Raw genomic sequence first — 144,179 nt, 5'->3', positions numbered from 1 at the left:
TGCTGAAATTTTTCTCTGAGTCTGCCGGTTAAAATCCCAGATAAAGCAGAAGTGAAAACTGTCAGCTGTTTGCTCTCCCAGATTCAGGGAAGTGAAGTTATTAAGAGTTTTGAAAACATGCATGTGATTGCTGCACATCAAGACTTTCATTTGGACAAGACTTATCCCTACATGCATGAAAGTAATTTGAATTATGGGCCTTATCTGTTTCAATTTTAACATTTTAAAAAGATTTAAACGCCTTTTAAAGTGCAGCATGATATCGTTCCAACTATCCATCCCTCCTTTAATAATTTCTGCAGGGAGAAATCTGCTCCAATTACGTTATCTGTCAACAAAGTGTCCAACTTTCCTTCAGGAGAAAAAAACAAAATGCTCTGACTTCTTCTTCTCTGGTCACGCTGAGCAGAGGTGATTGAATACGCTCTGAAAAGAGGCAGACGGAGCAGCCTGCGACAGGTGAGTGAATGCTGCAGGAGAGTGAAAAGAAGTGAAAATAGTCTACTCTGAGCTGGAGTCGATCACACACTTGCACTCACACTGTGTAGTCGTCTATCTGCTCGTCTGAGTGACTGCTGTGAGTCTTTGGCACACAGACAAACACAGAACACTCCTCGGCATCCTCTACTCCCACCTCTGTCTTTTCCTCTTTCTTTTGCTCCCTCTCGCTCCCTTTGCCTCCGTACACAAACAAATCAATCTTCCCTCGACCTGCAGGAGATGAGCGTGGCCAGTGAGAGGCATGTTGAGTGTGATGAATGGATTCGGGCGGGGGGAGGGCTGTTGGAGGATACGTTGGAGGAGCGAGCTAGGCGATACGGGGGTGCTTTTTCAGCTGAGAAGGTGCTATCGAACAGCCGTGCTCATTACTAGTAGCTGAAGGGGGTGGTGGGGGGGGGTGCAAGTGAAAAACAGAGACTCCTTTTTTCGTTTTCCTCTGCAGCTCCTCAAACACGACTACACACACACACACACACAAGACATGAAAAACCAGCCTCTCCCCACGGAGAGTGAAGCCCTGCCCTCCTCTCTGCCTGCAGAGCCTGAACACTCGGACTCAAAAACCAGAGAGCTGAACACGAGGTCAATGAAGGTTTCTCAGCAAAAATGAGAACAGGGCTGACCAGGTATACAATATCAAAGTTGTAACGCAAGTTCACATCATAGCAATAAGTTTAACTTAGGAGCTGCCTCCTCTGATGCTCTCTGCACAAACTCAGAGGAGTCACTATCTGGTCCAAGCTTCCCTTCAGTGATGCTCTCTACATCAACACTCTTTGCACAGACACTCTGGAGTATTAAACAAAGCTAACAGACCTTACATGACAAACAAACTCATACAGTATATTACAGTGAAGTAAACACTAGGGCACTTCATCATATCTAATTCATTGGAAGGTCATCCAGAGGTCACTGTGTCATATTTGGTTCATGTATGGGTAATCCAGAAGACACTTTGTCATGTCTTATCCAGTGGAAAGGACATCCAGGAAGCACTTTTGTAGGATGTATTCACTCGAAGGTCATCCAGAGGGTATTTGGTCATGTTTATCCACTGGAAGGGAATCCAGAGGTCACTTTCTTTATATTTTTTCTCCTGGAAGGGCACTTAGAGGGTTCTTCTTGACTTTTTATCCCCTGGAAGACTATTCAGAGGGCATCTTGTCAAGTTGTATCCACTGGAAAGGCATCCAGAGAGCAGTTTGTCATATTTAATCTCTTGGAAGGGCATCCAGAAGGCTTCCTTTTTACATTGTATCCACTAGAGGGGCATCCAGAGGGTACTGTTTACATTTTATCCATTGGAAGGGCATCCAAATGGCACCTTCCTCAAGTTTTGTCCATTGGAATGGGATAAAGAGGACATCTTGTCAAGTTGTGTCAACTGGAAAGGCATCCAGACAACACCAACATATTTTATCTATTGGAACAGCATCCAGACGTCTGGTTATTTTTATATTCATCTACTGGAGGGACATCCAGAATCTACCACGTCAAGTTTGATCTACTGGAAGGGCATCCACACGGTACTTATTAGATTTTATCAACTGGAGGAGCATCCAGAGAGTTGTATCTACATTTTTTTCATTGGAAGGGCATCCAAATGGTACCTTGTCAAGTTTTGTCCAATGGAAGGACCTCAAGGGTGTACTTTTGACATTTTATCCACCAAGAAGGGCATCAAGAGGGCACCTTGTTAAGTTGTATCTACTGGAAGGGCATTCAGACAACACTTCAACATATTTTATCCTTTGGAAGGGCATACAGAAGCCACCTTGTCAAGTATAATCCAATGGAATGGCATCAAGAGGGCCTCTTGTCAAGTTGTATCCACTGGAAAGGCATCCAGAGAGCAGTTTGTCATATTTAATCTCTTGGAAGGGCATCCAGAAGGCTTCCTTTTTACATTTTATCCACTGGAGGGGCATCCAGAGGGTACTGTTTACATTTGATCCATTGGAAGGGCATCCAAATAGCACCTTCCTCAAGTTTTGTCCATTGGAATGGGATAAAGAGGACATCTTGTCAAGTTGTATCAACTGGAAAGGTATCCAGACGACACCAACATATTTTATCTATTGGAACAGCATCCAGACGTCTGGTTACTTTTGTATTTATCTACTGGAGGGACATCCAGAATCTACCACGTCAAGTTTGATCTACTGGAAGGGCATCCAAACGGTACTTATTAGATTTTATCAACTGGAGGGGCATCCAGAGAGTTGTATTAACATATTTTTCATTGGAAGGGCATCCAAATGGTACCATGTCAAGTTTTGTCCAATGGAAGGACCTCAAGGGGGTACTTTTGACATTTTATCCACCAAGAAGGGCATCAAGAGGGCACCTTGTTAAGTTGTATCTACTGGAAGGGCATTCAGACAACACTTCAACATATTTTATCCTTTGGAAGGGCATACAGAAGCCACCTTGTCAAGTATAATCCAATGGAATGGCATCAAGAGGGCCTCTTGTCAAGTTGTATCCACTGGAAAGGCATCCAGAGAACAGTTTGTCATATTTAATCTCTTGGAAGGGCATCCAGGAGGCTTCCTTTTCACATTTTATCCACTGGAAGGGCATCCAGACAGTACTTTGTCATATTGATCTATTGGAAGAGCATCCAGACAGCTGGTTTTTTTTTTACATTTTATCCACTGGAGGGACTTTCAGAAGCTACCATGTCAAGTTTCATCAACTGGAAGGGCATCCAAACAGCACTTTTAGGATTGTATCAACTGGAGGGACATCCAGACAGGCCGTTGTCATACTTTATCTCTTGGAAGGGCATCCAGGAGGTTGTTTTTCATACTGTTTATTCACTGGAAGGGCATCTAGAGGGTACTGTTTACATTTTATCCACTGGTAGGGTATCCAGCGGCTATTTAGTCATGGTTTATCCACTGAAAGAGCAGCTTTGAGAGCATTTTCATGTATTTTCCACTGAGAAGTCACCAGGGAGGGTATTTCACAATGTTTCATCTACTTCAGGAACATCCAAGAGGACACTTACCCCCCCATTGAGTACCAAACTGCTTTGTTGTTTGCAGAAACCAAACTCTTTCTTTTCCTCACTGTGAGGAAATCTGATGTTTCTGATGAAAAGGCAACTTTTAACCAAAACTTCCTCATGGGTCAGTGGTTCACAGGCTGTTTCTGCTGCCTGAGAGAAATAAGTCAGTGCATGTTTAAACCTAACAATCTGCATTTAAATCCAAAGTGCCAAGCTATCAACCAGAGAACATTAAAAATACTAGAGTCCAAGTATTAAAGAGTAAAATGAGCTTCCACACAGCCACTTAACTGGCTCGCTTTCAGTTCAGCCGCTCCATTGAAACATTCAAATGAGCTTTCAGGTGAGCAGCGCTGGTTGCACCTGCTACCTGATGGTGTGTTTGTACGCTCCTCTCTGATTGGCCTTCGCTTTGAATGTTTCTCCTTGATAACAACACAAATGCAAACAAAAGTCGGCCTAATGGCAGTGAAGCTATCACAAACAAAAGGCTGTTGTCGCTTGATGTGTAAACAACCCTGTCAGAAATAGCCTAAGGGGGGATTTCTGCTCATCGTACATATGCACTGCGGTGCTCCTGGTGATGGGTGGTTGCTGGGGTAACTTAGTCGAGGGCTAAAGAAGACGGTGTGTACCGCCCAAGTGGATGTGCAATAAGAGGATGAGGTAATGAGAGCAGATGGAGGGAACAGATTGAAGGCTGCAGACAGTTTTCTTTAAGGTTTCATGTTTAAATGTTCGCCCAGCAGAGAACCGTGATATGTAAAACATGGGAATCATTAATTCTGAAGGTAGAAAACTACAGACACCAAACACACAGATGAGCAGAGAGTGTTTCTTGTTGCTTTCTCTCCAACAATTTGGCTTCCCGGATTGAGTGACAACCAAATATTACTTCAGACCTGCGGGATTAGTTCTGCTAGGAGTCTTGGCTGAACAATAAAACTTCAACAATTTAGCCGGGATGGCGGTCTCCTGAGGAGCCAAACACAAGATGAAACAGAAAAGTTTTCGAGCCAAGCTTTTCTGACTCGGCTGAATGTTAAAACGAAGAAAGAATAACGAGAGAAAAGAAGGTACAATGTGTGTGTGTGTGTGTGTGGGGGGGGGGGAGGTAAATGAGGTAGCTGCTACACAAGGTTGGTGATGCCGCCCACCAAAGCCAGACTTAAAAAGTGCGATAGCTTTGAACACACACACATTCATAAATATCCATCGTGCTCGCCCATTTACAACTCTGACTCTTGGAGGGATAATTTCATTCCATCAGCTAAAACACTGCCTCCCTTATCGCCTCGCAGACAGCTCGGCTCATCTGCTCAGAGCCAAGTTTATGCATACAAATCCACTACTTAACTTGCTAATGAAAGACCCCCCCCCCATCTCCTGCCTCCGAACCTCGGCAGACGAACGCAACAATGGATCCCCAGAATGCATGCCAGAAGTATTCCCAGGTTAGAGAGCCGGGGACGGCGGGCCTCGCAGTAAACAACGAAGGTAACGCAAACCTGGCAGCTCGCCTCTCTGAGATGTAATTACACGAGCTGTGACATCTGCGCCACTGTCTTTGCAGCAATGTAATGAGACCAAGGAAAGCAACAGGGGCTTTTTTTTTTTCGTGCTTGGTGTTGAATGACACGAGGTAGAAAGCCTCCGCTCCCACGCATGTCTCCGAGGTTGGAACCAGAGCGTCAGGGTGACATGACTCAGGAAGTATTTCACTGGAAAGAAATGTTTTTTTGATTTGTTTTTATAAAAGGAGAAGCTGAGGGACCAGTCGGTGTGGAGGAAGCCGGCAGGGAGGAATACAAATGAGGGTTTTAAATTTTAGTTTGTACAATTTGAAACAGCAAATACACACTTTGGGAATAACGCTGAATATCTTTCAAAACAAAGAGGTTTTCATCGATAGAAATCAAACTTAATGGGAGCTGTGAGCTTGTTGTAGGGATAAAACATTGTATAAAATGTTATTACCTGTGTCGAGGGAGAAGAGAGATTCGAGTGGCAAAGAAACTTACATCCTCTCTGATTAAAGTCATTCATATCTCATCACTCTTGATAGATATAATATGCACAAAATACACATTATCTAAACTTAATGAAGCTCACAGAAACAAAGCTGAGGGAGCGCTTCAAATGTATACTACAGTTTGAGTTGAATAGAACAGAGAAATAAAGGAGGAAGAAATTTCAGCTGATTACAAAGTAAAGGCTGATTTATACTTCTGCGTTGAATCAACGGCGTACCCTACGCCGGGGGTCCGCGTAGCTCCCGTACCTACGCCGTGGCCTACGCACGTAGCTGACGTGCACCTCCCGTAGAGGTAACTCCCCGTAGAGCCGACGCGGACCGCAAGCTCTGTGATTGGTCCGCTCGGCGGCTTTGTCTTTCCCGCATTTACAACACTTCCGGGATCCCGGACATCGGCCGCACATCGGCCGTGTGTTTCATCTCCTCCTCTCTATTCTTCATGTAATCATGTCTGTATGATAAACAGCAACATGTATCAGCTGTAGATTAACATAACACGCTCTGAAACTCTGTGGAAAAGTAAACAGAGATCGTAGTGGGACCGGAAGCAGGCGGCCGGCTATCAGAGAGACCACACTGCCCTCAAGCGCTTTGGCGGAGAATTGCTGCGCGACACGGACACACCGACGCACAAGTATGTGGGGCTCATGTCCGCGTCAGCCCCTGCTGCGTAGGGGAGACGCAGAAGTATAAATCAGCCTTAAGTCTTCAACCAAACTTACACCAACAGCAACTGTTTAACAAAACAGGAAACTAAAGGTATCAATATCTGACAAATATATTAACTTCAGGCCAGTTTCTCCCTTTGTTTGATGGGTATAAAGAGCTATCCCCAAAACCAGTTGGGCGGGTATTACCAGAGAGATGATGGTCACTACGTTTGAGGATGTGCACATGTAGTTAACTAAACCATTAAATATCGTCATCCTCGTTAGTCAACATTAGCCAAGACTGTAGCTCCAGTTAATGTCTGTTGCCTTGATGCTCTAAAGCTCTACTACCTGGATGTAAACAAGCACAGCTGACAGATAGTGTGGCGTGGTTTGTCAGTATGTTGATCTAGTAAATGGAGATAACATTGTATGTAGGCTGTCACGGGTGTTGACGGACGAGAGAGCACGGAGCAGGACCGGTGGACAGCTGGAGTCATGTGACCGAGGTTTTCCCACGGCAATCACTGAATCAAGGATTCTTCTCCTCCTCTCCTCATCCATGTTGTCCTTCTGGTACCTCACTGACCTTCTCCAGTACTACCACCCCTTCCCCCGCCTCCGATCCTCTGACTCCAACCTCCTCACTCCCATTACTAAATCCAAGCACCGTACCTTGGGGGACCGGGCCTTTGCCATAGCCGCCCCCACCCTCTGGAACTCTCTCCCCCCACACATCCGTGCTTCTGACTCACTTCATTCATTAAGAAACAGTTAAAAACTTACCTTTTCAAACAGGCATTCCCCTCACATTCATTATTCCACCTCTTCCCTTGTCGTCTGCTTGTCTTATATGTCTTTATTGTATTTATTTATTGTCTCTCTTGTAAAGCGTCTTTGAGTTCTTGAAAAGCGCTATATAAAACTTAGGTATTATTATTATTATTATTAACTGCAATTCATTTCTTCTCTGTCATTTTTTCACTTTTGGAAGTCGTCCACCGGCCGGATGGGAACCTGTGGCGGGCCGGTTTTGGCCCGCGGGCCGCATTTTTGGCACCCCTGCATTAGGCTAAGTCCGTGCCCCGAGGTTATGTTTCCTAATAATATGTAACATTATGAAATCTTTATCACTAAACATCATTTTGTGTCTTTGTTTTCTTCTTCTATCTCTACCAAAGTAGCATCACAGCCTCAGACATGAGAGGGTTAAAAGCATTAAATCAGTGCTCTGACCACAGAGGAGCTTCTTGTGAAAGAAAGCGAACAGGTGAAGGAGTATTCAGATTTAATCGCTCATCACAGAGGTAACGCTCCCAGTGGAGGTAAGGATTCCTGATGAACCCTGATCTGATGTCTCGGCTGCGTCTCTGCTGCTCTGTGAAAGCTTCTGTTATCCTCCAGTGAGAGGATGAAGTTTTCAGGGAGCTTGTAAAGCTGCCACTCACACACCGTCTGCAGCAGCTCTGACTTTTATTCCTGGAGGAGAAGGGGGAAGATGCGTGAAGAAACAATCTTGTGCCAGCGCTGTTTTTGGTAAAAGGCCGGCGGGGAGAAAAAGTATTTTGTAATTTATTTGACGAGACAGGCGCTTTGAGGAGGTCCGGTTCACTCTTTGAGTTAATTTGATCTGTGCGCAGCTGCTGTCTGTCTGAGAGAGTCTTAGGAACGAAGACAAACAAAGAGAGAGACACGAATGCCTCAAAACACCACTGTATGTCCGTACGCCATCGCTGACTCGTGAGGCAGCCAAACCCTGCCGACTGGAAACACACATTTGTTGCCAGGCAACACCAGTGACATCAGCAACCTTCATCATCACCCTCCTCCGCCCCATGCCAGTGGCACTTGGGTCTTAAAATAGCGCAGAGATTATTATCAGGCTTCAAAATGGCAGACTTCTCTCTCATACGCAGGGCTGCCTGTGGCGTCAGGTGGTTCATCCATGAGTATTGATCTTTCTTTAATCATATGAGGAGAGAAGAAGAAGCATGTATTCAGAAACAATACATTGATGATGAAGGTAAAGGAGGAAGACGCGGAGGAGGAAATCAGGTAGACAGAGAGCTGTGTGGAGTCCTTTCAGCTTGATGAGACAGGAGGAATCAGCGAATCAGACATCAGCAGGAATCTGAAACATGATTGAACCCACAGCGCATGGGAATAACGAACACGGCGAGCACTTCCTCTCCGTATCAGGAAACTAATCCCACCTGCACCAGCCAGGCGCGACTCATCAATGAGCTGAATTGGTCAAAGTCCCACCAGAGAGCTGTTAGTGCAATTAAATCCTTCCAGGTAAAATGTGTAGATCTGGTTTTCACTGACAAACAACGTATGTTAGACAGAGACAAAGTTAACAGGTAGACTGAGAGCAGCAGACAGTAAAGATGATGAAGTGACGTCTTCTATGTTGTCTTCAAGGTCTGATTACAGAGGGCTGGTAATACAACAATATGCACTCACATACAATAACACTATTAGAAACTACAAATATGCAGCCATGCATATGTATAATATAATATAGTTGTGAATGCAGCATCAAACTGTGCTCACAGGAAATTATTTTTGGTAGTGAATTTGAGTCCATGCAGTGAGTTCCACTACAGTCATGTCTGGTTTTAATGCAGTGAGTTCCACTTCAGAGACATGTCTGGTTTTAATGCAGTGAGTTCCACTTCAGAGTCATGTCTGGTTTTAATGCAGTGAGTTCCACTTCAGAGTCATGTCTGTTTTTTATGCAGTGACTTCCACTTCAGAGTCATGTCTGGTTTTAATGCAGTGAGTTCCACTTCAGAGTCATGTCTGGTTTTAATGCAGTGAGTTCCACTACAGAGTCATGTCTGTTTTTTATGCAGTGCTGCCTGAGGACCTGAAGATCAGGTCCATCCAGTCTTGGTTTTTGATGATGATACTGTAGATGATGAAATCCACTAATTCTTTGTCATTTTACTCTGAGGAAAATTATTCTGAAACATAGACTGTATAAATAATGGACGTAGTATCCGTGATGTCACCCATCTGTTTCTGAAGCGCTGTTTTGAGGCCAATCGTCGGCGGGAGCCATATTGCTGATGCCGAGCGATTGTGAGGTAAAGAGGCGGGCTTTGAGCCTCCTCGCCAACAGCTGCAGCGTTCCCGCCTGTCAATCAAGTCAGCTGTGCCTCTCATTGGAAGACTCGTAATCTTAGAAAAAAATTCACCCCCTGTACAGTGTGTGCCGATGGAGAAATGAGCTATCCAGACTACACTTGTTTTTTGTACCAGGCTGTAAACATGTTTATTTCTGTTGTAAAGATGGTCTCTTTTGAATTGGTGTGTATGTGGTTTCCAGTACTTCTGGAGCCAGCCTCAAGCAGATCCTCGATGAACTGCAGTTTTTAACACTTCCGCATTGGACTCATATTTCTAGACCGGAGGTTGCTGCTTTTTCTGAAACTGTCCCACAGAGTGTTGACCCTCTTTCCATCTTTCCTTCTGAGACACTCAGCCTCTCTGGAGTGTCCTTTTTATACATTGCATACATGACAAGGCAAGGCAGGGAGAGCAGCAGCAAAGACTCGGCAGAGCGAGCATCAGGGAGAGTACATATGACACTGGTAAAAGGCAGTAGGCAGACTGAAGCAGTTTAAATAGAACTTACATTTTGCTATTAGCCTTTGGATTAATGTGGATATAACTTTAGGCCTTGTTTGGATGTTGCTATACTCTGGTTTAGATGTTCTTTCTGTCTGTTTTCTGCCATATTGTTCAGCAGTTTAAGCTCTCTCTCTTGTATAAAAGGAGAGAGAAGCCAATTCATATTAACAACATTATTTTAAATTCTATTTGTTCTGTTTTGACGACAACAATCAATTTGATTTTACCTCCTCTGTTAATATTAAAGCACCCTCTCTTGTTCATCATTCTGACAAGCATTCCTGACATATTGTACATCCATCACGCCGCCTCTCTCCACACCACCGTGATGAAGAAGCATCTGTTTTGTGTCAGCTGACTCTTTCATTTTTCCAAACAGGGCCTGAAGCTCCTCCGAGGAGCGCTCTGTTAGCAGTGCCGCTAGCTGTGTGCGTGATGCTGCTGTTTACCAATCGGCGGTGATACAGCTGGCTGCGAGGTGAGGAGAGGGCCTCCTGGGTGTGGATGGGAGCACAACACAAACACAACCTGAGCTGTTTTATTTTCATCTTTTGGCACAGCTGATCAAGCGCTCCCAGAGTAGGGGCGATGATATTGAAGATAATGAAATACATGATGCTTCTGTTACACACACACACACACACTGTTTGATAAATAAAGACAGTGATGATAAAGCAGCTTTACACACAGGAGCTGAGGGAAACACTTCAAGCTCTGTGCGAGACAGCCGGGTAGACGTGGAGCTTTCAGAAGTATTTTAATCACAACCAAAATCTAGAGACAAATATTTTCCTTTATTTATTATTAATTCAGCCGGGAAACCTTCCACTGAAGAGGAATTTTAAATAAACGTGATTTGGAGCTGTCAATGACGCACGCCAGCTCCCTCAATGACTCACACTCCTGATTCGCTCCATTACATCTCCAAGGACATTTCTTTACACGTTCCTTCCAACAATAAAAGCCGACAGATTTTAAAATGACCTTGTGGAAACTTGTCGGCTTATTGAAGGATTTGTAATTTTACTTGGATTTTGCGGTTTCCTCAAGGTACTTTCGGTCAAAGTCGCGGCAAGGTTTCAACAATGTCCCACTAGAATACATCTGAACGGTGAGCGGTTAATCTGTTAACCTGAGGCTCGTTGGACACCAATATCATCTGTGTTTGGTATTCCTGTGGTTGAATGTTTACAGGCAATATTCTGTTCTGGTCTCAGTAATGAGGATGGATTTGTGGTAGCTAGACTTGCAAACCAATTTGACATCTTTTACCTGCAGACTCTGAGATCCTGTGTTTAGATGTGTTAAATAAATTGTTCTCAGTCTCACTTTTGGTCTAGTCAGTTAGTCAGAAATGAAATTTTAGTTTAAATGAAAGGAAAAACAGTCGCACTTGGTCACCAGTTTTAATTATTCAAGTTAAAATAGTGTTTTATAAAAAGCTTGTAAGGCGACTTTTGCACACGTCAAACTGGAGTCTACAGTTTATTCAATACCCAGCTGTCTTACTTATTACCAGGCCTTATTATCATTCCTGATTCTGATTGGTCAGACTGATGACAAATAGTCAGTGTGATTTTTTTACAGCAGATTTTTCTTTTCTCTTGCAAACAATCACATCATAGTTCAGGCAGGATTCAAAAGACATGGAGGGCTCCTCAGGGTCTCTTTCTTTGTCTTTATGCTTTATTTTTTTGTTTTTATGCTCAGCAACTTCAGACTCTTGTTCATTTTTTTAGACTGGAGCTTTTTTTTCCCTTTTTTTTTCCTGGTTTTGGTTTTCTCCTCTGAATCCCGAACAATGATGCCTAATCCCAAGTGGCAACCTCCACTGTTTAAAAGTAAAGCCAATGCAGAAGCGCTCAAAACTGCAGTTCCTCGAGTGTCCACTTGAGTCCTGCTCCAAAAGCCCAGGAGACCTCATTAACACCCATGATGGAATGTCTAACATAAAGAAATGAACATGATAACAGTACAGGTGACTTGTCTGGCAAGAGGCTTAAGTCCTGCCTCAACTTCACCTCTTAGCCCTAGGTTAGCTAGACTGAAAGTTAGGTTGAGTCAGCATTTCCAATATGGCGGCCACCATCATTTGGCTTCAATACGCCACTTCAGTAACCAATGGGTGACATCACTGAGACTACGTCCATGTTTACTTAAGTCTATGACTAATTCTCAACAACAAAAGCCATGCTAGCTTTCACCTCTACCTGTTTACACTGTGGCAAAAAGGTTTAACATCCTAAGTTTGAAAACATGATGGAATGTCTGACAAAGAAATGAAGATGTTAACAGCACAGGTGACTAGTCTGGCAGGTGGTCACAAGAGGATCAAGTCCCGCCTCAACTTTGTCTCTTTGCTTCTGGCTAGATCGACTGAAAGTTAGGTTGAGTCAGCATTTCCAATATGGCGGCCACCATCGTTGGGCTTCAAAACTCCACTCCAGCAACCAATAGGTGACATCACTGAGACTACTGTACGTCCATGTTTAATTAAGTCTATGACTAATTCTCAACAACAAAAGCTATGCTAGCTCTCTCTCACCTCTGCCTGTTGACACTGTGGCAAAAAAGGTTTAACATCCTAAGTTTGAAAACATGATGGAATGTCTGACATAAAGAAATGAAGATGTAAACAACACAGGGGACTAGTCTGGCAAGAAGTCACAAGAGGATAAAGTCCCGCTTCAACTCTACCTCTTAGCCTTTGGTTAGCTAGACCGAAAGTTACATGGAGTCAGCATTTTCAATATGGAGGCCACCATCGTTAGGCTTCAAAACTCCACGTGGTAGGCAATGGTTGATGGCACTGAGATTACGTCCATGTTTTTTAGAGTCTATGACTAATTCTCAACAACAAAAGCTATGCTAGCTTTCACCTCTGCCTGTTGACACTGTGGCAAAAGGTATAACATCCGTAGTTTGTAAACATGATGGAATGTCAAACATAAAGAAATGAACATGTTAACAGCACAGGTGACTAGTCTGGCAGGTGGTCACAAGAGGCTAAAGTCCCGCTTCAACTCTACCTCTTAGCCCTAGGTTAGCTAGACTGAAAGTTACATTGAGTCAGCTTTTCCAATATGGCGGCCACCATCGTTGGGCTTCAAAAGTCCAATTCAGTAACCAATGGGTGACATCACTGAGACTACGTCCATGTTTAATAAAGTCTATGACTAATTCTCAACAACAAAAGCTATGCTAGCTCTCTCTCGCCTCTGCCTGTTGACACTGTGGCAAAAAAGGTTTAACATCCTAAGTTTGTAAACATGATGGAATGTCTGACATAAAGAAATGAAGATGTTAACAGCACAGGTGACTAGTCTGGCAGGAAGTCACAAGAGGCTAAAGTCCCACCTCAACTCTGCCTCTTAGCCCTAGGTTAGCTAGCCTGAAAGTTACATGGAGTCAGCATTTTCAATATGGAGGCCACCATCGTTGGGCTTCAAAACTCCACTTCAATAACCAATGGGTGACGTCACCATGTCCATGTTTCTTGAAGTCTATAATTAATTTTCAACAACAGAAGCAATGCTAGCTTTCACCTCTGCCTGTTGACACTGTGGCAAAAAGGATTAACATCCAAAGTTGGGGAACAAAATGCTACAAAAGGCTGCTTCCTGTTGAGGTCTTGCTCACCCAGTCCATATTCCAGTTTGCCACCTGTTCACTATGTGTTCTCCCTTACTTCATTAACTCAACATAATCAAAATATCTATTGGTCTAAGTTTAGATATTGAAAACTCAGAGAGTAGTTCCATGATGTTGATGCTTTTTTCTTTGTAACAAGCCTTCGGGTACTTGTCCAACCTGTGAGCCAAACCCTCGAGAAACTAATAACATTCTCATTCCAACTTTCTGTGTGCCACTTTATTTACCGCCTCTCCTCATCATTCCTCATGGTGCACCTTTTCCAACCATCGATTACAACTTTCAGCTGCTCAATATTACACTCCAGGATTACAAGCACACAGCTCAAAGGATTTACGAGAGCAGCCGCGCTGGTAATTGATCCTGCTCTATTTCTTTCCATTCTGCATGTGACTATAGAACAAGCAAAGCCGCGAACAAGTGGCAGGACAGGTATATCAATATTTATAGATGAAAACCAATTTTGTAAGAGAGGGACTAAAAGACTGTCACCAGTTGAAAAATAGGTTGATTTTCAGTTAGAGGCCAGAGGATGCAGACTAACTTCGCTTCTCAGGTGTTTGACGATAATGAGTTTCTCAAGAAGGAGTCTGCCTCTCGTTTCTGCCACGGCTAAACGAGCTTTGAATTCTAAACTGCTCGCTATTGAACGAGTTGTTTCCCTGCTGTAGCTGAAGGAGAGTTGTCAAGGGGGAGACATTGTTAAAAGTTGCTTGATGGATGCCCTGTCTCTAAAGAGACGGTCGGACAGAGCGCTGTGACGCTCCAAACAGGGTGACTCATGAACTGAGTACAGACAGAAGGTAACTGAGAACATGCTGCTCGTCATGCTTCACTGATATCAGGGGGTCAATATGAAAACACTGAGATTTCTAACTGTCCTCGAACACATCATTGTCCAACCTGTTACAACTTCTGTTTCAGCGTCCGATTGCTTTGCAGCATTTAGTAACAGCTTGCTGTAAGTACGCCAGTGCTCTTATCTGGCTGCTCTGACCCTCAGTCCTGTGCAGCAGAAAATATGTCTGCAGAAAATTCATCCACCGAGCTGAGATGAGCCTCTCTGGTGAGCTTAGCAACAGGGGTTTGGTATTTCTAAAGCAACAATTTTTTCCAGCAAAACTGAAATCCTGTGCCTTAGATTGGAAGTGTACATATGTATGAGCAAGTGTCAAAAGACTGAGGTGCAAGGACATGACAAAGTAGTCCCCAGTTCCATTTGTATGCATGCATATGCTAAGTGCATACTTTGTAAAAACATGTGTGGTACAAGAAATCATCATGCAAACCTGGAATGGAAGGCAGATTTTCTTGCTGCCAACATCTCTTCCAAAACATGAGCAAGCCTTAAATTTATAACATCGAGCTGACTGGATATTTAAAGAAAGAAAAAGGCTTCAGAAACTTGAACTTTAACACCTTGAACACCTATATTAAATACATTTAATATATGCTAAGAGAGTGCTGAGAGATCTATCTTAATGAGAACATTTCTGCAGAACACTTTAAGTGCAATTTGTTTACGTGTGTGCTCACTGCAAGCTCCTTCTGCCTGGTGTTGTCATGAGATAGTTCTGTCCCTTTGAACACCGAACCCCTGGATCAGCTCTTGCAGGGAAATATCCACAAACTGTACAAAACACACCATCAATTCTGCTGTTCTCCACCTATAAGAATTGAGTCTTCAACAAGGGTAGAAAGCATCTCTTTTTCTCCGCCTCATTTGAAGACATTTTTCAAGTTGGCAGGCAACTGCATGACTACGCTCACAACGTTTCGCCTGTCTTCTCCATGTTTATATTTACAGCACATTACAGTGCAGTTCATCAATCGCACTTCTTGACAATGCACATTTTTTTTAAATTAAAGTGCATGTCTAACACGGGACTTCCACCAGGCCCGAGTCTGGTCCATCTCCAATCCACTCCATGCTCTCTTATCCGTCAACACCCATCGGTTGCATTTTCAGAACGCAGACCAGAGTAGGACCGCCGGACAGCTGGAGTCATGTGACCGAGGTATCTGACAAATAAATATATTAACTTCAGGCCAGTTTCTCCCTTTGTTTGATGGGTATAAAGAGCTATCCCCAAAACCAGTTTGGCGGGTATTACCAGAGAGATGATGGTCACTACATTTAAGGATGTGCACATGTAGTTAACTAAACGATTAAATATCGTCATCCTCGTTAGTCAACATTAGCCAGGACTGTAGCTCCAGTTAATGTCTTTTGCCTTGATGCTCTAAAGCTCTACTACCTGGATGTAAACAAGCACAGCTGACAGATAGTGTGGCGTGGTTTGTCAGTATGTTGATCTAGTAAATGGAGATAACATTGTATGTAGGCTGTCACGGGTGTTGACGGACGAGAGAGCACGGAGCAGGACCGGTGGACAGCTGGAGTCATGTGACCGAGGTTTTCCCACGGCAATCACTGAATCAAGGATTCTCCTCCTCCTCTTCTCATCCATGTTGTCCTTCTGGTCCTCTGAAAACCTCTGACCTGTTGACTCCAGGCCTGGCTCCGCTCATCATGACAGTTTGTTGTTGTAGTTAAGTGAAATACGATCCGGTGATAACACAGAGTGTTTTATTCTGAAAATTAACTGGATGTTTTCATTTGGTTTTGGTGAAATCTGACTTCCTGTCCCGCTCCATCTGCTCTGCTGAGATTGATGCGTCGTGCTCCAGCATCCAGCAAAAATAGTAGACTCTGGCGTGCCGGATCAGGGACGCAGCCGAAGCGCAACGGAGTGGATACAGTGGAAGTTAACACATTGATTAGAATTGAAACCTATCAGATCCGGCGCCATGACAGATTGGAGATGGACTGGACACGGGTCTGGTGGAATTTGGCCGTAAGACTCTGACTGGCAGTCACTGATGAGCCACTGAACTTCTGCATAAACTTTGTACTGGTTCCCGACCATGGGAGCTGAGACGTTAAGCAACCTTCTGATTGAAGGACGACCCACTCTATCACTGAGCCACAGCTGCCCCCATCACCAGAGACACGTGGTTTAACACAGTCTGAGAGATCAGGTCACAATGCATCTTATTGGTGGCCCAATACCTTCAAAGTATAGCCATAGACGGCACACAAGCTGGGCTGTCAACCTCTGCAGACGAGATCAGCTCATTTCAAGAAACTCCAACCCAAACTCTAATGTCGGAGTGATTTTACGCTCCATTTAGAACACTTTCAGAGCTTTACTCCACCATCAGAAAGCCTGTTTGTTTTAGCACTACTCTCTGACACCACACTTACCTGTATCTGCCTGAATAGTTCCTCTCCTTTAAACAGCTTAGGATAAACTGACCTCTTTTAATTCTGTGACTCCAGACAGAAAGCACAAACTAACAATGATGTAATGAATATGTATAACACCGCAGACTCTGTCACTCCACATATTTCAGGTCAAACTGCCTCACAAAGAAAGAGAAGTGAAAGCAAGTTAGACCGGGAGTGACCCGCTGTACCGTGAAAAAGCGGAGAACACATTTGGATTGCAGCGCTGCCCGCCAGCTGCCAGTTATTGAGTTTAGCAGGGGGTGAAGAATCCAATGGGATTTACACATGGAGACAGAAATCAAGAGGACGCCAGAGGTTTTTTTTTTTTTTTCCTCCAAACTCAATAAATCACCTGGCTGGGAGAGCCACAGAGTGTGACGGGATTTTGTGTGGCTGTGAGAGGACGTGAGATTCAAACCCGACGGTGAAACAAACACCGCTGTTCAAGCCGAAGGATGGGATTCAACATCTCAGGCTGCTGGGGAGAGTTTAGCATAGTCCATTCAGGTGCTCCTTCAGTCAGACACAATCTTTACTGGAGCTACAGGTAGAGAGGATAGAAGTGTTTTTTTTAAAACAGAGTAAACAGCTAAATCACAAAGCACCTAAAGGCGTATTAATGTCATAATCCTGCGTTTGCCTGTGTGCATTGCTGCCCACATGCCTCCCTGCACTCCCCCGCTCTGCTCATCCTAAGCCTTACATAATTAAAGATCAGTATATGGATATTTAAACTGAGTATAAAAATACCACAGGGAGGGAACTCACTGCTGTTAGTGCTCTCTGCAATGTGATTGATTTGATTCTCTGTGAATGCACGTGTGTCACGATTTAGAGGCTGGATGGTCACCGCTCGTGATGCATGTCCCTCAGTACTGATCCGTGCCGTCTCTATAAGTGAGGCCGTTAAATATAAAGAAAGAGAAGCGTTGGTAAACACGTCAGCTCTGAACACTGCTGACAATGTATTAATCAAGCTCAGTGGTAGGCCTGGACGCCTCTAAATAAACCTGATTGTACCGTAGGAGCAAGAAGGAGAACACAATGTACGAGATGAATACAGTCAGTGTCTAAGCAACTAAAAAGAACAGAACAGCATAACACTGTGGTCTACACTTGGATTTTCTTACATGCTGGATGATTCTTCCTTGAGATATTTTCTTTCAAAATCAGAAATACTTTATATATCCAGGGGAGGGATGTTCTGGCATTACAGAGCTCTTATAAACAGTATGTAAGAAAATTAGATATTAAAAGAAGAAGGGATAAAATAAGATAAAATAAAATGAAATAGAATAAGAATAGAATAAAGTAAATTTAAATTAAATTAAATTAAATTAAAATTTAAAAAATGGCATAAAATAAGACAAAATAAAACAAAATGGAATAGAATGGAATAAAGCAAATTAAAATTTAATTTAATTAAATTAAAATTAAAAAATAAAATAAAATGATATAAAATAAAATAGAATAGAATAGAATAAAGTAAAATTAAATTAAATTAAATTAAATTAAATTAAATTAAAATTTAAAAAATGGAATAAAATAAGACAAAATAAAACAAAATGGAATAGAATAGAATAAAGCAAATTTAAATTTAATTAAATTAAAATAAAAAAATAGAATAAAGTAATATAAAATAAAATAAAATAGAATAGAATAGAATAAAGTAAAATTAAATTAAATTAAAATTTTAAAAATAAAATAAGATAAAATAAGATAAAATAAAATAAAATAAAGTATATACAGAAGCACATAATAGTTAGATTAGCACAGAATAGAATAGTTAGAGTAAAGTGCAGAAACGTTCGAGTGTTTATCCTGATAGTATTGATCATATCATCAATTTTCCAAGCAAGGCTAAACACAGGATCACAGAGTCTGCAGGTAAATGATGTCACATTAGTCTGCAGAGTGTGTCTACCACTAGTAGAGCTAGCACCACTAGTTTTCAGTCCTCCTTGCAGGTTAACGTCTTCATGCCTGTGCTGGTTACCTATTATTCACATATCTGTATAAGGGACGTTCTGAATCAGCTAATATCCCTGTGATTCAAAAGGAATCTTAGATTCTGACAAACAGACTGGTCTAAAGGTTTAGAGAACAATCAAAACTGACCCCAGTTAAACACAGGATCACAGAGTCTGCAGGTAAATGATGTCACATTAGCCTGCAGGGTGTGTCTACAGTTAGCAGATCTAGCACCACCAGCCTTCAGTCCTCCTTGCAGGTTAACGTCCCCATGCCTGTGCTGGTTCCTCATCGCTCTGGTGGAGTGGTTATATGTCAGTTTAACCAGACACAGCCTGCATGCAACTTTATCTCCATTTACTAGATCAACATACTGACAAACCACGCCGTGCTGCATGATGACATCTGTCACCTGTGCTTGTTTACATCCAGGTAGTAGAGCTTTAGAGCATTATGTGAGCAGACATTAACCAGAGGTACAGCTCCAAGCTGGTGGAGAGAGGCTGCACTACAGCTTAGATACAACATATGGCCGGCACAATGGAACCACTACTGAGGGTGATTAAGTGTAATGGTTTAGTCAGCTAACAAGTCCTCAGTTACCTTGCTTTGGCCTCCTTTTTTAATATCTGCTATATCCGAAGGAAATTAGCCTTGTGGTCTTAACCTTTGTGATTTTACAATTGCCTAATGATGAATGAAAATCACATTTTACCTGAGCTGCCCGTTGGTTTCTAATTCCCCATTTACATTAGTGTTGTCTTCCTCTTTTCGAACCCTAACAAACACAACAACATCTTCTCTCAGATACCAAATAACAGAACAATCTAGGCCTTATTCATACTGGCATTGCAGTCTACACAACAAATGTTGATTCATCATTAATAACAAGTGTCCTCCACAGGTGGCTCACCTGTAGTTGGAATGAAATCCTGAGTGAATCTTTTGAAAAAAGGAGTTGTGTTATTTTGGCATCTGTGTGGATGAAGAAAGTAAAAACTCCAGGCAGAGAGAGCTGGAGGAGGCGGGGTGGGACAAGCCTCTGTGTGTACTACAAGGAAAAGTGTGTTTGTGGATAAGATACCTGGAGGAGGCCAGATCAATTGACCAATCAACCAGTCTGTATTTGCACAGCGCCTTGAGATAACAAAGATTAGCTGGTGGCTGTGTTTACAGATCAAATCCTGTCATTACATGAAACACTGAAATCATGTGTGACTTCCAGAGTAAATGACAGAGTGGAAATAACATGTACGATGCATTTACAGACGAGGGATGAATGAAGCATGCTGCGTGTCAGGAGCAGCCTGGCTCAGATCCAGTGCGGACGCTGCACACACGGTTATATACGATCGTTATGAGGTATTCAGCCTTTAAATATGGACTCCATAGGATGAAGCTTTAATCCAGAATTCAATATGCATACATAAAGAGAACGCAGCAGGTCAGAGCTCATGAACTCTAGATCCTGGATCCATGGTGTGTATTTTGCGATATGTGAATATTGAGTTTCTCACACTCTCGTTGAACCAGCAGAGACCGATCAGCAGAGCGGACTAATCTGCTCTCAGATCAGAGAGTGTTGCGTGTACAAACTCAAGGTCGATGGCTCTCCAGCCGCCCGACAACAGTATTGATTCCAAATCTAACACAGAGATGTCGTCTTGTCCGGCATCGATCCGCCATTCGCTCTGGCAGGATATTACCAAACAAAGTGACACCCGATTGTTCTCTTTCGTGAGCGCTGACACATTAATCATAGTTCACTGATACTCTGAGAGCACAATAAACAGAATTAACAGGAGGGGCGGGGCTTCAGTATCATTGCACTTGTTGTAGAACAGGGTGAAGAAAGTGATCAACGTACTTTAGGAAGCTGCAAACTCGCCCTAATGTTTCTAATTTACACCAAGTCAAAGGGCCGACCCTCGAAGGCCTTTCAAATTAAGACTGAACAACCTCTGCAAGCTGCGGCACATAAATCAGAAGTGCACTGGAGCAAAATACAGACATGTTGACTGTGTTAATGGAGTTCTAAAGAGAAAAAGGGAAAAGGCAGATTAACCTTACATTACTGAAATAATGTTTAAGTGGAAACCAACAGAGTGTGAAAACCACAGGAACTTTCTGTTTTGTTTACTGTGGAGGTTAAGAGGAAGATTGGAACGACTGGTGTAACCAATATGCTGGTACGCAGAGAGAGAGGTAGTTTGTTGCATCACAGTATTTTACCCAAAAGATGATGATCGAAGACGAAAACCATGCATTAAAAAAAAAAATTACAGTGGTACACTACTGAGTAAATAAACCTGGTGTTGGTTTGATTGAAGAGACTCCTCAAATTAAGACGACAAGTGACCAGCACAAATGCATGATGCATCTGTAAGCATCAGATTCAGATCTAGAGAACTTTATTAATCCCAAAGGGCAATTTGGTTTGCATTGTACCAGCATTTCAATAAACAACACGAACACTAAGAACCAGACAAACAACACTCAACAGTCAACATGTCAGTGACAACAACAGTGCATGATGGGGCTTGTCATAAAGAGTAAAAGACTAAATCAAAATAGACTAAAAAAACTTTTTTTTTTAAAGACAGTAGTGAGGAATAAATACTAAGAACCACCTTATAAATGCACAACTTCACAACTTTGCATGGACAATCTGTTATTAACTGTTAAAAACTGCTCACAGAAGGAATAAAATACTTTTAGTATATCTGTTTTCTAGGAGGAGTGAGGTAGCGCCGCCCTGAGGGCATGAAAGAGAACTCCTTTGCTAGGATGACTCTCTCTTACTCCCCTCTATCTGTCTTTCCAGACCCAACTCAGTCGAGGCATGATGGCTGTCTAACATGAGTCTGGTCCTGCTCGAGGTTTCTGCCTGTTAAAAGGAAGTTTTTCCTCGCCATTGTAACTAGCTAAACACTGCGATGTGCAATGCTCATGGTGGATTAAGGTGGGGTCAGACTGAGTCTTACCCTGTCTTGAAGTTGGGTCTCTGTTCATAATTTGACATAGAGTGGTCTAGAACTCCTATGTTTGTAAAAGCATCCTGAGATAACGTTTGTTGTGATTTGGCGCTCTACAAATAAAGGTTGATTGATTGATTGATGTGTCCAGGTTGGCCAATTATCCCTCTGGCTTTATTGGCGACTCGGTTCCTCCAAAGTCGATTTGCGTGTTTAGTCAACTAAACGATTAGACTCTTGCAATCTTGCTAGTCAACACCAGAATCACTTGTCTCTTAATTAATAGTATTTTTATAAATGTAAACCCAAAATGTTGGCCGCAAGTTTTGCTAAGCTGTAGTGCATCCTCCCTCCACTAAGTGGGTCTGTAGCTCTGTTTAATGTCTGCTCCCATGATGCTCTAAAGCTCTACTACCTGGATGCAAACAAGCACAGGTGACAGATGTCGTCTGGTAGCACGGCGTGGTTTGTCAGTATGTTGATCTAGTAAATGGAGATAAAGTTGTATGTAGACTGTGTCTGGTTGAACTGACATATAACCACTCCACTAGAGACATGAGGAACCAGCACAGGCATGATGACGATAACCTGCAAGGAGGACTGAAGGCTGGTGGTGCTAGATCTGCCAGTGGTAGATACACTCTGCAAATCAATCCAATATAGTTTACCTGCAGACTCTGTGATCCTGTGTTTAGCTGGGGTCAGTTTTGATTGTTCTCTAAACCTTTAGACCAGTCCGTTAGTCAGAATTTAAGTTTCCTTTTAAATGACTGGGATATTAGCTGATTCAGAACATCCCTAATGTGGATATGTGAGTAATAGGGAAGCTTGATATGGTGTGTATAAACTACACATTTTGAAATACAACAAGGCAAAAAATATTGGTAATCTTGTCAGTATTGGCCCAAAATTTCTGTATTGCGCATCATACGCGACATTGTGAAAACTTGAGTTTGTGAAAGTTGGGTGGAGCTAGCTCTGTGGTAGCCACACTCTACAAAGTATTTCTTACTTTTCGACAGGTCAGTTGATAAGAATTAACATTTCTGTTGAAATTACTCAGAAATAAGTTGCATCCCTAGCTCATTCCTCACAATTGTCAAAGCTGTCAGGCTGCAAAGTTTGAGATCAGATGTCAATAGAAAGAGAACCCACACGTCATGAACTTGCTGAACGCAGAGGAAGATGTCACCCAGGAAGACAGTTTAAACCTTTTCCCTCTGAGAGACCCAAAAACAGACTCTGTCTTATATATCTGTGTGACTTCTTCACAGTGCTATAAAGGAGTATGACTCAAAGAAGGCTTCAGAGGGGGAGGCAGTTTCAATTTCACCTCCTGAAATGACGGACAAGGTGTACACAGAGGGAGCAGGAATTGTTTTTTTCCTTTATCTTGTCGTTTGGTTACTCAGCCTCCCATCTGGGTGCAAAGTCAATCAAACACTAGTGAACTTGCTGGAAGGCAGTGCCAATCAAACCTTTTGTTTAAACGCTCTCTGGGAGTTTTCTCACCTGACCATGGCTGACTTTGGAGCGAGGATGTCTGCTGTGCCTCAGTGGCATGAATTATAAATGGTTGTAGCGCTGGAAAAAAGTCTCATTATTGTCCCGGGCATTGGAGCCTTTCCATTTCTCTTAGCACCTTCACTCTCAGTCATGGTGCTCAGTTTGAGTTCCTTAAATTTGTTAGTAATCTGCACATCCCCATCTTATTAAGGTTCAAACATCTAGTGAGAATCATGGCGCTTATTCCCAGAGAAAATGAGTCAGAAATTAAAAGTGAGTGGAGGCGATTAGTCATAAAAAGAGCTTCAGAATGACGACAGGCTTTTGGGAGGAAGAGGTTTTGTAATGCTCTGCCTCTCCACAAGGTCAAGCTTTACTTAAATACACCACTTGTATAGTCTCAGTGATAAGCCGAAGGAGAGATAGAGTCTGAAGGATCAAGTTAAATTAAAACATCATATACAGCTCACACTAATAAGCACTCCGGGTCCTTGAAAAGCTTCTCCGTATCATAAGAGCTTAATCCCTGAAGTTTGAGGATAAAGTGCTTCCAGTGAAAAGGCAGCTTCTCTTACAGCGTGTTAGGGCGACACTTTAGTACAGTCATGGAAAAAACAATGACTGTAAAATGGTTTTTGGAAAAATTTGGAACAAAAAAAAATGACAAAAAAATTTTTGAAAAAAAAAATTGAAATTTATAAGCAAAAAATTTGAATATTTAAAAAAAAAAAAAAAATTTGACTAGAATTTTTTTTTTTTTAATTTAAATTTTTTTTTTTTGAAAAATAAAATTTGACGAAAAATGTTTTGAAAAATAAATTTTGAATTTTTTTTTTTTTTGAAAAAATAAAATTTGACCAAAAAAAATTTGACAAAAAAATTGACCCAGAGCCTGTCGAAAAAACAAATTTTCCTCAAATTTGAAATTGTGCTCCAAAAGCAGAAATAACTTGAAAAAAAGTGAAAATTTTGCGCCTGCGGTTAAAAACATGGAAAAAGCAATGAATGAATCAACACGTGAGAGGAGATAAGCGCGAGTAGCAAAGACGTTTCAACACGGCTTTAAAATCCTTTTGAACTCAAAAAGCCGTGGCAGAGATCAGCCGGTGTTTTGGTTTAAACAGCGACCCTGTTAACTGGAGACTCTCAGCCGGATGCATCACTCATAAACGTCTTTAGACGATCATTAAATATCTGATGAGGATATTTTGAAATCTTAATAAAAACTAAACTAGTTTGCATTCCCAGGAACTCCCTCTGTGTTTCAACAGCTGTGTAAACTCCACAAACACTGACACGTTCAGCTGAAGGTCTCCAGTTTACAGGGTCACTTTTAAAACCGGAACACCGGGAGAGACGCATTCACGGTGGGCTGAGAGAAGACTACTGTTACAAGCTGCTAAATCAAGAGAATCACAGCTTCTTCTTTTGAAAAGTACACACACATACAAAAAAGATAGAACAAATAAAAACTAATGAAAGAAAGAGAAATCAAGTGAATCACAGATGTGTGTGTTGTTATTGTGGACGGCAGGCGGAATAAAAACACTGAGGTTAATCTACCAATCAGACACGTTCAGCATTGCAGGCCCTGCCCCCCGAAAGTCCCGGGACCTTTGAGAAGTACTAGGTGGGAGATTATCTACCCCTGAACTAAATTTAGACCCTGGGTCCACTGGTCGAAATGCATGTAGTTCTGGGCTAAAGTTCCTCTGGTTGAAAAACGCCTTATGCTGGTTAAACTGTTATGTGATGCTTTAACAGAGACATAGAGAAGCAAGAGGACATCACATGTTGTTGGTGATATCTATCAGGTGCATGCAAGAGTTACATCAAAGTCCTGGGGATAAAAACAGGAAACAAAAAAGGTTTCTGATTCAGGACTCTACTTGAAGAAAAAGACACCTACCAGTTTGCCACCAGTGATCCAGGACAGGAACCCCAAAGCTCCTCTTTGCCCACTCCAGAGTCTCCACGTCGCAGCGCTCTCCTGCCAGGAACAACGACCGCAACCTGCATGGAAAAAAATAAATATAGAACATCTCAGCCGCTTTAAGAAAGCAAGACATGTCTCAGCGTGACTGACGTGTGCACCAATATCCTGAGATATGTGCATCTTTAAACTACGCCTCAGAACTTCTTTTGATACTCTTAGAAGTGACTTTGAGCTCATGCAATATTTCTAAAAGGAGAATGTTTTCGCCTTCAAGGCAGCGCGCCCTCCTCTTCATTCTCCCTGTGATCTGAGCCGTGACTGAAGCATCCTTTAAATTACCTCTGACAATGTCAAGCAGATAGTTTTTGCCACCTCTGCTGACTAAGGGATCTCTGCGTCCTGCGTGATGGTTTGCCTCCTCACAGTCAGACTCATCAGGACAGCAGACGTGAGTACGTGTTTGCTTTGAACCTCATCTCTACAGAGTCTCAAACAGCTGAGTCCTTAAACCTCTTCTTTTAAACGTGACTTTCATGACTTTCATCTCAAAGGCATCCAAAGTTGGATGTTTCTCTACCTGGAGACAGGAGAAAGCTGATTTTACTCCCCGAGACACCTCTATTCTCTAAACAACCTCTCAGCCACAGGATGACAGTGAGGCACAGAGCAGATAAGTTGTGTTTTGGGGGCTTTAGGTGAAGTCATTCAACATCTTAATGATGAAAAGGTGATTCCAGGGAACTAGACACTCCACCAAACTGCTGTCCTGTTAAAGGTCTGTTTGTGTTGCAGGAGTGTTAACCAGCAGCGGGGCGAGGTGCTGATGGAAGCGAGCACTGGCAGCCCGAGTGTTTCTGTGACGCAGCAGGGTGATTTGTCTATTTATATTTTACAGCCATGCTCAAGTCCCTTCGATGTTCTCCTTTTCTGAATCTCACAGCTCTACAGGTGTATTTCCAGCAACTATTGCTCATGTTTTCTTCTTCTTTTGCTATTTAATGCAGTTACTGAACAGCTTTAAAGGTGACATATCATGCAAAATTGACTTTTTAATGGTTTTTTACCTGAAATATGTTTCCCTGGCATGTCTACAAACCCCCTGAGAATGAAAAAAATCCATTCTGCCCCTGTTCTGATTTCTACACCTTTCTGTAAATGTGTGCTGAAACAAGCCGTTTCAGTTTTCAGTGTTTTTCATACGTCATACGCTATCCGGTCTGTAACAGGAAGTCAGAGCTCGGAGCTTGTTCAGCCCATAGACTGTATAAAATACAACTCAACCCCTCCTCTGTTTTTCATTCCCTGCACACGTGTGCTAACAAGGAGCTTAGGAGGGAGGCATGCTAGTTGTAGGCTGTCTTAATAAACACAAAGGTCGGTTTTACTCCCCACGTCTGCAGATTTGAAGATCTAGTAGATGATTTTTATTTATCATGGATAAGTGCTAGCGAGATACATACGGTGCGATATCATATGATATGATATGATATGATTACTATAAGATACAATATTTACAGTACGAAAGATACAGGATGATACGAAGCAATGAGATACGATTCAGCGCGAAACAATATGATATCGTATATTGTATACAAAATGACCATAGACTGTATAAATAATGGACGTAGTATCCGTGACGTCACCCATCTGTTTCTGAAGCGCTGTTTTGAGGCCAATCATCGGCGGGAGCCATATTGGAAATGTTGAACTCAACTTAACTGCTGTCGAGCGAGTGTGACGTAAAGAGGCGGGCTTTGAGCGTCCTCGCCAACAGCTACAGTGTTCCCGCCTGTCAATCAAGTCAGCTGGAATGGAAAGTAATGGAAAGCTCGTAATCTCAATATCTTCGAAATTGTCCCAATTACGAAAAAATTCCCCCCGGAGGTTGTGGATTGGATATGATACGATACAATCCGCTATGACAAAGTGTGATACAATGCGCCACGATACATTCCGGTGAGAATCTATACAATACAGTGCAATACGATACAATATCTTATGATATGATATGATACCGTGGGATACTATAGCATACTATAAGATACAATATATACAGTAGATACAGGGTGATACGAAACGATGCAATACGATACAATACGTTACGATACAATACGATATGACACAGTATGATGCAATACGATACAATATGATTCACAAGATACCCTATGGAATGTGAAGATAAAATGTGATGTGATTTGACTTGAATTTCACATATTTAACTGTAGAAGAGAAACAAAAAAGCAAAACAACCACAAATCACACATTTTGCACATCACCTACCCTGCACACATTCAACCTGTACCTGACGATGACATCTGATGGTTGATTTAGGTAGGCACACATGAGTTTGTTAAACTGTTGGATCCCTGAATCATGGAGGACCTGGAGTTCATAAACTCTTACCAACACATCTGGATTAGTCAAAGTCTGCCCTCCCTCTTCAGCTTCCTCCCAGTTTGGGAAACAGCATCAGCCCGGCTTCATGAAACCCTCCCTCCGTGCCCTACAAGTGACCCAAAACACTGCGGTGTCTGTCTCCAGCCTCCCTGATTTCTCCCACATCATTTTATCTCTCAAACTCCCTCTGATGGCTGCCCATGGCTGCTCATATCTGATTCACAACCCTGCAAAGGCTGTGTGAGGAGATCTGTAAGCCCCTATAAGTCCAGGCCACAGAGCTAGCCACACATGATCCTCCGTTTTTACCCCAAAAAACGAGTGCTGGCCATCACTCACCACCAGTCTGCACCTCTCACGATTGGTGAAATGACCTTCCAAGTCCAATCAAAAGTTGAAGTCACACTCGGTCTTCTGTAGCAGAGACAGTTTTTATCATGTCACTCTCTCTCCTCTGAATCGAAGCTTCTCTTCTCTTCTGTCTCTCTGGGTAATATTTCATTCTGTCCTCAAGCATGGCTCTCTGACTTGATTGTTCTTTGCTCTCTGGGATGTTATGCAGGCTGGTTTCCCTGGTTTTCACTTACACTGGGACTGCTTTACATGGGCTACACCACCATGATATATGAAGTCACCTCACTGAGTGGATAATAATGTAAATACTGTGTTATTGTTTGTCAGCACTTCGTCTGCCCCTCTGATTAAGTCCGATCCAGCTTTAACTCACCCGTCCTCCAGTCAGATCAGTCATAATGAAACTATTTCCCTTCAATGATGGTTGCATTTTTTATTCATGTATCTGGATTTCAGCCATACATCCTATCAAATATTCTCCTTTTTCTCAGTTTTACATTCATTGAGACTTCAGGACAGGAAGCCATAAGCACCACTTCCCCCACAGTGGAGCTCTAACCTTGTGTTTTGTGTGGATCAAGGTTGCTTCTCTCATTGTAAAGGCTTTAAGGATAAATGCCTTGAGTGTATGAAATTCAAAAGAAGTACATCACGCAGTATAATAAAGCTCGAGGATTAACAGCGTACATCATTCAGCTGTCAGGATGATTCGGCTCTGCAGGGATCCGGCTGAACAACATGTGGAGTAAGTGACTGATTTACTCAGCGCTCAGGCGGTGACCTTATGTTCCAGCTAAACCACATTACTCTCCCACTACTCGGCTTCTTGTTATCCAAGGACAATTCTCGCTCACTGCGGTTTGCAAGTTTTGCTTCAGAGTTCAGAACGAGTTCACGTTTTGGAGGATTCACATTAGACGCTGTGACCACAGGGGGGGGGGGGCGGTGGGAGGGCGGGTGGTTTGGCTGCAGCCCAAGCTCAAGGACCGAACTGAGTCATGAGATGGAGAGTGTAAACATCTGTGTACTGATTTCAGAAAGACGGGATCGGAAAGACGGTTTACTTTACTTTCAGGGATGGAGAAAATGCAACTTTAAAGTAGCCAGGGGTGTAGATGCCCCCAATTGAAATCTGATTGGGCACTAAAAGGACCATCCCAAAACAACGATTGGCTTCAGTTCAGTTCAGTTCAGTTCAGCCAGGCTGATCTATTATTCCTCTGGCTTTCTGGACCACATGTTTCTTCCAAAGGGAGCTCAAGTCCTTCAGCTGGACTCCAATAATCTTAAAGTAGACTTTAACTATTTTATTCAGACTGTTTATGTCCTGGGCTGCACGGTGGTGCAGTGGGTAGCGCTGGTGCCTCACAACTAGAAGGTTCCTGGTTCAAATCCCCGGCCGGGCGGGTGCCTTTCTGTGTGGAGTTTGCATGTTCTCTCCGGGTTCTCCGGCTTCCTCCCACAATCCAAAAACTTGCTCAGGTTGATTGATCACTCTTAATTGCCCGTAGGTGTGAGTGTGTGCATGAATGGTTGTCTGTCTCTTTGTGTTAGTCCTGTGATAGGTTGGCGACCTGTCCAGGGTGTACCCTGCCTTCCGCCCTAAGCCAGCTGGGATAGGCTCCAGCCCCCCGTGACCCCTAATGGGATAAGCGGTCAAGATAATGGATGGATGGATGTTTCTGTCCTTTACAGACAATCCATTAAACCAGCAAATGAAAGAAAATGTTAAAAGACTTTCAATAAAAGAATGATAAAAAACAAGATAGGATGCCCTGCGAAACACTAAAAGAGTTCAGCTTCGATAACAAGTGAATCCTTTGTTGACTACGTTTAACTATTGACTCTGTGTTCTTCACACAAACTTAAGTTCAGAGTTCAACAGGCTGCTTTAAATTTATCTCAGCATTTCAGTGAAGCACATTTTCTTTTCTTTGTACTCAATCATGACTTAAGACACACATCATTTTTTGTTTTTAGCCCCTCAAAGATTTAAGCTAAGAGGATTTGAATGACACAAATCTGTTGGGCCACTTTTCAAGCAAAAGCTAAAATTACACAGGATTAGGTTAGGGTTTAGGATTAGGGTTAGGGTTAGGGTTTAGGGTTAGGGTTAGGGGTTAGGGTTTAGGGTTAGGGTTAGGATTAGGGTTAGGGTTAGGGTTTAGGGTTAGGGTTAGGGGTTAGGGTTTAGGGTTAGGGGTTAGGGTTTAGGGTTAGGGTTAGGGTTTAGGGTTAGGGTTAGGATTAGGGTTAGGGTTAGGGTTTAGGTTTAGGGTTAGGGTTAGGATTAGGATTAGGGTTAGGGTTAGGGTTTAGGATTAGGGTTAGGGGTTAGGGTTTAGGGTTAGGGTTAGGGTTAACCCTTTGATTTCCTATCACATGGAACAAACATCATGTGGTCTCATTTGGTTCAGCTATCAGGGAGGTGTTTTAAGTTTAAAGCATGTTTGGATGTAAATCAGCTGACTGAAAATACTTGAAATTTACATTCCTAGTCTGGATAGCTCATTTCTCCATCAGCACCCACTGTACAGGGGGTGAATTTTTTCATAACATGGCAATTTTGAAGATATTAAGATTACCAGTTTCCCATTATGAGAGGCACAGCATGGTCTGGACCCGTCCGTACAAATCAAATGCCTGGTCAGTTACTGGTTTTGGAGGAAGCGAATGTGGCGCACCTATTTTTTCTGATGCACGTCTTGAGCCTTGTTTCTCGCAACACTTGAGCTCAAAGTTCATTTTTAGACTTAAATCTGTTCCAAGATAAACTCCTTCAGGTGTGTGCAGAAGGAGGACAAACAGAGTCTGGCATTTACTTCAGGTATTTGGGAACACAAGGTATGATTTCATGTGATGTTTTGGTACTCTCTGATCTTTCCAGATGCAAGACTTCAAAGGAACTAAGTCACGTTTCAAAGATCCCACCGACACGTCAGAGCCAATAACTTCCATCTACCATTCACAGAGGTAAAGATAAAGCTTATCTTTACAGTGAGACCTTGAAGCAGGAAACAGCGTGTTCTCATTAGTGAAGGTTATCCGTGTGATGACCTTTTGTCACAAGTTTGAAGTCTACAAGCTGCAAGCATGCGTAGGGTTGATTCTGGGGGGTCAGTGTTACAGAGTTTAAGTATCAATCAATCAATCAAGCTTTATTTATATAGCACCTTTCATACAAATAAAATGCAACCCAAAGTGCTTTACAGCGATTGAAAACAAGAAAGAAGCAGAAATGAGACAATGCTAAGACATTTTAGTGGAAGATAATAATAATGATAATAATAAAACTAATAAAAATACAAATTAAAAATAAGAACAACATAAAAATAAAATAAAATAGAGACCAATGCACACCAAAATAAAATATGTGTAATTAAAATAAGTTAAAGCATCAAAATTAAGAAATAAAAATAGTTAAAATAAATAGATTTAAAAGGTAAGGATAAGAGTTGAAAAATAAAACTAAGGCTGAAAAATATCAATAAAACTGAGTGGATAAATAAAATTAAATAAATGAATGAATAAATACATAAAAATAGAATAAGATAACAGTTAAAATTACTAAAATAATAAAGCAACATTTAAATCAATATTCTAATAAAAGGTAGGTAATAAAATTGTTAAACCCTACATAAAAGCCAGACTGAATAAATATGTTTTTAGTTTACGTTTAAAAGTCTCAATATCTCCATCAGCTCCTCTCAGATCCTCCGGCAGGCTGTTCCATAGTTTGGGAGCGTAGTGGCTGAAAGCAGCGTCACCAAATGTTTTAGTTCTGCTCTTAGGAGTAAGAGGCAGGTGCTCCAGAGACAGAGGCTGCAGTCCTCAGAGCATCAGTTTGAGGTTCAGTTCCCAGCTCTGACCCTTTGATTCATGTCTATCCCACTCTCCCCTGCCTTACATTGCTTCTGTCTGCAGCTGTCCTGTCAAATCAAGGCAGAAGACCCACTCCACTTTTGATCTGGACACATCTAAGTGTTTCATAGCGTTGCATCTAAAGCACCAGACAAGCCGTCTGCATACTCTGATGTTGTCTCTGAAGTTTATTTGAAGAAAGAGGTAAACAAACTTGCAAACACCAGCTTTCACTGTGCACCCGAAAGCTCCCTCGACTGGAGTCCTGCACTCTGTCACTTGTTTATATAGAGGTAGACCTCCGCGTTGAGTTAGTCCTCCCTCCTTCGAAAACACTCCTGACAGAGCGTCTGCCCTCTTTGTCATGCTACATTTATGCAGAGCGCTGCAGCTGTCACAGCCTCTGACAAGGCCCACAGCCAGACTCTCAATGTAGCAGTTTTCACATCCACACTGACAAGTCATATGGCCCCTGCACATTGATAAGAGTCCAGAGCTATTACAGCAGCAGAGTTAATGTCTCACTGTGTCAATAAACTGCAGACGGCCTCTGTAGCATGAAATGATGTGTTTGATAATCAGCACACCTTTCATTAAGACCAGCTCTGGGTTTATTGACACGTGCATCTGTGATTCAATTCAGACTATATATGGATCCAACTCTCTGCACTGTGCTTTGATGAATGCTTCACGTGCATCTACACCAAACAGCCGTGAGATAGAACACTCACCACAAACGTCTGACTTTATTACATTAGATAAGAGATTGTATTCAGTGGAAGCAACTAATTCTCCACCTGATGGAGGCCGGAGTATCATGGCCGTACTCTTACACCATGTTGATGCAACCAGATGAAGTTACCTATCAGCTACCCTCAGATTAGAGCCTGAGTCCACTAAGGCGTCCATGACTTCAATTTCAGAGTGCTTCTCTCTGCTGTCCTGCATTAACTTAGCTTCCCTCAGTGATCATTATGACTGTTTAAAATTCTCTGTATACTTTATTTTAACTACATTTTACCAAGAAGCGACAAAACTATTGATAGAAATCATGTCAGAGCATTAGCAGCAGCTCTATATGTGGAAATTGTACCTGGAAGATACAAGTGTATCTCCATATGGACCTCCGCCATTGCTGCTGACAAAGTGATACCAGAAGCCCCGCCCCTTCTTGATTCTGATTGATTGGGGATGAAGAAGTGACACTGATGAGCGCGGCTGTGTTCCAAAAGTTACTGCGACTGATGCTGAGGGCGTTCTCTTTTTTTGCACTGACAACACATTTTTCAGAATCTCAAAATTCCATTTGATTTTGATTCTTTTTTTTGTTTTAAGTTATATTTTTGGGGACTTTTTTGCCTTTATTTGATAGGACAGCTAGAATAGAATAGAATAGAATGCCTTTGTTGTCAATGCAACAAGTACAACTAAATTGAAAGGTGCAGTCCTCATTAGGTGCCATTTAAAAGAGACAAAAACAACTACAATCAAGGTATAAGCTGAAGAGAGACAGGAAATGTGGGGAGTAGAGAGAGGTGGAAGACATGCAGCAAATGGTCACCGGCTGGGAGTTGAACCTGCGACCTCTGCGACAGGGACTGCAGCCTCTGTATGTGGGGTGCTTAGACCGCTAGGCCACCAGCGCCCCTTGATTTGGATTCTTGAGGCATTTTTCTTGTTGTTATAAAAGATATAACCTCTAGATATGAGGTATAGAGACCTAGACTGTCTTTTGGACTGAGTTGTAAACATGTTTAACTCTGCTGTAAAGATGGACATGTTAACATTGGTGTTAATGGAGCTCTGTGGGCTTTTGGAGGCAGCCTCTAGTGGACATATGAGGAACTGCAGTTTGTTGCATTTTCCATTAGCTTCATTTTTCCTCTTTGGACATAAACTCTTGGAACTGTGCAAAACTTAAAGACCAGAGACAGACATAGAACCTGGTTTATAGCCAATATGCACTAAATCTGTCTGATGATCACATCTCAAAACTGCATGTGTTTCCAGTTCTGTGCAGGCGTAATTCAGAGTATATAAATCATGTTTTCCTCTATTTAAACCTGTGTTTCTGGCTGTAAATCTAAAGTAAATAAATACAAGTGAAGGCGTGACAAAGTGTTTAACCACCCCGCTCTGAAATGAATCCATGTTTCATTGCTTCCTCTGTATTTCCTCCCGTGTCACGCTGAAATGTTTTCCTCAGCGTCATAAGGAAATGCAGCAATCTTTCAGCAACCTGCCTCCTCCTCCTCCTCCTCCTCCTCCTCCTCTTCTTCTTCCTCCTCCTCTTCTTCTTCCTCCTCCTCCTCCAAGGGGAAACGACACATTAACACGAAAGCTTACAGAGAAACAGCATGTCGCCTAAATGACTGATTGTGTCCGGGTCGACACCCAAAAGGACGAATGCCGCCTAATATTGGACTCAAACATATCGCATCAAACACCATAACAGCATCTTAAAAAGCTGCTATGCATTCAGAAGCACTAACAGCCCAAGATTGGCAAATTCAGCCCACAATGCTGGAGTTACTGAATGATTCACCGAGGCCAAAGGTCATCCTCGCTCAGAATTGCTTTATGATTGTGTGCTTAGAGGCATTTTCAGACTGCAGAGCAAAATGAAGGCAGTGAATTGACACACCGACCCCTGAGGTGTGTCTGCACTGCACCAAATAATTAATAACTGTGATAATCTCAGCAGGTATTTGACTCTCGGAGCCAAAGTAATACCATGAACAATGTTTGTTTTTAACTCTGAGCTACAGACGACCTTTACCTGAGGAGCAGGACTCGTTCATGTGCTCTGATTTAATGCAAGTGGGCTACAGTGACCTGCTGTTGTTTGGTATAAATCCTGATTAACAGCCGAGCGGGTCGAGCTGAGGGTGAAGGAGGGGAGCAGAGGAGGTGATGGAGGGCTGTGCATCAACAGATGGCCGGAGACTAATGTGAGGCTGGACCGGCTGCACGGAGCACCTTCAGCCATGATGCGCTTTAACACGTCACCCCCGAGGTTTCAAAGACAGACACAGGAAAAACAGAGTCTCCTTCACTTCACTTCTGCTGGCTGCTTCCTGCAGACGCTGTAATTTGTTTGTGTTGTTCCTTTGTTAATGTATGAGACAGCAATCAAACTAACAATGCTCATGCTCTGCAGGCGATCAGACAGCGAGCTGCACCGACTGCAGCGTGATGTCTTCTGTTAAAGATGAGCTTTCTTGTGTTCAGTTTGCATCGCTGCAGCACGCCATAAAGTCAGGAGTGAAGTTGTTTGTCTACAAACAAACCTACCTGCCTTTTAACCTTTCCATGACATCATCACTGCGGTCAAAATCACTACCATGTCTTGGGGAGGGGAGCTGGTGACAGTATTGAAGTGTGTTTCCTTTATATGCAACCCATACAGTGAAAATTGAGCATGTTGTGATGCATTCAAGTACCGCAGTAAATTTGACTATCTACTGAAACAGATCTGTGGGGGGGTGTTTCTTACTGTATAATGATTTGGGTCCCCAATCCTGTAAGGTTGATGTTTGGGGCTAAGCGCTGGTAGTTGGTGATGCATGCCTCTATATATTAAGTCGTCTGTATTCAGCCATGGAGGATGTTCTGCAGGATTTATGATTTTAGTTATTCTCATTTCTTTATGTTAATAGATTTTTAGTCCACATGTTGTTGTTTTGCATGTTTTCTGTTTGCACCTGTAAATAAATCACTGAAGGGGTCTTTATTTCAGCACCTTGACTCTGCATCCTACTGAACCATGAACACTCTGGCTCAGGCCAAGTTCTGCAAGGGCGCAAAAGCATGCATTACACCCTCATTTCAAATTTCTGCACCCTCACTTGAATGGATGCATAACAATAACTTTTTTTTGCACTCATTTTTACAGCAAGTGTTTAAATGACTACAGTGAGTCAGGTTGTGTTTGATACATCCGTAGTCATGACAGATGTGTGTGGCCTGTTCTGCACGTTGTTTGCAACATCAGTGCACCGCAGGCGGAAACACAGATCTGAAAGAGGTCTGTGTTTGTCCTTTTACCGAATGTATAATGATTTGGGTTCCCATCCCTGTAAGGAAGACGGCTGAGAACAAGTGCTGGTAATTGGTGATGCATACCTCTATATACTTAGCCATGAAGTATGTTCTGAAGGATTTATGCTGCTGTGAGTTTAATAATTCTCGAATCTTTATGTTGTTGTGTTGCATGTTTTCTGGTTGCACCTGTAAATAAATCACTGATGGGGTCTTCACTTTAGCACCTTGACTCTGCATCCTACTGAACAATGAACCCTCTGGCTCAGGCCAAGTTCTGCAAGGGCGCAAAAGCATGCATTACACCCTCATTTCAAATTTCTGCACCCTCACTTGAATGGATGCATAACAATAACTTTTTTTTGCACTCATTTTTACAGCAAGTGTTTAAATGACTACAGTTAGCCTGGTTGTGTTTGATATATCCAAAGTCATGATAGGTCCTTGTGACCTGTCCTGCACGTCATTTGCAACATCAGTGCACTGCAGGCGGAAACACAGATCTTAAACAGACCTGTGTTTGTTTTTTTACCGAATGTATAATGATTTAGGTGCCCTACACTGTAAGGATGACAATTGAAGCTACATGCTGGTAATTGGTGATGCATGCCTCTATATATTCAGCCATGGAGTATGTTCTGAAGGATTTAGGCTGCTGTGAGTTTAATAATTCTCAATTCTTTATATTGTTGTGTTGCATGTTTTCTGGTTTCACCTGTAAATAAATCACTGATGGGGTCTTCACTTTAGCACCTTGACTCTGCATCCTACTGAACCATGAACCCTCTGGCTCAGGCCGAGTTCTGCAAGGGCGCAATAGCATGCATCGCACCCTCACTTCAAATTTCTGCATCCTCACTTGAATAGACGCAAAAGTTATCCTTTCTTTTTTTTTGCAATATTTTTTACAGCATGGGTTTAAATGACTACAGTGAGTCTGGTCGTGTTTGATACATCCATTGTCACAACAGGTGCTTGTGACCTGTTCTGCACGTCATTTGCAACATCAGTGCACTGCAGGTGCAACAGATCTGTGTTTGTTTTTTTACAGAATGTAGAATGATTTGGATGCCCTACACTGTAAGGATGGCAATTAAAGCTACATGCTGGTAATTGGTGATGCATGCCTCTATGCATTCAGTCAACTGTGGGAAACTGTGGGAAACCGTGGAGTATGTTCAGCAGGATTTATGCTGCAGTGAGTTTAGTTATTCTCAATTCTTTATGTTAATAGATTTTTAGGTTGCATGTTGTTCTTTTGCATGGTATCTATAAATAAATCACTGATGGGGCCTTAGTTTGAATACTGCTTTCTACTTAACCACAAACCCTCTGGCTCATGCCGAGTTCTGCAAGGGCACAAAAGGATGCATTGCACCCTCATTTCAAATTTTTACAACAAGTGTTTAAATGACTACAGTGAGTGAGGTTGTGTTTTATATACTCATGGTGATGACAGGTGCATTTGACCTGTCCTGCACTTCGTTTGCAACATCAGTGCACTGCAAGCTGAAGAGCACGTCCGTGAGTAGTGCAAAAACAAACAGGCTTTCTGATGGCAAAGTGAAGTGCTGAAAAATGCTTCAGCAGAGCGTACACCTAAACCAAGATGAGTGCTCGGGTCAGAGTCTCTCAAAACTAGCCAAATTACGAGGCTGCATCGGCTCCATCTGCAGAAAACTGCCTAGCTTGCTTCAAAAACACAGAAATATCCCTTTAAGGTTTTTAAAGTTTATCAGATCAGCTCTGTGTATTAGTCAGCTGTCAGAAAACAAACAATGATCAGTCTAACGACCTGAAGATGTAAAATTAATCTTTGTTTTACGTCTCACATGATGCCAAATATGATGCATTAAGAAGATTACTCCATCTCTCAATAAACGTTTCAATCACATTCTTCTCATCCATCTTTCTTACTGAACCGCCTGAAGGAGCTTCATTATCATTTAGGTTTTCCAAAAGCTCAAATCAATCAGTGTTTTCATGTAATTAATCATAATACTTTTATAAAATGTTGGATTGTTTACCAAGTTTTGCAGAGCGTCTGGTGAAGTCTCTGAAGTTGGATTTTGCATAATCTTGCAAATTAAAATCAGTCTGCAAACTTGAATCCCTCCAGGGTGAGACAGAGCGTCCTGCTCACCCTCTCAGGATTCTCTTTGCAGACCAGCCCGTTCACTTCACATCATCTCTTACATAAACTCTGCATACAACAGTTTTTCAGTCCTAGTTTAAGTGATTTCTCATGCATAGTGTTTGCTGTGTACCTGGTCAGTGGGTGTTTTTTCCCTGCTGCAGCATCGGGGTCCTGCTGGCGGATGGCCCGGATGGCAGTTGGTGCTGTAAACATGGACGACACTCCGTGCTCAGACATGACACGGAAGAAGGCCCCGGCGTCCGGAGTCCCAACAGGCTTCCCCTGTGAACAAAACAAGCGGATAAGCAACAGCTGCTGCGTTTCAAAAAACCCTCAACATGGAGGAAAACATAAATCATAAAGTCTAACTGATCATCTACGGAGCAAATAACATTACTGCAATATTTCTACATTGTTCCACAGTACATATTTACTGAGTATAACCATTAATATTCATGTAGCAGCTGTTAAAACACAGGCACACTGGAAGGCTGCCTTCACACAGATGGGCCAAGAAATCCTGGGATTAGTAAACACAGTTGCATTATGGGAGAAGTGTTTGTCTTGTGGAGGAGATACAGACAGAAGAGGCCTGAAGGCATCTGCCTCCAACAGTGACTCCCAAAGTGTTTGTGGGATTCAGAGAGCTCGTCTCCGCAGCACGGAGACGACTGCAGATGAATGAATCACGGTAAACATCGGCGCTGAGTTCAGGCTGTCAGTTTTGTTCTGGATAAATATTTGTGTTTGTGTATTGACCAGAGGAAACACAAAAGGTTGGCAGCAACACGCCGGAAGATAGACTGGCTCTTAGTACAAACGCCACCTGAGACAAGCAGAGTGTGAGTGTTCATGTGTGTGTGTTTGTGTGTGTTTGTGTGTGTGTGAAGCCAAACATTGATTCAAGGAAGGCAGATTAATTTATCACCCAGCTCTGCAGCTTCTAAAGAAATCAGAGTGCTGGTCTTTAATGTAGCATCAGCAAAACACACAGATCAACACAGAGACATTCATCATCACAGTGCTGGACTACATGCTAATAATGACCCTCAGTGCTGCTGTAATAATGGACACACACTGAGGGGTGAACCTGAAAGAGCAGAGCCAGATCACCTGTGATACGCAGATGAATCAAAATCAAACGGCTCCTCAAAACACAAATCTGAGATTAAATATTTGATCAAAACTTCTAAAATTGATGCATGATATCTTAAAATATTAAACCCCTCATCTGCACTTCTGAATCTGAGAGAGTATCAGCTGAAGAAGTCTGGGACTCCGTTCAGGACGAGCTGAACTGTTTAGTTTGGCTGCCATGTTTGACTCAGTCTGTTACACTTCATGGTAAATCGACAGTCTGCAGCTCTGACTATTCCTGTCTTTCACTGCTTCTCTTCTGTCTTTACCAATAACAGTCAGTGTGTCAGCTGCACACACGTTGACTTCACGCTCCTTTCTCTTTCTCTGGCCTTTAAAAGAAATGCCAGTTTGCAGAATGCATGAAGAGAAATACAGTATTTGACTGTTTAAAAAGTGGCTGTGCAGAGTTTCAGTTTTATCATAATAATATAAACAGTATGTGATTTATTCAGCTCTATACTTCCAATAGCAATTGGGAAAAATTTGCAGAAACATAACCCACTGACCTCATGAATTCACAACTATAGTGATGATAATCGTTTTTTTTTATGATTTTTAAGCAAAATCAAGTGAACACAATCTATGTTTGAGCTTTTAATTTTTACAAATTTTGGGGAACCTTTGGGGAATTTTCAGAAACATTCATCAAAAAATGTCTGGAATTTGTTGGTGACTTTCTTCCTTAACTTTTTGGGCTTTTTTGCCTTTTTGACAGGACAGCTGAAAAGAGACACGACATTTAGGGATTAAAGAGTGAAAGAAGACATGCAGCTGAGGGTTGGGACCGGGAGTTGAACCAGCGATATCTATGTAGAGGACAATGGCCTCTGTACATGGGGCGCATGCTTAAACCACCAGACAGGGCAACTGGAGCCCTGATTTTCTTCCTTAACTTTATGCAATTTTCAAAAATGTTGAAAGAAAATTTACAGAAATTACGAAAATGACTCAGTAAAACATTTTTCAAAAATCTTCCAAAATTTCCATTAAAAATTTTGGGGAAAATTCAAGAATTTTTTATCTGTAACTTACAGAAAACTTAAAAAAAAACATCCACTGTATTTTGTTTGTTTGTTTGTTTGTTTTGTTTCTATTATTATTATATATATATATATTTTTTTTCTCTTCTATATTCAATATATTTTTTTTTTACAGGGGTAGTTTATCTTAATGTAAATTGCATATTTTACATTGTTGCTGATTGATTCCAACCTCCTAAATGTCTTTTTTTGTGTATGTATTAATCTGTTTGATTTGTATCTGTCTATGAGAAAATTTGAATAAGAAAAGTTAAATTAAAAATTAAAAAAATCCACTGGAAACTTGTAGAAAATTATTTGGAATTTCGAGGAATAGGTCAAGAATTTTTGGGAATATGTTTTAGAAATTTTAAGGAAAAATATGGGAATATTTGAAACATTTTATCTAAAAAAAACCACAATTTATTTGATTTTTTTCCTAAAATGTTGCCAAAATTTGTTTTTTTCAAAAATGTCAAACTTTAGTTGAAATATTTGGAAACTTATACTGTAAATTGTCTTTGAAAACTTTGGAATTCTTTGGGAATTCGTTTTTATAAATGTGGAAAACCCTTAGGAAAGTGATAACATTTGCCACAAATATTTGGAGACTCTTCTTCAATTTTTTCTGATTTTTTTCTGATTTTTTTCTGATTTTTTTCTGATTTTTTTCTGATTTTTTTCTGATTTTTTTCTGATTTTTTTCTGAAATTTTTCCAGAAATTTTAGTTTTCTCAGAGATTTCAAACATCCATCCATCCATTTTCTTCCGCTTATCCGGGGTCGGGTCGCGGGGGTAGCAGTCCAAGCAAATTGACCCAGACATCCCTCTCCCCGGCGACACTTTCCAGCTCCTCCTGGGGAATCCCGAGGCGTTCCCAGACCAGGCGGGAGATATAATCCCTCCACCGCGTTCTGGGTCTACCCCGGGGCCTTCTCCCAGTTGGACGTGCCCGGAACACCTCTAAAGGGAGGCGTCCGGGAGGCATCCTTATCAGATGCCCGAACCACCTCAGCTGACTCCTTTCGACGCGGAGGAGCAGCGGCTCTACTCCGAGCTCCCTCCGGATGTCCGAGCTCCTGACCCTATCTCTAAGGCCGAGCCCAGACACCCTTCGCAGGGAACTCATTTCAGCCGATTTCAAACATTAGTTCAAATATTTGGAATCTCTTATTGGGAGTTTGAGAGTTTAGGGAGGGAGGTTTCATCAGGGACTCACCTCATAGAGAATGGTGCTGTTTCCATGGAGCAGAGGACCGTAGCAGATATATGAATGTCCGACCACCCACCCGAGGTCTGAAGCTGCCCACCAAACCTGACAGGTATGAAACACGTGTTTATGAAGTCATCTATAAACACAGAGTGCTGAGAGCTCATCAAACTCTAACACTGTCTTCTGTTCATCTGAAGGCACTCTGGCTGTAAATCTAAAAACCTTATGGTGTATAAAAGATGACTGGAAACAAATAAATAAATAACACACTTCTTCAAACGCTTCGACTGTTCAGTTACCATAAATATTACATGCTGCTCAAATCTTCTCCTCAAGTACAGCACAATCTGTCTCTGCCTGCTCGCCGCCTGCTCTTTGTTTTAAAGCACGGCTCTGACCGAGAAGACACCGCTTTATTGCCTTACATCTCCAGGACTGAGTCCATAAATATTTGACATGGTCCATTTCAGCATCACAGCGTAGCCCGCAGTGTCTCGCACAACACCCTGTGGGAGGAGATAAGAAAAACATCAGACAAGTGACAGGTGCTGCCAAAGAGGAAGAGGCAGGGGTTTAATATCAGTGTGAACACGGTCGCTCTGCTTTACTGGAGAGAGAGAGAGAGGTCGTTTGTTTGCAAATGATTGCTTCTCAAAAGTAGTTCTAACTTTTAATAGATAACGCTGTTGTAAAGATGTTTCTGAGGAAAACATCCTGTCCTTAACTCCTCCTGTCTGCAGCTTCAGACTTTCTCTCTTCAACTTATTGTCTCTGCGCCTCAATACCTCTAAATGACACAGAGATAAAAACTGCAATAACCGCTCTATTATGCTCAGGAGGAAGCCAGGAGGTGGATGTTACTTTATCCTTCATTGGACAAAATGCTGCTATTTGAAAGGACTCATTTTGAAGGAAACTCTTCCAGCATGAGCCCCACCTCCCGCTGGGGAAGTGCTCCGTCTCATTTATGTCACAATGATGGTGTTTAGATTCGGCCTTGGTTGTTTCTGCAGAGTCAAAGAGCAGATGAGTCACAGGAGCTCTGACTGAACATCCTATAACTCCTCTCTGTGTTTGTATGACATGTTTAAAACTATGAGTCAGGTCTTGATTAATAACGATCCTTTCTGTCGGTACCTTTGGTGTTCCTGTGGTGCCGGACGTGTAGAGGACGTAGAGAGGGTGGTTAGAGGGAACAGGGACACAGTCGTGAGGCTGAGCAGAAGCCATCTCTTCATCCCAGTCCAGACTCAGCTCTGGACTCAGGGATACTTTCTCCTGAAAGACAAAGAGAACGACGATCATATCCTCTTCTGTGATTCCTTTATGAAATTTCTTGCTTTGTTTAAATCTTTGAAATGCCAAATCTACAAAACGGTGACATCACCCTTTGGATCTGGCAACCTGAAGCACAATATCCAGAGCCTGGGTGTCATGATTAATTAGCAGCTGACCTGTGAGGTTCACATAGTCTGAGGTCCATTTGCCCAATTTCATATCAGGGAGAACAGGCCCTACATGTCAGGACATGTGACACAGCTTCTGCAAGACGCTCTTGTAATATCAGGCTCTGTCATCTGCAGCTCCCTACTGGCTGGACTCTCAAACCTCTGCAGATAACTATCAGTGTCACTCGTCTTCAATCCGCCTAAAACAGCACACTTCACTCCACCGTTCGTCTCCCTCCACTGTCTCCCATTAAAGTCAAAGCCCTGCTGTTTGAGGAGCACACTGGATGTTCTTTATTGCATGGACCAGAACATGCTTACATTTCTGTCATCCAAGCAGAAAACGCTGATGATGAAAAATGAAGTGCCAAAAACTGCAGTTCCTTGAGCGTCCACTAGAGGCTGACTCCAAAAGAAACCACATAGACATCCATTCAAAGAAGCTGATCTTTACAGCAGAAATAAACATGTTTACAGCCCGGTACAAAAAATAGTTTAGGTCAGAGTAGCTCATTTCTCTATCCCCACACACTATACGGTACAGACACTGTAAAATATTAAGGTTACAAGTTCTGCATAATTAGAGGCCCAGCTGACTTGATTGACAGGTAGGCACACTGTAGCTGTTAGCAAGGAGGCTAAAAGTCTGCATCAACTCCACCACTTTGTCTCTTGCTTGAGCAACAAAAAGTTTAGTTGGGTCAGCATTTCCAATATGGCGACCAGCATGTCATCATGAGCAGGAATCTTTCAAAATAAGCTAAATTACTTGGCAGCGCCATAGACTGTATAAATAATGGACGTAGTATCTGTGATGTCACCCATCTGTTCTGTGCGCTGTCTCTCTCTGCAGTTCTACATTACAGGGGCAGAGTTGAGCGGCCTCCGTTGTGGCTAGTACAATTATTAGTGACATAAAACTCATACAACCCCACTTCAAAAACACTGAAATATCCCTTTAAAGGTGACATATCATGCAAAATCGACTTTTTAATGGTTCTCTACCTGAAATATGTGTCCCTGGCATGTCTACAAACCCCCCGAGAATGAAAATAATCCATTCTGCCCCTGTTTTGATTTCTCCACCTTTCTGTAAATGTGTGTGAAACGAGCCGTTTCATACTTCCGTGTTTTTGTTACGTAACAACAATATCCGGTCTGTCACGGAGTCAGAGCTCGGAGCTTGTTCAGCCCATAGACTGTTTAAAATAATACTGAATCCCTCCTCCGTTTTTCATTACCTGCACAAATGTGTGCTAACAAGGAGCTTAGGAGGGAGGCATGCTAGTTGTAGGCTGTCTTAATAAACACAAAGGTCGGTTTCACTCCCCACGTCTGCAGATTTGAAGATCTAGTGGATGATTTTTATTTATCATTGATAAGTGCTAGCGCTAGTTAGCATAGCTACATAGCTACATGTCGTAGCTGTAGCTGTGTACCAAGACACACGTTGACATACTGACAAATAAAACAACAAGAAACACTAAATCTGTGACCAATCCTTCAGAAAAGGTCCCGCTGCCTCTCTGGCAAAGGTCGGTTTTACTCCCCACGTCTGCAGATTTGAAGATCTAGTGGATGATTTCTATTTGTCATGGACAAGTGCTAGCGCTAATTAGCATAGCCACATAGCTACATGTTCATAGCTGTAGCTGTAGCTGTGTACCAAGACACACGTCGACATACTGACAAATAAAACAACAAGAAACACAGAATCTGTGACCAATCCTTCAGGAAGGTCCTGCTGCCTTTCTGGCAGAGGTCGGTTTTACTCCCCACGTCTGCAGATTTGAAGATCTAGTGGATGATTTTTATTTATCATGGATAAGTGCCAGCGCTAGTTAGCATAGTCACATAGCTACATGTTCGTAGCTGTGTACCAAGACACACGTCTACATACTGATAAATAAAACAACAAGAAACACTAAATCTGTGACCAATCCTTCAGAAAGGTCCTGCTACAGGCGCCTCTCCGTCAGGATCAGATTCTGGATCAGATTCAGAGGGTTGAAGTAACGTGATCTCTGAGCAGCCGTGTATATTCAGCCAACATGTAAACATTAGATCAACGTGCTGGACAGCCGAGGCACATCCACTTCCGGAGGGGGCGTGGTCAGAGGGAAAACAGAGTGTTCTGATGAGGAATGAAGAAGAGGGTTTTTCAGGCAGACCAAAATCTAATTTCAAAGTGTTTTTTTGAGCATAAACTTTAAAGACATGTTTTAGGGACCTCTTAGACCAATATATATTGATGAAAAAAGTGTGATATGTCACCTTTAATACAGTCTATGGTGTCATCCCAGTGAGCATTCTTTATTGAAATGACTTTTCAACATTATTAAACACAAATATGTTTGACACAATGATGTCATGACTGTATTTGAGCTGGATGAAAACTGGTTGAATGTAAGTCTCAGATGTTGAGACCTGGTTTCACCCAGTTTTCATGCAAACTTTATCCCTAACAACCCGTGTCAGGCTCACTGGGATGCATTTCTGTATTCTCAAACAAGTTTGTCTTCCTGACAAATCATTCAGAGTCACGCAGACTCTCCTAAAGCCAGAAGACACACGGCCAATAAAAAGGCCCAGCCTCTCTCTTCACTCTGAGCCCAGCTGGAGAAGCTGCCGCTGATTGAACGAGCCTTTCATGTCAGCAGCCGTGCTCACAGAGCCGCGGCCTCTTGCTTACTGAGAGCAGTAATTGATTAGGCAGCAGCTACCACCTTCAAAGTGGTGCTTCACATGACTTTAAGGAGGAAGAGTTTGCAGCGAATTTACTGTGAAAACTATTTCACTGCAAACGGCCTCCTCGTGTCCGACGAGGATCCTCTGAAAAGAGCGATCTCTTAATTCAGAGCATCATTCTCTGACACGGCAGATAACACCGGAGCATCTGAACCAGATGAAACAGACCGAGTCGTGATAATTTAACAACACTTCTGAGTCAGAGAGAGGAGACACTTTTAACAGAGACATAGAGGAAACTCTAGATTCAGTCTTTCTCTTTCATGTCTTAATGTGAAAGTGAAGTCAGTGTGGACTCACTGTCACCATATTAATGCCTGTTTTTGTGCCGTATGTATCTGCAGCTTCCTCTGGATCTGAGCCAGGCTGCTTCTGACACGCGGCATGCTTCATCCCTCGTCTGTAAATACATCGTACATCACTCTGTCATTCACCCTGGAACAGACACACATCATTCCAGCTTTTAATCTCATGGAATGGCAGGATTCGCTCTGTAATAGCAGCTACCGACTAACCTTTGTGATCTCAAGGCGCCGTGCAAATAAAAACTGGTTGATTGATCGATTGATCTGGCCGTCTTCAGGTATCTTATCATCGTATCATATCACACACACCTTTCTTTGTAGTACACACAGAGGCTTGTCCCGCCCCGCCTCCTCCAAGCTCTCTCTGAGCTTTCACTGCCTTCATCAGAACTTTGTTTAACATGGAAGCAAAGTAGAGGACTGAAGGCTGGTGGTGCTGGCTCTGCTAATGGTCTTCTGTTAGCCACACTCTGGAAACCACTCTGACTTTGTTAACCTGCAGAATCAGTGATCCTGTGTTTTCTTACCTTCAGACTGGTTGCAACCATAGACTGTATAAATAATGGACGTAATATCCGTGATGTCACCTGCGCTGTTTTGAAGCCAATCATCAGCGGGAGCCATATTGGAAATGTTGAACACAACCTAACTTCTGTTGAGCGAGTGTGAGGTTAAGAAGCTGGCTTTGAGGGGCACCGTTGGCCTAGCGGTCTAAACGTGCACCCCATGTACAGAGGCGATAGCCCTTGTCGCAGAGGTCGCAGAGGTCTCAGGTTCGATTCCAGCCTCGACTATTCACTGCATGTCCTCCACTAGGGGTGCAACGGATCAAAAAACTCACGGTTCGGATCGGATCACGGTTTTGAGTCACGGATCGGATCATTTTTCGGATCAGCAAAAGAAAAAAGAAAAAAAGAAAGAAGACAAGACAAATATAACTTTGTCCTCCATTTATTTTGTAAAACCCTTGTAAACTTTTGCCCATTAAATAAAAACAACATTCAACTCAAAATGTACTGCTTGTGCAAAGCACCCTATCTGTGGGCCCAGTCCTGCCTCATTCACTGCATTTCATGGCATGGCAAGTGAAGGAGCAGAGGAACTTCAAAAGTTTCACTCCATTCTTCTTTCATTTGCTGATTTTCACCGTCCACTTTTCTTTGAGCTGCAAACTGTGAACACACCGTTTTCGTGCATTCTAGGGTCCTACAGCTGGCAAAGTGCCAATATGTGAACTGCTCCAGAAACGAAAGTGAAAGTTAAAGATTTCACTCGCAGCAGTGGACTCTAAGTGACCCAGTAACAGCCTGTCTAAGTATCTGACATGGAGACAAGTCCCAGTAAACACACGGTGACCCGACCAAAACACAGAGTGAAGGAGTAACAGTTCGGGGACCACAAATAGGCGGCCGGATGTGGTCCGCGGGCCGCGTATTGACGGCCTCTGGTCTAGTGGGTGCGCAACAGAGTTTCATAACGTGGCTCAAGCACATTCAGCCTTCACTGTATTTCACAGGGAAACCAAACTGCTCCCATACATGTGACTTAAGAGATGCAGGAGGGTTTTAAAGTCCCTCTGCTCCTTCACTTGCCATGACAACAGCTGCGCTTGACGAGTGAGAGTGGATTGAACATGCGGTCATCACGTGAACACGCGCAACTTTTTTCATCAACCGATCCGCGGACCACGTCCGTGCCGAACCGTGGAGAGGCATCCGTACGGATCACGGATCAACGATGATCCGTTTCACCACTATCCTCCACCACTCTCTAATCCCCACATTTTATGTCTCTCTTCAGCTGTCCTGTCCATTAAAGGTGAAAATGCCTAAAAATATTTAATAAATAAATAAAGGCCGGGCTTTAAACCTCCTAACCAACAGTCATGTCCTTAAATGTATGTGTGTGTATGTGGTTTCCTGTGTTTCTGCAGCCAGCCTCAAGTGGATGCTAAATGAACTGCAGTTTATAACACTTCCACATGGGCTTCATATTTTGAGACCGGAGTTTGCCGCTTGGTTGCAACTTTAATCTCAGTTTACCCATCTATGATATTCACTTCCAAACTTTCCAAACCAATCCCGAAACAATCATAAATCAACAGTGCAGATTCGAACAACATCAGCAGAAACCAGTTGCACAACAGTGACATATGGTCCATATTTAAACATGAGATGTTGCACCTCATGCGATGCATCAATGGAGATCATACCAGCCTCTCTCTCTCTCCCTCTCTCTCTGATTTCGCCTTTCAGAGCATGCACCAGACTCATGTCCCAACCTGTACTCTCTGTGTAAGAAGTGAGGGTCACCTGTTCTCTACTCTTTAGAGCGTCTCTGTGCAGAAATGTTCTGAGTGTTTGTGGCAGCTAGTCCCAGTCTATGCGTGGGGAACACTGGGCTGGCATGCTGCGGATACATTAACATACTGTCACATAAGCAGCAGGTTTACTGTTTACATTTAAATACATTTACATTAAGAAGCATTTAATCCATGCAGTATGAGACTGAGGCTTGTTGACTAGTTAAGGATCCCAATCAACCGGATAATGTCCTTCTCTCCCTGCAGGAGAAGAGAAAGGAGGAACACACACCACGCCGGAACTCGGAGGGTTTACGATCCCCTGAAATCTGTCCAACATAACAGTCTAACATTTGAAGAAAACAAGGCTTCTTGATCCTCTGTGCTCCTTACCATGTTGGGCCTGTTGTAGATGAGGACTTTGGAGGGTCTGTGAGAGCTCAGCTCCAAGGCCTTCTTCACCAGAGGGATGTACTCCACTTTCCTGCCTGGCTCGATGCCAAAAGAGGCTGTAACCATCAGTTTGGGCTGAAAAACAAAGATGGGAGTGAGAGTTTGCTTGTGTTCAAACGGGGAAAGCATCACTTTGTGTTCTTAAAGCTATAATTTCAACAGGAGCAACATCTCACCGCGCTGAGCTGGGCTTGTTTTGATGCATTGCTAACAGGGTAGCAGGATTATCAGTGTGTTGCTTTGGGCTGCACTAAGGTGTCAACATACGCCTCATTAACATGCATGTGATGATGATTTCAAGGTAAATAGATGGCCTGCAGAAAACCTGACTGCATGCCCTCACAGAAGAGATATCACGTAGCTGGAGCACATACTGTCCACATCGCATCCATCATATACACACTTCTGTTGCATCATGTGTGCAGGGCATGACTGCATTTGCACTTTATAACAGAAAGGTAGACAGCCCCTGGTGTTCACATCACTGAGACCACAGATATGGATATTATTAAAGCATCACAAAGGTAACTTTTAAAATCAGTTACATTTCCCCACTGGGGCTGCACGATAGCGCTGTTGCTTCACAGCAAGAAGGTTCCTGGTTCGAGTCCCCGGTCAGGTAGGTGGAGTTTGAATGTTCTCCTCGTGCATGCGTGGGTTCTCTCCATCCAAAATCAAGCTCTCCAGGTTACTTGGTCACTCTAAATTGCATGTAAGTGTGAGTTTGTGCGTGAATGGTTGTCTGTCTCTCCATGTTTATCCTGTGATGGGTCGGCAACCTGTCCAGGGTTTACCCTGCCTTCCACCCAGTCAACTGGGATAGGCTCCAGCCCCCGTGACCCCAAAACGGGATAGGCGGTCAAGATAATGGATGGATTTTACCACTGGAAACTTCAGCACCTTGGTGATCCTCCTTCAGTTAGCTGCAACTTCATTAAAGGTGACATATCATGCAAAATGGACTTTTTAATGGTTCTCTACCTGAAATATGTTTCCCTGGCATGTCTACAAACCCCCCGAGAATGAAGAAAATCCATTCTGCCCCTGTTCTGATTTCTCCACCTTTCTGTAAATGTGTGTGAAACGAGCCGTTTCGGTGCTTGGGTTTGGTGAGACGGGGTGAGGAGGTTGGCATTGGTGGAACGGAGGACATGGTTGAGGTCTGGTTATTTCATGAAGATCAGATGAGGACTTAACTGCATGACACCGCTTCATATCACTAATAAATCCTCACTCATAGTTGCAGAGAAACTAGTAAGTTGCAGGATGCATTCATAGAGAAAATACTCAAGAATAGAGAATAAGCTCAAAATAATTATTAACTTGCCGTATTTCACCTTGCAGCTAGATCACAAAGGAGCATCAATTTCTATGATTTCCAAGAGTTAATACAAGATCTACAATTCAAGTGGAAATAATAGGTGAAAATAAACTTTGATAGCAGGAGTTTAAAGTTCTGATTAAGCATCTGCTAGCACTAAATAAATTCAGACTTCCTTTAGATTTATTCTCCCATAAACATATTAATCAGCAGGGATCATTCCTGCAGAGATATTTCCTTTAAACCTCGGTGCAGATTGCTCTGACATCCTGTCTGAGTGTGCGGCTGCAGCAGCAAAAGGAGAGAAAAAGTGCCCTCCACTGTGAATGATTCATTTGGAGCTTAACGAAACAAAGATGCCTCAGGCGCCCCTGACTTGCAGCATAACACATATTATGCAGGATGAATGGTGCACATTACAAACACCACATGAAAATTAGGATTGGAAATGATTATTTGCTGGCACATTATTGCCTCTGCTTCATTTCAGCTCATGAAAAGAACAGAGAGCCGGTGCCTCGGCCTGTCCTTAGGTGGCCGGGGTCCTGACGAGTCGCTCTGATTTAATTAAGATCATGTTGTCCTGTTGTCACGGCTCAAGAAGAGATAAATCACAAGCACAAGGTGAATAACAAGACTTTTTTTTTTCTCTAACCTTGGCATGATTGATGCGGACGGAAAGCTCTTTTGAGGCAAAGCCGCCGAAGATGAGGCTGTGTGGGGCGCCGATCCGTGCACAGGCCAGCATGGTGAACATGGCCTGAGGCACCATGGGCATGTAGATGACGACCAGGTCTCCCTTCTGAACGCCGTTCTTCACTAAGACTCCGGCTAACCTGGACACCTGGAGAAAGACACAAGGGAGATCAGGCAGAGGACTTCATATCATATTCTTTCATATTTATACATACAGTATCTCACAAAAGTGAGTACACCCCTCACATTTCTTCTAAAGATGATGCACAAGAGAGCCTGCAAACAGTTTGCTAAAGACAGCAGACTAAGGACATGGATTACTGGAACCCTGCCTTGTGGTCTGATGAGACCAAGATAAACTTATTTGGTTCAGATGGTGTCAAGCGTGTGATGGAGCAACCAGGTGAGGAGTACAAAGACAAGTGTGTGTTCCCTACAGTCAAGCATAGTGGTGGGAGTGTCATGGTCTGGGTCGGCATGAGTGCTGCGGGCACTAGGGAGCTACAGTTCATTAAGGGAACCATGAATGCCAACATGTACTGTGACATACTGAAGCAGAGCATGATCCCCTCCCTTCAAAAACTGGGCCACAGGGCAGTACTCCAACATGATAATGACCCCAAACACATCCATAAGACGGCCACTGCCTTGCTAAAGAAGCTGAGGGTGAAGGTGATGGAGTGGCCAAGCATGCCTCTAGACCTAAACCCCATAGAGCATCTGTGGGGCATCCTCAAACGGAAGGTGGAGGAGCACAAGGTCTCCATTAAGGGAACCATGAATGCCAACATGTACTGTGACATACTGAAGTAGAGCATGATCCCCTCCCTTCAGAAACTGGGCCACAGGGCAGTACTCCAACATGATAACGACCCCAAACACATCCATAAGACGGCCCTTGCCTTGCTAAAGAAGCTGAGGGTGAAGGTGATGCAGTGGCCAAGCATGTCTCCAGACCTAAACCCCATTGAGCATCTGTTGGGCATCCTCAGATGGAAGGTGGAGGAGCACAAGGTCGCCATTAAGGGAACCATGAATGCCAACATGTACTGTGACATACTGAAGTAGAGCATGATCCCCACCCTTCAGAAACTGGGCCACAGGGCAGTACTCCAACATGATAACGACCCCAAACACACCTCCAAGACCACCACTGCCTTGCTAAAGAAGCTGAGGGTAAAGGTGATGGAGTGGCCAAGCATGTCTCCAGACCTAAACCCTATTGAGCATCTGTGGGGCCTCCTCAAACGGAAGGTGGAGGAGTGCAAGGTCTCTAACATCCACCAGCTCCGTGATGTCGTCATGGAGGAGTGGAAGAGGATTCCAGGGGCAACCTGTGAAGCTCTGGTGAACTCCATGCCCAAGAGGGTTAAGGCAGTGCTGGGAAATAATGGTGGCCACAGAAAATATTGACACTTTGGGCCCAATTTGGACATTTTCACTTAGGGGTGTACTCACTTTTGTTGCTGGTGGTTTAGACATTAATGGCTGTGTTGAGTTATTTTGAGGGGAGTAAATTTACACTGTTATACAAGCTGTACACTGACTACTTTACATTATATCAAAGTGTCATTTCTTCAGTGTTATCCCATTAAATATGTGCAGAAATGTGACATACTGCATATCTTCAGTGATGTTATAAGACAGATTGTGTTTCTTAATACAACATGTTTGTATGTTTGTTATGTTTGATGGTTATTTTTGTGAAAACAGAGATTATTTTCCTCTGAATCCATTACTGGCTGTAATAAATTGGATATTATCTGACGCTTGAATGAACTCCATTTGTTTTTGTCAACCAAATGAAATTAAATTCATTCTTTGGGAACAAAACTAATAAAACAATGTAGCTGTACTTGTGTTCAATGGAACACATTTGAAAACAGTGCATGCGTTTGAGGCTTGTTCAAACTCAAGCATCTGCCCAAATGTCAATCACATTAATTACTTCTTATCCCTCACTCTCTTTCTTTCTGTTTTTGTTGTTTTCACGTCCGCTTTTATTCATTTTGGCTCGATGCAGCTGCCACAGCAGAGGGAACTTGGCCAACTGTCTCAACTGAAGGATGGAAAATGTATTTATTGTCACAGCAGCGCTGACAAATCAAAATTTCAGCACAGACAATCCAACTGCATGCCGCTCATGTGCCTCTGAGTCTGTTTTTCACTGCACACCCTGGGAGTTAAGATCAAGAGTAAAGATGTTTGTCCTGTTCAGCTCTGTCACTTTCGCCTGTAATAATACCATTTACCTGCTCCTGAAGTTCCCTGAAAGTGATGATCTGCTTAGTTCCAGTCACTGGGCTGTCATAGATGATGGCAGGTTGCTCTCCACGGCCGCTCTCTACATGGCGATCCACAGCGTTGTAGCACATATTCAACTTTCCTCCAACAAACCTGACAGAGATACACAAATAAAATCAACCAACAAACAAGTAAATGAATAAAAGTTGAATACAAGGAGCATTCACTGGCAAAAAAGCCCCTCCAAAAACAACTTTTACCTTGAAATAAGCAAACAAAATCTGCCAATAGAAGAAGTAAAAATTTGCTTGGTAAGATTTCTTAAAATATGATGTAATATTTAGAAAACTGTGATTTTAACCCTCCTGTTATGTTCGTTTCTTAGGGACAACAATAATGTTCCTGGGTCAATTTGACCCGGGGCATTTTTAATGATTCAAAAGTGTCAGAACCCCAAAAAAAAATATAAACATTTTTAAAATCTCATTATTAACTCAATTACTAAGCATTTAAATCAATATTTAGTGCAGTGGTGTTCTTTAATTCTCACAGATCATGACTCAATGAGGATAACTCACTCGTTTTTTTATGAAAATTCATCTTAAATCTTTTTTTTTTTATATACATTGGAAAGTGACTGTGTTGAAATATGTCACACAGTTGCAAAGAAACATTTAGTATTTAACAATTCTGACCCCTTTTAGCCTCAATTTTGACTGCAGGGTCAAATTGACCCATGAACAGTATCCATGTAACATAAACATGTAGGGGGGGTTGCAAATGTGTGAAATGAACCATTTTCATTTTCTATGTTGTTCACTCTAATTTCGATAAGAAGTTTCATTTCGAAAAAATACTTTTAACATTTCTTTTTAGATTTTTAAACATTAAAAAGGGTCAATTTGACCCGCAACATAACAGTAGGGTTGTCAACAGCTGAGTGTCTCAGAATAAGACAGGAATGCTAACAATTAGTATTTTTTCACTCAATTTTTTTTTTGCACTAATAAATTTCATGTCAACTTCTTCATTTGAGATATATTCACCTTAATTTGAGTTGTATTATAGCAGCACTTCTCTAGGTTTAAGTCCATCTTGTACTTGAAATAAGATGACAAAGTTTAATTTGAGCATTTTGAGATTTAATGTCTTCTCATAGTGAGCTGGATATACTAATATTCAGTCATGTTGTTTTTTAGGATAAGCCAGCTATGCTTTAAAGTAGGTGTTTCATTGTGTGCATGTAGTTTGAGGATGAATATTTTTATCTGATTTAGAAGAAACAGTGTCTGAAAACTGAAACCCATCCTAAAAAACAACAACTTCTCTTTCTTTCTTTCTTTTATTAATGGAGCTGTTTTCTGATAGATTCTCCAATAAAATGCATTTCCTTAAATAAAGTAAAGGGTTTGTCTTAATTCAAGATTATCCGTCTTCTCCAAATAAGATCTCAGCTTGAAAAATGTCTGAAATGTAAAATAAACCTTGTTTCTTCTAAATTACAACTCAAAACATGATCATTTCAAGATTGTTTGACTCAACAAGATATTTAAGATGTCTTAAAACAAGTCCCTCTATCTTCCTCAAATTTTACTAAGTAAATGTATTAAGTAAATGTATCTTAAATCAAGTGGGAGAAGACATTTTGACTAAAAGTCAAGAGTTTTTGCAGTGTATATTTACTGTAGCTGAAGAATAAATGTGGGTGAGACTTATACTATGTATTATTTGTATACCTCAGCCTTTTATTCACACATTTAATGTGAAGTGTCCCATTCGGCTTGCAGTTTGAAAATGGGAAACAACCTGATTAAAAAAAACCTCCAAGAAAAACATATGCAGTTGTGTCTGCCAGCAGCACACAATAAATCAATGTACTTGATAAACCGACAGTTTCATCTCTTTCTGCTGCCGTGCATATGGATGAAACGCAGCGAGCAGGTTGAACAGATGGTGTCTGGGAAACTGCTGTTTTGGAAGCCAGACAGAGAGAGACACGCCGGCTGTGTACCTTCATTTTTAACAGTTCAAGATTCAGGCAGCTCTGGTTTATGGAACCTCGATAGACATTAGGTAAAGCCACCCACAAAACAAATACAACAAAAAATCACTTCAGCTTCAGTGAAGAGGAGTGTTTGTTTTTTTGCTGTGTTAGCTTTCCAAAAATCAAGGAGCAAGTGCAAAAATGTGAAGTTTAAAGAAGGAAAAGCTTTTATCAAACTTAAACAAAATAAACTACAACCACATGAAGTGTAAAGACTTCTATTAGTGTTCCTGTGACTTAAGAAGGAATTAAGATATCTGGAAAATCTATAAGTAGCCACAGCGTTAGTGACAAAGCTAGCATAAACTGGCTAGCATTAGCTGATAAACTAGCACTTGACTTGTCCTGAGAAACAAGTTGTGAGGACATTAATAACATTTTAAGACTCTCTTACTGATCTATAGTGAAATAAACTTTTAATTGAGTGCTTTAGCTAGCCAAGTTTCATGTAGCTAATTAAAGATGGCCGACGGAAATGACGGTGTTTGTTTTGTAGCTATTATTCAAATTAAGCACGTTCTTTAATCGTTTATGAACATTGATGTCGCTTTTTTAAGATGATTCTTCAATATTTTACACTATGAGGTTTATCTCCCAAAAAAATGAAAAATAATTCAATGCTAAGCCAAAATAAAATCTGTCACCTAAGTGTGTTGGGGGGGGGGGGGTTGTTAAAAAAAATGTGATTTTTTTTAACATTTACCATTACAAAAATGGTTATTAAAAATGTGATTTTTTTTTTTACATTAAAAATAAAAAATTTAAATAATGTTATTTTTTTTACCATTTTTACCAAAAATTAAAAACGGAAATTAAAATGTTTTTAATTTAAAATGTAAAAAAATGGAAATTAAAAATGTTTCGAACATTAAAAAAAATAATTTAAAATGTTATTTTTTCAATATAAAAAAATTAAAATGAAGCTAAAAATGTTTTTTTTTCACATTAAAAAATTAAAAAATAGAATTAAAATGTTATTTTTTTCAATATGAAAAAATACAAATGAAATTATAAATGTTCTTTTTTTCATAAAAAAAAATAAAAATGGAAATTTCTTTTTATTTACATTAAAAATGAAAAATGGAAATTAAATGTAAAAAAAATTTAACACTAAAAAATAAAAAAAGGTTTTTTTTACATAAAAAAAAAATGGAAATTGAAAGTGTTAGTCAGATTTTTTTTATCATGTCATTCATCTATCAATGGTCAGTTGTCAAGTTTATTAGGTTGTTAAGAGGTTTAATCATTACATCTTTAGAAACTCTTGGTCATACTTCTATTTCTAGAAGGTTACTTTGTTTCTGTAAAGTTCTAGAGGATTTCAAAGTCGATTGAACATTGCAGATTTGAACTCGCAGATATGTGACAAGCATAAGTCGATTTCCAGATCAGACAGTCCCAGTTGTCACATGGAAGTGTCACTTCAGAAAGCTTCTTGTTATGCACGCTTGTGTCACTGAAACCTACCAGTTTGGAAACACTGGATCCTCCATGTGTAAAGTTTTACTCCAGGGTTCAAACCAGTTAATATCTTGTCCCATCTCACTCCAGTAAGTCTCGGGGTTATCCCTCGCTGAGGCGAAGGCTCGATTATACACAGAGTCGGATGCATAGTTTCTGCAGCTCTGCAAGGAGTAATACTTCTTTAAGTCTGCAGATGCATGTGATCCTGCTGCTCTCACGCCTTGTTGTTGTGCAGCTGAAACACTCCACAGTTTCCCCCCGAGGCTCTTCTTCTCACGCTGGAAGGTGACGCATTGATTCAGGCGCAGGATCTGTTTCATTCGAAAGTGCATTGTTGCTGAAACTTCACAGGATCAACTTTCTCGTGTTTCTCTCCACGTCTTCCGGTGTTTCCCTGCAGGTGAGACAGCACGAGCACTACTGCACAACTTGGAGCGACGTCATGGGCTGTGGGGCCACCTCAGAGGGAGACTCCTGCAGAAAACCCTCCTCAACAATCACCTCAAGGAATGCGAACTATGAACTGGATGTAGTTGATGCAGGAGGAGCTTTGAGGCACAAATAAGAATGTTGCACAACACAGAAGCTGCTCCCTTTACCAGAGAACAACCACTCAGAGACCTGCTTCAGAAAAATATGTGTAACACTTTTATTATTCAATATTTTTTTTCCTTGAGTGCAAAAACCAACTGAAAAACATCAAAAAAAAATTCATGAACAACATTTGGCACAAGTTTAATATCAAAGGACTCTTATTTTGGTGGTCTGCATTGATAAAAATAACTTTTGTGGCCAAAAATGCCAGACAAATGTTATATTTGTTAAAATTATGTGCACACTTTCAGCATTTACAAACTTTTGTAGTGTTATTCTGCATCTGTAAAAGTTGCAGGTGACATTTTCAGTGAAAAAAAGCAACAGTATGGAAGCCCAAGGTGGACATTCATCCATACATGTCATGTACAAAGCTGAGTTTCCTGTTTGGAACACATTTAACATTCAAGGACTTTTATTTTGATAGTTTGCAGTGCAAAACTCTGAATCAGAATGCCTCAAATGACCCCCACAGTTTTTAGGACCCTGGCCTTTGGGGAAGAACAAAACAAAAAAACAAACAATGTCGGTCAACCAAAAGCTTTTTTTTTAAAGGTGACACAATTTTAATATATAAGAACTTTTATATTGGTAGTTTGTTTGGGTAAAAGTTGTGGTTTTAGACATAAACAACCTCATCAAAAAAATAAATAAATTTTGTCTTTGGTTAAAAAACAGCACAAGGCTTTTGTACGGAAGCCCAAGATGGACATTCACCCATACATTATCATGTACAAGCTGAGTTTCCTGTTTGGAACACCCTTAACATTCAAGGACTTTTATTTTGATAGTTTGCTGTACTAAAAATTTGAATCATTAAGCCACAAAAGACCCCCTCAGTATTTAGGACCCTGACCTTTGGGGAAGAACAAAACAAAAAAAACTAACACTGTCGGTCAACCAAAAGTTTGTTTTTTAAAGATGACACACTTTTAATTCTTATAAACTTTTATTTTGGTAGTCTGATTGGGTAAAAGTTGTTGTTTTAGTCATAAACAACCTCATCAACATTTTAAAAAATTTGCCTTTAGTTTCAAAAAACAGCACAATGCATTTGTATGGAAGCCCAAGATGGGCATTCATCCATACATGTCATGTACAAGCTGAGTTTCCTGTTTGGAACACCTTTAACATTCAAGGACTTTTATTTTGGTAGTTTGGTGTACTAAAAATCTGAATCATTAAGCCACACGTGACCCCCACCATATTTAGGAATTTGGTGAAAAAACAAAAAAAACCACTGTTGGTCAACCTCAAGTATTTATTGAAAAATTTGCCATACTTTTAATTCTTATAAACTTTTATATTGGTAGTTTGTTTGAGTAAAGTTATGGTTTTAGTCATAAACAACCTCATCAACATTTTAAAAATGTTGCCTTTAGTTTAAAAAAACAGCACAATGCATTTGTATGGAAGCCCAAGATGGACATTCATCCATACATGTCATGTACAAGCTGAGTTTCCTGTTTGGAACACCTTCAACATTCAAGGACTTTTATTTTGGTAGTTTGGTGTACTAAAAATCTGAATCATTAAGCCACACATGACCCCCACCATATTTAGGAATTTGGACTTTGGTGAAGAACAAAACATCCCAAAAAAATGTTGTTAAAAAAATGTGCCATACTTTTAATATATAAGAACTTTTATATTGGTGGTCTGTTTGGATAGAAGTTGTGGTTTCGGTCCTAAACAACCTCATAAACATTTTTAAAATTTTGCCTTTTGTTTGAAAAACAGCACAAGGCATTTGTACGGAAGCCCAAAGCAGACATGCATCCATACATTTATTTTTTACTGACTGATACTGTAATAGTTAATTTCAGTTGTGCTCTGGAGATCTCAACTTAATGTCAGATAATCAGAACTCATTCTGCAGAAGCTGTATTACCCGAGTAGTGATAGCTGTAAAAATGTTCCCCGCCCCAAGTGGACACTTGAGGAACTGCAGTTTTTTTGCACTTCTTCACTGGCTTCATATTTAAAGACCAGAGGTTGCTGCTTGCCTATTTCATGTGAAACTTAAATTAATTTGTTACTACAGAAAAACAAGTTAATCAAATGTATGCTGACTTAGGGCTTCCATACATTTATTGCAACATATGTGGCACACATTAAACCTTTAAGTACTTTTATTTTGGTGGCCTGCTTGAATAAAAAATCACACTTTAACCCTCCAAATAACTGTGCAGACATTATTTGAGAATTTTCAGTTTGTGCATTGTTGTAAAATATTGTGGATCTTTTATTTTGGCGGTCTGCTTGATAGTGAGTCACAGTTTTAGCCCCTAATTGACCCTTTAGATGTTATTGTTGGGCTTTTCCTGCAGTGTAAAAATAAAGACAGAGCCAGTTGAAGTATTTGTGCATAAAACATGTTGCATTTTTAACATTAAGAACTTTAACTCTGACGGTCTGCCAGTGATCTCCCAGTTCTTAGCCCAAAATGACCCTGTAGACATGAATTGTGAATCTTGCCTTCAGCGACTCTTTTATTATGCAGAACAAGAAGAAATCATTAATATTTCTTTATGAGATTCTCCGAGCTTCTTCTCATCACAAATCTTTGTTTACTCGCGGCTACATTACATTTTCAGACTCCTCTGGGAGGCATCAATAACCCTCCTCCTGCTGAGAATACAAAAACCTCTGCTTTAACTGATCAGGGCCTGCGTTTAGAGGAGCCGTGTGAGGATATTTACTATCATGAGTTTGTGTGAGCTGTATGGAGTACAGAAGATAACATCTCTAAATGTCTCTTGTTAAGCTGAGTCACTTGTTCTGCTCTCATGACAGCAGCAGCTTGTGCAATCCTGGCATGCCACACCGAGCAGCCACAGCTCTATGTGCTCTCAGACGGGGAAACATACATCTCTTTCACCATTTTAAATACCCATAATCCCCCAGCCCCTTCTGAAGTGACCCCTGCATGCTGGTGCTCCTGGTTGAGTAACTCATCCATCTGATATTTCAGGTCATCTGTTTCTATTTATACATCAACAGGGCAGTGTTTTCCATGGCACAGATCCTGGGGCACTTTCCAGGAATCCCTTTGTATTGCCTTACCACTGGGTACGTTATATTTACCACCAAAAGTCTCAGTTTGAATGGAATTAAACAGGAACTTAGATCTGTTACAGTGGAAGTAGGTTCATGTCACAAGTAGTGAGTAATAGGATTTCTGACTCTTTACAGTCTGTAGTATTTAAAGGGACAGTGTGTCATATTTAAAGGTACAGTGTGTAGTATTTAAAAGTACAGTGTGTAGTATATTAAGGTGCAGTGTGTTGTATTCAAAGGTAGGATGTGTAATATTTAAAGATACAGTGTGTCATTTAAAGGTACAGTGCGTATAATTTAAAGGTACAGTGTGTAGTATTTAAAGGTACAATGTTTCATTTAAAAGAACAGTGTGTAGTATTTAAAGGTGCAGTGCATAGAATTTAAAGGTGCAGTGTGTAGTATTTAAAAGTACAGTGTGTAGTATTTAAAGGTACAGTGTGTAGTATTTAAAGGTGCAGTGTGTAATATTTAAAGGTACAGTGTGTAGTATTTAAAAGTACAGTGTGTAGTATTTAAAAGTGCAGTGTGTAGTATATTAAGGTGCAGTGTGTAGTATTCAAAGGTACGATGTGTAATATTTAAAGGTGCAGTGTGTAGTATTTAAGGTGCAGTGATTAGTATTTAAAGATACAGTGTGTCATTTAAAGGTACAGTGTGTAGTATTTAAAGGTACAGTGTTTCATTTAAAAGTACAGTGTGTAGTATTTAAAGGTACAGTGTTTCATTTAAAAGTACAGTGTGTAGTGTTTAAAGGTAAAGTTTGCAGTATTTAAAGATACAGTGCATAGAATTTAAAGGTGCAGTGAGTATTATTTAAAGGTAGTGTGTCATTTAAAGGTACAGTGTGTAGTATTTAAAGGTGCAGTGAGTATTATTTAAAGATACAGTGTGTCATTTAAAGGTACAGTGTGTAGTATTTAAAGGTGCAGTGTGTAGTCTTTAAAGGTACAGTGTGTAGTATTTAAAGGTACAGTGAGTAGTATTTAAAGGTACAGCGTGTTTTAATTAAAGGCACAGTGTGTAGTATTTAAAGGAACAGTGGGGATTATTTAGAAGTGCAGTGTGTAGTATTTAAACGTACATTGTTAAGTATTTAAAGGTGCAGTGTGTAATATTTAATGGTACCGTTTGCAGTGTGTAGTACCCTCTGATTCTTTTAATTGTCAAATATATCAATCATTGTGAGATCTTGCAATGGAAATGTAAACAAAGGTGGAGTTAGCTGTAACCTGTCCGTCTGACACCCTCTAGTGGCCGCACTGTAACAGTAAAAAATTATCATTAGAAATAATGAACCGTGTTTCTGAGAGTCTGGTTTGCTTTGTAGGTCAGTTAGAGTCCTCTTTACTCATTTCAGTCTGTTTCATAAGCCTGTAAAAACTCTTCACAGGAGCTTTAATCTACCAGTGCAACAACAGCCAACAACATCTCTCCGCTTTGTGTTTATTTTCCATGAAAGCGAGAGCAGACAGATCCATCAAACCCCAGTGTTATTCTGTTTTTTATGTGCACTCCTTGTTACTGAATATTGATCCGTATTTCATCACATTTCACCAGAGCCTGTAAGTTACGATTTAAATTCATGTATTACTTAGACGTCTGACAGAAAAAGGATTCCTTCTCTCTCCTCTTATGTTGTAATTTGCCTGGCCAAAAGGTCTCACTAAATCCCTGCTCCCCCAAACGCTCCCATAACTCTTTATACCAGATACTATTGGCAGAATTTGTATCATTCTTACACTCTCTCTGGAACCGGACGTGCTCGGATAGAGAGAGCTGACTAATAGCTGCACGCAAAGGCCAATCAGACCAAAACAGGAGTCCAAACTGGCTCATTACGGCCCCCCCGTCTCGCCCTCTCCTCTGATTGGATGTGATGAGTGTGAATCTTCTGGAGCAGAAAGGAGTCAGCTGCCCTTCAGGAACAGTTAGAGGCATATTACCAGACTTTATCTTCACATGATTCCAGTTTTAAGCAGAGTTTTTTTCTTCCTTAATTGTGTCAGAATACAGATTCATAATCAAATTAGCTGGAAGATAATGATTGCCATTTAACATTTTGGATTGGTTTTAGACGTGGCATTTGGCAGGGAGGCTTGTTAAAGATTTCAGGCCTAATTATTCACAGTTTAGAAAGATGAAGAGTTGTCACAAATCTGCTTGAAGCATTGCCTGTAATCAAACAAAAAAATGCTAATATATTAGTGATGTATGTCAAAATAAAAGCCATTACTGGTGTTGATTATTCCACTGTTTGATGCTTGTTGAAACCAGACAAGATAAGGAGAGCGTGATGGTACAAAAAAATCACATCATACATCATAATGTGCGTGTGAGGGAGACTGATGCTTAATAAAAATAGATGTCACGCTGTTTTTCCTGTCACTCAATGAGCAAATAAAATGCCAAAAAGAGGCACAGCATCAATAAATTTTCCTGTTTTATGCTGGGTAATAATGTGACAAGACAGCCATAAAGTCCCATTTGCTGGGTCCTCAAACACAACGATGTTAAATTAATCAGGAGCTGTTACAACGTCACGTAAATGTGTCCATTTTGATAAGGTGAAGGGGGCATTAGCTGAAGAAGAAGGTTGTAAAAGAGGCAAGAACATGATACATGGAAATCAGTATTTCAGATTCTTCAATCTTTGAGGACCAAGATATTTAATCCTTAAGTTAACCCATGTGGAAAAAATGGAGTATCTAACTGTGGCTGACAGCCTTGAAAAAGTTAAAAAACATAGTCATGGGTCTACTTCTTCAACTTTGTTTGGCAACTTGCCTCATTAAAAGTCTAAGAAACTATTTTTGAGATGTCTATCAGTTTCCCTCCCACATGTTTACATGATGATCTGCTTTCATTATCTGACAGCAGCTGCCTGATGGATCTCGGTGATAAACAACTGAGCAGCTGTGGGAAAACAGCCCTTCACATCAAGCAGGAAATATAGATTATGTTTGAGATTTTCATCAGGACGTTTTTATGTATTGGTTCCCAGTGTTTATCTAGTGATTTAATTCTGTTCTGATGACAGCCCACCAAAGATTGAGTCAGAGGAATCCAGACTAATGCGGATTTGAAGGGTTGTAAACTCCATGAGTAACTACGCCTGGACGGGAACTGCTCTGACACATTGACCCTCAGTTAAAGCTTGATGTTATTTATGCTATTTAGTATGACGTTTACAAGGATATACAATCAAATATATCACTTCAGTCTTGAATTGAGATAGGCGACTGCTAATCTTTATGCTAAGCTAGGCTAATTGACTACTGAACGAATTGTTGTACATAATGTAGTGACAATGTAAGGGCAAAATCTAACATATATTACAACAATCCAAAGTACTGAACTATTTAAAAGCCCTAGTTATGGACAATGCTAGGCTAGCTGTAAGATCTGTTTCTGCTTTTTATGCTAAGCTAGGCTAATTGGCCACTGGCGAATAATTGTACATACTGTAGTAACAATTACATCATCAAACTGTACAAATAAGAAGATTACACTGTATTGTAGAATTTAAAAGCACATGTTTTGCACAGTGCTAGGTGAGCTTTTCCATCTATTTTAAGTTGTAATGCTAAGCTAACTGGCAAATGACCAAATCTTTATTTATCTACTGTACAAATAATGCAATGACATAATCTCACTTTACTTATCAGAAGAATCTACTATTTTGTGAATTTAAACGGAATAGCTTTTGGAAATTGCTAGGCTAGATTGGATATGTTGCTACTTTTTATGCTAAGCTAAGCTACTTGGCTACTCGCCGAATCATGCTATATTCTGCATCTAACTGTACAAATAAGAAGAATCCAATGTATTGTAGAATTTAAAAGCACAAGTTTAGGATAGAGCTAGCTGAGCTCTTGGATCCATTTTAAATGTTCGTGCTAAGCTAAGCTAACTGTTCAATGGCTAAATCTTTTTTTATCTTCTTTACAGACAATTCAATGAGAACCCCTCCCTGTACTAATTAAGGAATCCAATGTTTTGTAAATTTAATGACACTAGCTTTGAACACTGCAAGGTTAGCTTATAGCTCTGCTTCTTCTCTTTATGCTAAGCTAGGAAAATGGTTACTGGCCAAATCTGCATTTATCTACTGTGCTGACAGTGTGATGACAGCATCTTACTGTATCAGTCTGGAGAATCCAAGGTATTGTAGAATTTTAAAGCACTAGTTTTGGACAGTGCTAAGCTAGCTGTAAGACCTGTTTCTACTTTTGATGCTAAGCTAGGCTAGTTGGCTACTGGCCGAATCATTCTCTATCCTGCATCTAACTGTACCAATAAGAAGATTCCAATGTAGTATAGAATTTAAAAGCACTAGCTTTGGACAATACTAGGCTAGCTGTTAGACCTGTTTCTACTTTTGATGCTAAGCTAGGCTACTTTGTGCTTAACAGAAGGGACTCCATGAATCACCACAATGAATTAACCCAGCTGAAAACCGCTCTTTACACCATAACTTGAAATTCTTCTTCTATTTTTTGTTTTGTTTGGATTTAACAAGATACAACATTTAAACCCTAGAGAGATGTTAGCTTCCAACACAGCTAGGTTACATGCTTCCTTCTGCCTCTAGTCTTTATGCTAAGCTAGGCTATTAGCTGCTCACTGTATCTCAATATTTGCTGTACATACATTAGTAGTGTAAATATTCTCATGTAGCTCTAAATAAATGAAAACAGTTGGAGTATTTTGATTTAGAAGATCTTTTTGAGTATATTGATCTACATTCTGAGGAGGATTGGATCCTACAAACACTTTATCTTTAACCCGGAGGTAAACACACTTCAGTCCATTCATCCATATTTGCTCAGACTACACGGCCTCTTGCATCTCCTTCTGTGCAAGCTCAGACCTTTCAGAAATCAATTCCCTTGCAGTTAAAGGGGCTTTAAGAGCACTGCAGTGTAATCCCACCTCTGAAAAAAAAGCAGAACTGTATTCCAGCCCATATGGATGGGAGCCTGTAATCTCTCCGTGCCCTCTTTCCCTGCGCTCTCTAAGCCCTCGCTCTCTCTCTCTATCCCTGCGCTTCATGCCCACCACTTACCACCAGTTTACATCTGCATGCAGCAGGGTGGGACTGTGGGTGGCTGGAATTCAGCAGCACATATGGACTGAGTGATTAGATTAAGATTAAGGAGCAGTTTCAAAATTGAATCTAAGTGAAATGCAAGGCCACAAAGATTTTACATTTTAAAATTTCCTTCCAGACTCACTCCTTTGCGGCCCAATTTGAGGTGAAGTGGGGTTAGGAGGGAGGTAATAGCTTCCCAGATGGATTTCAGCTCTTTCTTTCTCAACACGAGGACGATAAATCAGATGCAAACGATTCCAGTGTCTATATGATCCTGCTGATTTAGCTCTGACAGATGAGCCTGAATACTGGCCACAGCCTCAGGTGTGCATTAGAGTTTACAGCTTGCATTTGCATCAACAAATACGTGTTTTTCTTTTGCGTGCACTTTGTTTCTCTTGGGCTCTGATTCTGTCAAGTGTTATGACTCGCCACTTATGAGATATGCTAAAGCAGCAGCGGGCATCATTAGGCAGCAGATCTACAGTAAATGAAGAGAGTCAGTGCTTCAGCTTCGTCCTGCGGTTGCACATAAACACGAGGATTAATCCTTAAGCCCTTCAACAAAGGTTCACTACCATCATTCAGTCCTTATCAGGCCGCAGGCAGCGCGTGACGCCAGGAGAGGATATAGCAGGCGGCACGGCACGGCTCGGCGCTTCACAATAAAACTTTAATAGTGAGGGTTGCAATTAGGTGATCTCTGAGGTGCAATAGATGAATGGATCACATGACTGAGCGTTTACACATGCAGGCATGGTTCGCAAATTCAGCGTACAAACAGGAGACACTGTTGACTTCTGGGAGAGCTGAAGCCACATGTTGGAGGACTGGCTGCAACAATAACAACAACAACAACAACCAAGGACAGACTCAGGGATAGTTTTTGTTCAAGAGGTGCCCAGAGTAAGAAACAGAAAATGTGGTCACCTTGATGAAAAGCTAACAAGAGGCATAAAACAGTCTTTACTACAATAATGTGACTTCAATGTCACAATCATCTTTGTGCAAAATTTCAAAAATTCAAAACCACGTCAAAAAAACAAACAACTTTCATGGCCAGTGTTGAAAAGACAGGATATCTGCTTCTGCATTCACACACATATTTACAGCAGTTTGCAAGTCTACTCTTGTATATGTGGCAGCCAAATGATTGCATTACAGTACATGACCGTCCCAGATGAAAATAAGCCAAAACAATCAGCAACTCACCATCATTGGCCACCGATCCCTTACAGTTTCCATCGCCTGTCAGGTTTCAACAACGTCAGAATCTGGAGGTATTTCCACCTTTGTGACAAACATGTAAAACTTAAGCAACAGCACTAGTGTGGTCTTCTTTTTTCTTCTTCTGTAGATAGAACTGGTCCCTTACGATGTCTCCGAACCTTCCTGTTTAAGCTCCTGTGAAGAAGTCGGTGTTGTTTTAGGCGCCCCCTGTGGAGAAAACAGTACCTCTCACATCTTTGCTGATTTTGTCCTCTACATGTGTAAGGTATGTTTTCTAGAACAAATATATCACTCAGGAGAAGTAAACAGAGCCCGATCCTCTGCATGTGTTTAATCATCCAATCTGACACCTACCCCCTTACAGAGGTAACAGGCATCAAAAATTACAATATAAAAACAATCAATCTTGTCGTTCCAATCCAATCCACTTTATTTATACAGCACATTTAAAAAAACAACACAGTGAGGTAAAATAAGTTAAAACACACAGAAATTAAAACGCTGTCAGAGAATAAAATGGAATAAAATAGAATAAAATAGAATAAAATAGAATAAAATAGAATAAAATGGAAGACTTTGAAAACTAGTCTAAAATTAATAAATTATCATAATTTGTTGTGTTTTGTAGGTCAGAAAGAGACATCACTGTTAATTTCAGTCTGTTTCATAACCAGTAAAAAACTCCTCACAGGAGCTTTAATATCCGTCAGCCCAGAATACAGCATGTATTGAAAATACGTCTTTTCGTAGACGGGATTTAAACAATCACTGGATAACAACTTGGAAAAAATACCATCACAATAATATATTTTTCCTCTTTTTAAACAATTTATCAAAACCATAACTTAAAATATGTTGATGACGTTACTGTATTTTAGTTTGAAACCTGTTAAGGTCAGGTTTTGAGTTTTCTGATCAGTTCAGCCTGTTTTCAACTAAATTTCATAATCAAAACCACAGTTAGTGTGCTGATAAAATGCATATGAATGTATCACAGTAATAGCAACGGAATGCAGATTCAAAAACACACAAACCCAACAAACAAAGTGCAACAAAAAATGCTGCACATCTATTAAAGTGGAAGTCCCCAGGCCTTATTGAATTTGGATTTTAGTTAAATGATTATGACCAGAGGGGAGGACACAACCCTCCCAGATCAATGCATGCCGTGCTCTTAGGTACAGTTGCAGGTTCAACTAGAGGTTTAGTGTCCACCTGGAGGCCTCTTTGACTTGGAAATTATAGGATGAGAGCTGGAACAAGGATCGAACCACTAATATCCTCATGAATGGCTGACCTGCTCTACCCCTGAGTTAATGAGCCTCCTAATGCCTCTGTTCAGGTGTCCATGTAGATTAACACCATCAATCTGAACCCTAGGTCAGGGTTTCCCAAACTTTTCAGCCCGCGACCCCCAAAATATCGGTGCCAAAGACTCGCGACCCCCACTGTCCCTCAAAGTGATTTAATGTGGCTTCATTTAGCTGGTCTGCAGAAAATGAGCCTACCTACCTGAGCATGTGTCTGTGTTTCCTGTGCCGTTATGAATTAACCTGCTGCTACTGATGCTTTTCATAATTAACTATTCACTAACCTTAAACTTAGGAGTCATCAGGCAACAAAGAAAGGCAGAAAACTCATTACATTTTCTACTTTCAAGGTTTTTTACTATCCCCGGCGGCTTCACCACTGGCTTCATTTTGTTTATGAGTCAATCCTGGGCAAGACACCTCCCTACCTGTCCTCTCTTCTTCACGTCGCCCATGTTTCATATCGCACTAGGTCCAGTGAATACACCAAGCTCATCATCCCCAGGACTTCTACTATTTTTGGCCATAATTCCTATTGTGTTGCAGCAGCTAACGACTGGAATAACTTACAAAACACCCTCAAACCTTTCAACTTTGACTCCTCTAGCCTTCAAGCTTAAACTTCAACAGATTGTAGTTGACTGTTGCTCCTGCTGATCACTTCAGACTTTACTTACATGCATACACACATACTTTTTTACACCTCACGCACATTGCTTCTTACTTGTTCACTTTTGTTCTATTTTATGTTTATATGTCTATTTGTGACTGTAGTTTACATGTGTATGTGTTCCTGTTAATAATAATGATAATGCATTTTATTTATAGGCGCCTTTCTTGGCACCCAAGGTCACCTTACAACATTAAAAACAAACAGAGTTTAAATAACAAATAGTAAATAAAACACAATTTAAAAAGTTTTAAGTGAATGGACAGTGGAGTTGTGGTCAGATGGAGTAAGCCAGTTTAAACAGATGGGTTTTGAGTTTGGATTTAAAATGTGGGAGTGAGTTAGTATTACGGAGGTCAGGTGGGAGAGAGTTCCAGAGCTTCAGCCGCTCTGCTCCCCATGGTAACAAGGCGAGCAGGGGGGACAGTGAGGTGGATGGAGGAGGAGGATCTGAGGGTGCGGACAGGTGTGGCAGTATGGAGGAGGTCAGAGAGATATGGAGGGGGGAGGTTGTGTATGGATTTGAAGGTGAGGAGAAGTATTTTGTAGTTGATCCGGTGTGTGATGGGGAGCCAGTGGAGCTGTTGCAGGATGGGTGTGATGTGGTGGATGGAGGCGGTGCGTGTGACGATACGGGCGGCTGAATTTTGCACCAGTTGAAGTTTATGGAGGGGTTTGTGGGGGAGGCCTCTTGGTGAGGTCATGTTTGTAAATGAGAACTGGTTCTCAAACATTTTTAACTGGTAAAATAAATTAAAAAATTAAAAAATTACTATTTTAAGATCACTTAAAAAAAAAATCGAAACATTCTGTAAGACATCTCATGACCCCCTATTTGTGTCTCGCGACCCTCCAGGGGGTCCCAACCCACACTTTGGGAACCCCTGCCCTAGGTGATCTGTTGTCCACTCAGCTTAATGAAGAGACTGTTAGAAATTGACTTTCTTCAGAAAATATTTTTTTTCTTATTTTTTTCAAAGGCAAACTAATTTAATCTTTAAAAAAAATCTTAATATAAAATATAATCTTTCATAATGATGGACTATAAATTGTGTTCTGTAGAATGGATGTCAGGTGATGAGGTATGATGATGAGGCTGGAGGTAGATTAATCCCCCTCCCAACCACTCCCAATCACTCCCCCACCTCTCTCTCTTCCTCCCTCTCTCTTCCTCCCTCTCTCTTCCTCCCTCTCTCTCCCTCTCCCTCCCTCTCTCTCTCTCTGTGTGTGTGATGCTGCAGCTCCTGTAGTCTCTCCAGTCTCCAGTAAACAGCAGACATGGCGACAGTGGTCCAACCGCTCTCTCTGGATCGAGGTAAGGCGCTGGTGCTTTTTTTTTTTTACATTTCCTCTCTCGTCTTTTGCAGCTTTACATCTTCCTTTCATTTCTTCCTGCTTTGAAAACTTCCTGAAGGATCCGAGGACCCGGGTTCGGTCCAGATGTGTGCAGCCTGTTCGACACGGATTATCTTTACGCGTTGTTATTACAGGCAGATCGAGCTCGCGCGATTCTAAATAACCCCCCTCGCGCTCCTCTGCTGTGAGGAGTGCGCGTTGCAGAAAGGAGCGCGTGTTACTCCTGTGCAATGATCGCGTGCACATGCATTATTCCTTCTCTTTTATTTGACTAAGGGACATCATGCATCCACACACACCGCTCACTGTGCGCTTATCCTCATCTACATTATGTAATCTCCTCTCTTTTATGATCCATGCACAGCTCGGTTACTTCTCCTCTAGCTGTAAGCTGGAGCTCCACTTCTCTTCCTATGAAACAACTTTTGTATTTAAACTCTGCAGGTGCAAGATAAACAGGTTGGTGCTCTCATAGGAGAGAACACAGTCATTTGTTGCTGTTTTGTTCTCTTTGATAATCTAAAGAGTGCAAGCAAACTGCATATTTAACCCTAATGATATGTCTTCTGGTGTAATTACCCAGCCTGCTTTGCTCATGCACCACAGGTTGTGTTTACTATGAGCTCTGTTGGCATGTAATTGTGACCCACGGGCATTTCAACCAAGAGTCCAGGGCTCTTTTAGCCCCCAGAACTAATTTACCCTGAACTAAAAGGTTCCTGTGCCCCCATTGTTGTCTGCGTTTGGACTGCGGGTAGATGCCATTCATCACAGATGACACCATAGAAGCAGATGGACAGGCAGGCATCATTATGAGCGACACATCAGTTAGCCTGTTAGCATGAAGAGACTCAGCTGGCGCTGTTTTAGATTGTGCTAAAAGTTCGACTTCTTAAGAATGGACTTATCAAACATTGAACTAAGACTTTGATCCCTTAGTCTGAGTATTTAGCTGCATTTCGACCAAAAGTCCTGGGGTCTTTTAGCCCCCAGAACTACTTCAGCCCGGAACTAAAAGGTTCCTGTGCCCCCATTGTTGTCTGTGTTTCAACCTCGGGCTGAAGTCCTGGGTAGATTGTACAAATCAGGCCAGTAAAAGTAAATGCACTACACCACCAGACCAGTAGAGGGCAGTAAAACAAAGACAAATGCCATTCATCATAGATGACACCATAGAAGCAGACGGACAGGCAGGCATCATTATGAGCGACACATCAGTTAGCCTGTTAGCATGAAGAGACTCAGCTGGCTCTGTTTTAGATGGTGCTAAAAGTGATAAAAAGAGCTTCATAATGACAACAGGCTTTTGGGAGGAAGAGGTTTTCTAATGCTCTGCCTCTCCACAAGGTCAAGCTTTACTTAAATATACCACTTGTATAGTCTCAGTGATAAGCTGAGGAAGAGAGAGTCTGATAGATCAAGTTAAATTAAAACATCATATACAGCTCACACTAAGAAGCACTCCGGGTCCTTGAAAAGCTTTTCCAGTATCTGTATCATAAGAGCTTAATCCCTGAAGTTTGAGGATAAAGTGCTTCCAGTGAAAAGGCAGCTTCTCTTACAGCGTGTGTTAGGGTGACACTTTAGTACAGTTTCAATTTCCGGTGTCTTTTAACCGCCAGAACTACTTTACCCGGAACTAAAAGGTTCCTGTGCCCCCATTGTTGTCTTCGTTTCGACCGCGGGTAGATTGTGCAAATCAGGCCAGTGACATATGGAGAAAAAATTAAATAAATGCACTACACCACCAGACCAGTAGAGGGCAGTAAAACAAAGACGAATGGACAGGCAGGTATCATTATGAGCAACACAACAGTTAGCCTGTTAGCATAAAGAGACTCAGCTGGCGCTGTTTTAGATGGTGCTATATTTCATCACAGATGGATTCACTGAATCAACACGTGAGAGGAGATAAGCGCGAGTAGCAAAGACGTTTCAACACGGCTTTAAAAGCCTTTTGAACTCAAAAAGCCGTGGCAGAGATCGGACGGTGTTTTGGTTTAAACAGCGACCATGTTAACTGGAGACTCTCAGCCGGATGCATCCCTCATAAACGTCTTTAGACGATCATTAAATATCTGATGAGGATATTTTGAAATCTTAATTAAAACCTAAATTAGTTTGCATTCCCAGGAACTCCCTCTGTGTTTCAACAGCTGTGTAAACTCCTCAAACACTGACACGTTCAGCTGAAGGTCTCCAGTTTACAGGGTCACTTTTAAAACCGGAACACCAGGAGAGACGCATTCACGGTGGGCTGAGAGAAGACTACTGTTACAAGCTGCTAAATCAAGAGAATCACAGCTTCTTCTTTTGAAAAGTACACACACATACAAAAAAGATAGAACAAATAAAAACTAATGAAAGAAAGAGAAATCAGGTGAATCACAGATGTGTGTGATGTTATTGTGGACGGCGGGCGGAATAAAAACACTGCAGGTTAATCTACCAATCAGACACGCTCAGCATTGCAGGCCCTGCCCCCTGAAAGCCCCGGGACCTTTGAAAAGTACTAGGCGGGAGATTATCTACCCCTGAACTAAATTTGGACCCTGGGGCCACCGGTTGAAACACACATAGTTCCTGGGTAAAGTTCCTCCGTTCGAAAAACGCCTTTAAATGCATATTTCTGCATCCCCTCTGACCTCATTCATATAGTTGTAGTAGTAATGCCTCCTGGAGGGAGTTATGCATGATTAGCATTTGTTCAAGCTGCAACAAATGTTCAAGTGTTAAGTCTCCTTGTTATGTTAATTCACTGGGAGATGTTAACAGGCAAAAAATGCCCTTTATCCACGCCTATGAAGCGCAGACTCCCTCTGAAGTGCTCTGCTTTCTTCCTTTAAGTCCATTTCACAGTATAAACTGCAAAAAATCTGTCTTTCATTTTGCTTTTGAAATGCAACGTTGCACGAGCACTGCATAGAAAGCGGATGCTGTCAGATATAGAGAAATAAGACACCTATTCCTCTGTGCCAAGTAAAGCTAGCATCAGCTCCCAAGCTACCTCCCGTGCCACAGGAGGGGACTATAAATACACTTTATCTGGCAGGAGTGTATATTTCTATGCCGGAATTAATCTCCACTGGTGTCACTTCTTCTGTGGAATCTGTGCAGTCAGCCAGAATTGATCATTTTCAGCTAAATGAGGAATAAGATTTTGTCTGCGTTCTTGATTGTGATTTGTTTTTCATCAAATATATCGGGCAGTCAGGCTTTACAGACAATCTGCCGGGTCTAGAAGTGCTTTTGCATGCACAGTTAATGAAATGAGAGTACGATTGCATCAGGAAAAAACAGATAAACAATTCAACCCACGCTTTCCCTGCCGACCACTCATCATATGGATTATAAAGAGAGAGCTTAGCTGAGCTGATAAACAGGCTTTTTATCACTGAAGCTAAGGGAAATGTCTTCCATCTTGGTTAAATGTCAGCATTCAGCCTTATCTGATCTTACTCATTTGCAGGGCAGTGATTCAGACGTGACCTCAGAAGGGAGGGTGGGCTGATCTATATTCACATGCTGAGGCATGAATAGGAGCAGTCAGTGGCTTGCAGCTGTAAAGGCATGAAAAGCAGTAATGATAGTTTCACACAGGAGTCGTCAGAGAGAGAGAGAGAGAGCACGAGGGGGGGTAACATTACAGGCTCTAGGTTTCTGCAGCTTTTGTGAAAAAACTGTAATTGCTAATGAAAAGGTTGTCTCGTCTTGCGTTGGGAGGTTTTTCGATGCTGGAGTTTCTCACTGAGACAAACACACAGAGAGGAAACACAGAGACGTTCATTTCCACAGCTCCCACATGGCTTGTTGGGTCAAGGCGGGATGAAAGGAGCTTACATCACTGGCCTTCCTGTTATTGTCGGAGGGAATGACTGTGATAAGCAAGCACCAGCATACGATCAGCAACAATGGATTTGAACCTCTCTGAATGATTCAGAGAGACGTTGTGTACGCTGTGGAGGGATGGCGTTTAACAAAAAATAGGCGAGTCCCAGAGAGGACAACCTTTGTGATGTGTGACAGCGAGAGCAGAAGTCAGCGGGGGGCATATCTCAGTCGCAGTTGCCAGAGGACTTCTGTCAGAAAGTTGGCTGAAATGAGTGACACTAATTAGATTGCTTTGAGTGCAGAAGTTGCAAGATTAAACAACCATGATTTGATATTATTGCCATCTTTGCTGAGTCAATCCTAACAAAAGAAACTAATTATATCCCCAAAACAAGAGGAGCACCTCCTGCAGCCTGTGTCCTTCATAAAGTGTTGAAACAACCCTTGTTGGAGACATATTTGTACCAGTGTTGTGTTTGGGATGTTTGATATTGTTGTGGCACTTCCTGGTTTGCACAATAGGTGGTGGGCGTTGTCCAGTAGGGTGTAGGGGTGAGTATTGGCAAGAACCTCAGGATATGATAAGCATCACGATACTTGGGTCACCATACGATAGTATCATGATATTGTGATATATTGCGACATTCTATACAGTTAACTACGAAAAAAATAGAGATTGTGTTTATGTAAATCACACCAAATTGAAAGGACAAATTTAGTCAAAACTATTTGATTGAAAACAACTTTTCAACTTTATTGTTTTTCAAATATTGAAGTCGTATTTTAGTTCCAAATCGGCTAAAATATGAATTTTTATTTTCACTAAAAAACGATATTAAGAGTTGAAATATAGATATTATATCAGAGGTCAAAGTATCGTGATATATTGCTGTATTGATATTTTTTCACACCTCTAGTAAGGTGTAGATGATATAAAGTGAAGAAGACCCAATTAGTGGCAGGTGAGCTGCCTACCGGGTCAGCTAACAGTTTTTGACCGTCGTTGTCTACGTGACATTAGCCTGTTCAGCCTGTTAATTCTGCAAGTTCATATTTGATGTAAGTGTAGATTGATCGGCAGAGCTTATTGTGTAGCAATGTCAATAAACCATGATGTCAGTGCACGGAGTGTGGACCAGAACGTCATTCATTCATTTGCTAAAGAGGAGACCATAGACTGTATAAATAATGGACGTAGGATCCGTGACGTACCGTGTTCCCACCTGTCAATCAAGTCAGCTGTGCCTCTCATTGGATCTTAATATCTTTGAAATTACCAAGTTATGAAAAAAAATCAGGCTGCACGGTGGTGCAGTGGGTAGCGCTGTTGCCTCACAGCTAGAAGGTTCCTGGTTCGAATCCTCGGCCGGGCAGGTGCCTTTCAGTGTGGAGTTTGCATGTTCTTCCCGTGCATGCGTGGGTTTTCTCTGAGTACGCCGGCTTCCTCCCACAGTCCAAAAACATGCTTACCAGGTTGATTGGTCACTCTAAATTGCCCGTAGGTTTGAATGTGTGCGTGAATGGTTGTCTGTCTCTCTGTGTTAGCCCTGTGATAGGTTGGCGTGTACCCTGCCTTCCGCCCGTAGCCAGCTGGGATTGGCTCCAGCCCCCCGTGACCCCTAACGGGATAAGCGGTCAAGATAATGGATGGATGGATGAAAAAAATCACCCCCCTTAAAGTGTGTGCCGACCAAGAAATGAGCTATCCAGACTACACTTGTCTTTTGTACCAGGCTGCAAACTTGAATTTGAATTGGTGTGTATGTGGTTTCCGATGTTTCTGGAGCCAGCCTCAAGCGAATCCTCAATGAACTGCAATTTTTAACACTTCCTCATTGGACTCATATTTTCAGACCGGAGGTTGCCGCTTGGAGGACACACGTCAACTCAGTGAGTCCCGGAAAAGCAGCCTCTCAGTGGGTTATTGGTTTTTTGTTTCGACTGGCGAAAATAAAGCCACTACAGCTCTGATTTTTCCACATGAAGCCTTCAATATGAGCTAGGAAAACACTGATTGCTAGCATGGATCATAAACTCAGTCAAAGTTAATAAGGAGTTGCAAAAATGTGCATTCATTGAACTGCAAACTCCTGCAAGCAACATCCTCTAAATGACGATCCTAACAAGTTGATGTGTAACCTCTGAGGAAAATGGGAATCCCATTGGCTTAACGATGGTGTTAAATCAAATTTCAGTCCCATCCTTCCAATGGTTGTCAAGAATTTCACCCAAAACCAAAACTGTCCCTTGCATGGAGGCGATAACGGAAAAAGACAGCCTGACCAATTGATCAGTCAGCTTCCTCTCATCCCCAAGTCATCACATTTGTCATCAAAGCCCTCGGCAGCTCATGGGTCTGCAAAGATATCTCCCCAGCAGCTGTTTGAGATGCACCAGGCTTTCAAATATCTCCAGTGTAAACCAATTAAGTTGCTTTTGGGCGACAAACAAGGTTAGGATGGAGAGATCAAACACTGAAGGACTCTGGAACTGAGCCATGTGTGAAACCAAACGTTGACTTTTTATTCCAACCCACACTTTGTTTTCCCAAACTTGATGTGCCTGAACTGAGCCAATCAGACTGGTGTTTGTTCTTTTGGAACGGAACGGACCAAAACACAACACTGTGTGCATGTGTTTGAGTCACAGACTGAGACAAAGTGTTGGTATTTGGCAACCCAGGGCTTCAACTTGGATTCTTCTGTGGTGACTAGGGCCCAACTTGGACTTTAACACTGAGGACTCAAGACTCGACTCAGACTCAAAGCTTTGTGGCTTTGCTTCAGCACTGGCTGCCAGATTCTGGTGTTAAGAGAAAATGTTGTTTCTGTCCAGTGCATCCATCTCTGTGAGGCTGTGTAAAAAAGCTCATTCAGTAAAGACTCTGTGTGTGGTTTTTCAGTCAGTCTGTCCCATATAACCCCTCCTCTTTTAATAGACCGAGGGGAGTAAGAGCAGCACTCTACTGGCCCAGTCCTTGTTTTCCCTCTGAGAGATCATGGCGGGTTCAGTGATTCGAGGCCGGACCTTACTCCCACATCACATGCTCTCAGTCACTCCAGAGATTTGAGGGATTAGAGAGCTGCTGACAAGCTGACGTCACTTGTAGCTGGTTTCATCTTGACTCAACCCTTTAACGCAGAAAAAAAAAGGTTCTTCGAGAGTAATTGTCTCTGAGGGACACCGTCCCGTATTAAAGAGGATGAAGGAGACTACAAGTGCAGCGTTTTCTCGTTATGCTTTCACCACAGGCTGCTGAAAGAGCCATTAGCCCTCAGGAGTGATTTATTTGTTGCTGCTTCAAGGGGATCGTCACCGAGGGCAAATTAGAGCTAATTCGCTCAGCATGGGGACTGAACGTGTTTGGTAGAACCCTGTCGCCCTATTTTACTTATTAAGAGTGTGATTATAAGCATTGTTACTGTTTGGTTAAACAGCAAAGTTGCCAAAGGAACAAGGACAGTGGGGTCAAAGTGGTGGTGGCAGATGGCAAGGCCTTTTGCATGACCACTTTTTTTCTGGCATGCAGAATAGAGTCGTTTGGATACCAGTTTTTTTTTCCAGACACCAATTCAAATTCCTGGATACAAGTTTTGGCCTAAAGCCAGAATCCCTCAGAGGCCCAGGGTTGGAGGTCGCCATATTGGCAATGATGACTCAACCTTACTTTTGATTAACCAAAAACAGAGGTGGGCAATTATAACCACCTCTATGTCAACTAGGCAGTGCCCCAAACGCAAGGCCTATGCACAAATTTATGCACAAGTCCTAGCCTTTGTGTTTATTATCTATACATATACATTTTAAAAAATCACCCTGTGTTTAGTGCAAATAAATAATACCTAAAATGTTTTCAACCAGGCTGTTCACATGTTGAGTTGTGCTGCAGAAAGAGGCATTCTAATATGGGACCGAATGGGATTCCTTAGCTTTTAGAGCTATCCCCAAGTGGACACTCAAGGAACTGCAGCGTTTTGCATTTCTGCGTTAGCATCATTCTTCAACACTGAAACTTCCCATTTGGTTCGAACACTACATGAATCCTTCCAAAAAATCCCAACAAAACAAGATGCATTAGCAGCAGCTAGCTAACTAGCTAGCAGACTCAGGACCTCTCTGACAGCCTGTGTCCACTGAAGAGAACACAGATTTCTCTCCTGAAGTTGCTCTAATTGTTTTTTTGATGATTCAAATCCTTAGTTTTCAAAATAGGGCCCAAAAATATGTGATTGCGAAACAATGACTTTCGGCAATTTGCTAGCTTGACTTGCACTCTCTTCGTTAGCACGGCTGTGTTCTTGTTCGTCATAATTGCATGAATATTATTATAATTTTTTTAAGTTATGTTTTACTTTTTTTGCCTTTATTGACCGGACAGCTGAAGAAAGACAGGAAATGTGGGGAGTAGAGAGAGGGGTAAGACATGCAGTGAATGGTCGACCAGCTGGGAGTCGAACTGGCGACCTCTGCGACGAGGACTGTAGCCTCTATACATGGGGCGCTTAGCCCGCTAGGCAACTAGCGCTCCATCATATTTGCATGATGATTGATAATTTACCCACTTAATATTGTTTGCTGATCTGAAACTGAAGTTGCAAGTTGAAGCCATGATATCTTTAACTGTTGTGAAGGCTACTGTTTTATCTGGTAACCTATCAGCTATCATCTGAGAAGGATCTGAGTAGGGATGCACCGATCCTACATTTTAGTTCCCGATACCGATATCGATACCTGGGCTTTGGTATCTGACGATACCGATACTAGCCGATCCAATCCCGGTATTGATTTAACAATCTCTATTCCTTAATGTGAGGATAGAATCATGTTTTGGTAACTTCAGGCTTTTCTGTCTTTGTAAACCAAAATAAAATGAACATTTTTAAACTGACAGTATCATTATTCAAGAGATTATAAATGTGTACCAGCAGTCTGGTGAGTTAATCTTCTTACTAACAGATATTGTAAACACAGAAAAGCATAGAGCTGAGATGAATAGATCTGCCATATGGATCGGCACTATATATCGGCCCCTTGTCACCGATACCCGATCTAGCTTTTTGAGTCCGATCTAGCCGATATCCGATACCAGGATTGGATCGGTGCATCCCTAGATCTGAGCTACAGTCAAGTTTTGGTTGCAAGTAGTTACTTGGATCGGCAGTTATTGATGTTGGCCTTAGACTGCCTTGTCCGTTTGCTTGTCCACCTTAACCATCCCACGAGCAACTCAAAGGATGGGATTTTGGCTGGGACAACTGTCATCCAGAAAGCATCTGTTTGAGAGATAGAAGTGTACAGAGGTAGGAATGGTTCCATGTGCTCGTGTCAATACCTGAAATGATGCCAGCCCCTGTAACTGGCCAAAATTTTGTGCATCGCTATCAGAAAGTGTACCACTCAATGCACCGATCTGATACCATCAAATAGACTTAATGAACCAGCTGGTTTCAGGTACATCTTATATGTCATCTTAATATTGTTCATAGCAGAGAATGTTTTGTGAATCAATGCTGGCAAAATGTCAGAAATCAGAGTTTCTCTACCATCATTATTGATGTATACTTATCTGCTGTAGTATTCCAGGGATGCTTGGTGTTAGCTAAAACCCGAGTCTCTGTGTTCGTATCGTTTTAGGAGAAGTGGTATCAGAACATGTTTTCTGGATGAAGTTAGAGAAAGGTCATGGAAGCCTTTTTTTGAAGTGACATTTGCATCAATAATCGACTCCCAGATTTAGAAAAGAGGATCTTCAGGTGTCAGAGACGTAACCATAACCACCAGGTTTAATGAGCTCAGCCTCTGATGTGGACGTATTTATTTACACGGCTCCAGTTTTGTAGAAATGACACTTTTAAGCACTGAAAATGAATTACTCTCAGCGCTGCCACTATTATAAATGGACTAATTATCCCCCCAAAAAGCTGGAGCGTTGCCCAGCGGCCCAACACATCCCAGCGACAATGTTGTGCAGCTTTTGTGGAGCGTTGAGGCCTTCATTATGTGTCAGTGTGGCTTTGTTCAAGCTCTGTGCCTTCTCTCTAATCAGCAAATGATGAGGATGACCTTTTTTAGTCATGGCCTGATGTTCGAAAAGAGCTCAGGGAGATGAGTTTACAGAGGAGGATGTTGCCACAGAGACAATGTCGCACACATTAACAAATACACGTTTTAAAGGAGTAATCCTCTGGTTGAAGCTTTTACACTTTTATAATCCATGTATGATATTTTAGTCGCTTCCAGGAACTACTTTATTTTGTACAATGTGTCCTAATTCTGTTACTTCTGTCTATTTTTACCAGTTGGTAATAAAAAGCCGTTTGCAGCCTTTAGAGAGGGGGACAGACGAGGTCACTTGTTGCAGTAAATACATGTAGCTGCAGCTCTGTAGTAGCAGAGACACATTTCTTCCTCAGAGGCAGAGGAACATTAAAGACATCCTTTAGTCCAAACACATTTCCTGTTACTGCATCATGATTCGGTGTGTCTTTATGCCCCTGTAAGTGGAGAAAAGTGAGTTTTTCTCACACTTCCTGCATGAAATCTCTCACTGTTGTCGAATTGAATAGAGTTTCTGGGGCTTCACCGTTTCACTTTCAACCACAACATGATTTTTGCTCCTCATATAATCCTGTTATGAGCAAATCTCAGCTTTAACACCTTGAACTGTCTTGATTTTGCCTTCCTGAATCCAGAAACAGTTCCTCTGGCTCTTCACTCGCACATCATCGAGGGAGGATCTCTGCAATTGATGTGAAGAAGAAACGTTGCATCAAACTTCTTTGACAGCCTAAGAGCCTCTTTAGAGACCGCAATTAAGTATTTTAATTCTGTTTGAAGCAGCAGAAACCCTTAAAATTTAAGCATTAGAGCATAAAAGTGGAGGAAAGAGCCGACAGTGGAGTCTAGTTATTTAAAAATGCAGATATTAAGACTTTTTATTCTACTTCCGACTTCTTTGAAATCGGTAATAAACCTCTGTGATGTTGTGATCTCTTCATGAACACACAATGGGAACTTTGCTAGGAGACAGTTTTAATGAAGCCATGACAGGATGGTAATTAAAAAACTTGCATTAAAGTTTGCTAATTTCATCATTAAGTTGGACTAATGAGGATGCCCTCAGCCTCAGTAAAGTGGAGGGAAATTAAAGGCTGACAGGACCTCTGCTGGCGTCATTACTCTGGTTAATGTGACAGCAGTGCACCAAACTGTAACTGTATCATGATCGAGTGTACGCTGAAGTTATTTTGACTGCAGCTTCAATTCCTCAAAGAGGCTCTAATTACAGATCATGATTGTCCTTTTGCAGACGATGAAAGAAAAGTTACTTTTTCTCATCGCCTGGGTGAGTAAATTTGATTGGTCAGAGTCCCAAAACAACAGTAGTTTATTCCAACAGTGCAAATGATGCAGGAACAACCTGATCACACACGCCACATCAAATCAATTAGAAAAGAGTTTGCCTGTTGACACTGTGGCAATTAAGCATTAGCTTCTGTTAGCATTTGATAATGTGCTGCACAACATGCATCTATCTTTAGCTGGTGAGCATCTCTAAGCTACTGATCTCTACAAAGTCACTTAAACCAGAAGAGGTAGTGATAACAGCAACAGTGTTCAAAGCTGAGACATTTATCTCATCTATGTCTCAAGGTTTGGCTTTTAAAGGTGACATATCACGCTTTTTTCAACAATATATATTGGTCTAAGAGGTCCCCAAAACATGTCTTTAAAGTTTATGCTCAAAAAAACACTTTGAAATCAGATTTTGGTCTGCCTGAAAAACCCTCTTCTTCAGCCCTCCTCAGAACAGTCTGTTTTCCCTCTGACCACGCCCCCTCAGGAAGTGGATGTGCATCGGCTCTCCAGAACGTTGATCTAATGTTTACATGTTGGCTGAATATACACGGCTGCTCAGAGATCACGTTACTTCAACCCTCTGAATCTGATCCTGATGGAGAGGCGCCTGTAGCAGGACCTTTCTGAACGATTGGTCACAGATTTAGTGTTTCTTGTTGTTTTATTTATCAGTATGTAGACGTGTGTCTTGGTACACAGCTACGAACATGTAGCTATGTGGCTATGCTAACTAGCGCTAGCACTTATCCATGATAAATAAAAATCATCCACTAGATCTTCAAATCTGCAGACGTGGGGAGTAAAACCGACCTCTACCAGAAAGGCAGCGGGACCTTTTCTGAAGGATTTGTCACAGATTTAGTGTTTCTTGTTGTTCTATTTGTCAGTATGTAGACGTGTGTCTTGGTACACAGCTACAGCTATGAAGATGTAGCTATGTGGCTATGCTAATTAGCGCTAGCACTTATCCATGACAAATAAAAATCATCCACTAGATCTTCAAATCTGCAGACGTGGGGAGTAAAACCGACTTTTGTGTTTATTAAGACAGCCTACAACTAGCATGCCTCCCTCCTAAGCTCCTTGTTAGCACACATTTGTGCAGGTAATGAAAAACAGAGGGGGGATTCAGTATTATTTTATACAGTCTATGGGCTGAACAAGCTCCGAGCTCTGACTCTGTGACAGACCGGATATTGTTGTTACGTAACAAAAACACAGAAGTCTGAAACGGCTCGTTTCAGCACACATTTACAGAAAGGTGGAGAAATCAGAACAGGGGCAGAATGGATTCTTTTCATTCTCGGGGGATTTGTAGACAGGGACACATATTTCAGGTAGAGAATTGTTCAAAAGTCCATTTTGCATGATATGTCACCTTTAATACCTATTGAGCGAGACATCCTTCATTTTATTTTCGTTTTTATTTATTATGTCCTTTTCTTGTGTTATCTATTGTGTTTTTAATATCTGTTATTTTTAATTACTATTTGTTTTTATTGATTGTGTTTTTTAAGCTTGTACAGCACTTTGGCCAACTGTGGTTGTATTTTAAATGTGCTATATAAATAAAGTTGACTTGACAAGGTGTGTCAATGTCAAAGCTCTGAGAAGAAGGAGAGCTGAAGGAGGGCTGAAATGTCAACATCAAAATGAATAATAATAATAATAATAATAATTTAATTTGTAGAGCACTTTTCAAAAACTAAGTTGCAAAGTGGTTCACATGAGCAGCAAAATAAAACAGGCAGTTCATAAAAACACACAAGTCAAGATAGATAAATAAAACATGTTTTAAAATACATAAAATTCCCCTAAAATAACTCTAAAGGAATAGAATTCTTTAAAAAATATATTTCTTAAGACGGTTAAAATAAAATAAAACAAAATCAAATTGAATTCAGATAAAATCAGGAAAGGCTCTACGATAAAAGTATGTTTTCAGAAGAAGAGCTCACTGACTCAGCGGACCTGATTCCTGCAGAAGTCCTGTTCACCTCATCTAATGTAACCTTCAATGGAAATGTTCACTCTCACAACTTACTTTGTCCTGCAAGGAGTCTGATAAGAACAAAGCAGCAACCTCCAAAGTTAAAATCTGAAGCCGATGTGGAAGTGCTAAAACTGCAGTACCTAGAGTGTCCACTTGAGGCTGGCTGCAGAACCCTAAAGCTACATACACTCCCATTCAACAAAGCCGATCTTTACAGCAGAAATAAACATGTTTACAGCCTGGATCAAAAAACAGTTTTAGTTTGAATAGTAAATTTCTGTAACCCCACACACTGTATGGAGGTGAATTTCTTTTATAACTCAACTCAGAAGATATTAATGTTACAAGCTTTGCATAATTAGGGGCGTGGCTGATGTGACTGGTAGCAGGCACTCTGTAGCTGCTTCACGTCAGGATCTTGCTCACCCTGTTGGGATTCTAACTTGCATAACCACCCGTTCTGTATACATTATCTTTGATTTATGTCCAGTAGCAGCAGCTTCCTTTCCTTTTGGAGAATATTCAGTCAAACTGCTCTGTGGGAATGACCTGATTGCATCCTCTGAGTTTGCCTCAGAGTCCAGCTAAATTTGGCAGACGTGAATGTGGACTGTATATTTTTTCAGATGTGAGAACTTGGACAGATGTTGCACACATCTGGACCCACTGAATCCCCAAGAGCTCATCCTAGTAGGCCTGTGGGTTGAAATAGACTCAGAGCAGTGCAAAATAAAGCCCTTTAGGGTGATTTCCCTCCACTGCAATGTACACTGAAACAGGATTTCAATGAAGTCCAGAGGAGGCAGAGATATTTCACTTGTGTTGCAGCTCAGTCAGACAGATAAAAGATTGAAAAAAAATCAACCCTGAAAAACAAGAGAGGCCAAACGCGAGGTTTACTGTGTCAGTGGTTAGAAAAAGGAAGGCATCAGAGCACAAAGGGCAGAGCATGCAGGGAGGAAGCCAAAAGGGCAGAGGAAGACAGACAGGCATGGACAGGAAGAGAGGAATGCTACCATTAAATTGTGCAATGATCTAGATTTTTGAGTGAGAGGTGCATAATGATGGGTTAATGAGAGTATTTTTGAACAGCTGTTCAGCTGGGTGTGTTGGTCATGTGATGACAGCATGCAAAGCAGAGACTAAATAGGAAGCAGGGTCTGGAATGACATGCAAATGAGGAAGTGGCAGATTAAAATAAAGGCTTAAGAAGGAGTAAAAATATAGACGAGGTCTTGGGGACATCATACGTTGGCTTCTGATGAGGTGCTATGATGCACAGATGGTGGTCGCCCAATTGGAAGCCTTCATCTAGCCATAATGGAGGACTTATATACTGCCTGGAATAGCATAGCCCTGCAGTGTGTGAGCTGTGTTTTCTTTAGTGTTATGGAACATGGAGATAAACCTGTATGTAGGCTGTGTCTGATTAAACTGACATATAACCACTCCACCAGAGCAACAAGGAACCAGCACAAGCATGAGGACGTTAACCTGCAAGGAGGACTGAAGGCTGGTGGTGCTAGCTCTGCTATTGGTAGCCACACTTTGCAAACCAATCTGACATTGCTTACCCATAGAATCTGTAATCCAGTTTTAAGCTGTGTTCAATACATTGTGCTCAATTTTGATCTGGGTTTTTCTGAGTGTCTTCTTACCCTCTGCGGTGAATCGACGATGTAGTCTACATTGTAGGTCCGTGTAGCCCTGTACCGACACAGAAGCCTATGCAGGCAGCTTTACGTGCACCTCCTCCAAAATGTAACTACGCTTTGAAACAATGCAGACTATAAACCCCGGATTGATCCACTGGGCAGCGTGGTATTTCCATCCATCCATCCATTTTCTTCCGCTTATTCGGGGTCGGACCGCGGAGGCAACAGTCCAAGTAGATCGACCCAGACATCCATCTCCCCAGCAACACTTTCCCGAGGCGATCCCAGACCAGGTGGGATATATAATCCCTCCGTTGAGTTCTGGGTCTTCTCCGGGACCTTCAGGACGTGCCCGGAACACCTCTCAAGGGAGGCGTCCGGGAGTTGACTCCTTGTGATGCGAAGGAGCAGCGGCTCTACTCCAAGCTCCCCCCGGATGTCTGAGCTCCTGACCCTATCTCTAAGGCTGAGCCCAGACACCTTTCAGCCGCTTGCATCTGAGATCTTATTCTTTCGGACAAGACCCACTGCTCATGACCATAGGTGAGGGTTGGAATGTAGCCCGACTGGTAAATTGAAAGCTTTGCCTTCCGGCTCAGCTCCCTCTTCACCACAACATACATAACCTGGTATCTCCTGCGTTTACAACATCTCAGAAATCACAGTACCTTGGCTGTACTATCCATTTCCTCTCACCTTTCCTCTTCCCTCTTTGTAGTAATTGCTGTACGGTCAACGGCAACATATATCACCTCCAATTTAACATAACACACTTGGAGTCACCGTAGTTCACTGTGGACAAGCAAACAGAACGTAGCAGGACCAGGAACAGGCGATCTGATAAGCATCAAAGCACATGGGAGAGTATTGCAGAGCAACATGGACACATTGATGCACAAGTATGTTGTGCTCACGACCTTGTTGGCCACTACGGCGTAAAGTCAACAGAGTGGTATAAACCATGCTTTAGGGAACATCCATATCTAATATTGGTGGAAGAAGGCATTCTGTCACACACCTCCATCATCCAGTCTGTTCTGTGCACCTCCATCACTGTCTGGTTTGGATCTGCAACCAAACTAGACAAACACAGACTGCAACGGACTATAAGGACTGCAGAAAAAATCATCGGTGTCAACCTGCCCCCCCCATCCAGGACTTGTACCGGTGCCGGGCCAGGAAACGGGCTGGTAGCATCACCGCTGATCCCTCACACCCTGGACACAAATTCTTCAAACTCCTCCCCTCCGGCAGGCGCTACAGATCACTGTGCGCCAAAACAACCCGCTATAAGAATAGTTTCTTCCCCCAGGCTGTCACTCTGATGAACACTAAAACATAACAGTGTCATACCTGTCAGATAAATACTCTCTGTAAATATACAAGTAGATATACAATGCAACAATTCTCCAAGCAGAATTCCATATTTCTATTTATTTCTTATTATTTAACTACTTTTTTTATAATGTAAAAAATACCTCTGCAACTCACCACTGCACTTTATCGTATTATTTTATATTACTTGTTGTTCTTTTGTATTTATAGCTGATGTCATTGTTATGATTTTTTCATTTTTATTTGTATGTCTTATTCTTATGCCTTTGTACAAAGAGAGCACAGTTTACCAAAGTCAAATTCCTTCAAGCATACTTGGCCAATGAAGCTGATTCTGATTCTGATTTTGAAGTATGAAGTTGTGTCTGTAAAGCACAGGTACCTTTCAAACCATGCTTGTTGGCGGTCAGTGGTAATGCACGGCTAAAGATGCTCTTCCTTCTTAATGTCAAACCTCGCAGAGCTCATGCATGTTGTTATTACCCAGCAGAGTTGGTTAGTCATGTGTGGGATCATGTTTCATATCACCCTCAGGCTGAAGTTATTCGTAGACTGTGCATAGAAAGGCGCTCCGTGTGGGTGTCGTGCACATACGTGGTGTTATCTTCATCTCTGCTCCATTTGTTCTGTCAGCCTCTGTGCTGCAGGGACGACATGGGATGAGTATCAGCGCGGTTATCACAGAGTTATCAGAGTGCATGCAGGCCCTCGTTCTTATTCGTACCCCTTGTTTCTTGGTAGTGTTCCAATGCATTATTCTTTTTAGCTGCACATGAGATTCATTCATTCATTCATTTCCTGTTAATGTGACGTAACTATGATCGCCTGCAGTCATTTCAGCTGCTTTGCAAAGAAACGCAGTCATCCTTCAGTGCCTCCACTCCTGTGATCAGTCACACAGCTCATCCCATGTCCCACTTTTGCAGAGCTGAGGGTATTGAAGTGCACTCAGGGGACATTTTGGGCTGAAATCTTGTGTGCTTGGTTTGAGTTCCAGGGTCAAACTGAAGACATAAACAGCAGAGAGGTAATATTTTCCTTGTGCTGTATTATGAGCTAGAAATAATCCAGCAGCCGTGTGTGCCAGTTTATCTGTTTTCATGGAATCTTACCTTGATTTGTTTACACATTCCCACACAACAGTATCTCCTCTGCGGATGAAAAACGGCGTGACAACGAAGCAGAAAATCTTCACAGACATATTTGCAGTGTGAGATTAGATATCACTGGGAGCAGTAAAGGAGAAATAAGCAGAGCAGCGCGGTGCAGGCAGACATTTCATCACCTCCGAGCTGCCGAATGGGAACCACAGAGCTATATGTTTACCTTCTATTACACCACTCATTTTACTGTGGGCACCTGCAATTACATTGTCTCTAAATCATGTTTTCCTCGTGCCGGCGCTGACGCAGTGTGCTCGTATTTCAAACTTGTCAAAGGCAGCAGCTTAGTCCTCTGCTTCAAAATATGACTGTCTTGGTACCTGTGTTGGTTTGGCTCAGGCAGGACTCCCAGAGTAAGACACGCTTGAAAATGAAGCAATATGTTTTGACACAATGCTATAAGATAATATCATAAAATACAATACAAAACAGTATGATTCGATTCGAGACGAATTGATACTATTGATCATAAAACAATAAAATTTTGAAACCATACACTATGTTACATTGCATTGCGATGCATTACGTTTTGAGACATTCCGTGGAATTGCACGGCGCTGTGGGGTTTTGCATTGCATAGCAGGGCATGGCGTGACATTCCAGGCGCGGTTTGTTGCGCCGCAGCGTTGGTTGCGAGGCGTGCATTGCGAGGTGGCGTTGGTTGCAAGGCGGCGTTGGTTGCGAGGCGTGCGTTGGGAGGCGTGCGTTGCGAGGCGTGCGTTGCGAGGCGTGCGTTGCGAGGCGTGTGTTGCGAGGCGTGCGTTGCGAGGTCCCACGTTGCGAGGCTGCGTTGCATTTGAGGCATTGCGTTGCGAGGCGCTGCGTTGCGAGGCGCTGCGTTGTGAGGCGCTGCGTTGTGAGGCGCTGCGTTGCGAGGCGCTGTGTTGCAAGGCTGCGTTGCGTTTTAGGCATTGTGTTTGAGGCATTGCATTACGAGGCGTTGCATTGCGAGGTGGTGCACTGCGAGGCGTTGCACTGCGAGGCGTTGCATTGCGAGGGGGTGCACTGCAAGGCGTTGCACTGCGAGGCGTTGCATTGCCAGGCGGTGCACTGCGAGGCGTTGCACTGTGAGGCGGTGCATTGCGAGGCGGTGCACTGCGAGGCGGTGCACTGCAAGGCGTTGCACTGCGAGGGGTCCTGTTGTGAGGGGCAGTATCTCCAGGCGTTGCAAGGCATTCCGTGGCATTGTGTGGCGTGATGTTATGTGGAACTGTGTGGCGTTGCGAGGCAATGTATTGCAAGACACTGCGTTCCCAGGCGTTGCATTGTGAGGCGCTGTGTTGCGAGGGGTTGCTTTGCGAGGAGCAGTATATAGATGCAATGTACTGCTGTTGGGTTCCGTTGCGTTTGGATGCTATGCATTAGGTGATATGGTGCAGTAGAATACGATTTGATACAGAATGATATGATATGATGTGTTTTGATACAATATGAGACAATTTGAAGACAGTGAAAGACAGTTATATGATCAACCACTGTGATATATGATTACCTTAGAGGTACAAAATGCCTCTTGAGTACAAAGTGAGGGATTAACATCATCAGCCTCACTGTGAAGAGTCTTGAAGTCAATCTGTTTAGAATAATTTTTAAAGTAAAGTAGAAGTAGTGACTGTATTGCATGAGTCAGGACACAGATTATCATTCTGTCCAACCTTTACTGTCAGGGTAGCATAAATAGCTATGTCAGGACCGGTTACTCTTCATCAGGAGGTAAAACAGTCTGTTTTTACATCGAGGTAGAACTGCAAAGAAACGAGACATGTACTTACAGGATTACTGTATTAGTTATTGGAAGAGCTGCCTGTGAAGGTTACATTAAAACATTTAATTAATGAAAACCACACAGCTCCTCTTTTTGATGCACAGCCTCAGAAACTTAAAATAACCCTGATCCGAGCCGGAAAGATTATATCAGGAAATTGGCAGAAATCACATCTCGTCAGTGTGATGAAAGCGGCGCAGAGAAACGTCTGCAAGATCAATCTTTGAAGTTCAGAATCCAAACGCCAAGTAAGAGTCACTGATGTGGATAAAGAAAATGGTGCTAATGAGCACGGGAAGTCAAATAAAGTCAGAAAGAGAGAGACTCCTTCGTGACCTCTGACCTTTGTTTAATGAGGAAGAAATGCTCATAAACCACGTAGACAGATGCCCTCACTGCTTGGAAGTGTACCAGCTCATTACGAGTCATAATGGAACTGGTGTTTTTTGATATTTCAGTAAATGGAGGTAAAACTGACCCTGTCACCTTGATGGAGATTAAAATTGGGTTTCATTAGAGGAATAGAGGCTGTTTAACACCTCATGTGGTGGATTTCTGCTCCTAAAGAAAAAGTGAAAGCTGCTTTAGTTAATGTTTCATGCAGTCCATGTATCAAATTGAACATCCTATACTTTAATTGACTCCTCTCATAGTGTCATTTCTTATCAGCAGGCTTTAAAAATCAGCTGTGCTCTACCTGCTCACCGCCAAGCAATGTGCAGACTCAATCTAAAGCCGTCAGTAAGTTCAGAGTTTGTTTGGATGATTTCTGGCTCCACCTTAACTGCATCAAAAACACAGAAAACAGCAACAGAAATGTTTCCAGTTGCTTTAGATTGCCCTCAGACATCACTGTGAAGAGTGCACTTTCTGAGGAAATAGTCCATGTAATAAGTTTTGACAGCAAGGTCTGTGAATCATCCAGATGAACTGGGACACTGTCTCAGAAAAGAGGATATTGCTGCTCTTTGTCTGTGTGTCATATTTTGAAGATACAGAAGCCCAAATAATGTTCCTTCTACTTCCTCTCGCAGAAAACTGAGAATCTGAATCAATAGAAGCAGAACGATAAACACAGTGCATATTTCAGTTTATGCATCACCTTCGTAATGCAAGGCCGACCCTGAGCAGATGAATTAAAGGAATTTTTTTTCTTGACTGTTGATTTAGACAAAGGTCAAGATCAAGTGAGCAGTCAGAACAAAGTGCAGAATACTGAAGAGAATACAACGTGTTAGAGAGCGCAGGGGTCAGAAAACAGGGCAGTCAGAAAATAAGGGAATACAAAAATAGCAACTTGATCATTAGAGCACAAAAGACAAGAAGTAGATGTACGTTTACGGGCGGGAATATGAACAAGGCAGATTGCTGACAGTCTGATAAACCAGCCATGAATACAAGAAATGTGTCTGTAAAGGTTAATTTACACTCTACATCTGACATGCATACAGATACATATGCAACCCTCTGCTGTACTCTGCAGTTAGCACATTTTCTGGAAGCTTACTGATCGTTGCAGTACCACCAATAATCAAAGGGGGCAGCGTTGAGCAGTGTAGCCAACATCTTCAGCCCGGCTAGCAAAGATTGTGCAATTTGGTTGGAAACATAGAGGCTGGCTTTGAGCCTCCTCGCCAACAGCTACAGTGTTCCAAATTGCTGCATTAGAAAAAAATTCACCCCCCGTACAGTGTGTGCCGATCCAGAAATGAGCTATCCAGACTACACTCGTTTTTTGTACCAGGCTGTAAACATGTTTATTTCTGCTGTAAAGATCGGCTTCTTGAATTGGTGTGTATGTGGTTTCCGGTAATTCTGGAGCCAGCCTCAAGCGGATCCTCGATGAACTGCAGTTTTTAGCACTCCCGCATTGGCTTCATATTTTTAGACCGGAGGTTGCCACTTGGTTGGAAACAATCAGCATTTATTATACTACGTCACTCAGACAACTTCAACAGAACAGCCTGGCGCCCTCTAGTGGATGCATAGTTTATCATTCATCCCAATGTATAGAACAGGATGTTGGTACATCATATTAAAATGTATATTTCTATTTTAAGACGTAATGGATGCATAAATGAACCTTGTAACGAGCTAACCCTAACCCTGTATAACTAGCTAGCTAGCCAACCTGCTGTAACCTAGCGTTATTTTCCCGCCAATTGAATATATAATTAGCTAACACATTAGCTGCTCTTTGCTGAATTTGTTTACACCCACCCTATACGTTACCTGAGATAGCTTTTCATTAGCTAAATAAACTCCTAAATACTGTATTTCAGTCCTTCTAGTAAATCATTGTGTCCTTTAAAGTTAAGTAAATATACGGACAGTTCTACAAAGTAAGCGACAAAAAGATAACATTCAAAGACAACAACAGTTTGTGCTGAATTGCAGGTTAGTGTACTGTAAAGCTAAGAGTGGATAGCTTTTAGCTGGCTAGCTTAAAATAAAAGCAGCTATCTGCCTACTTTCATGGACTGCCAGGAATTGGAGATGCTAAGTTAGCTGTGTAGCCATCAAATCCACAATTAAACTCTATGTTACTGTATTTTATATCTAATGGTCAGTAAGTCGGCTGCAAACATCAAGAACGTTTTTTACCAACCTTTAGAGCTAATGTCACATTTTAGCATTTGAAATCTTCTAGAATACAGTCGCCGTTAAACGAGCACAATCGACAATCCCCAGCTAGTAACGATCACACTGCTTCCTCCATCACAAACTGGAGTAACTCAATGAGTAACTGTCTGAAAGTTTATAAAGAATTTGGTGTGGGAAATCTTAAAAAACTGCCAGTGTTATTGATTTTGTGCTGTGTGATAAGCTTAGATTAGACAGCTAAGCAGGTGTAGCAACAGTTAAGAAACATGTTGGGAGCTTTGTGAGGGGTCAATCTGGGAATAATGAGCAGGTGTTGAGATCAGGTGGCTGGAAGTGGCAGCATCACACAGAAAACCTGCTCCCTTCAAAGACTTTGATGAACAGCTGGTCTGAGAGATAGGCAAATATTAGCCACTCACATTTATGATCAGCATCAGTGAAGTGTAATCCCCCAAACTTGTGACCCTTGTTACGTGAGACTTGTAGCAGGACTGTTTGATTAATGGCTGATTAGCACCACCCTGATGACTCGCCCCATCGCCAGCTCCCATCTGCCAATACAACTCTCGGTGGACCAGCTCTCGCGAGCCGTACCCGGTCCCGATGGGAACTGAATGTGCAATTTTGAGCGGATCGATGTAATCCTCAGTGCTTTGTTGCAGAGCGCTTAAAAATAGAAGCAGGCATTGGATTTTTTTTTGTGTGTGTGAGGCGCACTCATTGTCTCCATGTGTAGTATAAAGGTGAAATACAATAAAGGGTAAGATCTGAGTGTGTTGCACATTTCCCTTTTAAAAGCCGTACAAAGTATTCACACAGGCAGCGCTGGAGATTACCTCTTTTCATGTCTCCCACAGGTCTGCACGCGGTAAAAGCTCGTCTGCTCGCCGTCTGCTTTATTGAGTACTCTGTATTCCCAGAATTCAATATCAGCATGTGTGCGTGCGTGCGTGTGTGTGAGTGTGTGTCATGCCTCTACACACAGATTGTGCTTATCGCTGTGTACAGGGAAGGAAACACTGGTACAGCCTGGCAGGAAGATGACAGCGTGGAAAAACTGATTAGTCATTTGGTGTGCTTGTTACGATGATACTTGATTGCGATGATTGTAGACATAAGGCCCTTTGGGTCAGCTGTGCTTAGGGCTGCACCCAACATTTATCATCAGATTAATCCGCCAGTGCCTCATGCCCAAGGTCAAGCCTGCATTTGTTGCCTTTTGGCTTGATAAGAGACTAAAACAACTGATTATCTAAGTTGTGGTTGAAGTAAGGAGTTCAAGTCTTGTGTTTCTGCAGAAGTATGATGCAAAAGGCTTGTGAGGCTGATGCAGAACACATGCACAGTCATGCAGGCTGTGTGTATGTTCCTGATCTGTATTGATCCACAACTGTGCCTGGTTAAAGCTCTGGACGGTCTGTAGAACAAATGCTGTTGCTGTGTTGTGCAGTGATATGAATCTAAACCAGCAGCTAAGCTGTAAGTCAAATAAAGTGAGGGCCCTTTTGTTTGTTTCAGGAAAACTAACACTTGTAGAATCTGAGAGGAATACATTCCAGAAGGTGATATGTTATACGGCACTGTTGTGTTTGCAGCATAGACTGTAAAGAAGACGAGGACATGGTCTGTTGTTTCTAACAGTGCAGCAATGCAAAAGGCCTCAAAGCTGCAGTTTTTTCTGAACGCCAGCAGGAGAAGACTCCATCTGTCGCTGCATATAAATCCAACTGTGTGCAACTCAAATTTAGTGCCATTCAGAGAAAAACAGACTTTAAAGCAAAGTGTGCTTTAGGGAGCAGCTGTCTGTGATTGACAAGTCCAAACCACAACTAAGGAGATTATGCATCTACCTGTCTTCCAAATATGGTAACTTCTGGTGCCACAAAAAACAAAATGCAGCAACTTGAGCTTCAGAACTCAAATGTTCTAGATCAGGGGTTCCCACACTTTGCAGCCCACGACCACCAGATTATAGGTGCCAAAGACTTGTGACCCCCACTGTCCCTCAAAGTGATTTAATGTGGCTTCATTTAGCTGGTCTCCAGAAAATTAACCTACCTATATGAGCATGTGGCTGTGTTTCCTGTGCTGTTATGAATGAACCTGCTGCTACTGATGCCTTTGATAATTAACTGTTCACTAATCCTAAATTTAGGAGGCATCTGGCAACAAACAAAGGCAGAAAACTCATTACATTTTCTATTTTCAAGGTTTTATTTCAAGGTTAACTACTGTTTTTGTTGATATTTTTTACTATAATGAGTAAAATGTACTATTTTTAGATAACTTAAAGCTGCTGTGAGGAACTTCTGGTTTGTATCGATTCTGGCGCCCCCTTGTGGACAAAGTGATACCTCTTATCTCTTGTCCTGTAAATGCAAAATGAGTGTCTTCAGACAATAACCTCATCCTGTTATCTTTTAAAATTTAGATTTATCACACAATGTGATTATTTGCCATGAAAACATGCCAAAAAAGGGTGTTTCTAGAGTGAGATGTCAATCATCTGTTCTGACACCTACCCCCCTCTGAGTGGTTTAAGGCATTAAAAATGAGAGGGTATTGGTGTTGTTGTTGATGGTCTTGTTTGCTTTTGAGGGTCATAAAGAGGCATCAGTATCAGTTTCAATCTGTTTCTCAGACAGTTAAAAACTCTTCATAGTGCCTTTTAAAAAAACCATTCTGGAAGACATCTCAGGACCCTCCATTTGTGTCTCGTGACCCCTCAGGTGGTCCCGGCCCACACTTTGGGAACCCCTTTTCTAAAGTAACAAATTTCTAAGTTGCTTAAACGTGCATTTTAATTCTGATAAGTCAAAATGGAACACATTTTATTGAACACAGTTAAACACAGGATCAGAGTCTGTAGGTAAATAATGTCAAACTGGTTAGCAGAGTGTGTCTACCAATAGCAGAGCTAGCACCACCAGCCTTCAGTCCTCCTTGCAGGTTAACGTCCACATGCCTGTGCTGGTTAGTGGTTCCTCATTGCTCTGGTGGAGTGGTTATATGTCAGTTTAACCAGACACAGCCTGCATACAACTGTATCTCCATTTACTAGATCAACATACTGACAAACCACGCCAAGCTACCAGATGACATCTGTCAGCTGTGCTTGTTTACATCCAGGTAGTAGAGCTTTAGAGCATTATGGCAGTTGATACAGATTGAACGCAACATTAAACCAGTATTCTGGGTGTACAATAATACAAATATTAGTAATCTGCTTGGTAATTCTTTCATTTGGTCAACTAAGCATGCACATCCTTCGCTACTTAGGCTTCTGTTTTTTGCTATGAAACTTGTCGCACTGCCCCCAAGTGGCCAAATGTGTGAATGCATGCTTAAAGAGATAAAATGTGTATTTATCTAGGACAGCATACCTTATAGTAATGCAAATTTCAGGCTTTCAAATTATGCAACTGACCAAACAAGCTATCACATGTTTATAGATCTCTTGTGTCTGAGAACCTGTAAATTATCTTTTTATTGTTTCTTGACATTTAAAGACGTTATGATTGATTTATTGACCAAACAATCTCACTATTTAGTGGATGATAAGAGTAGATAATGAAACAAGCATTGGTTGGAGCCTTTAGATGCTAGAGCAAGCAACAGAAAATACACTGCTGGGTGAAACTGTATTGCAGCTGCCTTGTCAGACTGCACCACTGTACTTCACATGTGTGGTCACATGTCTCTTGACACACAGGCTGAATAAAACATGATATTGACCCAGCAGTCCGAGTCGAGTGATGGAGTACCAAATAACTTCCCTCTGCTTCCATTATCTGTACGTGGCCTGACAGTTTCAGAGGGCACAAAATTAATCAGCCGAGCTCTTTCAGCTCAGGCTAATTATAGGCGGGGAGCTCAGCAGACCCCAGAGTCACAGCTCCTAACTTAAGGATTTTTGGTTTAGTGTAAATGCTTTGTAACACCCGCTGGCACCTCCTCCTACCAGGAGGTGTTACCTTTGAAGAAATGAGTGCTTGACTTATTCCCTCCAGTCTTTATTCTCATGCAAAAAGCCAGGCCAAAGCAAACGATCCATGCATTGGACTGCTATTCTATCTTTCTTGCCCCAGCTGGCCTTGACTAAGTCTATTTCCATTATCCCACCCATTGATTCGCTTCAGCGCCTTTCTCGTGGCGGTGCTGTTAATGTAATTGAGCGGGGCATATTTTTTTTCCTCCCTCTCTGTCCTCTTGGCATGAGTTCTCTCACACCCAGTCTCTCTCTCTCTCTCCCCTCTCTGCCAGATGTTGCCAGAGCTATCGAGCTGCTGGAGAAGCTGCAGGAGTCGGGTGATGTGCCCGGTCACAAGCTCCAGTCTCTGAAGAAGGTGCTTCAGAGCGAGTTCTGCACAGCCATCCGAGAGGTGAGTCAAAGTCATGGACGGGGAACAGCCAAACAACAACGTGACTCGTGTCTTTTCTTCATTTTTTGTACTCCTTCTTTATTTTTTGGTCCACTTATTTCTTATTTTGGTGACCTTTCTCGACCTTGCTCTCCTTGCTTTGGTGTTTCTGCAGCACTTTAGAAATCCACCACTGTGATGCTGTTGTTTGAGGTGTTGCTCTTTCACTCGCTCAGTCATAGTTGCTGTGTTATCTCACTTTAGTACTTCTGTTTGTTTTTAAACAACCAGAAAAGTAGAGAATATTATTTGTTGCAGAAAAATTCTACAGCAGGATGTTGTAAAGTCATCCTCAATTTACAGATTCTACATAAAACTCATGAATGTGTTAGCAGGAGGTCTAAGTTTTAGTGAGGGAAGTGATTTGGTGTCCACTTGTAGTCCGTTTGTTCTACAAGTTATATTGATCAATCACATTTCATTATCCTGACGCTGTGTCGCAAAAGCAAATCAGCGTTCTGATTTCCTGACTTCCTTGAATGCATCAGAAACGTTTATCCGACAAAGCTGGTGTCTTAAAGTCCAAAGTCCACAGGATGCTGCGCCGAGCACTGTGCAGCCGAAACGTTCCCATTCTAGCCAATGCTCTAGGGTCCACAGGGTCCACAAGGCGAGCTGCTCAGTTCCGTCTTGGGAGTCTGCCCCCCGCGCCGCTCTGCCAGAGATACGCCTCAAGTATATTTTTGACGGTGCCCACGCCCAGCAAGCGTCAATCTGCACAGAAAAGACTGACCTGGACAGGAAGTCAGGCACGAGGATTGCATGCAACATCCACCAATTTCAAAATAAAACACCATAGACGGACTCCAGACCGTTTAAAGATCATCTAGATCAGAAATACTCATCCATTATGGATGTAAGCTACAAACAGCCACATATCTGTGATCCATGTCGACTACAACACAACTTTAAGATGATAACTGTGTCAGAAGGTAACAGGACGACAAAGTAGAGACACATCTAAACTTGCAAAATCAAAACTTTACAGTCATGCAGCAAACTCAGTGATGATTAAAGCACAAAAATAATGGAATACTCTCCAAATGAGCAGAAATTCAACCACTGAAAGTCTCTGTAACCTGTTGTTTGTATGTGGTTCTCTCTATACTGGACCCAGCTGATCCTGGCTGCTCTGAGCTGGCGCACACGCATCCTGTGGACTTTCGGGGTTAAGACTCAAGCACACTTAAGACTCGATATCTGAAGTAAATCATAAAAACCATGGTTCTGTTTTTGGGATCATGCACCAAAGTAAGCCAGAGTGAAGCCTCTGTGAACAGTGAAACTGATACTCATCAGACACAGATAAGCAGGGGCTGAAAATGTTGTTTTTCACAAAGCGGTGGCTGCACCAGCATGTCGAAAGAGTTGTTCATCATTCCCTGATAGTGGATGGTTCAGAGATTGTTGTTAAGTTAGCATAGCATAGCTTAGCTTGAGCTTTGTGTTGGGGTTGGATAGAGGTCTCAAACGTAAACACAGTGGTTGCTTGAACACCAATGATGCTCGAGACGATTTCTGCTTCACATCCCACATAGTTCACATAGTTTGTTAGTGTAGTCCGAGCTTACTTTCTCTGAACAGCCAATTTTCCCTCTGTTCAAATGTTAGCTGTAGGCTAGCTGGATGTTAGCTTTGAACTATCCTGCAATGTTCCCTATATGTGTGTATAAGATTGGGCCTGGCGTGTGTTTGTGCTTCTCTCAGACTCTGAATGAGCTCAGAACTCAGCAGGAAATCCATTTCTTCTCCTCCAGCTTTCTCCCCTCCGGTCTTCATTTTCTCACACGTTCCCTCTAATCTCGGTACAGTATGAAGAAGATTTAAACCATTCATGGACTCAGAGAGTCCCACGGGGAGCTCAGACCTTTTGAAACATTTTCAAAGTCGTTTGGATTCATCTTTACGTGGCAGCCCGAACAACCTACACAATTCTATCTAGGGATTTTGAGCAATCATGCAATGTCTAAAATGAAGACAGGCAAACACCATCAGAGCAATACTGTATTTCAAAACTGAACATTCTTACTCAAAATGACTAATTCCATTTTTAGTATTAAACAATAATCAAAAAATCACGTCTCATCCCTACTAGCTGCTACATGTTAGCAAACCTTTTGCTTGACCTTGACCAACACATGGCCCCAAACTGTCCCCCATCTCCCAAAGATGAAGATAGATGTTGAGCTAAAGCCAGTACATCACCGGCAGTATCACCTTTGCTGTTGTTTCATTAAGTTAGGCCCACAACACCTTGAGGAGGCTTGACAGTAAGCTATCCCCGAAACCATCACCTTAAAAAAATGTACAGGATAGGTTAGGCTGTGCGCTCTACCTTCCCCTTACTCCCCAACTTTCATGAGGGAACAAAGAGAATATGAGAAGTTAGAAAGGGTACAGGGAAGGCAGAGCAAGGAGAAGAATCCTATTTATCCTATTTAAATCGCTGGATTAGGCTGTTCGTTCTACCTTCCCTCTATTGCTCCATTTTTACAGAAAGAAAGAAGGGGAGGGGAGTATAAGAGGGGTAACAAAGAGGACATGGGAGGCAGAGCCAGGAGGAGAAGCCTGTTTGGGCTAGAGCCTATCAATGCCCGGCTGTGCTGTATGCTCTACCTCCTTTTATTCCTCAATTTTCATGAGGGATGAAATAAGTGACAGAGAGTATAATAGAGGTGAGAAAGAGGACAGGAGAGGCAGAGCCAGAAGGAGAGATCTGTTTGGGCTGGAGCTTTCATTTGCTGGGTTACACTGTACGCTCTACCTCCACTTATTCCCCAATTTTCATGAGGGAAGAAAGAAGAGAGAGAGAGAGAGTATAAGAGAGGAAAGAAAGGAGACAAGGAAGGCCGAGCTAGAAGGAGAAGCCTGTTTGGGCTAGAGCCTATCAATGCCCGGTTGTGCTGAATGCTCTACCTCCTTTTATTCCTCAATTTTCATGAGGGATGAAATAAGTGACAGAGAGTATAAGAGAGGTAAGAAAGGGGAAAGGGAAGGCAGAGCATGGAGGAGAAACCTGTCTGGGCTAGAGCTTTCGTTCGCTTGGTTACTCTGTACCTCCACTTATTCCCCACTGTCATGAGGGAAAAAAAGAAAAAAGAAGGGACAGAGAGTATAATAGAGGTGAGAAAGAGGACAGGAGAGGCAGAGCTGGAAGGATAGACCTGTTTGGACTTGAGCTTTCATTTGCTGGGTTACACTGTACGCTCTACCTCCACTTATTCCCCAATTTTCATGAGGGAAGAAGGAAGGGGCTGGGAGTATAGGAGAGGTAAAAAAGAGGACAGGGGAGGCAGTGCTAGAAGGAGAAACCTGTTAATGCTAGAGCTCTCCCCTGCCAGGTTTGGCGGTACGCTCTACCTTCCCTTATTTCCCCGATTTTCCTGAGGGAAGAAAGAAGTGAAAGGGAAGGCAGAGCCAGAAGGAGAGATCTGTTTGGGCTTGAGCTTTCATTTGCTGGGTTACACTGTACGCTCTACCTCCACTTATTCCCCAATTTTCATGAGGGAAGAAAGAAGAGAGAGAGAGAGAGAGAGAGAGAGAGAGAGAGAGTATAAGAGAGGAAAGAAAGGAGACAAGGAAGGCCGAGCTAGAAGGAGAAGCCTGTTTGGGCTTGAGCTTTCATTCGCTGGGTTACACTGTACGCTCTACCTCCCCCTACTTCCCCAATATCCATGATGGACTTGCTGTTAGTTGTTCTGTTATTTGACTTCAGATTTTTGTTGTTTTGCGTCAAAATGTGGTCACTTCTGATTCTTTAAAGAGCCTAGAACGGACCGCCACATTAAACCTAAGCTATAAAATAAATGAAATGCACGTACCTTTAAGTTACTGCAGAGTTACATCAATCAAAAGAGACTGCAGCATAATGAGAATGTCAGATTATTGCTCCTCTTATCACTGCTGGAGCTGAACATCTGGACTCAAAGGTAGATTGTATTTTCCCACAGAACACAGAGCGGACTGAACATTACGGGCAGTAAATAAACTGCAGAGCTTAACAAGCCGGTCATACTGCATTTTAATGAAGTAAATCACTTTTAAATATAGTTTTTAATCCCACTCTACGTGGCCGGACTAAAGTGAATTATAGACACGACTTGTTGTTTTTCTCCTCCTGGGAAAATGCTTTTCATTCACACACAAACAGCCGCCCACTGATCCATCATCTTAACACCATTCATCAAGAGGACAGGGTACAAAGCAAACAAGAGCAGTCACTCTACATGACACCACTACACAGGCTGATAACCACACAGCTTGTGTATTTAGTGTCCTGTCTGTCGTGATGTATCCCACCGGAGCGGCACGCAGTGGCATGTATTTGTTAAACAAACAGGGGTTTGAAGAGCAGGTAAACAAATGACAGGTGCTACAAGGGCCCCCGTGTTTGAAGATAGATAAAGAGAGCGTGTAAATTGTCCTGGAATTAAAGGCAGGCAATTAGCTGCCTTTATTAGTATTCCAGGGAGAGGCTGGGCCGCTCTTTCTCTTTGAGTGTGTCGAAAATTAAAAAGCATTAAATATGATTTTACTCCGAAAAAGCTTCAAACTCATTTAACAGTAAAAGGAACATTTTTAGGTCATCTCAGGTTTACCAAACTCACTCTTTAAAGCTGGGGTTGGTAATCAGATTTAGATACACTTTTTGTTATACTGGTTAAAATGATCTTTATGTCCTGATGGCAATCATTACATAATGTGTTCTTAAAAAAGAGTGAAGAAAAGCTGCTATCTACAGCCGGAGTAAACCTGGGAAAACACCAACCAATCAGCCTTTTTTGGATGCCAAAATTTTAAACCATTCAAATCCCGTCCTGCCGTTCTGCCCGCCTCCTGCGCGTACATTTCCCCGGTGTGCACTCTGAGTCCCCGTCTCCTGCCTCTGCTTCCACTCTACTGACTGCCCCTCTCGCTCCACCTCGAGCCTGTCCCCTCTGACCTGATGAGTGCTTTGCTCAGGACTGTAGTCCGGATCAGAGTCTAAAAAGCTCTCACCACGGGGCTCTGACAAGCAAAATAACTAACGACATTTACTAAGTCCTACAGAAAATGCGTCGTTTTGGAGGAGCTCTGAGGGAGGAGGGGAGGGGTTAGACGGAGTGATGAGGACATGCTACATTCAAATTCATGCTAGTTTTCCGAGACTGCCAACCCCAGCTTTAAGTCATGTTAAAGTTTGTGCTTCCTTCTGTTGGTTACTGACATTTTCATAAAGATGTAAACAAAAAAACATCACCAGAAAATGTGATGAGACTGAAATCACTGCTACAAAAAACAACAACTAGGGCGTGGACTTGGCCTACTGGTTAAGTTGGGCGCCCATGTAGCGGGTGGCCCGGGTTCGAATCCAGCCTGTGGCTCCTTTCCTGCATGTCATTCCCCCACTCTCCACTCTCTCCCAGTTTCCTACACTATCCACTGTCCTCTCCGCTATCAATTAAAGTGTAAAAGCCCAAAAAACATAACTTTAAAAAATAAAAAATGAATAAAAATAAAAAAACAACTAAAAGTTCAGTTTAAATGTGAGATTGAATATCTCTGACAGAAAGAAAGACCAAAAACCTTAATAATGAATGAATCAATATGAAATCAATTATCTTGTTGCCCCAAGAAGAACTTTAATAACACAAGTGCTTACCAAGTGGAACCTCAAGTGTTGAAAAATAAAGCCAATGTAGAAGTGTAAAATACCTGCAGTTCCTAAAGTGTCCACTTGAGGCTCCAAAAGTCAAGGAATCCCCATTAAGTCTCATATTAAAACACCCATTTTTACAGTAGAAGCAAAGATACCAGTCTCAGTAGCTCATTTCTTCTTTTGGATGTTGAATTTTTTATTTCTAACACATCGTCTCAGGCTGTATTAAAGCTAAGATGAATGCATACATTTGCATATTAAGGGGCGTGGTCGAGTTGACTGATTGGCACATTGTAGTTGTTTGCCAGGAGGGAAGGTTAGAGTCTAAGCTCCTCCCCTTTACCAGTTTCTAGATGGATTGACAGTTTTGTTGAATCAGCATTTCCAATATGGCGGCCACCATCGTTGGGCTTGTTACGCCTCTGCAGAGACCACTGAGTGACATCACTAAAGCTACATCCATGTGTAACAGAGTCTGTGGTGCTTACAAGCAAAAGTCAGTGTGCTTACCCAACAAGCTAATGTTTCTGCCATCAGCGTTCAGAGCAACTAGTTTTGTGATAGACAGATGGTTCTTTTTTTTTCTTTTAAGGTATATTTTTGGGCTTTTTCGCCTTTATTGACAGGACAGCTGAAGAGAGACAGGAAATGTGGGGAGTAGAGAGAGGGGGAAGACATGCAGTGAATGGTCGACCGGCCAGGAGTCGAACCGGCGACCTCTGCAACGAGGACTATAGCCTCTATACGTGGGGCGCTTAGACCGCTAGGCCACCAGCACCCCAAGAGTGTTCTTTTTGAAGTAAAGGAGAAACTCTGCTCATAAAACACATTTTCATACAGTTAGTGTTTAAACAAAACTATGCAGGAAGAAGTAAGATTAGCTTGTGTGACGTCCTGGCACTATAGAGAATTGTAGATGTAGGAAAAGTACTGGACTTGACAGTTGACACCAGAGGTTATGGTTCAGGTCCTGAAGGTCCTGCATCCCTCAGCTTGTCTCACTTTTATTTTGGGTTCAAGTAACATAAAACTTCAGGTTATGGTTTGAGACAGATTGTAGTTTCTGTTGCTGCTGTAAGATTCGATGTATTCTCGTATTTGAGGCTAGCCTTGACTTTGTACTCAGCCAAGATCAAAAGCCTTCTTTTTCCTACCTAATCTAAGAGCTCTCGGTTGCCTCAGTCCAACAATAAGAATGATTGTTGTGTGCAAATGTGTGCTTGTGACAAACATCATGGCTCCACTGTGGGAAATCAGTGTTATACTGTAGATGCTCGTAATTTTTAACAGGGCTCCAAATAGGAAATATCTGCATGTGTGTTCGCTCCCAGAACTGTTTAAGAAAGGTCTGAGAAACTCTGATACCTGCCTCAAACATTAACCGTCAAACCAAAGAGGAACAGCAGCCAGGATTTAAATATTAAACACATTCAGCTTCAAACAACACCCCTGATTTAAATCCCTTTGTTGCTGTAATAATACATAATGTGATTCATTACTGAAACAAAAAGCATCATCCGTATCATCTTACTAAGCAGAATGCATTTGTATAAAAGTAATAAATGTCAGCTTAGATTTATTTCTGTATTTTGAACTCATAGTAGTCTTCAGTCGTTCATGTTTCCCGCCTGTATCTCAGAATAATCCTGAAAAGTTCACCAACACCGGCAACGACACCAATTAGCAGAAAAACAGAGCATCACGTAAACTCCCCTGACATCATGGAGGAAGGAAGAAAGCTCCACTCTGCTCCTTTCACAGCGTCCAGCTCCGCTCTGGCACATCCTGACACCAACTGCACTGTCTGGCAACCCGACTGGCCGATGGCGGTGCCAGCCGCTGGAGTGCAGCGACAGTGATTCTCTAAAAACCTCTTAAAAGAGGCCTCGGCAGCACCTAGAGATGCAGACCACTTCACTGACAAAGAGCGGGCTCGACACAGACACATAAAGAGCCAATGAGAAAACAGATTCTACTCAGGCAGCTGAAGAACAGGTTGTAAGTGCAGGCGGACGCAAACTGTAGATTATAATGATTATAATGGAGAGCAGTAAAGGAGTTCTCGTGGAGGAATATCACAGCTCTCAACAGCTGTGTCCCCGGATGCCACGTTGAAATCGGAAACAATTAGAAGAGACAGACTCGGCGTGGAGGGGGATCTCAGTGGGAACACAGCAGTTAGCCTGGATTTAATGGCCCTGATATGCAAGAGTCATTCTGAATGTGTTTGTTTGTGACGAGGAAGAACATTTACAAGCTCAGGGTTCATTTACCACATGGCACCCCTCTATCTCAGCCTCAAATAGACCTGCTTTGAACATCAGCATCACTTTGAAGAATCACAGAGGAGTTTTCATTATGTTTTCAGTCACTTCCTGCAACAAACACGACTCTTATTATTCAAATGGAAGTATTTGATAGAGGTGTAATGGTACTAGAACATTTTGTCTGGGTGCTGTTCTTAGTTTTGAGGTCTGTGCCTACATTTTCAGAAACAAAATTGACATATAGAAATGATTTTAGTTCAGACTTTTCCTGCTCAGATTTCATTTTATCACATTTGAAATGAATCCTTGTAAAAAAGAACAATAATATAAAAGATAAAATTGAACATTGCATGGTCTTAAAATGAACACAGCCAAGCACCAAATATGAGCAGCTGGCTGTCGTCCACATAATGGGGAAATATTTGCACCAAAACAGCCACGAAATTAAAAATAACCATACTGAGATTTTACAGTGTTTAGCTGCAGCTTCTCTCTCCTGCTGCTCTGATACACAAACATAAGCACATAAATGCACATGCAGGAACGCCACATAATGCTACACTGGACGTCTCTAGTCCTAACCCTAGTGGTTCCCAAAGTTGGGGTCGGGCTGGTCGCTAGATGTCTTCCAGAATGTTTTTCATTTTTAAAAGTAATCTAAAATTGCATGTTTTACCTATTATTGTAATTATACAGACAGAAAAGTGGTTACATCTGAAAGAAAAACATTGCTAATAAAAATGTCTCTGTAGTTTTCAGCCGTCTTTGTTGCCAGATGACTCCTGAGGTCAGGGTCAGGGTTGGTGAACAGTTAATTAACAAAAGCATTAGAAGCAGCAGGTTAATCACAGCAACACAGGAAACACAGGAAACACAGCCACACGTGAATGCAGGTAGAGTAATTTATTTTGCAGACCAGCTAAATTAAGTATGAGGTAACATTTAGGGTCACAAGTCTTTGGTACCTTTATTTTGGTGGTCACGAACTGAACCCTTAAACCACGCCAATGAAACTTGGTTTTCAGGATCAAGACTTTCGGACAGGGTTGCTGACTAAAGGCCTGGTTTAGTTTAGTTTTCTATGAACCCACAAGAGACTTGATTTGCATTACTTTCCCAAGACATGAAGCCAGTGAGAGAACGCTCTTGTGCGTGTATGGTGCATTCCCATTTTCCAGTTAATGTCGGGACGCTGGATTTGAAGTAGCTTAAGTTTTTCTGTTTCAGTACCAACTGAAAATGCTGCACCAACAAATACATGCACCTTCACACACCTTTAGATGCCTAATTTATTTTGCTGACCAGCTAAATTAAGTATGAGGTAACATTTAGGGTCGCAAGTCTTTGGCACCTTTATTTTGGTGGTCACAAACTGAACCCCTAAACTACACCAATGAAACTGGGTTTTCAGGATCAAGACTTTCGGACAGGGTTGCTGACTAGAGGCCCAGTTTAGTTTAGTTTTCTATGAACCCACAAGAGACTTGATTTGCATTACTTTCCCAAGACATGAAGCCAGTGAGAGAACGCTCTTGTGTGTGTATGGTGCATTCCCATTCTCCAGTTAATGTGGGCACGTTGGATTTGAAGTAGCTTTAGTTTTTCTGTTTCAGCTCCAACTGAAAATGCTGTACCAACAAATACATGCACCTTCACACGCCTTTACATGCCTAATTTATTTTACAGACTAGCTAAATGAAGTATGAAGGAACAGTTAGGGTTGCAAGTCTTTGGCACCATTATTTTGGGGGTCACGAACTGAACCCTTAAACTACGCCAATGAAACTGGGTTTTCAGGATTAAGACTTTCAGACAGGGTTGCTGACTAGAGGCCCAGTTTAGTTTAGTTTTCTATGAACCCACAAGAGACTTGATTTGCATTACTTTCCCAAGACATGACGCCAGTGAGAGAACGCTCTTGTGCGTGTATGGTGCATTCCCATTCTCCAGTTAATGTTGGGAGGTTGGATTTGAAGTAGCTTTAGTTTTGCACCAGACTGTTTCTGTACCAACTGAAAATGCTGTACCAACAAATACATGCACCTTCACACGCCTTTACATGCAGGGTCTGAAACTTGGCATGCGAGCAGCAGGCTGTCGTCCACATAACGGGGATATATTTGTTTTCTGCAGTCTTTGTTGCCAGATGACTCCTGAGGTCAGGGTCAGGGTTGGTGAACAGTTAATTAACAAATGCATCAATAGCAGCAGGTTAATCACAGCAGCACAGGAAACACAGGAAACACAGACACACGTGAATGCAGGTAGAGTAATTTATTTTGCAGACCAGCTAAATGAAGTATGAAGGAACAGTTAGGGTCGCAAGTCTTTGGCACCTTTATTTTGGTGGTCACGAACTGAACCCCTAAACTACACCAATGAAACTTGGATTTCAAGATCAAGACTTTCAGACAGGGCTGCTGACTAAATGCCGGTTTTAGTTTAGTTTTCTATGAATCCACAAGAGACTTGATTTGTATTGTTTTCTCTCCCATTCTCCAGTTCATGTGGGGACCTTGGATTGGAAGTAGCTTAAGTTTTGGTACCAACTGAAAATGCTGCACCAACAAATACATGCACCTTCACGCCTAGTATTTGAGTGTCCTTTTTCTGCTCTTCAGACAGCAACTGTCATTTTTTTATTCCCAGATACATCAAAATTACTCAAAATATTCTCAGTCGTAATTTTCTTTTGATTTTGCACGCCACAAAGAGACATCAGTATCAATTTCAGCTCCTCACTGAACCTTTAGAAGCAGAAACACTTCACTGGGGAACACTCTTCACTCATTAATTTTCTATTTTTCACTCCTTGGTGTGAAATAAACCTCTCCTATGTCTCACTTCTTCTTCATGTCATCCATCTGAACGGCTCAGGACTGAAAAGGCCATAAAAACCAGTTAAACAGTAAGGCCAGCCCTCCTGTTGTTCATTTCAATCACACACACCTTTTGACATTTCATTAATATGGATGACCTTTTTCCCAAGTCCAGGCTATGTGTAAGGTGCGATGTGATTTCTCCATCCACACATGTTTAAAGAGGATGATGATTCGACCCTCAGCTGGAGGAAATCTTCCCTGGTAGTCCACCTCGGTATCCTATATCAATAGATTTTCCTGAACATGAATCAGCCGTGTTAGAGATGACAGGGAGAAGAGAGGATTCAGGTAATGATGAAAGAGATGGTGTTTGATGAGCTGGTTGTCTTTTAGCGGCACATTTATCAATGACGGAGAGAAGAAGAGGGAGGAGGGGAGGGGGGGTCCTTGTCTGTGCGTTAGTCTATCTGCGTCAGCCTGAATGAGTTGTCAGGGTCAATCAGCCTTGCAAATAGGAAAGGAAGGACACAAGACAAAATGAGTGGAGGAGGTAACCAGCTGGAAATGATGGAGAGCGGGAGTTTAAAGTATATTGGGTTAGAGAGTCCCACTCCACGAACACAGGAAGTGTGACAAAAAAAGCATGCCGGGGCGACCGCGTCTTTCATCAGCGCTAACATCGCGCTTGATTTTCCACTTCAGCAGAGATTTTCAATCAACATAATTGACTGTGTTCTCTTTACGAATGGAGGGCGGAGGGTTTAGCGTTGGCTCCGTTCTGATGCCGCTGCCTCCAACGAAACATTCAGCCAAAGGATGAAAGGTACATTAAGTCGGTGCGTGCAAGTTCAATATTTCCCCTCCGTGTCATGCTCTGCACCGCCCAGAGGGGAAGTGTTTTGTTGAAGTCTTGAGCATGGCTTTCATCCTTCTCCGAAAACAACATCACAGAGGCTAAAAACCTCTCTTTTGACCTCTCCTCCACCCATCCCCCTTCCCTCCTCTTCCTTTCTGTGACTCAGTAAAAGGAAGCAGGAAGCCATGGTTACAACAAGCAGCATTGTAACATCACTTCGCCCTGCAGGCAGCTCCTTCTGTTCTCTGGTTGTCTGGTGTCCTCTGTGTAGGTGGCAGCTCTTGGGAATAATGTGCATTTCTGAAACATGTTTCACCAAAACTCACAGCGATGGGGAAGCAGTGAAGATGGACACATGTCGCCAAAGATGCTCAGGAAGTGTTCGTATTATAAGTGATGGGAAAGTGAAGATTTCTGGTGGAAGGAGAGAGAAGCTGCCTGCAGGACGGCTGGCCCTCTTTAGAGCAAAGTGCAGCAACAACAACTGTGAGCAGACTTTTAAAAGCACACAGCTCTTTGTCCTGTTATTTGGGGCACTGCTTTTGAAGTAAATATGAGGAGAGAATTTAATGTGCCCAGTCTACTTTAGAGCACAGGAATACAATACTTAGTTTTTACAGAGAACAAAAATATACCTAAAAAATTAAAGAAAGCATAATGTGATATATTTTATATTTTTTAAGCTTCAAAACTGAATATTTTGTTGCAGCTATGGACCACACAACTATATGTGAAAGGACTTTATCTCCATGGTGAGGCCAGAGAAAGGTTTTCTGGTGACCCTGCAGCTCCACTAGCTTTTAGCTACACAAGGCGTTTTTCGACGGAGGGACTTTACCCCTGAACTACGTGCGTTTCGACCGGTGGATCCAGGGTCTAAATTTAGTTCAGGGGTAGATAATCTCCCCCCTGAAAAGCCACTGCTTCGGGGGTAGTACTTTTCAAAGGTCCCGGGACTTTCAGGGGGCAGGGCCTTCAATGCTGAACGTGTCTGATTGGTAGATTAACTGCTGTGTTTTTATTCGGCCCTTCGTCCACAATACCATCACACACATCTGTGATTCCCTTGATTTCTCTTTCTTTCATTAGTTTTTATTTGTTCTATCTTTTTTGTATGTGTGTGTACTTTTCAAAAGAAGAAGCTGTGATTCTCTTGATTTAGCAGCTTGTAACAGTAGTCTTCTCTCAGCCCACCGTGAATGCATCTCTCCCGGTGTTCCGGTTTTAAAAGTGACCCTGTAAACTGGAGACCTTCAGCTGAACGTGTCAGTGTTTGTGGAGTTTACACAGCTGTTGAAACACAGAGGGAGTTCCTGGGAATGCAAACTAGTTTAGTTTTTATTAAGATTTCAAAATATCCTCATCAGATATTTAATGATCGTCTAAAGACGTTCATGAGGGATGCATCCGGCTGAAAGTCTCCTGTTAACAGGGTCGCTGTTTAAACCAAAACACCGGCCGATCTCTGCCACGGCTTTTTGAATTCAAAAGGATTTTAAAGCCGTGTTGAAACGTCTTTGCTACTCGCTCTTATCTCCTCTCACGTGTTGATTCAGTGAATCCATCTGTGATGCACCATCTAAAACAGCGCCAGCTGAGTCTCTTCATGCTAACAGGCTAACTGTTATGTTGCTCATAATGATACCTGCCTGTCCGTCTGCTACTACTACTAAAAATCTCTAAAAATCCTCCCCCTATACATTTGTCCCCTGCAAAACAATAGACTCTGAGTTAGAATCTAGCTAGCTTGTAAACAAAGCAGGATCATCAGCTGCTAAAGACGCTAAATATGTAAATGATGTCCCTAAAGAAGCAGTGAGAGACAAAAACAGGCAAAGCTTGAACTAAACGTAAATAGTAAATAGGTGGCAGAATTGCATCATCAAATGAATGCTAAATGTATCAATGCTTATGTGAATGGGCTAGTACAGGTTGTTTGTCAGTTAGCTCATTGTTTTGGTCATCTGTCTTGTAAAACATCTGTTTTAGTTCAGTTCTCTGATGAGTGTCAGCTTTAAAAACTCACTAACACAACAGGCACAAAGCTAGCTACTAGCTTGTGAATATAGCAGAAGAATGAGCGAATACAGAGCTAAGTTAGAGTAATTATGATTAATTTTTTTTTATCATTTTAGGCCTCAAATGTCAATCATATGTTGTGTCTTTGCTGCAGTATGGCCTCCCTCCACTAGGCGGAGCTGTAGCTGTGGTTAATGTCTGCTGCTATAATGCTCTAAAGTTCTACTACCTGGATATAAACAAGCACAGGTGACAGATGTCCTCTCGTAGCACGCCGTGGTTTGTCAGTATGTTGATCTAGTAAATGGAGATGAAGTTGTATGTAGGCTGTGTCTGGTTAAACTGACATATAACCACTCCACCAGAGCAATGAGGAACCAGCACAGGCATGAGGACGCTAACCTACAAGGAGGACTGAAGGCTGGTGGTGCTGGCTCTGCTAATGGTAGACACACTCTGCAAACCAGTTTACCTGCAGACTCTGTGATCCTGTGTTTAGCTGTGTTGAATAAATTGAGCTCAGTTTGACGGCTTCTTGAGTGTTTATTTTTCCCTTTAGTTGGTTTGTCAGAATATATTTTCTTTTGGTGGACGAGGAAAAGAGTTTCTTTAGAACACCTCGGTTGTTTATCCCATTTTGTTCCACTAACAGCCCCAAAAACTGACTCCATGCTGCTAAATTGTTATTGCACTTACTGAGTTTTGCAACAAAGTCCTTGAAAAGTAGCAAGTGAGCACACAGGACTTTAAGACGAGTCACAATCTAGTTTCTTGTTATTTATAACGTCGCTGTGGCGCTGTCAGGGTGCATAAAAAAAGGAGTCAAAATCCTAAATCTCATCTAATTAATGAGGAAAGGGTGCAGAAATGTGTTTTGCTAGTTTGACAGGCAGCTTCCCCTGTGCTCAATTAAGCCTTCAACTGCAAATAAGTTTTAAAACCCAGCACTGACGCACCCGGGGAGTGAACTCATAACACTCTCTTCAACTTACCACCCCCAGATAGATGCCAAATATCATATCAGCACTGAAGCCGTATCTGAAAGCCATTACTTAACTTTCTGTGACAGAGACAAATGTCTGAGAGCGTTAACGCAGTTAAAGCCAGTAATTAAACCGATTCCGTGTCTGAAAAGTGCCAAGAATAAGAGACAGATGCAGGTAGAATAGATGGCTGTAATTAGCAGCAGGAGTAGTGTTTGGGAAAAAAAGGTATAAGCAAGAGAAAAAGGAGCCGCTCTGCAGGCAGATAGCAGCAAGGCAAATCTTTCACGGCGTTTTTAAAGCTGTGCTCAGCCTCCAAGAGTGCAAAGGTGGGAGAAGTCCTCGGGAAAGGTGTCATTTGGGAGTTGAGTGTGTGTGTTTGGACTGCAGGCTGCTTTCCCCCCGAATGCTTCAGCGATATAAATCTGTGTTGCAGTTTGAAATGAGAAGCTGCTCTCTCACAAACCTCTCTCTTTTATTTTTCCACTCTCTGAGATTCATGAGCAAACAAGACAACAGAACCTCATGGTTATTTTCCCAGCTCCCCGAGATCTCTACATACAAATGTCTCTGTGTTTGTACCCTATAAGTATACATCCGTTTGATGATTTCAGAGCAGCCGAGGCTTTGTGATGTTGCTCTGTGGTACGTCAAAGCTACCGGGCGTGTTCGCTTCCAGGCAAGCTGCCATGCTTTGATGAGAGACATCATCTAGAGAGCAGAAACAGATGATTAAAATTCATTTCAAAGCCGCAGCATCTGATACGCTGTAGACAATGCTTCTGACTTCATTTCACACTGAGAAAATCTACAGTTTATTACTACGCTGATTAAAGTAGGATTAGTTAACAGCTCACTTACTGCAGCTGCTGTTAAAGTAACATTAATACAAGTAGACGCGTTGGTACTTAGAGAACTTGTCTGTGTTGTCAGTGAGTGAGTTTCACCAAAGCAGCAAATATTCGTCCTCTGAGACTTTTTCAATCATCCCACACGTCTGTTATTTTGTCTTCATCTCCACTCCCCAAAACATCCCTGATGGGAAATATCACTCTGACTTTTGAAATCTGAAAGTTACATGACTGACTGATTGAGTTGTGAGGAGATAAGATAGCTACAACAAAATGTAGGGGAAAAAAGTGAAGACAGCCCAGATAGTTTTCATTCGGGGGGATGGGATGCAAATTCAGAAACAAAGCTGATTCTAAAACACTTACAGAAGATCCACAACAACAAAAATAGAGTGATAGAAATGAGCTGAAATTCAAAATATGTTCTGCAGAAAGCCAAATAATGTATTTATGGAAACAGGTGGAATTTCAAAGCACCTCTAACAGAAAGAAACTGCACATTCTGTCACCAATAGCCTGTAGAAAACATGGACATAGTCTCAGTAATGTCACCCTTAAGGCTGATTTATACTTCTGCGTCGCCCTACGCAGCAGGGGCTGACGCGGACATGAGCCCCACATACTTGTGCGTCGATGTGTCCGTCTCGCGCAGCAATTCTCCTCCGAAACGCCTGAGGGCAGTGCGGTCTCTCTGATAGCCGGTCGCCTGCTTCCGGTCCCGCTACGATCTCTGTTTACTTTTCCACAGAGTTTCAGAGCGTGTTATGTTAATCTACAGCTGATACATGTTGCTGTTTATCATACAGACATGATTACATGAAGAATAGAGAGGAGGAGATGAAATACACGGCCGATGTGTGGCCGATGTACAGGATCCCGGAAGTGCTGTGAATACGGGAAAGACAAAGCCGTCGAGCGGACCAATCACAGGGCTTGCGGTCGGCTCTACGCGTAGTTACATTTTGGAGGAGGTGCACGTCAGCTACGTGCGTAGGCCTCTGCGTAGGTACGGGAGCTACGCGGACCTACGGCGTAGGCTACGCCGTCGATTCAACGCAGAAGTATAAATCAGCCTTTAGCGGCGTTATGAAGGCCAATAATGTGGGTCGCCATATTTGGAATACTGGAAATCAGCTGCAAAGCGCCAACCTGTCCGTCAGCTCACCATGCCCCTTATTATGAAAATGTATGCATAACTCACAGCCTTAATATAATCAAACCATAGACTGTATGACTAATGGATGTAGTGTCCGTGATGTCACCCATCTGTTTCTGAAGCGCTGTTTTGAAGCCAATCGTCGGCGGCAGCCATATTGGAAATGCTGAAGGCAGTTTTTAACACTTCCGCATTGGCTTCAATTCTCGCTGCCTCAAGTGGACACTAGAGGAACTGCAGTTTTTTGCCCTTCCACACTGAATTAATTTTAAACACCAGAGGTAGCCACTTGGTTGTCACAACAATGACCTCCAGGCCTGCAGGGGGAGCTCTAGGTGTGACTGAATTTGTTATGTTATGTTATGTTTCATCACGTTATGATACAATATGATATGGTACAATCATAGGCCGTATAATACATGAATGTAATCTCTGTGACGTCAACTATTAGTTTCTGAAGGGGAGTTTTGAAGCCGATTGATGGTGGTCACCACATTGGAAATGCTCAAGCTAACTTTCAGTCAACATGAAACAAAGAGGCGAAGTTGAGGTAGGCCTTGAGACTCCTTGCCGACACCTGCCAATCAAGTCAGCCACACCCCTAAATATGCAAAATTGGTAACATTAATATCTTCAAGTGTAATGAGTTACAAAAAAATTCACCCCATACAGAGTGTGCCGATAGAGAAATTAGCTATTCAGACCTAAACCGATTTTTTGAACCAGGTTGTAAACATGTTTATTTCTGCTGTGAAGATCGGCTTTTTTGAATGCGTGTTAATGTGGTTTCTGGTACTTCTGCAGCCAGCCTCTAGTGGACGCTCTATGAACTGCAGTTTTAAGCACTTCTGCATGGGCTTCATATTTCAAGACTGGAGAATGCAGCTTGTGTATGTTACTATACAACAGAGTATAATAAGATAAGGTACAGTTAGACATGATCGAACGATAGAGGATATATAAGAGAGGACATGGTGTGATACATGTTTGTTGTCCCTGTGTTGACTCATACTAATCTGCTGCACACTTTTAGCCGTCTCCTCAGACGTATTGATAAAAAAGGACGATGACGAATCGTTTATAATTAAGAGAGCTGTGAGCACAGTGACAGAAAACACCTGAGGATGCTGAGCTCTGAAGATGCAGCCTTGAAAAGGTGATACCTTTGTACTAGAGCAGCACTCATTCAACACAACCTCTGTTGTTCTCTCTCTCACTCCCTGAACAAGCTGGGTTGTAAGATGTCTCCTGAAGACACTGAAAGGTCGGCTCTCTGTATTGATTCTGTCTGACTCAGCAAGTAGGCAGGAAACCTTGTTTTTCACCCAACTGGACGGGAACAAACCTTTATCTTGACTACAAGTGAGGCCCAGCAGTAACTTATATCCTCCTGCCCTTCAGGTTTTCTGTTTCTAAGAGACATTCATCCCAAAGTAAACAAATAAAGAGTAAAGTCCTCCTGACAGATTTAAAATGTAACAGGACTGATGCATTTTCTTGATCTGCTGCTGCTGAAAGTTGTCACATTATGAGTTTTAGGATGTGACAAATACATCACAGCAGATCCTTTTAGAGTAGCACTTTTAGCTGGTGTAAAGGGGACAGACCTCTGGGCCTGAGAGCCAGCTGTTATCCATCACTCAGCGTCTTCCTGCAGTCCGTGCCTGAGCAGCTGGCTGTAATGGAGCTCCATTATTGGACTATGAAAATGAAGAGTCTGAGCCGGGGATTTCACTCTCCAACCATGTGAACCATCATTATAACGCCCGTCTCTCTCCATTCTCTTGCAGGTGTACCAGTACATGCACGAAACAATTACAGTGAATGGCTGTCCAGAGTACCAGGCGAGGGCCACAGCAAAGGTAAAAAAACTGCTTCTGGGATCCGAATCTGAGCTCTGGGTCTGTCATTATGAGCAATAAAAACACTATGACTGTAACTGATGAGCGCTGGACTATCTGTTAATCACAGTACAGAGTAATACGACGCTCATTTTAACTTCTGGTCAGAGGAAGTTGGTGAAGTATGGTCCCCACTGCTAATGTCCCTCATTAAGAATGTGTGTGTAATTAAGCTATAACACATGAGAACATCGGCTCTGCAGGCGAAAGGCTGAATGCCTGTATCACATACTAATGCAGTGTTTAAGTGTTATGTTGCTGCTCTTCCACAGTGATGTATCGCTCAGTGTGTGGAGCTGATGCTCCAAAAATGTGACTTTCACTGGAGTTAAAGCTGCAGTTTGCACGGGATGTTCCTTAGACAGAACATCATGATTAACTCTATTTTTATATCTGATTTTAACATCCACTCCAGAACATATCATGGCCTGTTATTAATCACAACACTTTACCTACTATTAGGCGAGGAGGAGCTAAATCATCTGAACCAATCTAATGAGCGGTCTGTTATCAGACTGCTGTCTTACTGAAAGAATGATAGATACAACGTAAAAACAATAACATGGTCACATGAAGGGTTTTTTCATTACAAGTCAAAATACCATCAGATCCATCATGGGCATCTATTTGATGATGGTTCATAATCAACCCCCCCGCCTTCACGTGCAAACACATGCAGACTAAAAAGTTAGTACCAGGTTAATACGGTACGGTTTGCTTCTTAGTACATCAATGAATATTGAATCATGCAATCACAACATTAATGATTTGGGTCTTTAGGTCTGTTTTTATTGGGTCCAGTCCTCTGAAGGCAGCTTTGACAGGAGCGACCACAGCGACTCACACAACATCTAGCTGAGTCTCAATTCAGGGGCTGCATCCTTCGAATGCTGCATTTGAAGACCGAATAGGTCACTGCTGTGCATCAAAGGCTCGCCCATTTCCTAATTTTACCTGAGCTTCATTTCATTTTACTTGATTTTAATCGTTTAAAAATATATATTTTAAGTTCTTTTAGGGGAATGCTGTCTTTTAAGATATGTTTTATTTCCTTTTATTGCCTTGTGTGATTTAATGACCTGCATGTTTTATTTTGCTGCCCATGTTGAGCACTTTGTAACCTGGCTTTTGAAAAGTGCTCTATAAATACAAATATTATTATTATTATCATGATTATCTCAAAGGGTCCTCCAAATGGGCAGAGAAATTATTCCTATTTTTCTTGACTTTGGAGGATACACTGGGAACATCCTTCAAGGTCCAACATTTTTATGATCCCTTGAGGAGAACTAATCGTCCCTCCAAATCTTTTATTCCGTCTGCTATCAGGCTTTTAAACTCAGACGTAGCCATTTTTGTTATTTTAAATAACATTGGTATGACAAAGTAGATTACATTGTCTTTGTTTTATCTTACTGTTATTTATTACAGTTCATATAAACTAATTTAACTCATTGCTGTCCTTCACAGACCCTCTGGTCTCATGTACAGATCCGCTGCTTGACTTGTAGCATGTTTATATGATGGATGTGTTGTAAATGTTAAATGTTGTATGGTAAGTTATAAATGAATTGCCCTTCTTGGGATCAATAAAGTGGTCTGAATCTGAATCTGATACTAAACGGCGGCCGAATAATACACTGTGAAATGATAGCAAGCTGTGCAAATGTTACACAAGACAAACGCATTAAAACTTGAATTCATCTTTGAACTGTTGGTGATGTAAACAGTTCAGTTCAGTTCGGCCTGACCGGTCTATGCAGGCTACGAAGGCTGCAGCCCCTGGATTGGGACACAGATGCAGGTGTATGCAATAACAGTGAACGCTGCACAGGACACTGGTCCTGTTAACGGTCTCTTTGCATGATAGTAATGTTAGCCATCACCTGAGCGAGGTGCCGCTGGTCGCATGCACTGGCAGCATCTGTCTCAACCTTTATGCTAATGTCTCTGTGATGCAGCAGCATGTCGTGCATGCTCGCTCTCTGTCTCTGAATCTCACATCACTCTTCCTCTATTTCTGGAATCCTTCACTCATGTTTTTCTTCTTCTTTTTCTATTTAATGCATTAATCCATCATCCACTTTGGGAACCACTGCTGTAGAGCATATACTTGAGCTAAATCTGGAGGCGTCCCAGTGTCTGTCTCATGATAACAAACAGCATGTACAGACAGACAGAAACCCAAGTCCTAGAAAGGTAACCTCGATCCAAATTCAGCTCATCCTGGAGGCTGCTCACTTGCAAAAAAACAAACGCTTTGTCCCTTTTAGCCTTAAGAAAAGGCTGTCAGCAAATTAGAAAATGAATCCCTCAAAATGAATCCTCTTCAATCTCCAGCTCTTTATCCTTATTTCAACAATCTTCAGTTGCCAAAACGTCTTTTCATTTGAGCAGCAGATCTTTTTCTGTTATTCCACATAATGTCTCCTCCGAATCATCAGATTAGCATCTCTCCGCTGTGCTCTCATAAACATACACTCTGTATGCTAACAACACGGGTATCACTTTATATCCTGTTACACAACCTGGATGAAAAACGACTTTGTAAAACAACACGATGATAGAAGCATATTTGTGTTGTTATGACAGACTGGCTGGATAAGATTGATTTCTTCATTTCCTTCCTGTAGAAAGTCTTCAGTATGCATTCAAACCATGATAAATAATCTCTATTTCACTTTGCAGACGTTGGTATTTACTCATGATTCGTTGCTCATGTCAGAGATTTCATATCTTTTCATTGATTTACTTTATATTAGATGTCAATCATTGAAAAAGGCGTGTTATTTTCCTCCTCCATCGTCTGCTTCATATTTCAGGCGGGGGTTTTTTTGTGGCTTGCTGTTTAGAAAACACCACAGGTGGAGGACAAACTCTCTAGGGACACACTCTCAGGTGCAGCTTGAATTCAATAACCTAATTTTGGTGCACAAAAGAGATGAGCTTGACTCGCTCACTCCTGCAGGACTTGTAATCAGCTCATCGCCTGCATGAGACACAGGCTTTTATGAAAGAAAACAAAGAGGGCAGGCTCGTCTGGTTTCATGTGGAGGAGGAGGAGGATGATTAGATGCAGGGAGAAAGAAAAAAAAAGAGATGAGAGCTTCTCTCTCTGTCCTTCAGAGGTTCAGTGTCCAGCTGGGTCCACTCCTCTTCAGTGGGCTACTTCACAGGGAGGATGTGGAGGATGTGAATTGAAGAGGATGATAAAAACAGAGGGAGAGAAGCTTTGTTTGTACCACGAGAGATTGTTACAGGCTTCAAATGCAGAGAGATGCTTTTGTTGGCTCCTCTGACCGATGTTTTATTCTTTGAGCGCCGTCGTGAATCCCAATCGACCACAAGGTCCAAGGAGTAGCTCAACGTACTGATTAACACACACAAACAGATACCCGGTTAGATTTAGAGCTCTACATCTGCACGTAGTAATGATCTAAAACCAGGAGGTGCATAAATTTGCATAAAAACTGGAAGCAAGAACACCTCTGAAGCTGTGATTCACAAGTAGTATCATACCTTCCCAATCTATAAACAAACAATTTAACAACATAAGGGGGAAATATTTCTTTGGACGAAAGGGAGAGGAGATGATTAGCCTAGTTTAAAGCTAATTGAAGCTAAGGGGTGAAACAACTAGCCTGGCTCTCACCAAGGTAAAAGAAAAACACCTTAAAACAATATTAATGGTCATTAAGACACAAGTTATATCAAATCAAACCATTTTTAGAGAGACATTTAGGGTTGTTTCTGTTTTAGGTAGCTATGTCCACTGGGAGATTAGCCTAGCTTCAATCGCTTCTGTAACCAAAGTCAAGTCAAATCAAATGTATTTATAAAGCACATTTAAAAACACAGCAGAAGCTGACCAAAGTGCTGAACAATACATAAAAAAACACAATGTGAGACCAAACAAGCAATCATTTAAAAAGAGACAAACAAACAACAAGGAAAGCACAGCATTGGGGATTGAAACCTATTCGGGGCTAGAGGACTCAAATGCTAAGATATAGAAGTGTGTTTTGAGGCGAGACTTATCGACAGAGGGGGCGGCACTGATTGAGGAGGGCGGTCGCACGGTCGCCCTTCAGTTTATACTTTGACCGGGGAACTGCCAGGAGACCCATGTTAGAAGACCTCAGAGGCCTGGAGGTTTTGTAAGGGCTCAAGGGGTCAGTTATATAAAGTGGGGCAAAAAGCAAAATCTTAAAATCAATTCTGAAGCAAATTGGAAGCCAGTGGAGGGAAGCCAAGACAGTGGCTGATGTGATCCCTCTTCCTGGAAACAGTCAGAAGCCTGGCTGCAGCAACCAAAAGGTGTAAAATAGCTAGCCAAGCTCTCACCAAAGTACACAAAAATGGACAGTGTAGCTGTTTTAATGCTCACTAATTCAGAAGTGATATCTTATTAGTTCAAATGTACACAGAAATATTAGAAGAAGGTACAGGTTTGTGTTTGTGTTTAACATAGCTGCAGCTAGAAGGAGATTAGCCTAGCTTAAGTACTTGCTAGAAAAAAAGGCGGGAAAGTTAAAAAGTTCACCTTACAGCAAGTCTAATGCTCACTAATTCAGAAGTTATGTCTTAATATGTACACAGAAATCTTATTAGACAATACAGGTTTGTGTCTGTGTTTAAGATAGCTGTAGCCAGAAGGAGATTAGCCTAGCTTAAATACTTTCCAGAAAAAAAGGCGGGAAAACAGCTAGCCTGGCTCGCACCAAAGTCAAAAAGTTGACCTTACAGCAATTCTAATGCTCCCTAATTCATAGTTTGTAGGAGCTTATTGATATGTACACAGAAATGTAACTATTTTCAGAGGGAAAACAGAGTTGTGTCTGTGTTTTATGTAGCTAGTAACAGCTACGGGCGATTAGCCTAGCTGTTAAGAAAAGGTGGGAAAAGCTGTCTGTTCTAGCACCTTTTGTGATCAGTCAGTCACATTTAACCAGATTTTTTTGGATTATAATTGTAGAGAAATACAGTGGTGGAAAAAAAAATTCGGACACCCCATGCATTCATGAAATATTGCATTAAGAATCACTATTAGGCCTTCAAATGCAATTTCTTTGAGGACAGTCACAGCCAAAATACTAAACAAATCCTAAAAAAGCTTTTAAAAACTTAAAATTGATTGGTTCCATAAAAATACATAAGACATTTTCAGTATTGGGTCATTTTGGTACCAGTGTCCCACTAATGAAGGTCATACGTTTTATCAAAAGACACAATTGTTGTTGCCGTGCTTCGTGTCTATATAAAGCCGGTACATTTGAAAGTTCTTCAGAGACAAAAATGGTTAAAACAAGGAACCTAACGCAGGAAACACGCCTCAAGATATAGATTCTCAGCCAGGAAGTGTACAGCTGCCGCCAGATAGCGAGGAAGTGCAGATGCAGTCCTTCAGCAGGTTTATACACTCTGCAGAAATACAGACAAACCAACAGCTTGGGAGACAAACCAAAGATCTGGGCGTCCAAGTGTTTCTTCAGTAAGAAATTACTGCATCCTGATCCACGTGTAAAATTTTAAGGGTGTCTGAAAACTTTTTTCCACCACTGTATAAGTGAGGGATGTTTTAGTGGAAAATAAAGGGTTATGTAGCTTAAACAGTTGTCTGAAGCTAGCTTTGACCAGTCCAAAGCTCAGACATACAACTCTTGAAAGGTTACAGATTTACAAGTTAGAGCTTTGTACATGTTAGAGAAAGAACAACAAGCTTGTGGGTGAAAATATTGAGCTATATCTGTGAATTCAGATGCCACACCAATTGGCTATTAGCTTAGCTTAGAAAGCAACTAACTGGAGGCTACAGGGAAAGCTAGCATTCCCTCTCTCATGTTCAAAAAGCTCCTGCCTGCTTCTCCAAAGGTAGCTCATTCAAAAGATGGAGTTTCTGTTGCAGATTAGCCTAATGTTATTACTTTAAGTTGCTTCTAGCTGTTTAAATCATCCAGCTAAGCTAAGCTAATGCCTGAATGTTCCATACTTGACATGTTGACATGAAAGAGGTATCATTTTTATTTCCCCTCTATTAAGAGAAGTAAATAAGTGTATCTCCTCCGATGTCAGACTCTTCCCTCTTTATAAAAAGGATTCTGAATTTGAGGCTCTGAAAAAAAAAAAAAGGTCCGACTCGCTGTCGACAACACTTTTATTAATTTCTTCCAATGCTGCATTTGGAATACCCTGTCATTTGTCAAGTGGGCACCATCGTCTGATCTTCTAAAATCTCATCTCATGACTGGAGCGGAGTAATTTCACTTCACAAAGAAACTGTGACAGCGAGTCTGGGGGGAGAAAAAGAAGTGTCTGTCTTTTTTTTCATATAAGCCTGAAGCTACCATGAAGACATGATTTAAGCAGCTTTAAAAACTTCCTCTTACTTTCTCTCTTTGCCTAAAACTTTAAAGAAGTTAGCGCTCCCCCAAAAATGAATTAAAAGTACATATCCCCCTGTGCAATTACGCACAGGGCTAATGGCCTGAGCTGGTTCAGCTGTGGGGACACTTAAAACTGGAAGCATTGAATGTGTTAATAACTTTTTGAACTCTCTCTGGAGATCATCACTAAACTGGGCCGTGGTGCCAATTGCATCCAATCAGTATCATATAGTCTGAAAGAAAAAGGGAGTTTAACGTTGCAGCAGTATTGGAAAATAAGTCTATAAGCTGCTGTGGCAACGCTGACGAAATATGTGAAATATGCCAACGCTTCTGTTCCAGCGCCTCTCGGGTGTAGAAGTTAGCGATATGACGAATCTCCAGGCGGTTCAGATGTGTGTTTCACCTGCACAAACACAATCCTCCATGATTGCTGCGTTAATTAAATCAATCTAGCTCCTAATTCCTAGCTCAAGGTCCTTATTACTGATCTTAATAGGGACAGGGACCATGAAGGCTCCAGAGGAAATGATGGCCGCTGACGATCAAGTGACTTCAGATGTGTGAACTTGTGGTTAAGGAATAAGTATCCTATAGCAGGCTTTTCATTTAAAATGCCTCCAGTGTGGCCGGCCATCTGCCAGATTGTTTTTTTGTTCTCAGAAAGCAAGATAAAGTTGTGAAGGTCGATGTGCCGTGAGGCCCGCGAGGCGAGGCGACGCTATGCATGCTGAGGAGCTGCCTTTTTCAGCTTCACAATGGGACAGGAGGGGAGGAGGGGAGGAGGCGGAGAGGAAGAAAGGGAGAAGGACGAAGAGAAGGGAAGAAAAGAATGGAGATGGGAAGTTGGCAGAACACAATAACCAGATTAAAACAGGCAGCGGGAGAGGAAAGAGAAATGAGAGGAACCGTTTGAGCAGAAATGAATGTGGATATGAAGATGCATATGAATATGTACAAAGAGCAGAGATGAGGATGCAGCCGGGAGGGAGCGTCAAAGACCTCAAAGTGCCAAGATACTTTTCGTGCTGCTGGGGGAATTTGGATATACGTCCACAAAAGTTTCTGACAGAGCGTCCCCTCCTCTACTTTTTAATCCTGCTCTCCCCGATCTGCCTCACACATTATAGATGATGCAGACTTGACAGGAAGGCACCTGTGGCAACACATCTGTGGATCAGAGGACACGGGGTGCCTGGCTCTCTGTTCGCCTGCCATTAGCTTTCCTGGGCTCAGCTAACAAGCTCCTGGGTGCTTTGTTCTCATGGTGCAAGGCGCAAGGAGCTTGGCTTGGGCTTCAAAGAAACCCCACAGACAGCAGGCAACATCAACCGGCTGGTGGAGTTAGCGAGGGTGAAAGTTGTCTGGCTGCTCCTCCACTGTGAACTTGGATGTGTTAATCCTTGTGCTCAGAGAGCCAGAGAGCTTCTCATGTGGAGACTAAATCCCCAGTTGCTGACTAAACCCACACTGTTTGTGACTGACGCACACCGTCCAGATCATTTCGTTAAACTTTTTTACATTTCCTGCTTTGCATTCATTCACAGAGACCACTTTGGTGCCAGTAAGACTCTCAAAGTCCAGCGATTCCTCAAACTAGACTTTCCTGATCTGAACAGTTGTTGTGTTGGAGTGAAGTTGCAGAAACGACACATTTGCATTCAAAGAGGTTCACTGACAAGATCACAATGTACCACAGACAAACAGATGAGGAGAACGTGTGTCTCTAAATCTTTACCTGGGTGCTCGTTGTGTTCTCACGTCTGTTTCATCTCAGACAGGACTCTTTGTCCAAGATTATAAAAGACATGTTTGCAAATGTTTGTAGTTTCTGAGACAGGGGACAAAAAGAATCATAAATGAATATTGTGACATGAACACTTGACAACCTGTTGTCACACGAATACACAAAGATTTTATGCTAACTTAGAAGTCCAGTCTTGGAATCAGACATGTTTTTACCTCGTCTCTGTGTCAGTCATGGAGAAAGAAGACTTTACTTCAAGAGCTGTTGAAACCACAACTGTGTGGATTTCATTAAAGTGCCTGTGAATTTTCTAATTTTGTGACATGGGTATTGCAATAAGAGGCCAATAACTTCCTTAAAAGTCCCTTTACTTAACAACGAAAGAAGTGAATGAAGGTGAATCTCTAATTGTTTTTGTTGGGGGTGAATGGATGGAAATGCGGGACTTTTAAGTCCATGGCAAGAGGATCAAAATGTGTTCTGAGGTTGTCCCACAACAGAAAAATGTGTTATGAACCACCCAGATAAATTTGTATGATTGGAAAATAACACAGTGTAAAAATTTGGTTTCAAAATCTTGTCAAATGAGAACTCTTCCTGCATGCTGTGTGTGTCTGTGCTCCACCCTCTGTCACAACCTCTGCAGGAGCAGTTTCTTTCACAATTCCTTTTATTGATTTTGTTATTACAGTGCATGTAAGCATTGACAGTGTAAGAAAGTAGGTACAAAGAGTCTGTGCACCAATGACAGTATTTCAATACAACACAATACAACAATTATACTGGTCTTTTCATGACCATGACCCCAAGCCCCTCCCACCCAAACCTCATTGTGCTTACATAAGGCTGCAGGAGCACTTTAACTCACTCGGTCTAACTTTTGATCCAACCCTGGTCATGCCTTTATACTAGACCAATAACTTCCACAAAGGTGGATCTCAACTTGTTTTACAGGGATGATTTGATGGGATTGAGCTGTGCAAAGTGGAGAAAAATGCGTTATGAACCACACAGACAAATGTGTATGATTAGAAAATTGCCACATTTATAAAATTAGGATTCAAAATCATGACAAAATGAGCAGTAATCTCTGCAAACCAGTCGCTGTCAAGTGTCAATCATTTGCAGACTCTATGGTTGATGCTTACGTTAACTCATAGGTGCTGGTTGTGCCTCTTCCTGCCTGCTGTGTGTCTCTCTGCTCCGCCCTCTGTCACGGCCTCTACAGAAGAGAGAGAGTCAGACTCTCACTGATCTAACTTTTGATCTAGCCCTGGTCATGCCTTGATACTAGACCAATAACTTCATTAAAAGCCTTTTTATGCTACAATGAAAGAAGTGAACAAAGGTGGATCTCAACTTGTTTTCTAAGGGTGATTTGATGGGATTGAGCTGTGCAAAGTGGAGAAAAATGCATTATTAACCACCCAGGTAAATGTGTATGATTAGAAAATTGCCACATCTATAGAATTTGGATTCAAAATCCTGACAAAATTAGCAGTAATCTCTGCAAACCAGCCGCTATCAAGTGTCAATCATTTGCAGACTCTATGGTTGCTGCTTACGTTAACTCGTAGGTGCTGGTTGTGCCTCTTCCTGCCTGCTGTGTGTGTCTCTGCTCAACCCTCTGTCACGGCCTCTACAGAAGAGAGAGAGTCAGACTCTAACTGGTCTAACTTTTGAACTAACCCTGGTCATGCCTTGATACTAGACCAATAACTTCATTAAAAGCCTTGTTATGCTACAATGAAAGAGGTGAATGAAGGTGCATCTCAACTTGTTTTACAAGGGTGATTTGATGGGACTTTGAGGGCTGTGCAAAGTGGAGAAAAATGCATTATTAACCACCCAGATACATTTTTTGTGATTAGAAAATTGCCACATTTATAAAATTAGGATTCAAAATGAGCAGTAATCTCTGCAAACCAGCTGCTATCAAGTGTCAATCATTTGCAGACTCTATGGTTGATGCTTTTGTTAACTTGTAGGTGCTGGTTGTGCCTCTTCCTGCCTGCTGTGTGTCTCTGCTCTGCACTCTGTCACAGCCTCTGCAGAAGCAGTTTTAGACCCACACTGGTCTAATTTATGATCTAACTCTGGTCATGCTTTAATACTGTTGTAAAGGTCTTTACTGCATCACTGAGAAACCTTGTGCATCCAGGAGAACACAGCAGACGTAGAGCCGAGCTGTAAACAAGGAGCAGGACACATTGATCTGTAAACACCAACATGCCGATAATGACCGCTGAAAAGATACCACCAAGTGTTTTCAGCTCTATGAGTCTTTGCAAAAAGAACAAACACCAACAAACAAACATACTCCACTTTAAGATAATCAAAGAGGACACCGGAGGACTTGGATGCTTCCACTACTCTACTTTGTTCCCTGTTGATTAAAACTGAGCAAAGATCTCCAACAGAGTGGAGAACAAAGATGATCTGATATAAAACATCAAGTGTGCAGAGCTCACTAGGCTTATTACTTTCTACTTTGAGAGAGTGAAACCAAATAAAAAAGATACTGCACACACTGTAAAGAGCATTCCTTTTCATGTGAGTGCTCTGATTATTTTAAAACCTGTAACTCAGCGGACAGAGAAGGTTTCTTTGCCAAAGATCAACTAAGAAAGGTATTTCATTCTTGGCCTTCCTGCTCTTTGCTCTGTTTTCTATTCAATTCAGTGTCACACATTAAAATGAACGCAGGCAGAGATTATGCTGTTAAAAAATCTAATAAAACACTCAAGTATTTTTCAGAGCTTTGGGACAGACAGTTGTAAAGGTGAGTTTTTAATAAAGCTTCATCCTGCTTCTTTTTTCCTTCAGGCTACAGTCGCAGCCTTCGCAGCCAGCGAAGGTCACTCCCACCCACGAGTGGTGGAGTTACCCAAGACGGAGGAAGGGCTGGGCTTCAACGTGATGGGCGGAAAGGAGCAGAACTCGCCCATTTACATCTCCCGTATCATCCCCGGAGGCGTGGCCGAGAGGCACGGCGGCCTGAAGCGAGGAGATCAGCTGCTGTCTGTCAACGGAGTGGTAGGTCCAAACAGAGATTCTGACTGAACGCTGTATTCAGGGAGGAAGATTGGGAAGATTGGGATGTGGCATTAAAGCTTCTATAAGGAGCTTTTAACTGGTAATGAAAGGCTGAATCCTCCCAAACCACTACCCATTAGATAATCCAGCTCTTGATTTAACTTAAGATATCTTAAGGCATCATCAAAAATATAAGCTACAGCTAGGAGAGGCGCCAGAGTTCCTCAGGGGGTCCTGAGGTTGTCAAAATTAGACTTGCACACATTGATCAGTGCAAATCATGAGGCAGACTTGCTGGACAGTTCCTAACATCTGAGTCCGGTCCGTCTCCGATCCGCTGCGGTCCGGCTCTGTGCTCTCTCGTCCATCAACACCCACTGGTTGCGTTTTAAGAACAGAGCCGGACCGCAGGACAGCTGGAGTCATGTGACTGAGGTTTTCCCACAGCAATCACTGAATCAAGGATTCTCCTCCTCCTCTCCTCATCCATGTTGTCTTTCTGGTCCTCTGAAAACCTCTGACCTCTTGACTCCAGGTCTGTCTCCGCTCAAAATGAGGTTGCGTTTTCAGAACGCAGCACAGAGCTGGACCACCAGACATCTGGAGTCATGTGACCGAGGTTCTCCCTTGGTAATTACTGAATCAAGGATTCTCCTCCTTTCCCCATCCATGTTGTCTTTCTGGTCCTCTGAAAACCTCTGACTTAATGACTCCAGGTCTGCCTCCGCTCTAAATGACATTTTGTGAACCGAGCGTTTTCATTTTGTTTTGGTGCCTGACTTCCTGTCCCGCTCCATCTGCTCTGTTGAGATTGATGCGTTGTGCTCCGGCATCCGGGAAAAATAGAAGTCTTGCATATCTGATCCGTTGCGTTCCGACCTGCCGGATCACAGGGGACTTCCACCAGATCTGTGTCCGGTCCGTCTCCAGTCCGCTGCGGTCTGGCTCTGTGCTCTCTCTTCTGTTAACACCCAACGGTTGCATTTTCGGAACGCAGCACGGAGCTGGACCGCCAGACATCTGGAGTCATGTGACCGAGGTTCTCCCTTGGTAATTACTGAATCAAGGATTCTCCTCCTCCTTTCCCCATCCATGTTGTCTTTCTGGTCCTCTGAAAACCTCTGACTTAATGACTCCAGGTCTGCCTCCACTCAAAATGACATTTTGTGAACCGAACGTTTTCATTTTGTTTTGGTGCCTGACTTCCTGTCCCGCTCCATCTGCTCCTTTTGAGATTGATGCATTGTACTCAGGCATCCGCCAAAAATAGAGGTCTTGTGTATCTGATCCGTTGCGTTCTGACCTGCCGGATCAGAGACGCAGCTGGAACGCAACAGAGCGGATCCAGTGGGAGTTAACACAATGACTAGAATAGAAACCTATCAGATCTGGTGCCGTGACGGATCAGAGACAGACCGGACACAGATCTGGTGGAATTTGGCCCTAACACAGTCTCCAATGGTTTTGGTAAGAGTAATGCATCACCTGTTTTAGTCAGGGTCCTTAAAGGATGCTAAGTTAAAAGTCTGGGAGCCACTGAAGCTCAAGGACAGCATGCAGACATGTTGTTCAACCCACAGCTTCGTACATTGAGGCATTATGCCGCTGAAGACTTGGAGTGAAAACAGGCAGTCCAGGGAGAGAAGCTGAATATTTTAAAGCTTTCTGCACTCATCTATTATTCATGCCTGCTTTCTTAATTGAAATATTTCCACCACTCCTCACAAAGTGAAGCCGCGCTTGATTTAAAGTTTGTAATACGAGTCAACAACCAGGGGAGTGTTTGAGATCAGAGCGCTGCAAATGTCTTGAGAAAGGAGAGAAATCAATTCTCCAACAGCTCATCTGCATGTAATATCACAGGATATTAAAAATGGAGGAAGGCTTTTGGAGCTACTATTTTTAAGATATTGAAATGAGCTTCCTGTACGTTTCATCTGTCTCTCTCTCTGTCTCTGTTCGCCATCCCCTGCAGAGCGTAGAAGGCGAGCACCACGAGAAAGCGGTGGAGCTCCTCAAGGCGGCCAAGGACAGCGTGAAGCTGGTGGTTCGCTACACCCCCAAAGTGCTGGAGGAGATGGAGGCCCGCTTCGAGAAGCTCCGCACGGCCCGGCGGCGCCAGCAGCAGCAGCTCCTCATGCAGCAGCAGCAACAGCAGAACCTGACCTCTCAGCAGAACCACATGTCGTAGGTGAGGCGCTTCATTGCTTTAAGGGTGAGGGGGGCGAGCAGACACCGGAAGGTAAAACACCACAGAAGAAGAAGAGGATGATGGCATGAATGATATCTGATGTGAAGAGTTTTCCACACATGTGAGGGGAAGATGGACAGTATGCCAGCTCCCCAAAAGTAAAGGCAAAACATGTAGAGCTCCCCCTGCTGACTGGCTGCAGTATAGGCCTCATTCATGGTAACAGGTGGGACATGGGTCAGGAGTTTTTGAGTGCAATTAGCTTCTTTGGAACAAGGTGCGATTTGACCGGAGGAACCAGGGTCTAAATTTAGTTCAGGGGTAGATAATCTCCCACCAAAAAAGCCCCTGCTTGTGGGGTAGTACTTTTCAAAGGTCCCAGGACTTTCATGGGGCAGGGCCTGCAATGCTGAACGTGTCTGATTGGTAGATTAACTGCAGTGTTTTTATTCCGCCCTCCGTCCACAATAACATCACACACATCTGTGATTCACTTGATTTCTCTTTCTTTCATTAGTTTTTATTTGTTCTATCTTTTTTGTATGTGTGTGTACTTTTCAAAAGAAGAAGCTGTGATTCTCTTGATTTAGCAGCTTGTAACAGTAGTCTACTCTCAGCCCACCTGGAATGCGTCTCTCTCGGTGTTCCGGTTTTAAACGTGACCCTGTAAACTGGAGACCTTCAGCTGAACGTGTCAGTGTTTGTGGAGTTTACACAGCTGTTGAAACACAGAGGGAGTTCCTGGGAATGCAAACTAGTTTAGTTTTTATTAAGATTTCAAAATATCCTCATCAGATATTTAATGATCGTCTAAAGACGTTTATGAGGGATGCATCCGGCTGAGAGTCTCCAGCTAACAGGGTCGCTGTTTAAACCAAAACACCGGCCAATCTCTGCCACAGCTTTTTGAGTTCAAAAGGATTTTAAAGCTGTGTTGAAACGTCTTTGCTACTCACTCTTATCTCCTCTCACGTGTTGATTCAGTGAATCCATCTGTGATGAAATATAGCACCATCTAAAACAGCGCCAGCTGAGTCTCTTCATGCTAACAGGCTAACTGTTGTGTTGCTCATAATGATACCTGCCTGTCTGTCTGCTTCTATGGTGTCATCTGTGATGAATGGCATTCCTCTTTGTTTTACTGCCCTCTACTGGTCTGGTGGTGTAGTGCATTTACTTTGTTTCCTCCATACGTCACTGGCCTGATTTGCACAATCTACCCAGGACTTCAGCCCGTGGTCGAAACGCAGACAGCAATGGGGGCACAGGAACCTTTTAGTTTCAGGGTTTAGTAGTTCTGGGGGCTAAAAGACCCCGGAATTCTTGGTTGAAATGCAGCTAAATACTCAGACTAAGGGATCAAAGTTTTACTTCAAGGTTTAATAAGTCCATTCTTCAGAAGTTGAACTTTAACCACTGGATTTTTCTCCTGCATCATTATTTTATTTTACCAAATGTGGAGCCCTTTGCCTCTTTTTGATGAAACACCAATACAAAGCACATTTCTGAAAAGTTTAATATAAGCTAACATCAAAGGGAGGAAGATAAAGAGAGGTTAAGTGAAAGCAGGCCCGAGTCTCCTTTTGGGATTTATTTGCATCGCTCTGCTTTGCACTGAAACCCTCTCTCATTGGTTTGTGTGCATGCTGCAGTTTTCACACCCCAGCATGAAGCAGAACAAACCTTCGTGGTATCATTTGCAAACTTAGAGTGCTGGTGTCCTCTGCAAGCCTCTCTGCGAGCCTCTCTCGCAGTGATACAGGCTGTAAATTATTCAAGCTTAAACCGATTACATCTGAGCTCACACTCTGCAGGTACGCCGTTAACTACGTACAGTCTGTGATGATGCCTCTCACCCGAGGGTCGGCATACCTCTGCTTAAGACAACATTTTCACAGTCCAAATTTAGAACAAAGCCGTGCACTTCCCTTCACACTGGAGCAAACTTTTCCCCTGTGCGAAGACGGCAAAAACTTTTCAGACACTAATCAGACGAGCTGAATCATATCACACTACGGTTAATCCCACCCAGACTTCTCAAGTTATTGAAGCGTTTCCCCTGACGTATACGAGGCAGGCATGTGTCCAAGATCTCTGTGGCACTGCCTGTTTGAAGCTAAATCCCCCAAGCGTATCTCTTGTCTTGCACTTGGCACAGAGCAGCTTGGGAAGGTATTTAGGAGCTTGTAACTGTGTGTTGCGGTGCAGCCACAGACGGGGAACTTAGCAGGGATCATGTTTTAGCAACGCCCGGTTCCCTGACCGCGGAGATTTGCTTTGGCGGCAAAGAGGCGGCTGACCGAGTGACACGCACAAGCAGACAAGAACGAAACATAAGCCACTAGTTCGCCTGGGACTCAGCCTTCTGTGTCCTCTCTCTCTCTCTCTCTCTCTCTCTCTCTCTCTCTCTCTCTCTCTCTCTCTCTCTCTCTCTCTGTCTTTTTGTCTCTCTGTCTCTCTCTCTGTCTGTCTTTTTGTCTGTCTCTGTCTGCCACACAGGATATGATGGGATACAAGAGGATAGGATACATTGTGATAGAAACGATATGACAAAATACATCCCAGTATCTGATTAACCTAAGAACACAAAATGCCTCTTAGAGTGAAGTGCAGGATTAATGTCATCACCCAGATCTTCCACTGGTTGCATGTTCAGTCTGTCTCTGCTCCACTGCTCGCATCAGCAGCGAGGAACCCTACCTCCATGATGAGTCTCTCCTCATCCATGTTGTCTTTCTGGTCCTCTGAAAACCTCTGACCTGTTGACTCCAGGCCTGGCTCCGCTCATCATGACAGTTTGTTGTTGTAGTTAAGTGAAATACGATCTGGTGATAACACAGAGTGTTTTATTTTGAAAATCAACCGGATGTTTGAAGTTGTTTTGGTGCCTGACTTCCTGTCCCGCTCCATCTGCTCTGTTGAGATTTAGGCGTCGTGCTCCGGCATCCAGCAAAAATAGAAGTCTTGTGTATCTGCAGTGGAAACTCATGCATTGACTTAAGTGTGAGTTATCAGCTCTGGTGCTGTGTCAGAGTGGAGACGAACTGAACATGGATCTGGTGGAAGTCCCTGGCCAGTGACACCAAGAGAAATCATGAGAGGTCAGGATACAGATTGTTATGATACAACTGACATGACCCGATACAGCCACATACTGTACAAAAATTTGACATAGTCTTCATGATGTCACCCATCTGTTCCTGAAGCACTGTTTTGAAGCCAATCGTCAGAGGCAGCCATATTGGAAATGCTGAACACAACCAAACTCCGTCCGAGCTAGTGTGAGGTAAAGAGGCAGGTTTGAGCTTTTTCGCTAACAGCTACCAGGTGTCCACTTGTCAATCAAGTCAGACAAGCCCTTATTTGGGCAAAATTTGTAAGTTTGATATCTTCGAAAATAACAAGTTATAAAAAAATTCAATTCGGTACAGTGTGTGCCGATGGAGAAATTAGTTACTCAGACCTAAACCATTTTTTGTACCAGGCTGTAAACATGTTTATTAATGCTGCAAAGATCGTCTTTTTTGAATAGGTGTGTATCATAGACTGTAAATAAAAATGGACAGCGTTGCTCCGCCTCTTCCCATTGTACGGTTCTGAAGCCAAAAAATCCCTCTCCTGGGCGCAGCCATTGTGCAGCCAGAGCCTGTGAAGCCACTGTAACAAGCTCCGCCCTACAGCGTGACGTCACAAGACGCTGTGTCCCCTTTGAAGTTTCACTCTACGGCGGCTGTGAATCAAAGGAAACAGGAAGTAAAACCCCGTTTTTTAAACTCTAATAAGTAACGAAAAATAAACTTTTCAGGAAAAAGAGGCCTTGATCACAAAACAGTCAAATAGTAACTACATATCACCACAGCATACGGATGTGAGAAACATTCGTACGACCTGTATTTATTTTTTAAAGTTTGACTGCTCCCCCATTCAAATGAATGGGGGAGACAGATTTTTTGACCTATACTGCAGCCAGCCACCAGGGGGCAGACACACTGCTGAAAGCCTCACCACCAGCCAACAGAACCTCTCCCTTGGTGTGTATGTGGTTTGTGGTGTTTCTGCAGCCAGCCTCAAGTGGACGCTCAATGAACTGCAGTTTTTAGCACTTCCGTATGGGCTTTATATTTTAAGACTGGAGGTTATTGCTTGGTAAAATGACGCAATATAGAACAAAACGAAAGGGTATGATACTGAGAGACATCTTGATTTCTGATCGGCTTAAGAATGCAAAATGCCTTAAAAGGTGAAGTGCAGAAATAGTGTCACTAGTGCGACTAAGAGGGGGCATTAAATAACGACACAGTGAGTCAAATTCGGAGGAAAATCCATTCAGAGTCGCGCAATATTTTAGCACCAGGGATATGATGTAGTTATATTGCATGAGTCAGAACAATAATATAACGCATAGATATTTTGCACCACCGCTTGTCAACAACAGCATGATCAGAATTAAGATATGTAGAAATAGATCTTCTATGCACTCTTTCCACTTAGCTGTCCTCAGTTCTTTTTTAATTAAAAAGAGCTTTTTTTTAAGATAGAAGACAGAAAACATTGACGAAACAAGCTGAAATTAATTTCTAATGAGCCCAGAAATGTTTCACACACTGTGTTTGTTATTCTTAAAGTGTAATAATCAAATCAGATTCAGATTACATGCTGGTTTGTTCAGCATGAACACCAGAGATGTGTTGAAAAGCTCCTCTGAGAGTAAACGAGAGTTGACGTCGGGCTTTAAGAGTATTTTCAGATCTATTTGTTCTACCGTACACGCCGTGAGTAAACATAAACTGCTGGTGTTAATTTGATTTCACACGCCATCAAAATTTACTGACTCGCTTAGAAAATGTGTCACCCTCTTATTTACAGCCTGTGTGTCCTGGAGTAACTCAGCACTGTGTTGTGTTGTAGTCTCAAGGGTTCGTCTGTCAGCAGTTTGGATCCAGGTAGCAGCTCCAGATCAATATAACCACGGATATGTGCCACCACAACAAAGCATACACAGGGCCTGTTTCAGGTCTCTGTGACACAATGAACACAGACACGCTCCTTATACTGACCACTGCTGTCTCTTCAAATCAAGCAGACAGCAGCCCTGCAACACACACAGATCTAACAAACACACACACCTCTCCTGTTGAGTACATGTATAAAAATCAGGCTGTAAAAGTTATTACATTTACTTTACACTCTCTTAAAGTCATCATATGTCTCATAAAACACAAACATCAAGAGCAAACTCAGCTCACACACTGCTTACCTTCTCAGGTGGGGGTCAGGACCTACAACAGGACTTACAGGAAGTCTTGGTTTAGAGACCTCTTATTGAAAGGAAGAATGTCACCTTTCAAAATTAGATTAACAAATTCTACCTGAACGATGTTACTTCACACAAAACCTCTTTTGGCTTTCAAAATCACAAGTCAGATAAATGCATGTTACAACGCTGTGTTTGACCCTTCAAAATAAGAGTCTCTGCAGACTTATGCTCTGTTTTTACACTACAATTAAAAATCTCTGCTGAATAAATAAACTTTTATAAGGCCATCATTTACATGTAAGATTTAAAGCCCCTACTAAATCCACACAGGCTTTTACGGAAACTTGGAATACCTTTCTTACTCCCTTCAAAATAAAAGTCTCACTTAAATCATGATTTATTAATTTTTACAGGATGTGTTCCTGATCTGCTCAAACTCTTCAAATTAAAAGCTTCTTAATGTACAGGACTCACTCTTACCCTTCAAAATAAAAGTCCCTGCAAAATCAACATAGGGTTGACTTTACAATAACGTGCTTTACAAAGTAAGATTTGGCAACAACCATAGGAGTTTAAAACACCCTTTTAAAATCTTTCAAAATAAAAGTCTCTGATAAATCTTGATATATTTTTTACAGGATAATTTGCTGCTCTGCTCAAACTCTTCAAATTAAAAGCATGTGCTGCACATTCAAAGGGTTTTACAGGACTATTTGTTCTTACCTTTCAAATTAAAAGTCTCTGGAAATTCGAGATAGGGTTGATTTTACAGTAACATGCTTTTCAAAATAAGATTTGGTAACAAATAAGGAAGATTTAAAGGAGTTTAAAGCACCCTGTTAAAACCTTTCAAATTAAAAGTCTCTGATAACTCTTGTTTTTTGGGTTTTTTTTACAGGATGTTTTGCTGCTCTGTTCAAACTCTTCAAATTAAAAGCAGTAGCTGCACATTGAAAGAGTTTTACAGGAATCATTCTTACCCTTCAAATTAAAAGTCCCTGCAAAATCAGCATGGGGTTGACTCTACAATAACGTGCTTTTCAAAGTACGATTTGGCAACAAACTAAGGAGGATTTTATAGGACTTTAAAACACCCTGTTCAAATTAAAAGTCCTTGACAAAATCTCTTTGTGATTTAATCCTGTCCTGCCGGGTGAGGGCAGATTTGCGATTGCTGCAAAGAGAGGTGCCTCTTTAACCAATTTACAAGGTCATGTTTTATAATCTTTTTGTCCTTTTTTATTAATGGGACACCAAACAATATAAAAAGTGATATAAAGGACAAAGAGAGCAGACAATGTAGTGCCATAAAAGCAATATTGGTTGCAGAAATATGTCCTTGTAGATGATGTAAGATGAGTCTAAGAGGGGAGAAGTGATGACACTATCTCTATGTGTTTGTGTTAAGAGTATAAGAGCATGGCTTTGACAGAGAGAAAGAAAATGTAATAAGCAAACAAATATTTAGCTAAAGAATCAGATCAGTCTGTTCGCTCCGTGCTTAAAGCTCCGGTGGGAAACTCTCAGTCGGGCGATAACTCAGTAAAATCCTCTGGCAAGACAGAATTTGCTTGATAAACCTAAAAAAATCCAGCAGAGTTTCTCCGTCTGAACTGTCAGGGAGCTCTGAGGCACCGCTCTCAGTATTTGTCTCTATTTTTTTGTGATCTGCAGGATGTTCCAAAAGAAGAAGAAGGAGTGAAGAAGAAGAGAGGAAAAAGGTGGATCTCAAAGACCATCCGTGTGTGCCGAGGATCCCCAAAGGAACCCATTTTTCTCTGCCGTGGAGGAAAAAAAAACCCAACGAGTAGAGGACTCTTTGACTCACGTTCTCCCTTCCAGTGTTCCACCGATTACTGAGCAGAAACACAGAGAGCCGTTTGTCCTGAAACCGGTGCTTTGAAGAAGAAGAAGAAGAAGAAGAACGCTGAGTTCAGCACTGAAGGTCGTTCATTCTAACTTCCCTTTTCTAAGTTGTTCTCTTGGGTGTGACTCTTACTGAAACTCCCTTTTTTGTGTGTTTGTTGTTTTTGTTTACAAAGTCCATTTTTAATTGCCACTTTCTTGCCATAGATATCATTTGTACAGTGGTGTTTCTATTGATTCCTCAACTTGGTGCTTGTGTCTTTGTATGAATGACCATTGATTTCTCTCTTTGTGCGTCCTGTTTTGGATAAACGTGAACTCTTTTTTACCTTCTATATTGTAGCAGGAGAGATTTTGTATCTTGTAGGTTTAGCAATAACACACACTGTTCTGTTTTGACATTTCACTCACTGAACTCATGATCGGATCCGTGCGTATGTAGACGGAGTTTATTACGGCATCAGATGTAAATCACTGTAAAGAAAAGTTGGTCTTGTGTCCTGTGAGGCAGCTTCTGTGTCCGCATCCTCTGTGCCATTTAAAGAGATTATTCATTTGCAGGTGGCACCAACAATTAATGTGCAATAACGACCATTATTTGCAGACTTTTTAAGCTTCTAGATTTACCAGAAAATATATGTTAATGAGATTTCAACACTAAGAAGAGCTGAGCATGTCCTGACACAAACAGAATGTCACCACTTTCATTTGAACAGATTTTAACCCAAATATAGAAGAATAATTTATATCCAGATTAATCTATTTTATAGTTTATGAGATCAGAGTTTAACATAAAGTTTTATTGTTCCTTTTACATATTAAGTATGCTTTTATTGTGATTATTTAAAGTATATTCATTCAACCACAGCTGATATTTAGTGATTTAGTAGATCCGTCCTTTTCTGTTTCGACAATCATTCTCTGTACCTGTGTTTTTTTTTTCTTGTTTCTTTTTGGACCCAGCAGCAGAGCTGAAGCTGTAACTCACCTGGTCTCTTTACTTCTACTAACGCCTCCATCTTTGGTGCTACGTGCTCCTCCTTTACTTTTGCTTGGTTTTTATTTTGCGCTGATTAATTCGTTGACCTAGTTGTTACTGATGTTGTGTTTCTGTTCTTTTACTGTAGGTGGCGCTCTTTTCTTTATATGAGTTACAGTGCTTTTTTTTCTTCTTCTGTTTATCCCTGACTACTTAAAGCATAAACTTACTGGATGCAGAAGAAGCTGCATGATAAGAAAGAAAAGCTGTCATGAAGTTTTAAATTTGCATTTTCATAAAAAAGTTGCAGATCGTTTCTTTAAATTGCATCATGGATACGTTGGTGAAAATGAAACTGTCCTGATCTATGTTACATCTGACTGCACAAGACCAGCAGAGCTAATTCTTCACATGCATAACACATGACCTGAATGACCTGTGAGCACTGAGGTGACGTGGCTTTAAGTCGCCTCTGTGCTCGGGTTCATTTAAAGGATGTTTAAAATTCAGTCCCCAAGCGGAACATCTCAATACAACAGATCCCTTTTTGTATTTTAAATCACAGGTACTCTTTCTTAATTGACATTTTTGAAGCTGATGGTCCTGTACTTACCGTAAAGGTTTAAAAAAAGAAAACAAACTGTTGATATGCAATTGTTATACATACTATATTTGTATAAATAAATCTATGTGCTTGTGTACAGTGAATTCTTCGTCGTCCCTTCCTTCACATCCCACGAATGTCTCAAATAGCATCATTTATTAGAGTCTGTAAACACGCTTCTGCATGTAGTTGAAGCTTGTTTTTGAAGGCTGTTTGGTTGCACACAGGAGAAATAATTCATACGGAGAAACTGGTTGAAAACACAACTTCAGAACCCTCCGGCTGTTTTCTGCCCATATTCAGTAGCCTGTTGCATCAGCTGTGAGTACGTTCAAACAAATGTAGCCTAGTTTGACATTTGGACGTTACGGCCTACTAGTTAAGATGAAACATGCCTCAACCAATCACACAACTTAAGTTAACTAACTACTTTCAAAGTATGTGGACTTTACACCCAAACTTAGGACACAACGTATACAGAGCTGGTGAAAGAGTCACTGGTCTTCAGTAGCTTTTTTAAAAGTCAGCTATTCATAGAGATCAGCATTTACCAAGTCAATGAATGCATCTGCGATCAATAAGAAAGGACAAACCTCTTAGCTTTATTAAACCAGAAAGCTAACATCATGTGAGGTTGACAAAGAAATACAGACTATCTTCATCTAGTGGATATAAAAGCCAAACAGCTAGCTATAAGATATAAATAATAACACTAGATTAAACATAAGGTGTTAACCTTAAGATACTAACCTCGCCAAAAGCAAGCAGATATAAAGCTAGCTATTTTTTGGAAGCAAGCTAAGTATAGGTTGGTAAGTTTAATGCTCGAAGTATACACGTGAAGCTAGTTATAGTGATTTAGGTAAACCTAGAGGTATTGCTGACTGGATTTTACTTTAGGTTGGAGTTGACGTAAAGCAATCTTGCAGTTTAAAGGAGTTTACATCTCATGTTAAAACTACATGATTTAAAAATGTTTAAACATTAAACATGAATTAATATAGAAGAGGCTACATGTTATACTTATGTTGATAAAACAGACACCATGTTGCTTTTTTTGAGTGTAGAAAGGGAGGTATAAGGTTAGCTTTAGATATAAGGCAAATGGCATAAGATTGACTACAGATATATATTTATCTGTCTGAAGGTGAAGCTAGCTTTGTATATGCCTACCTTTAAAGACAATCTTTAGCAGTTAAACATATATAAAAATAGCTGTAGCTAAATGGAGGTAAATATCTATCTAAATGTAAGCAAGCATAAAGCTATAGGCTAGTAAACAAGCTAGCTGGGGAGGTTTAAAGCTAGCTACAGTATTTTAGTTGTAAGGCCTGCTACTGAAACTAGCTATAGATAGTTATTATATGTAAAAGCAAAGCTAGCTAATGGTTTAAGTTAGCTTTATATAGCAATAGAGCTTCCCACAGGATATAAGTTATAGGGTTATCAAAAAGTAGTTAATGTAGCTAGCTTTAGATTGATAAACATATCTATCTAACAGGTGTAAAGCTAGCTAGCTATATGAGGGCATGTTTGAATGGTAGGTCTATAGTTAGCTCTTGATATTTCGCTATAAAGATTGCTACGGAAAGGCAGTTTTAGGGTTTCCTACAAATAGGTATATAGATGTAGCTAGCAAGAGGTAGACAGGTAAGCTAACAAGCTAGCTGAAGGTAGATACATGTTTATCCATCAAACTGTTGGCAGGTGTAAAGCTAGCTAAAGGTATATCTCAAAGTCAGCTATAAGCAGGTGTATAGGTATAAAACCAGCTGCAGGTGAGTAGAGATATAGCTTCCTATATGCAGGCAGGTGCAGAGCTAGCTATTGGTTAGCAGGTTAAGATGGCTTGTGGTATGCAAATAGTTGTATAACATGCAAAACAGATACAGGTATAAAGCTCTGTACAGTCATCGTTCACAATCATTCACTGTGTGTATGATTAGAATTGTAGAATATAAAGCTGAACTCAAAGCTCACAGTCGGCCGAGCTGGAGAATAATTACTGTCTGTTTTAATTACTGTGCTGGCGATAATATTGTAGCAGGTGGAATAGGTCTAAATGAAGAACAGCTTGTCAGTGATTGTGTCTTAATTGATCTGAGAGTCGCTGCGAAGGTAAGGTGATTAAACCCGGTGTACAGAAATGTCCCTCTGAAGGCCCGCTCGTGTTTTAGGACCTGGAACAGAAAGTCGATGAACCTTTGTTAGCTCAATACAAAGAGCAGACACTGAAACCAGGAGACTGTTGTAAGCAGAGGATATTAAACTCAAACAGGAGTGTTTCTTCAGCATGTTGTACGAGCTGTTTGTGTAATAAAATCCTGTCAGAGCTGTTCTCCGCTGACAACCAGCTCCTCAGAGAAATAAGCAGAACCCACACCAACTGAAGTCAACAGAGCAGGTGACAGGTGACAAATCCCTCACCTGTGTCCACGGCTATTAATCAGGAATCAGAATGTAACGCCTCCTCAGGATGTTAAACAGTGACTGTGCTGCAGATCAAGTGTTAGTCTTTAATAATACACAAGCTACAGTTATGGAACAGATGAGGAAACTATCCTGAAACTATATTTACTCTAATTAACACGTTCTCTTATTTTAAAGGTGTGAAAACACTCTTCATCTACGTCTCACCTCTGTGCCCTGGAATAGAAGATAGTGCGCTAAAACTCCCCATGCCTTCAACATTGAAATCACTTTATGTACGTTATGTCTGATTCAGGAGACCACCTCAACTGAACTTTAATGTCAACTTGACTTTTTGCTTACTCTTTCCAACAAGCCAGGGGTGGAGCCAGACCTTTTGGGGCACTGACAGGGCGTGGCATTAAGTATGTTTGCACTTAATGCATTTTTACCCCATGTTTTAATCTTTAACTACGAACATGAACATATCTAAAAGATGTTACATTCCTGTGCCTTTCCCTATGGTGGTAAATACATAGCATTAACTGACAGTTCATTTAAAGATAGCTCTGACAGCTCTGTAATAGCTTTCCATGATTAAAGCTCAAATGCTCTGAAAGATCTCAGACTGCTGTCTTTGAAAACCTTCATTTCAGCCTCTGTCTGAAACGCTTCAGTTCAGCTACTGTCTCTTTAAGAATCCCACAACCCAGCATTCTGGAACCCAACTCTCCAAGAACCCCCAACCCACCAGTCTGGAACCCAACTCTCCAAGAACCCCCAACCCAGCATTCTGGAACCCAACTCTCCAAGAACCCCACAACCCAGCATTCTGGAACCCAACTCTCCAAGAACCCCCAACCCAGCATTCTGGAACCCAACTCTCCAAGAACCCCCAACCCAGCAGTCTGGAACCCAACTCTCCAAGACGCCCTCCAAACCAGCATTCTTGAACTAAACTCTCCAAGAACCCCCCCAACCCAGCATTCTGGAACCAAACTCTCCAATAATCCCCAACCCAGCATTCTGGAACCAAACTCTCCAAGAACCCCCCCAACCCAGCATTCTGGAACCAAACTCTCCAAGAACCCCCCCAACCCAGCATTCTGGAACCAAACTCTCCAAGAACCCCCCCAACCCAACATTCTGGAACCCAACTCTACAAGAACCCCCCCCCCCCCCCCTCCCCAACCCAACATTCTGGAACCCAACTCTACAAGAACCCCCCCCCCCCAACCCAGCATTCTGGAACCCAACTCTCCAAGAACCCTCCCAACCCAGAATTCTGGAACCCAACTCTCCAAGAACCCCCCCAACCCACCAGTCTGGAACCCAACTCTCCAAGAACCCCCAACCCAGCATTCTGGAACCCAACTCTCCAAGAACCCCACAACCCAGCATTCTGGAACCCAACTCTCCAAGAACCCCCAACCCAGCATTCTGGAACCCAACTCTCCAAGAACCCCCAACCCAGCAGTCTGGAACCCAACTCTCCAAGACGCCCTCCAAACCAGCATTCTTGAACTAAACTCTCCAAGAACCCCCCCAACCCAGCATTCTGGAACCAAACTCTCCAATAATCCCCAACCCAGCATTCTGGAACCAAACTCTCCAAGAACCCCCCCAACCCAGCATTCTGGAACCAAACTCTCCAAGAACCCCCCCAACCCAGCATTCTGGAACCAAACTCTCCAAGAACCCCCCCAACCCAACATTCTGGAACCCAACTCTACAAGAACCCCCCCCCCCCCCTCCCCAACCCAACATTCTGGAACCCAACTCTACAAGAACCCCCCCCCCCCAACCCAGCATTCTGGAACCCAACTCTCCAAGAACCCTCCCAACCCAGCATTCTGGAACCCAACTCTCCAAGAACCCTCCCAACCCAGCATTCTGGAACCCAACTCTACAAGAACCCCCCCAACCCAGCATTCTGGAACCCAACTCTACAAGAACCCCCCCCCCCCCCCCCAACCCAGCATTCTGGAACCCAACTCTCCAAGAACCCTCCCAACCCAGCATTCTGGAACCAAACTCTCCAAGAACCCCTCCAATTCAGCATTCTGGAACCCAACTCTCCAAGAACCCCCCCCCCCCAACCCAGCATTCTGGAACCAAACTCTCCAAGAACCCCTCCAACCCAGCAGTCTGGAACCAAACTCTACAAGAACCCCCCCAACCCAGCAGTCTGGAACCCAACTCTACAAGAACCCCCCCAACCCAGCATTCTGGAACCAAACTCGCCAAGAACCCGCCCAACCCAGCATTCTGGAACCCAACTCTCCAAGAATCCTTCAACCCAGCATTCCAGAACCAAACTCTCCAGCCCTCTCACCATTCTGGGACCCAACTCTCCAGAAATCCCACTGCCCAACATTCTGGAATCCAACTTTCTAGAAGCCTCCTCCACTGTTGCCTTGCTACAAACATATGTTTATTTATTTATTTAAAATGACAAAATATGAAATATGGCCGTTTGATTTGGACCTCAAATCTGACCTGGAGAGTTTCGGAAGAGACAAAAAAAAATCCCCTGCAGCAAAGAGGAGAGCAGGATGTTAGTGTTAGATATTTATTGTGTTTATTTTGCACTTTTAAGGAGATTCACCAATCGGTGATGTCACAATTCGAGCAAATGTCACGCCCCTCTTATGTAAGTCTCATCTGACTTTTTGAACGAGGCCTTTTAAAGCAGCCTGAAGTCTCATCTTGGGGTTACTCCGACACACCTTTACCTCACTTATGTTTGGTATCAACATAAGATACAAATATGAACCATAACCAGCCTTTCAATGGTGCTCTTGTGACTCTCACTGTCAGGTTTTAAAGATGTGTCCCTCATGTGATGCATGAGGAAGGTGATGAGTGTGAAATGTAAGGAATAAAAACAATAACATTTTCTGTATTTTACTGAACACACAGTCAGGTATTCTGTGAACTTAATGAGCATTACTAACAGTTTAAACATTATTATATCATTTTCATTCCCCTCTCTGTGGCCCCCTCGGTAAGAAAAGTGTACAACATGGCAGATTCAGCTGGAGGGCACATTAAACTCTCCAAAGACCTCAGTTAAACATTCATTATGAGATCAGCTGAAATGTGAGGAAATTTATTCAAGAGACAGCGCTGAGTGATTTCTTAGAGAGAGTAAATAGCTCCCTGAGGATTACACCTGCTCATTTATATTGATCATTAAAAGCCCGACACAGAGGCTGATGAATATGACAAGTGTCAGAATGAGGGATGTGTCAAACACCACCACCCAGTGGTCACTGTGGGTACTGCAGGAATGGCTGCCTTTGAGTTATGATACCTTATTAATAATGTGGATTCTTTCAGGAGGTGAATCAGATGACTGAATCAGTAAAATCAGAATTAGAATCATCTGTGTGTTTTTAATTTCTTCTCATTTCATAACAAACTTGAACAACCTTGGAGTGAACTTGTAGTTTTGTGTTGACGCTGCAGGCTCGGTGTGTGAGCCGTTCATGAATCACAAACTTGAAAATGACATGGGTGACATTCAGGGTGTCATATGCAGCGACATGTAAGCTGCTGAAGGTACGCCCACGATGATTCACAGTTACAGGAGATCAGAGGAAGTTATACTCTTTGAGCTTCATCCAGAGGAGGAAGAAAACTGTGCAAAGATGAAAAATACAGGAATATAAAAATTAACACAATACACATAAAGAAATATAACTGTACAACCATGCATGTGGGGGTTGTAGGAACCTGTTGATGGCTTAAATAGAAACAACACATTAAGACTGTATCAACATAAAAATCTGAGTTTCCATATAAAATAGAAGAAAATGAAGATTTCTCAGTCTTTTTTGTACACGATCAAGGTCCAGCTTTCACTAAATTAGCATCACAACTCCCTATGTTGTCTCAGTTTTAAAACTTCATCAAAATTATGAACTTGTTTATTTTTACAGCAAGGAACAAACTGCACTTTTAAGCTCTGCATTTCTATTTTCTACTGTTTTCCTAATTCAACTTTAATGCAAGAATTTTGCATACAAATGTAATCTTTCACTAGCAAGGACCACACCACACAAGGATATAAGTTTGAACATTTATTGAGTTAGTTGTGCGTCGTGTGGCCCAGCAGAAGGAGACTCAGGATGGGGGGTTCCGTCTCAGCGTTATCCTGCCGAGCTGATCTTGACCCCAGGCTGTACATGGAATTAGACAAGGGCACGGCAGAAGCAAGCACACGTTGAGTAGAAGGGGATAAGGTAAAAAAGGTTTCTTCCTGCCCAAGAAGTGTCCTTAAATTGAACTCACTTCGGCCCGTCTGCCGGCCAATTGGCCCCACATGAACCTAGTCCAAGCATGCTGTCATCCAAGGCGTGAGCAGTCAACTCCCACCGCTCTCGGTGGTAGCTTGAGCTACACATAGCAACTTTGTGTATCTGCACAACTACTTTGCACAAAACATTTCTATTTGCACTTATTTTTTTCTTTTTACCTAAGTTATCTTAATTTATTTTGATTATATTTTACATTATTATTATGACTGTTCTTTTAAACTTATCGGCCCTTACTGGTTGTCACTGTGGATATCATGTATATATATGTATGTTTCTACTTGTCTGTCTCACTGTGCAACAGGTTTGCGGGAGGGAGAGGGAGGGGGGAGGGAGGGATGTTCTTGTTCATGTGTGTTAAAGAAAAACAAAAACTATTGTACGAAATAACACTGGGATTTATACCTGTTTTTTGAAAAGGGGAGGGAGGGTGGGTTGAAGAATCAAAGACAAGCAGTTGGAGTAAGCTGGCTACGTTTCAGTAGGCTTGTCAGGTGATTGAGGGTGTGGTTAAGGCGTGGTCCTGCTCCCGAATTTAAGTTAACACCTTAACTTCATTTCACTAGCAGGGACCACGCCACACAAGGATATAAGTTTGAACATTTATTGTTGTGCATCGTGTGGCCCAGCAGAAGGAGACTCAGGATGGGGCTGACTTGATCGACAGGCGGGAACACTGTAGCTGTTGGCTAGGAGGCTCAAAGCCCGCCTCTTTACATCACACTCTCTCAACAGCAGTTATGTCAAGTTCAACATTTCCAATATGGCTGCCGCCGCCGATTGGCCTCAAAACAGCGCTTCAGAAGCAGATGGGTGACGTCACGGATGCTACGTCCATTATTATACAGTCTATGGTCTAATATGTTGTGTCCTTCTCCCTAGTCTTGTGGTTTGGCCAAATCACTCTAAAGGAAAGGAACTCTTTAAACCAGATAGTTAAATGGTCAAGCAAGTTGATTGGTGAGCCACAGGCATCCACAGTTTCCCTGTACACTAACCAGTTACAGCGGATAGCCACCTCTATTTTAAATAATGCCTCACACCCTCTGCACAGTGATTTCCAGCTTCTTCACTCTGGACGACGGTTTTTAGTCCCA

At 42.0% G+C, this 144,179-nt stretch overlaps 2 protein-coding genes across 4 annotated transcripts in view; one reads left to right on the top strand and one right to left on the bottom strand.

Annotated features, from left to right (window-relative positions):
* Nucleotides 1–56,967, bottom strand: part of acss3 (acyl-CoA synthetase short chain family member 3) — a 74,144-nt gene extending 17,177 nt beyond the window's left edge. Inside the window, exons 1-9 of the mRNA XM_034673356.1 lie at nt 56,361–56,967; nt 52,858–53,002; nt 50,565–50,753; nt 48,529–48,663; nt 42,470–42,610; nt 41,758–41,838; nt 41,339–41,434; nt 38,090–38,241; nt 25,143–25,246 (exon numbers count right to left, since the gene is read on the bottom strand). Of these exons, the coding sequence (XP_034529247.1) occupies nt 25,143–25,246; nt 38,090–38,241; nt 41,339–41,434; nt 41,758–41,838; nt 42,470–42,610; nt 48,529–48,663; nt 50,565–50,753; nt 52,858–53,002; nt 56,361–56,689 (1,372 nt within the window). The 5' untranslated portion in view covers nt 56,690–56,967. The remainder of the gene's footprint in view (nt 1–25,142; nt 25,247–38,089; nt 38,242–41,338; nt 41,435–41,757; nt 41,839–42,469; nt 42,611–48,528; nt 48,664–50,564; nt 50,754–52,857; nt 53,003–56,360) is intronic.
* A 12,573-nt stretch (nt 56,968–69,540) lies between these two features.
* lin7a (lin-7 homolog A (C. elegans)) lies at nt 69,541–136,458 on the top strand. Of its 3 annotated transcripts, none has more exons than XM_034674213.1 (6): nt 69,541–69,631; nt 95,641–95,759; nt 114,181–114,252; nt 125,248–125,457; nt 127,433–127,644; nt 134,580–136,458. In XM_034674213.1, the coding sequence occupies exons 1-6, from the start codon at nt 69,595–69,597 to the stop codon at nt 134,605–134,607; spliced, it is 678 nt and encodes a 225-aa protein (XP_034530104.1). In that variant the 5' UTR covers nt 69,541–69,594; the 3' UTR covers nt 134,608–136,458. The 3 variants fall into 3 exon arrangements, with proteins under 3 accessions (XP_034530104.1, XP_034530107.1, XP_034530105.1); XM_034674216.1 differs by having other exon boundaries at nt 127,433–127,648; XM_034674214.1 differs by lacking the exon at nt 69,541–69,631 and having other exon boundaries at nt 95,592–95,759; nt 127,433–127,648.
* Nucleotides 136,459–144,179: the final 7,721 nt, after the last annotated feature.

This window comes from Notolabrus celidotus, chromosome 21 (assembly GCF_009762535.1).
Source record: "Notolabrus celidotus isolate fNotCel1 chromosome 21, fNotCel1.pri, whole genome shotgun sequence".
Taxonomy (NCBI): Eukaryota; Metazoa; Chordata; class Actinopteri; order Labriformes; family Labridae; genus Notolabrus; species Notolabrus celidotus.
The sequence above is the reverse complement of the archived record's forward strand: the minus strand, read 5'-3'. Positions and strand labels throughout refer to the sequence as shown.

Excerpts from the sequence above, each read along its gene's own strand:
- lin7a (XM_034674213.1), top strand. The coding sequence starts at position 69,595 with ATGGCGACAGTGGTCCAACCGCTCTCTCTGGATCGAG. Across the intron at positions 95,760-114,180 it reads TCTGCACAGCCATCCGAGAG|GTGTACCAGTACATGCACGA; the intron begins GTGAGTCAAAGT and ends ATTCTCTTGCAG. Across the intron at positions 127,645-134,579 it reads TCTCAGCAGAACCACATGTC|GATGTTCCAAAAGAAGAAGA; the intron begins GTAGGTGAGGCG and ends TGTGATCTGCAG.